At 41.7% G+C, this 113,765-nt stretch overlaps 12 protein-coding genes and 1 pseudogene across 16 annotated transcripts; 7 read left to right on the top strand and 6 right to left on the bottom strand.

Annotated features, from left to right (window-relative positions):
• Positions 1-19,311: 19,311 nt before the first annotated feature.
• Positions 19,312-20,049, bottom strand: LOC107275495 (E3 ubiquitin-protein ligase PUB22). Its single transcript, XM_015760816.1, has one exon. The coding sequence runs from the start codon at positions 20,047-20,049 to the stop codon at positions 19,312-19,314; it is 738 nt and encodes a 245-aa protein (XP_015616302.1).
• Positions 20,050-23,072: 3,023 nt separating this feature from the next.
• LOC112937001 (uncharacterized) lies at positions 23,073-27,458 on the bottom strand (annotated as a pseudogene).
• A 527-nt stretch (positions 27,459-27,985) lies between these two features.
• Positions 27,986-31,226, bottom strand: LOC4350762 (uncharacterized). 2 transcript variants are annotated; one of them, XM_015759650.3, is made up of 7 exons: positions 30,773-31,226; positions 30,108-30,218; positions 29,868-30,026; positions 29,430-29,591; positions 28,871-28,987; positions 28,632-28,739; positions 27,986-28,545 (listed from the first exon to the last, which is right to left on the bottom strand). In XM_015759650.3, exons 1-7 carry the CDS (start codon positions 31,154-31,156, stop codon positions 28,114-28,116), a joined length of 1,473 nt encoding a protein of 490 aa, XP_015615136.1. In that variant the 5' UTR covers positions 31,157-31,226; the 3' UTR covers positions 27,986-28,113. The 2 variants fall into 2 exon arrangements, with proteins under 2 accessions (XP_015615136.1, XP_015615137.1); XM_015759651.3 differs by having other exon boundaries at positions 30,779-31,226.
• A 7,519-nt stretch (positions 31,227-38,745) lies between these two features.
• LOC9270404 (ubiquitin C-terminal hydrolase 12) lies at positions 38,746-54,583 on the top strand. 3 transcript variants are annotated; one of them, XM_015761712.3, is made up of 32 exons: positions 38,746-38,902; positions 39,139-39,208; positions 39,354-39,504; positions 39,599-39,756; positions 40,688-40,953; positions 41,036-41,254; positions 41,324-41,432; positions 41,523-41,638; positions 41,869-41,967; positions 43,882-43,991; positions 44,568-44,642; positions 45,494-45,572; positions 45,674-45,820; positions 46,050-46,130; positions 46,231-46,350; positions 46,474-46,596; positions 46,958-47,035; positions 47,191-47,279; positions 47,364-47,472; positions 47,683-47,751; positions 47,836-47,946; positions 50,350-50,405; positions 50,500-50,677; positions 50,773-50,874; positions 50,955-51,026; positions 51,688-51,753; positions 51,888-51,953; positions 52,090-52,173; positions 52,287-52,400; positions 52,858-52,932; positions 53,029-53,115; positions 53,917-54,583. In XM_015761712.3, exons 1-32 carry the CDS (start codon positions 38,873-38,875, stop codon positions 53,956-53,958), a joined length of 3,351 nt encoding a protein of 1,116 aa, XP_015617198.1. In that variant the 5' UTR covers positions 38,746-38,872; the 3' UTR covers positions 53,959-54,583. The 3 variants fall into 3 exon arrangements, with proteins under 3 accessions (XP_015617198.1, XP_015617197.1, XP_015617199.1); XM_015761711.3 differs by having other exon boundaries at positions 52,284-52,400; XM_015761713.3 differs by lacking the exon at positions 45,674-45,820 and having other exon boundaries at positions 52,284-52,400.
• A 1,306-nt stretch (positions 54,584-55,889) lies between these two features.
• LOC107276452 (GATA transcription factor 19) lies at positions 55,890-58,073 on the top strand. Its single transcript, XM_015760815.2, has 6 exons — positions 55,890-56,252; positions 57,202-57,276; positions 57,390-57,517; positions 57,610-57,690; positions 57,798-57,903; positions 58,020-58,073. Exons 1-6 carry the CDS (start codon positions 55,890-55,892, stop codon positions 58,071-58,073), a joined length of 807 nt encoding a protein of 268 aa, XP_015616301.2.
• A 1,152-nt stretch (positions 58,074-59,225) lies between these two features.
• On the top strand, positions 59,226-60,353 carry LOC107276457 (structural maintenance of chromosomes protein 5). Its single transcript, XM_015761157.3, has 3 exons — positions 59,226-59,538; positions 59,654-59,806; positions 59,954-60,353. Exons 1-3 carry the CDS (start codon positions 59,275-59,277, stop codon positions 60,020-60,022), a joined length of 486 nt encoding a protein of 161 aa, XP_015616643.1. The 5' UTR covers positions 59,226-59,274; the 3' UTR covers positions 60,023-60,353.
• A 1,428-nt stretch (positions 60,354-61,781) lies between these two features.
• LOC4350759 (arginine-specific demethylase JMJ22) lies at positions 61,782-64,572 on the top strand. Its single transcript, XM_015761537.3, has 2 exons — positions 61,782-63,246; positions 64,061-64,572. The coding sequence occupies exons 1-2, from the start codon at positions 61,925-61,927 to the stop codon at positions 64,302-64,304; spliced, it is 1,566 nt and encodes a 521-aa protein (XP_015617023.1). The 5' UTR covers positions 61,782-61,924; the 3' UTR covers positions 64,305-64,572.
• Positions 64,573-64,857: 285 nt separating this feature from the next.
• On the bottom strand, positions 64,858-69,336 carry LOC4350758 (prolycopene isomerase 1, chloroplastic). The gene is made up of 13 exons (XM_015761536.1): positions 68,767-69,336; positions 68,061-68,267; positions 67,838-67,937; positions 67,545-67,627; positions 67,393-67,449; positions 67,163-67,315; positions 67,011-67,089; positions 66,678-66,826; positions 66,430-66,564; positions 66,209-66,322; positions 65,930-66,040; positions 65,732-65,840; positions 64,858-65,555 (listed from the first exon to the last, which is right to left on the bottom strand). The coding sequence occupies exons 1-13, from the start codon at positions 69,319-69,321 to the stop codon at positions 65,482-65,484; spliced, it is 1,926 nt and encodes a 641-aa protein (XP_015617022.1). The 5' UTR covers positions 69,322-69,336; the 3' UTR covers positions 64,858-65,481.
• Positions 69,337-70,003: 667 nt separating this feature from the next.
• On the top strand, positions 70,004-74,964 carry LOC9270248 (E3 ubiquitin-protein ligase RHF2A). Its single transcript, NM_001423423.1, has 9 exons — positions 70,004-70,181; positions 71,434-71,599; positions 71,684-71,730; positions 72,884-72,946; positions 73,048-73,156; positions 73,259-73,644; positions 73,728-73,838; positions 73,924-74,305; positions 74,664-74,964. The coding sequence occupies exons 2-8, from the start codon at positions 71,459-71,461 to the stop codon at positions 74,249-74,251; spliced, it is 1,185 nt and encodes a 394-aa protein (NP_001410352.1). The 5' UTR covers positions 70,004-70,181; positions 71,434-71,458; the 3' UTR covers positions 74,252-74,305; positions 74,664-74,964.
• Positions 74,965-75,487: 523 nt separating this feature from the next.
• LOC4350756 (sialyltransferase-like protein 5) lies at positions 75,488-79,440 on the bottom strand. The gene is made up of 11 exons (NM_001423422.1): positions 79,240-79,440; positions 79,079-79,158; positions 78,419-78,505; positions 78,239-78,316; positions 78,067-78,158; positions 77,772-77,973; positions 77,371-77,461; positions 76,884-76,942; positions 76,544-76,692; positions 76,362-76,443; positions 75,488-76,277 (listed from the first exon to the last, which is right to left on the bottom strand). The coding sequence occupies exons 1-11, from the start codon at positions 79,373-79,375 to the stop codon at positions 75,891-75,893; spliced, it is 1,443 nt and encodes a 480-aa protein (NP_001410351.1). The 5' UTR covers positions 79,376-79,440; the 3' UTR covers positions 75,488-75,890.
• Positions 79,441-82,996: 3,556 nt separating this feature from the next.
• LOC9272234 (probable disease resistance protein At5g63020) lies at positions 82,997-86,932 on the top strand. Its single transcript, XM_066305304.1, has 2 exons — positions 82,997-83,661; positions 83,938-86,932. Exons 1-2 carry the CDS (start codon positions 83,029-83,031, stop codon positions 86,059-86,061), a joined length of 2,757 nt encoding a protein of 918 aa, XP_066161401.1. The 5' UTR covers positions 82,997-83,028; the 3' UTR covers positions 86,062-86,932.
• Positions 86,933-90,762: 3,830 nt separating this feature from the next.
• On the top strand, positions 90,763-92,778 carry LOC4350755 (exocyst complex component EXO70C2). Of its 2 annotated transcripts, XM_015760204.3 has the most exons (2): positions 90,763-92,026; positions 92,091-92,778. In XM_015760204.3, the coding sequence occupies exons 1-2, from the start codon at positions 90,828-90,830 to the stop codon at positions 92,191-92,193; spliced, it is 1,302 nt and encodes a 433-aa protein (XP_015615690.1). In that variant the 5' UTR covers positions 90,763-90,827; the 3' UTR covers positions 92,194-92,778. The 2 variants fall into 2 exon arrangements, with proteins under 2 accessions (XP_015615690.1, XP_015615689.1); XM_015760203.3 differs by having other exon boundaries at positions 90,763-92,778.
• A 9,537-nt stretch (positions 92,779-102,315) lies between these two features.
• Positions 102,316-112,102, bottom strand: LOC4350754 (replication factor C subunit 1-like). The gene is made up of 22 exons (NM_001404528.1): positions 111,770-112,102; positions 111,513-111,647; positions 110,324-110,941; positions 110,187-110,254; positions 109,963-110,038; positions 109,825-109,886; positions 109,594-109,745; positions 109,145-109,308; positions 108,880-109,068; positions 108,659-108,780; positions 108,370-108,577; positions 107,906-107,959; positions 107,571-107,740; positions 106,842-106,932; positions 106,006-106,187; positions 105,882-105,921; positions 105,668-105,792; positions 104,753-104,825; positions 104,283-104,375; positions 103,469-103,715; positions 102,833-102,892; positions 102,316-102,736 (listed from the first exon to the last, which is right to left on the bottom strand). Exons 1-22 carry the CDS (start codon positions 111,770-111,772, stop codon positions 102,603-102,605), a joined length of 3,066 nt encoding a protein of 1,021 aa, NP_001391457.1. The 5' UTR covers positions 111,773-112,102; the 3' UTR covers positions 102,316-102,602.
• Positions 112,103-113,765: the final 1,663 nt, after the last annotated feature.

Raw genomic sequence — 113,765 nt, 5'->3', positions numbered from 1 at the left:
CAAAATATGGTTGTTTGGAAAGATGCCATCCAGTTTTTTTTTCAAAACATTTCAAAATGGATCCCTTTTGTTTTGAAGGAACTGTATGTCATTTTTCCAAATTGCCATTTTCTGAAGTGAATAAGACTACACGAGTATATCCAAATGTGCTTTCTTTTTTTTCCCAGAGTATTCATAATTTTGCCATATATATTTTTTCTGTTAATAAAAATGCTCTTTTGTATGCATGCAGGGCCTGATGCACTGAAAGTTCTTCTCACATTTTATAGATCTTGATAACATGATAGGTAGAGCATGTTAATGCCATTCTGGAACAAGTATATGTGAAGGGTTTCTTGGTCAAATTTCTGGAATACTTTGATGGAATGCAACAGAGAGGAGGCCTTCAGTGCCAGAGAAATTGCTGTAAAGAAGCTGGAAAATAGAGACTTTGTCGGTGCCCGCAAGATCGCGATTAAAGCTCAAAGGCTTTTTCCTGAGCTTGAGAACATCTCCCAGCTGTTAACTGTCTGTGAAGTTCTTTCTTCAGCTGAGGCAAAGATATCTGGAGAGTTGGATTGGTATGGTGTTCTTCAGGTGGATAAAATGGCAGACGAAACAGTAATAAGAAAGCAGTACAACATACTTTCGTATCGGCTTCATCCTGATAATAATACTCTGTTTGGTGCCGAAGCAGCATTCAGATTTGTTTCAGAAGCTCATGCAGTATTGAGTGATCATGCGAAGAGGTCTCTGTATGACACCGAAAGGCAGCGTGCTTCAAGAGAAGTGGCCAAGGAGGCTACACAACCACCAAACAAGACTGAAGCAAACATAAACAATTTGGCTGGATCCATGCCACCATCTGCTTCTGTGCTTGTATTCTGGACAGCTAGCTGGGTGGCCCGCGCAATTACGCGGCTAGCACCCATACAAAATTATCTATTTTTTAATATGGTTTTACTTAAAATTTATTAAATAGCTATCTCATTGTCTTAAGATTTTAAAAGACAAAACCTTATCATCCTCGTGCTTCTAATTTTATAGTTTTTAAGTCATATCAGCTGCTACACCTTACTTTGTCACGCCTTTTTTATGTGCTTGCTCGATCCACCACTGATTATATTTATTCTTTCTTTTTAGAACCTTTAAAAATTGGACCTTATAGTTTTCAAAGTTTATTTCTCGTTGGGTTACATTTTTATAAATTTTAGAAGTCCCATCAAACGTTGCCATTATACTCCTCTATGGCCCGTCCGCTGCCTCCTCTTTTTATTTATTGTCTTTGAGATTTTAAAAATTGAACAAAATTATCGTTTGGGTTTATTTTTTTTACTTTCTAGAAGTCCCGCCAAACCGTCAGCGGTTGTGCCATTGTACTCCTCTACAGCTTGCTCGCTGCCTCCCCTCGTTATTGTCATTGAGATTTTAACATCAGACATGATTATCATTGAGGTTTATTTTTTACTTTTTAGAAGTCCCGCCAACCGCCGCGAACATGTTGCTTAATGGCATGTCCGCCGTCTCTCATTTTAATCATCATCGAGATTCTATTTAGGGTTTTGTTAATATTTTTAGATGTCTCATCAACAGTCAACACTCAACTCAACTGCTTTACAGGTCTGATCGAACTGTCAGCGGCTTCGCTATTATACTCCTCTACGACCCGTCTGCTGCCTCTCTTCTTTAATTTTTTTTTTCAGATTTTATTATCTGAACATGATTGTTATTAGGGTTTATTTTTTTTACTTTCTAGAAGTCCCACCAACCGTCGTGACCATGCTGCTTAACGGCATGCTCATCGTTCCTCGTCTTAATCATTATTGGGATTCTATTTAAAGTTTTGTTTATAGTTCTTAGATGTCCCATCAATCACCAGTTCACCACCACTCTACTTATTTACAGGCATATTATCTTCCCTCTTTATTGTTATTTGTCATCGTTGTTTTAGAGATGGACTTCTTTTTTAAAAAAAATTCCATATTTTTTTATTCCGATCTTAGTTCTTTGTCATGCTTTATTTGCTTGCTCAATCTACCACTACTTTTATTCTTCTTGGAACCTTTAAAAATTTGACCACGTGGTTTTTAGTGTTTCTCGTTGAGTTTTGTTTTTATAATTTTTAGGAGACCCTCAACTGCCGCCGCCATACTCCTTTACGGTTAGCCCATTGCCCTTACTATTTATTATCATTAAGATTTTAAAAATCGAACCTGCCATTACCCTATTCCTTTGCCACCCCTCCACTTGCCCTCTTAAAAATATAATATGATTACTGGGATCAAATCATATATAAATTACGTGACTTGTGATTTACGATGCGTCACTGTGTATAAATACTTACTAAATGAAAATAGCTATTTTGAGTATTATTTTACATGGACCCTTCTTTTAATGTATTTACTCCTAATTTTGACGATTTATAATTTGTATAAAGAGTAGTACAGTCCTGAACTTCTGAACGTATCTAAGCTAGTTTTAATTTATTTTTATTATGATTTTTTTGATTTAGAATTCGTATTTAAATTTAGTTTAATCCCGCATTGTGTTTCATTTGTTTTTAATCTGTACGGTACGTACTTGGCGGTAGTAATGGCGGCAATAATCACTTTACATAAGTGATGTATATACTTACGTTAATTTGAAGCGCTGCTAGGGTACATAAAAAGAAGTGCTTCTCTGAAGAAAAGAAAAGGCTGAGTTGCCTCAATCGGACAATAAGTCCTATTCAAATTAAGCTGCCTTGGTTAGGAGTCCGATCCAAGTCAGATCGTATATATTTCTATGTTTGATTTTTATAATTTTATTTTATTTTTTTATTTCAAATTTTATTTAATCTTATATTGGGTTTTTATATAGACTCTTCTTCCAATATTGCTTAATTTTTAATTACGAATTTCAGTTATTTTTAAATTATATTTCTATATAGATTCTTCTTTTCTTTTTTATTATTTACTAGAAAAAATACCCGTGCGTTGCTACGGAAAACTTAAAATTAGGATAAACCTTTTAGAAAATATTCTTTATATTGCGCGTGAACGCAATCTTGTCTAGAACTCTAGATAGCAGATAATTGTTCAAAACGATCTATTTCACTTGGCTCCAAGTAAATCTTTTAAACAGTGTTCAACTTTTGTGATCCAACCACATTAATAAAATATACTTTATGTCACGCGGGAATGCAATCAAGGTAACACTAACTATTTTTTTTTTAAAACGGTTTATTTCATATATCACCAGGTAAATTATTCTATTTTCACAACACCCTGATGAAAAAATAATTGAAACCGGACCATGACACAGACTTTGAGTCGCACATGGACACGATCTCGACGGGACACTCAAACCCAACCCACTCAAATCTCTACTTGAATAAAGAAAAAACAAAGTCCCAACGTTCGCACCTATGATGCTGTAATCAATCAAAATATGCATTGACATTGAAAAAGCTTAAGACGAAATTTAAAGGATTAGAAAGTAAAGCGCAAAGGAAATAAGAACAGAAGCTGAGGGTGAGGGTGTCACTCAGGTGATCAACATATCGCATATTAGTCTTTGATTCATAGCTGGTTGATGTGCGGGGACACATGCATAGGGATACTGACATGAAGCTGAATCGGTAACGCGCATGAAATGAAATAAAGAAAAATCGGCAAGACGGACAGGAGCGCGAGCGGGCGGGAGACATATGGACGAAGGACGGATGGACCAAAATTGGAGTCGGACTAAGTTCGAAAGTTTGCTGGTTCCCACGCGGTTGACGACGGATATAATTAAAAACCTACTCAAACTGACGTACCAAAATCTTGGCAAAAACATCTTAAATTTTTATAATAGTAGAGATTATAACGAGGGAGTAAGAGAGAGGAAATTACTGCATAAAATCCAAATAGGATTTCTGTTCACGCATGCTTATTACTGATTCACAGTAGTATTTGTTTTGGTGCACTATCTTGGTTCTACTCGGATTGTTTTCCCGTAAATATATGAGGGCCCTGTTTGGAAGATTAGCCCAGGGCTAATGTTTAATCATAAATTGGTAGGCTAAACATTAGTCTAGGGTGGTATGTTTGGATCCATGGGCTAATTCAAAGCTAAAAGGTGGAGAGAGAGAGAGAGAGTAGAAAGAGAGGAGAGAGAGAGCTGCTTTTTGATGGTCCTCACACAAAATTAGCCCCATTAGCACCCCATAGAGAGGCTAATGTTTTGAGGGGGGCTAATTCACTTTAGCCTCAAATTAGCCCACCTGTTTGGATCCTTGAGGGCTAATTCAGGGCTAAAATGTGAGGGCTAATAATTAGTCCATGAAACCAAACAGGGCCTAGGAGTATCTCTTATTTAATTTAAATTTCCATATAAATGATTGTATTTTATATACAACTCTCTCAATCAATCTACACCACTATAATATAGATCTACTATGATCTAACGGTCTATTTTTTTTCTTCTTTTCTCCGATTAATGTGGGAATTTCTAGCCCCCACAGCGAACGTAGTGCCTTTTTCTCAAAGCTGTTTTAATAATATAATAGAATAATAGATAGATATATAGATAGATAGATAGATAGATAGATAGATAGATAGATAGATAGATATGTCCGCATTGTCAGAAGCAATCTCTGTACTACCAACGGAACTTTTTGGCCCGCTGCAATGATTGTGGTAAGTTCTTTGCAATCAAACTGCGTGAGCAGTCTGTGCCCTCAAGAATCCTATCAACTGCTGCAAAAAGGTCTCAGCTTTCACCGTCAGAAATGTTCTCATTTCAACGAAGTAGTGTCCCCAATCAGCATGGTAATCAGCATCAACAAGGTAAATGCTTGGTGACAAGAAGCGAGGCCATTCAATTTTCAGCAATGAAGCAAACTAAATCTCACATCTGCTCTTCTGACAATGATAAGCCTGGAACTTTGGTACCAAAGAGTTCTGATCTAAACTCCATCTCTGTTAAGAATTTGACTAGAGAAAGTGCACCTGCAGAGGAAAATGCTGCAGAATCATCCAGTTTTCAGATATTGGGTAAGAGAAAGCTCTATGTTACCTCTGACAGCAGCCATGGTATGAACTCCAATATTAAGAGGCAAAGGAAGTATATTTGTCCATCCGATTCTGATTCGAGTAATGAGCAGATATGTAATGATGATGTTGCTGTTCCTGATAATCAATCTACTGGACAGAATGTTCCCATCGAAGTGGACAGTGAAGAGGAAGGAAATGCAAGACATGGAGGCAACCAACAAACTTGTCAGAAAAATGTTAATGATACTGCTGCTCAGAAGTATCTCAATTCAGTGATTGCCTACCCTTATCCAGACTTTGATTTTGGCAAATCCAGAGATACTGAAGAAACTGATGAATCCATAAAACAGTATGGCTGGGCTGGTGACATGGAAGGTAAAGGCCTGGTGACAAGAAGTGACAGAGTTCAATTTTCAGAAATTAGCCAAGCTAAATCTCATGTGCCTCCTGCTGACAATGATATGCCCGGAACTTTGGTACCAAGGAGTCCTGATCCAAACTCCATCGCTGTGCAGAATTTGACTGGAGAAAGTGTATCAGCAGGGACAAATGCTCCAGGATCATCCAGTCTTCAGATATTGGGTCGGAGAAAGCTCTGTGATAGCTCTGACAGCAGCCGTGCTATGAACTCTAATATTGAGAGGAAAAGGAAGTATAATTCTCCATCTGATGCTGATTGGAGTAATGAGCAAATATGTAATGATGATGTTGCTGTTACTGAGAATCAATTTGCCAAACAACATGTCCCCATCGAAGTGGACAGTGAAGAGGAAGGAAATGAAAAACATGGAGACAATCAACAAAGTCATAGGAAAGATGATACTGATACTTCTTCTCAGAATTCTGCCAATCCTTTTTTTTTTGGGAATACGCTTCTAGCGTATTTTTGCATTTAGAGGAGTAAAACAGCCATTTACAACCAAAGGCAAAAGCAGCAGGGGACAGGGGAACCGGACAAGAGAAAACACACCCGGCCACGTGCCTACACACCACCACACCGAGAGGAACACACGGCCACCTCCAAAACGATGCCTTCAAGAAGGTCACGACATTCAAAACGCCGCCATCGCCCATCCCGAAAGGATGAGGTTTTCACCTAGAGGATCCTTGAAGAGGGGGAGGGAGGCACCTCAACAACGCCCTCAAGAGGGTTGCAACGCCCAAAGACGTCGCCGTTGCTGCCCAAGAATTGGGCCGGCTTTCGCCTAGCACCTACCAATGCCCCTCTTGCCACTACCTCACTGACTCCCAAGCAATGCCAACACGTGGCCTCTACAGCAACGACGCCCCTCCGTCGGCTGGACTCCAAGCGACCTGATTCTGCCAATCCTGTGATTGCCTACTCTTCTCCAGACTTCTTTAATTTTGACAAGTCCAGAGATGTCTCCCAAATTGCGGTTGATCAGATCTGGGCAGTCTATGATGGCCATGATTGCATGCCAAGAGCTTATGCCCGGATAAATCATGTCGATCCTTCCAACCTCAAAGTGCAGTTCACTTGGCTGGTGCACAACACAGTAAATGAACAAAATTCCAAATCGACCAATGAAAAACTGCCATTTGCTTGTGGGAACTTCTGCTTAGGAGAAACAGATGTATTGCACAATCCATCGAGGTACTTATCCCACAGTGTTTCGTCGACAGGCAAAAATGGTAACTCGTGTGATATAAATCCTAACAATGGTGAGGGGTGGCCGTGTGGGCTCTTTATAAAGGATGGAGCATGCAGTTTGTTGAGTTGTGATCCAAATTCATTTGCACTTAATAAAGGCCAGCTTCTGCCGTAGTGGAGCGGAGGCCCGTCGCCGGGAGGCTTGGGCCGGAGCGTAGCGGATAGATATCAATCATATGGGTATGATATTGTGCAAGTCCTTTCCAGTGGCTCAATGGATGATGGTGTCACGGTTTCACCGCTGGTCAGAATTGCAGGGGTTGTCAGTCTATTTGCGAAAGCGAAGAACGAGTCATGTTTTTCGATATCATCATGTGAGGTACTTCGTTTTTCTCACAGTATCCCCTTCTATAGGACGAATGGAAATGAAAGGGTAGGTGTTGCAGAAGGGTTCCTGGAACTAGACACTGCAGCTCTTCCAAGTGACTTGGATTCGGCATTTACTTCCATTACTCTTGAATCCTACATGGCTCTTGACAAGAAAACAAATATCGAATTAATCTGTTATGCATGCCCTGATTCAGAATTCTACAACATCGAACAAGACCGCTCGCATGATAAGTTTGAAGCTGGCCAGATTTGGGCTCTTTACAGTGATGCTGATAAATTCCCCAACATCTATGGTTGGGTAAGCAAAGTTTTTTTTTGCCGGGTCGGCCGAAAGGTTCGGTCGACCAATTTCACTAAGAAAAGAAGGGTACATTACAATTAAAGAGCTTACAACGACAGTATGCTGTCGAAAACAGATTGGGGCAAAAGCCCTGACCCGGTAAGCTAGAAAACTTCTACAAATTACAATGCATATTACGTGATCTCGCTATTGCACGTTGTGAACACTCCTGCCGTCTTCCAGACAATGGCCTCTTCCTTGATATCTTGCACAAGCTGTTCCATGCTTCGAAATTTCTGTTCAAAGACACGCGCATTGCGTTCTTTCCACAGCAGCCAACATGTTAGCGCGAAAACACTGTCGAAGATGCTCCTGTAGCCCGTCCGAAAAGCCATCCTCGCCTTCATCCACCAATCTGCCAGGGCTGGTTCGTTCTCTGTAGGCAAGAGGAAATTGATTCCAATCCATCCCTGCATCATCCTCCATACTCTCCTGGTGAAAGCGCACGTTACGAACAGATGTAGGCAGTCCTCTGCTTCACTCTGACAAAGGGAGCAGCAATCTTCATGCTGCCATCCTCTCTTGCCCAGGTTGTCAGCTGTTAGGCAGCGACCTTTGGCAGCCAACCATAGGAAGAAGCGCACTCGGGATGGAGCTTTGATGTGCCAAATAAGTTCGCTGAAAGGGCAAATCTCTCTTGCCATGAAGAAAAGGCTATAGGCTGAAGATACAGTGAAAAGTCCGTCAGAGGAAAGCTTCCAGCGAATGGTGTCTTCTTCTAGATTTAGCTCGACAGTGTGTACTTCATCCCAGAGCTGGAAGAATTGTGCCATGGCTTCATTGGAGAGTGCACCTTGCAGATCTCTGACCCATCTGTTGTTGGTTAAAGCTTGTGCCACTGTCAGCTGTGAGCGGCCAACATAAGTGGACAATACCGGCCATCGCCAAGCAATGCTTCCACCATTTAGCCAATTGGCTGTCCAAAACTTTGTGTCTTTGCCGTTTCCAACACAGAATTCAGCAGCTGAGTTAAAGATTTTCTCCACGTCTTCTCCAAGTTTATATCCTGACTTGGCCCACGGTCGATTTTTTTGCTCAAGACTTTTGGCTAACCATTTTAGTCTTAGCGCTTGACCAAAGGCGTCGAGATTTCGAATTCCCAATCCCCCATTCTGTACTGGCGCACAAACATTTTTCCAGGCCACTAGACAGTGTCCTCCACTTACATCCTCTTGTCCCTTCCATAAGAATCCTCTGCATTTGCGTTCAATTTCTTTCACCGCCCATTTCGGCATTTGCAGCGCTGATAGGAAGTGCACAGGTAATGCCATCAGAACACTCTTGATTAAGCAAAGTCGACCATCAGGTGACAGTAATTTTGGCTTCCAACCTGCAACCTTGCCTGCTAACTTGTCTAGGACTGGTTGTAGCTCTGCCTTGGTTGGTTTTCTCATAGATAGTGGCAGTCCCAGGTAGATAATGGGAAATTCCTCGACTTTACATGGGAGCAGTTCAGAGACCATATCTAATTGTTGTTGGTTGCAGTGTATAGGCGTGATGGAGCTCTTCAGGAGGTTGACTTTCAGACCTGATGCTGCTCCAAACAGGTCTAGGACTGCTTTGATCAGTAGCACTTCTTTCCTCTGAGGCTTGACGAAAAGCATTGCATCATCGGCATAAGCTGAAATGTTTGGCAGACGTTTTCTGGTGTTCAGTTCTGAAAGTATTCCTTGCCTCTTTGCCTGTAAAAGAGTTGCTTGAAGTGTGTCCATGACCAAGACGAAGAGAAGAGGCGACAGAGGATCTCCTTGCCACAGTCCCCTTGCTGGTTTGATTGCCCTTGAGTCATCCCCATTTATTGTAATGCTTGTTTGTGCTGTCAAGAAAAGTGCAGCAAGCCAAGACCTCCAGCGCGGGCCAAACCCTCTGTATTTCAGCATGTTCAGCAGAAAGCTCCATGAAACCATATCAAAAGCCTTCGAGATGTCAAGCTTCAGGAGTAAAACTTCCTTTTTTTGCCGGTGGAACTGTTGAGCCATACCTTTGACAAATATGAAATTTTCATGTATGGATCTGCCTTTGATGAATGCCGTTTGTGTGTGGGGTACCAGATCATCCAACCTTGTTGCCAGCCGCCGTGCCATTACTTTTGTTGCCAATTTGGAGAAGCTATGAATGAGACTAATTGGCCCATAGTCCTTCAACATGGTTGGCGCTTCTTTCTTCGGAATGAGTGTGATTTGTGCTGAATTCAACAATTCAAGATTTTGGCTATTTCCAGTGCAGAATTTCCCCATGGCCGCCAAAAGGTCATCCTTGATTACAGCCCAGCATTTTTGGTAGAAGAGCGAAGTATATCCATCAGGGCCTGGCGACTTCTCAGTTGGCAGATTTTTTATTGCTGCCCAGACCTCTTCTTCAGTGAAGTTTTCATCAAAGGATGCCAAGTTTCCTTTAGCCATCTGAATGGACTGCAAGTTAAATTGCTTTGAATCACCTTCTGCCTGCCCCATGATTGTTTCAAAGTATTCGCAAGCTAACTGTTGCATGTCAATTTGTGTCGTGGCCACTTTGCCATTGTGCTCAAGCCTTGGTATTAAAGCCTTCCTTCTTCTTGCCCTCAACTTCATGTAAAAGTAGGCAGTGCCAGCATCACCCTCCTTGAGGTTTCGAATTCTTGCTCTTTGTCTCACTCTTATTCTTTCAAGAGAGGCCAAGGCGAGACATTTCCCCTTCAAGGCAGCCCTCAGTCGGCGTTCAAGGTCGGTCAGCAACCTGCTTTCTTGTGCCACATCTAACCTCAGAATATCTTCATTTGCAATTTGAATTTGTAGCCTGAAGTAGCTGATTTTCTTTTGCCCCCATTGAGAAAGCTTGAGTCCTCTAGTAAGCAAAGTTGAGATGGAACCGTTCAACGCGGATTTGGCCTGGCTTGAGGCTTGCCCTCAACAAGCGTAGGAGAAGCTCTGGTTGGAGCATGATGTACCTGTGAGCTGTGGTACATTTGAAATCCAAAACATGGAAACAAAGTTTAATGAAAATTGTGCATTCTCCCATTTAATAGAAACCAAACAAATTGGAGCAAAGTGCAAGGTTCAAATTCATCCAAAGATAGGTGAGGTCTGGGCCATCTACAAGAACTGGTCAAATAAGTGGGTTCCTTCCCGCAGCACTCGTGGTACTAAGTATGCTATTGGCAAGATCGTCGACTCCACTGAAGCTTTCACATTATTTGGTTATCTGACTAAAGTTGATGGTTACATCTCTGTGTTCAAGCCTGATGTACGAAGGGGAATACTGAAGATTCCTGTGAAAGAGAGCCTGAGGTTTTCTCATCGAATACCATCGTTTTGTCTGACAAAAGAGAAAGGTGGAAAGCTCCATGACTGCTACGAGCTCGACCCAGCTGCTGTTCCTGACGTTTTTCTACACAAGGATTGAAGGAAAAGAACTCCCACAAAAAAGGACTAATCTGCAGAAATTAAGAGTGAAGAAATCTCATGATAGAGTCCTCTAGTATTATGATATGTATATGAGTTTCTGTACAGGGGCGCTCAATTATGTTAGAAAAGTATTCATGTTTCATAATCATGACTAATTTGTGTTGCATTTCACGCTTTCTGGTGAAACTGAACTACAATTCTGATCTATTGCTTTGCTGTCTGAAGAAACTAAGAATATGTATTCTTCTCAAGTTTGAATTATGTATTTATGATACATAACATTAATGTACTTATGTGTCTGACCATCAGTCAATGTGCATGTTCCTATATTTCAGCCAAGTATTCATGTTTCAGAATCACGCTAACTTTCTAGTACTTCATTTCGCTCTGTAGTAACTAGCTCGCATGTTGTGGTGAAATCAAACTAGAATGCTGAACTTCACCAGCTTGCTGTCTGCCTGGTTACTGATCAGGTTCCTCAATGAATTTTTATGCAACTATTTAAATTACATGAATACATCTAGGTGCCATGGCACCTAGGTGTGGCACCTAGGTATAGAAAAATACTTTCCGTCAGGCAAGGTGGTTGTTGTCTATTTTTTGACCCTCCCCTTCTCCTGAAATCTGAAACTGCGATGAAAGTAGACTACCACTTATTTTTTTGGGATAAAAGGTACTTTACTCCGGTTTTTAATAGATGATGCCGATGATTTCTCGACATATGTTTGACCATTCATCCAAACTAAAAAAAAAGTGCAAACAGGAAAAAAATATGTCATGCTTAAAGTGTGTTTACTCATAAACCGAAACACAACTAAATAAGTGATATTTATGTAATTTTTTAGTAAGAAAAATGTTCAAAAGTCAAAGACGCCATCTAAAAAACCGGAGGGGATACTTACAATCGTTTTGCAGAGTAAACTACCGTAGCTTCTGGTATCTGCACACCGTTGATATATTATACGCTGCATATAGGATTGAATGTTGCTGTGCATCTGCGGTTCTTGGTTCATATTTACCTGTTGTGTGCGGGATCATTTGTAGGGGTGAGTATGAAATATCATCATCCATCTTCCACATGATTTACTTTGCTTTGGTTCAGAGTTCAGACTGTCATGAACTTCCCCAGTTACCTTCATTTTGCATAATCGATCAGAAGTTCAGACTACGTGTGAGTATGTGAGTATGTGATTGCCTTTCATCCAGTTTCAGACTACGTGTGACACAGGTTTGCAACCAGCTAGCTTCCAACTATCAAGTCTGAAAGGAACATCACCGGTGGATCATTTCATATAAGCGTTCAGACTTCAGAGTTTCAGAAATCAGAACTCTGTCAAGAAGAAGCTCGGAAACTTGTTCGATTTTTTCGATGGAGAAGTTCAGAACTTCAGATACATATCATAAGACTAGTCTACCATATGATCTTAGGGCCTGTTTAGTTGGTGAAATGAAAATTTTTTAGGTGTCACATCGGACGTTTGACCGAATGTCGGAAGGGGTTTTCGGCCACGAATGAAAAAACTAATTTCATAACTCGCCTGAAAACCGCAAGACGAATCTTTTGAGCCTAATTAAGTCGATCGTTATTAGCACATGTGGGTTACTGTAGCACTTATAGCTAATCATGGATTAATTAGGCTCAAAAGATTCGTCTCGCGATTTCCATGCAAACTATACAATTAGTTTTTCTTTTTATCTATATTTAATGCTCTATACATGTGTCCAAAAATTCGATGTGTTGTTTTTACGAAAAGTTTCTGGGAACTAAACAGGGTCTTAACTTTGAGTCTTGAGGAGGTATATTCAGTTATTCGCTCTTGAATTCTTCAGGCATCGGCAACCGACGGAAAACGAGGAAAACACTGGCCCTACCCTTCACCTTGCTTTGCCCACGCCACCAACACTAGCCCACCACCTGCTGCTGACCTCGCCGCTTCGGCACCGCCACTACTGCCCACCGCCTCCCTAGGCCATCCCTTTAACTGTGATCCTCCACTTCCCCTCCCTACTCCCGAAACCCTAACCCTACCTCGGTGCTTGTCGTGACGTGGTCAGGACCGCGCGCAAGTTTGTTTGCTAGCACGTATACACGAATTAGCATTCATGCTTTTTCTTCGGCCTGCTTTTGCATGGTTGTGTGGCTGTGCTTGTGGTGAAGTGGACCTTTTCTTGATATGGGCTTTGTTTATGTCTTTCGAACCTTGACTTTTAAATTTACTAGAAAAAATGCTCGTGCGTTGCAACGGGTAAAGATGATTGTCAATGATATATTAAGAGCTGAGTAATAAAATGAAATATTGAAATCACTATACATTATAATTAAAAAAAGTTAATGAAAATTATAATGTTGGGATCACTATAGATTATAATTAAAAAAGTTAATGAAAATCTTTCCTGTGTATTAGGCCGAAAGCCTTCCTTCCTTTTCAGCCCTAGGCCAGTCCGCTACCTCTCTCCGTTTGGCTTGCTTCCTTCGACCTATCAAATCCACCCAAAATTGGTTGAGGGTTTTTGATCCACTCGATTTTCTCTTTCCGTTTTTCCTAAAATCAAACTCGGGGTAAAAACGATTAAGGAAGTTCGTCGGCAACTATTAGATTAAATCCAGCAAAATAAAGCCAGGAAAATCGTGGAGAAAATAATGAGGAAGGAGTGGGAATCGATTTTTTTCAATCAAATTGGAATAGAAAACGCACGATCGATATGGAGCGTCATCATCGGCAACTATTAGATTAAATCTGACGAAATAAAGCTAGGAAAATCATGGAGAAATGATGAGAGAGGAGTGGGAATCGATTTTTTTCAATCAAATTGTAGTAGAAAACACACAATCAATATGGCACCGAGGTTCAACTCGGGAGAAGTGCGGCGAACAAATCGGATTAAAAAACCGGATGAGAAAAACCAAAACTGCAAGGGAGAAAAAACCGGTGAAAAAAATTGACAAAAAAAACCAAAAGCATCTAGGAGGGGCGCGGTGAACGGATTTAAAAAAATGGACGAAAAAAAACCAATGCGCACAAAAAAAACTCGTTTGCGTGCAAAAACAAGTCGCAAAAATACCGGTGAAAAAAAACTGTTTATTTTTTGTTTTTTTACTGGTGAGACTATTTTTTCTTTTTTTTCTGGAGTCGGACGATTGTTTTTTACTGACGACACATAAGCTTTTTTAGAGAAAATCCCCCGTGTACCACTGAAAGTTCACCTAATCCCTTATGTACCCCTGAATTTTGCTCAATCCCTTACATACCTCTGAATTTTAGTTTGGATCCCTTCCATGCCCTTTCCGCTAGTTGACCGTTAGTTGACCGTTAAATTCTTATGAAAAAGTCCATTTTGCCCTTTGGTATAAAGAAGCATATAAATTAATAGAGTATATTGTTGGAGCATAGAAATTTGTTATATAAGACTATGTTTATGAGATAGTTATGCACCATATTATTTGCGATAAATATATACTTTTAGATATGACATAAAAAATTAATACTTAGTTATTAAAAGATTTTTTTAGCATATGTGTTCTGATAGTAATAAACAAATCTGTTGTATTACTATGAAAACACATATGCTACATAAATAAACTTTTAATAACCAATAAATAAGTATTAACTTTTTATATCATATGTAAAAGTAAATTTGTCACAAATAATATGGTGCATCACAGACTCATAAATATAATAGTTTGATCCAATAAATTTTTACATTCCAACAATGTACTTCATTAATTTATTATGTTTCTTCATAGCAAAGGGCAAAATGAACTTTTTCAAAAGAATTTAACGGTCAACTAGCGGAAAGGGCATGGAAGGGATCCAAACTAAAATTCAGGGGTATGTAAGGGATTGAGCAAAATTCAGGGGTATAAAAGGGATTAGGTGAATTTTCATGGGTACATAGGGGATTTTCTCCTTTTCTTTTTTTATGGGACTATCTATATGGGATTCGCATGATTTTTTAGTCTTTCATCATTCAGTGTTTCACCAAGTAGATTAAAACTGTTTTATCAAGTAGATCAAAAATATTTCACCAAGTAGATCGAAAATGTTTCAATTTTTTAGAAAGCTGAAACACCGTAAATGTTTCACCAAGTAGATTGGAAATGTTTCAATCTTTTTAAAAGCTGAAACACAATTAAATCACCTCGTGAAACATTTTGCTACAACATATGAAACAACGGTTCTAAATATATTGAAACATCAATGATTTAGCTATCAAAAATCATGCGACGTCGACAACTATTTAGCATTCCCCTTTTTTATTGCTTGTTGAGTTGGACTTTTTTTTTCTTTTCTTTCACCTTTTTAGTCAGACTTTTGTTTTCTTTTTTCACCGCCTATGGAAATTTCTTGTTCTTTTTAAGTAGAGAAGATAGAGATAAGAGATTAAAACCGAAACATAAAATTAAAACCGATTCAAATACGGATGACGTACCAAAGTACCGACATAAACATCTTCAATTTTTATAATAAATAGAGATAGAGATATGAATATATAAAGTTTATATGTTGATAGTTTCTGTCCATAAAGTTAGGCTTTTATTCATAAAACTTTTGTAAATCTTCTTAACTAGTATTCCCTCAGTTCCATAATATAAGGCACAACTACTTTTTAATATTGTTTCATGATATAAGACGTGCATGCATGCATGTCATTAACTAGCATATATTTTCCCCAAAAATGTTATTATTAAAATCATCCACCTTCAAGATCTTTAATTTTAGGGTTAATTGGACCCATGCCATTATAACTTTCGTGGTTTTGAAATATGCCATTGATATTTATCTATTTGAAACCATGTCATTATAATTTCACATTTATCTATTATATGCCACTACTTACCCATTCAGCACATTTTCTAAACTTATAGGACCAAATTGTCCCTATCTTCATCCTCATCCTCTTCCAATCTCTAGTTCTCTACCATGTTCATCTTCCATCTCCTTCTCCCTTCAAGCAGCCGGTGGTTGCAGCTGCTACTACTCTTCCTATTGGATGGCATTAGGAAGGATGCAAGCAAGCAGCAGGTGGTTGCACCTGCTGCTCCTTTTCCTGTTGGAGTAGGAGAGCTTCTTCCAAATGGACTTGGGGATCCCCGACGTGGAGGCCCGTGTCCTGTGACCCTGGCGGAAATGAAACAGCGCAGGAGCACGGCAGCCATGGGCACGGAGGGTTGCGCCGGAGAGAGCAGCAAGTGCGTGAGGCGGAGCGCGAGCACATCCGGCCAGGTGGGAACATCCCCTGCGCCCGTGACCTCGTCTCGTTCGCTAGGATGTCAGGTTCGACGAGCAAGATAGAGAGGGGAGGGGACGAACCGATGAAGAAGAATATATGGGTAATTTGGTCATAATATCTTGGAAAATGTGTTAAAGGGGTAAGTAGTGGTATATAATGGATAGGTGTGAAATAGGATAATGAGTGTTGCTCAAAAGGTGATTAGTCCTACTCAAACTGCTTTTATACCTAGGAGAAATATTATGGAAGGTGTTGTTATTTTGCATGAAACTATGCATGAATTACATCGTAAAAATAAAAGTGTTGTGATTTTTAAGATTGATTTTGAAAAATCCTATGATAAGGTTAAATGGTCTTTTGTACAACAGACGTTGAGGATGAAGGGCTTCTCTCCTAAATGGTGTGAGTGGATAGCTTCTTTTATTCAAGGGGGTCATGTTGGTATTAAAGTAAATGATCAAACTGGTAATAATTTTCAAACGTATAAGGGTCTGAGGCAAGGTGATCCTTTGTCACCAATTCTTTTTAATATAGTAGCTGATATGCTTACTTTACTAATTAAGAGGGCTAAAGATGTAGGTTCGTTGAATGGGGTTGTTCCTCATTTAGTTGATGATGGTTTGTCTATCTTGCAATATGCAGATGATACCATTATTTTTTTAGAGCATGATTTACAACAAGAAAAGAATCTGAAATTGATTTTATCTGTGTTTGAAAAGTTGTCTGGTTTGAAGATAAATTTTCACAAGAGTGAATTATTTTGTTTTGGTCACGCAAAGGAGTTTTATGATCAGTATTCTAACATCTTTGGTTGTAAGCTTGGCTCGTTTCCTGTTAAATATGTTGGTATCCCGATGCATTATAGGAAGCTGAATAATAAAGATTGGGAAGTAATTGAGCAAAGAATTGAGGAAAAACTCTGTAGTTGGAAAGGAAAACATTTGTCAGTTGGGGGTAGACTGGTTTTGATTAACTCTGTTCTTTCAAGTTTAGTTATGTTTATGATTTCATTTTTTGAGATACCGAAAGGGGTTCTTCAAAAAATTGATTATTATAGATCACGTTTTTTCTGGGCAAAGGGATGACCACAAAAAAAAAGTATAGACTTACTAGATGGGATATAGTTTGTCAACCCAAGGATCAGGGTGGTTTAGGGGTCCACAATTTGGAAATACAAAACAAGTGTCTCTTAAGTAAGTGGTTGTTTAAATTAATTAATGAGGAAGGTGTTTGGCAGACTTTATTAAAGAGAAAGTAGGAAACATGGTGATTCTCATTTTTGGTCAGGTCTAATGAAGGTCAAAGATACTGTCTTACATATGGGTTCTTGGATTGTGAATGATGGGAATCAAACAAGGTTTTGGGAAGATAAATGGCTAGGAAACTTGGCGTTTAAAGATAAATATCCATCTTTATACTCTATTGTCCGAAGGAAAAGTTCTACTATTGCTAATGTTATGAGTTCTGTTCCACTTAATGTTTCCTTCAGGAGATCCTTAGTTGGTCAGAATCTTATATATTGGCATGATTTGTGTGCTTCCATTATACATATTCAGTTGAACCAATCCTCTGATTGTTTTAGATGGAATTATCATCGGAATGGTAGATTTTCTGTTATGTCAATGTATCTTGCTCTAATTAATAATGGTTATATTGAGAGAAATAAGATTGTTTGGAAGCTTAAGATGCCACTTAATATTAAGATCTTTATGTGGTACTTGCTTAAAGGGCTGGTGCTAACTAAGGACAATTTGGCAAGACGGAATTGGAATGGCAGGTTAAGATGTTGTTTCTGTATGGAAAATGAGACCATTCAATATCTTTTTCTTGACTGTCATTTTGCAAAATTTGTTTGGAGAGTAGTACAGTTTTCTTTTGGTTTAAACCTCCCTAGTACCATATCTAATATGTTTGATTGTTGGCTTTTAGGGATTGACAAGAAGATGAGTAAACTCATACTTGTTAAAGCATCTGTCATTTGTTGGGCTCTGTGGTTGAGTAGGAATGATATAGTTTTTGACAAATCACCATCTATCTCATATATGCAGGTAATATTCAAGGCAACATATTGGCTCCGGTTTTGGGCAAAGCTGCAAAAGTGTGAAGATGATGGAGAGTTTATGAAGGTTGCATGCCATAAACTGGAGACGACGGTTATGCAAATATTTGCGAACCATGGATGGAGATTCACAAATAGATTTGAATAAATGTGTGCTCCTTTTCTTGGTTTGGTTTTTTTATCTTTGGGTGTGTTTAATTTTATTTGAACTTCACTCGTTGTTTGTGTGATTCCTTGTAATAATTGGCTATAGCTCTAATGAGCAAAGGCCGGGATATTTATTCCATTATCTAAAAAAGGTGTGAAATTATAATGGCATGAATCCAAATAGGTAATATTAATAGCATATTTCAAAACCCTGATATTTATAATGGCATGGATCCAATTAACCCATTGATATAAGGAGCTGTAAAAAGAGGGTACAACCGAGACTCGAACCGTGGGCCGAGGACAACAAACAAAAGTAACTAACCACTCCACTGGCAGAACGCATGTTGAAGTAGCGTCATGCATATTATTTTGGAAAAAGTACGCCGAAGGTCCCTCAACTTGACACCGAGTTACAGAAACGTCCTCAAACCGCAAAACCAGATATCCAGCATCCCTTAACTAATCAAAACCGGTCACTTTAGGTCCTCCGGTGGTTTTGACCCCGGTTTTATCCTACATGGCAGCTGAGTCAGCATGAGCCCCACAAGGGCCCCACATGTCAGGTGCCCACGTCAGCACCTCTCTCTTCCTGTCTTCCCCCCTTCTCTTTCTCTTTCTCTATTTCTCTCCTTCCTTCCTCGTTCTCGCGAGCTTCCCCTAGGCGGCCGACGAGCTCGACCGCGTCATTGGCTGCGAGGCGGTCGGAGACCCACGTCTTGAGCTCGCGCCGCCTCGAGCATAAAGAGTTGGACGAGGAGGCGGCGGCCATGAGCCAGCGTCCACGGAGAAGACGCTGGACACGGCGTCGTGGTGGTCGTCTCCGTCGTAGCGGTGGGGGATTTGGTGGTTCTTGGCGTCGTGGCTATGTTGCTGCTACTACTGCCGGTTCGCTCAAGGGACGAGACGAGCTGTCTCGGCGAGCCGCCGAGACGGAGCCCAAGAAGTAGCTGGCTTCCCGGAGCGTCCGCGGGTTCGGCGGCGACGATGACGATGGAGGACGGCGTGCCGGTGGCCGAGCGCCTGCGGCGGCAGGACGCCGGACCGCCCGAACGGCGTGGCCGCAGCTAGCATGCCAGATCACGGGGTCTTCTCCCCCAAATCTCACGTGTCAGTCGCTGCCGCGAGATGGACACAGCAGCGTCATCCTCCTACTCCTCGCCAGCGGCGGCTACGGCCGCGGATGCCTTGTCGTCCGGCTCACCTGCTTCTTCGAGGAACGCTCGCCATCGGCAGCGTAAGGGGGTCCGGCTCCGGATGCTGCGACGGATGGGGCGACAGCCTAGCCGCTCCGGCGGCATCGCTGACATCATCGCCTTCAGTAGGAGGAAGGAGGCGAGGGTGTCGAGGAAGCCGCCATTGTCCTTGCCGAGGATACGGCGCAGGGTGGGCTCGAACGGCTTGAGGGAGTAGAGCACGCCCAGGGCCTCCTCCTCCGGCGAGCTCGTCGAGATGGGGGAATCGATCACCGAGTCGAGCAGGTCATCGTCCGACTTGGCCGACATGTAGGTGGAGGCGGCGGCGTGGCTCTGGACGACGACGGAGACGAGGAACTCGACGGCACCAGGAGTGGCCTCGACGCAGCGCTTGTTGCGGTCGCTCTCGGTGGTGATGGCCTTGATCTCCCGGAGCGCGGTGAGCTGCCGCTGCCTGCCACCGCCGCCGAGCATCGTTGTCCCCTCATCAATGAGCGCGGCGACGCGGCAGGAGTCAACGGGCGCACACGGGGTGGGGAACCGCTCGAAGGCGTGCGTGGCGCACCCTGCCTGGATGACCCGCCGTAGCGTGTGGTTGGGTGTCGCCTCCCGCTCCGCTAGCGCCAGCTGCCGGGTGATCTCGCGCTTCCTCTCGGGATGTCCTTTGCCGCCGTCCTCACGCAGGTGCGTCATGGCGGGTGGATTTCCTTGGTGATGTTCATGATCCTCCCAGTGATGTTCGTGCCATCAAATGTACACCCAGTCCACGACGACGAACACGCGGCGCACCGTGTAGAGCAGCGGCACCAGTGCCCTCACCGGCAGCGAGAACGCGCCGCACCCAGGGTGCCGACCACGTTCTCGGTGAGATCTGGCACGAGAGGAGAAACAAAGAAAGAGAAGAGGGAAAGAGAGAGGTGCTGACGTGGACACCTGACGTGTGGGGTCTGCGTGGGTCCTACGCTGACTCAGCTGCCACGTAGGATAAAACCGGAGTCAAAACCACCGGAGGACCTAAAGTGACCGGTTTTGATTAGTTAAGGGGCACCGGATATCTGGTTTTGCGGTTTGAGGACGTTTTTGTAACTTGATGTCAAGTTGAGGGACCTTCGGTGTACTTTTTCCTATTATTTTACATGCGTTGCACCTCAGCGCCGGGGTGAGCAGGTACCCGACGGCCACCACGGTGGCGTATGGGCTCCCTTTCGCTTGCCAAGTTTCGAGGCCCATACGAGGCAGTCACTGAGCTAGTAAGCTCTCCTTTTAGTCCCACCTCTCTTACTGAACACACATTGCACCATCTTATATACTGAGGCAGGGATTGCCACGGCGTGAAACCCCCTCCCCTGAGCCGAGCCTAGCACGTCGAACACGTGGGTTTCTTTATTGTGCATCCTTGATTCATCTTGGCCCGATTGAATTGGTTTGTCCTCGGACACTTTTGAAAAATTTAAAAAAAATTTTATCCGAGATCTCCATCAGCACATCCTGCGGCAGCTCCAGTGAATTTCCTGCCTTGGCCCCTTTCAAGAAATTCTCTGCAAAACTTGGGAAAACTTTGGAGATTGTACAGCCCATATTGCCTGTTAAAAAGAGCCTGGCTCTTGGTGGATGTCTTGCTATACTGGAATGATTTCTGAAGAAAAGACTCCAATGTTTGATGCAATGTGACCTGATCGCTCTGAATTTATAGCTCCCCAACCCGAGCAGGACGAGGAAATCTCACCAACTTCAGTGGTTAAATGAGAACATGGGCAGATTTCCGTCTAAACTCTGGATCAGAATTGGATTTGCAAAAGTTGGCAAATCTTCAGAGTTCAGAGTTTGTACAGTAAAACCCTGGCTCTTGGCTCTTGCAATCCTGGAAGAACTAGTTCTGTTGTGATTTCTGAAGAGAAACTCGCAATCTTGGAACCAACGTGACCTGATCCCCCTATATTTATAGCTCCCCAATCCGAGCAGGAGGGAATCCGACCAAACATCAGTGCTTGCGTCAGAACAGAATTCCATCTAAACTCTGGATCGGAATAGGACTCTGAATCAAACGGAATACGATTCCATCTCGTGAAGACAGAAGACGGAAGCGTGGTCGCGTTCTGAAATACATTGACAGATTCTGCAAAAATGGAGGGATGAACTATTGAAGCTAAATCCTACTGAAGCTAGCAGACTACGATGAATTATTCCTTGTCTGGCAACCCAGGAGACGCATGTCAGCAACAGCAAGCCCCTTCCTGTCAAAAAGAGAACACAACAACTTCACAGTGCTTGATCAAAATCTCCTCGCCATTTTCCTTTTTGTCATCTTCCCCTTCAACCACATACTGTATATGTTATATTACATCCGTTCTGTTCTGTTTGACGTTTCGGACAGCTTCGACAAATTTAAGGAACCTGTGAATTGACCATCGAGGACAGCTTCTACGCCACATCAGCGAGGACATGGCATAGCTTCGCTCTCTTCTTCTATACCCTGAGCCCTGAGGTTGAATCTGAATTTGAATCTTGATATGTCGTTTCTGAGAATAATTAGTGAATCTTGGTCAAGCTACCAACTTTTTGAGATAATGGAAATGGATTACATCTCCGGCTTCTGTCATAAGACACACAGCCATAAGTTTAATAGTAATAAAAAGGTAAGATAAAAGTAAATCAAAATGAGAAATAAGGTGATGGGACAAATCTCCAACTCCCCTTGATTATTGACTAGCGTTAAACACATAAAATATTTTAGCTAGCAATTCTTATAGAACTACGCCACCCATAGTGGAATAAGAGACCATTGGCTACCAATTCCAAGAGTGTAACACCATTGTGCATAGTATCCTGCTCCTCCTGTGGTAGCATTGTAGACCAGAAGTGGAGCCAGTAGGAAGACATGAAGATAACATACATAGGGTTGGATAATTGTTTACCATTAAAAACTTTATCATTGCGACAACGCCAAATTAACCAACATACAGCGCTAGCTCCAATTAGAATCATCTTCTTAATGGACCTAGATACCCCTCTAAGCCAATTACCGAAAATGTTTTTGGCGTTACGGGGTGGGGAGATATTAAAAGCAAAAAAAAAACACATCTCCAAACAAACTGAGCGACATGACACTCAAAGAAAAGATGATGGATTGTCTCTTGTGCATAGCAGAAAGAACAATGTTTGTCTCCCCCCCCCCCAATTTTTTTTTAGCCAGGTTATCTTTTGTTAGAATTACTTTCTTACGAAGAAACCACATAAAGACCTTGATCTTTAGTGGAATTTTCAAGTCCCACATAATTCTCTTTTTATCCGAACATTACAGTTCATGATCGCGGCATACATAGATTTGACGAAAAATTGACCATTCTTATGGAGCGACCATACAAAGCAGTCCTTTTCATTTGACAGAGTTATATTAGCTAGCTTGAGGATCAAATCGTTCCACTCGATTAGCTTTTGGCCAACAATAGCTCTTCTAAAAGAGATATTTAGCGGCGTTGTGCTCATGACCTCTGCCACTGTATACTGCTTTTTTCGAGCCACATTATATAATGTAGGGTATTGATCTTTGAAAGCACGCGATCCCAACCACGTGTCTTTCCAAAATCTTATGTTTGTCCCATTGCCACATCTAAAAGAACCAAATCTAAGAAATTGGTCTTTGACTTTCATTAAACCGGCCCAGAACTGAGAAATACCTATCTTACTGGACATACCAGAGAGAGGTTTACCCTTTAAGTATTTATTTCGCAAAAGGTCTTGCCATAGGCCTTCACCATTAAACAACTGGAAAAGTCATTTGCTTAATAAGCAGCTATTTTTTATATCAAGGTTATGGACACCTAGTCTACCTTGATCTTTTGAACAGCTGGTGGCGGTGGCGTCGCCATGCGCAGATCGATGTCACGCGTTCTTGATTTTTGAGCGTGTTCTTGGCCTCTTTGCCTGGCCTCCCTGCCCTCCCGGAGCGAGCGCGCGGCCGTGTTGTCGGCAGCTGGACTCTGCACGTCGCAGCAGAGCGCCACCCTCTTGCCGGCGGCAGCGGGGTGGGGGTGGAGCGAGCTCCGGTCGCCGGTGCGATTGAGGTTGGGGGCTTGGGGCTCAGGCGAGGCGAGGCGAGGCGAGGCGAGGAATGAAGAAAGAGCCGGGGGTATAAATAACCGTCGGCTTCTAGAAGCGACGGAAGCGGAGGTGGCGGAATTTGGTCTGGTTGTCCGGTCAGGGCCCACCAGTAATGTGGGGGCCCAGTCTTGTCTTGTGGTGCACGTCTCCGCCTCCGCCGCCTCATCCAGACCGGCGACGGCAGCAGCAAGCTCAGACGAGACGACACGGCGTGGCGTGGCGCTCGGGTGTCCTCGCCGTGCGCGTGCTCCATGCCCGCACACGCGTTCCGCCGCCGCCACCGCCGTTGAAGAGGTCTCGGTGCAGGATGGCCGGCGAGGCAGCTCTTGGCGTTCACCTTGAACATCTTAAGGAACTCCGAGGCCATCTGCCTCGCCGCCGGCGAGCACCCGCTCTGCATCGGCAGGAGCAGCTTCGTCAGCCCGCCCTTGGACGCCGCCGCCGCCTCCGCCGCGCGCCGGTCCCTGTACCGGTGGCACACCGCCCACAGCACGGACACCGCCGCCTCCGCGCCGCCCATCCCGCCGCACTTCATCATCCTCGCCGCCGTCCCGGAGCAGCGACTCCACCAGCCTCGCCGCGTCGACGCGGGCCTCGAGCCCGCTCCCGCTCCGCATCACGCGCGCCAGCGACGCCGCCACCGACGGCGCGGCGCCCCCCGCGGCGAGCGCGGCGACGACGCGCCTCCTGTTCTCCTCCTCGATGCAGTCCGACGTGGCGAGCACCGCGAGCACCCGGACGGCCGCCTCGACGGCCTCCACGCCGCCATCATCATCATCGCCCTTCCCCCTCCTCCGGAGCACCGACGCCACGGTCTCCGCCGCGCCACCGCCCACCGGCCCTCGCGAGCGCGTTCTTGTCGAATTCGTCGACGTCGTCGTCAGACAGGAACGCCGCGAGCTTACGCAGCGCCGGGCACGGGTCGACCCCGGGCGCCGCGACCCGGCGGAGGAGCTCCGCCGCCGCAGCAGCCGGGGTGGGGCCAACAGCCGATGGCGCCGGGGACGGCGCGGCCGTGGATGCCCAGAGCGCGATGAAACCACGATGGCGTCGCTGTCGGCCGCGCCCCTCGCGAACGCGCCCCCGTGGAACGGCACGATCACCGGCAGCCTCCTCCCGGAACACGCCGTCGGCAGGTTGCACGGCGCGGCGGGAGAGCCCCTGCGCCACCGTCGCTGCGGTCGTGTGGCTGCGGAGGCGGAGGGTTCGCGGCGGCGGGGCATCGTATCGTAGCGATGAGACAAATCGTAAGCGATTAGAAGATTCAAACAACCAATCAATTTCAAAATCGTCTGCAGCAGCGAAGAGCCGAAGACCACACGTATGGGCTGCGGCCCTTTCGCTTGCCGAGTTTCGAGGCCCATACGATGAAGCCACTGAGCTAGTAAGCTCTCCTTTTAGTCCCACCTCGCCTACTGAACAAACATTGCACCATCTTATATATTGAGGCCGGGAACGCCAATGAGTGAAACACCCTCTCCTGAGCCGAGCGAGCACTTGAGATTCTGTATGTGTATTTTGAGCGACAGCTGGTTCTTTCGCATATATCCTAGGCCCGATTGAACTTGTTATCCTTTGACTTTATTGAAAATTTTTTTTTTTATCGTTTGGACTGGAATTTAATTTCGTGCACAAATGAACATTTATTGTTTAGGCTACCCCATACCAACATTATAGTTTGGACTGGAATTTAATTTCACGCATAAATGAACCTCTATTGTTTAGGCTACAGTTCTATTCAGGACTCTCATTCAGAATGTGTTCTTTGTTGCATATGGACCAGCTAAAACTTGATATAAATTTATTTTAGTTGTACGATTAGTGTATAATGTAAATGGGCTCATATACCATACAGGTCATGGTTGCGTGAATGCTCGACTCCACTAGCTAGTAGAGATTGAAAATTTTAATATTAATACGCTAACTCGGTGTAGCTATCACCTACAAAATACATAATTCACACATTTATGTGTGTATAGAAGAATATAGAAAAGGTCTAAATCGCCCCATAAACTTTCATACATTTTGTACGCCTAAACTTTTCAAATCAGACAAATTACCCTCCTAACAAAATTCAAGGCGGTACTCGTCCTACATGATTAAAGTAATAATAGGTTCCACGTATTAGTGTTATCTGCACCTCCCTACCTCCTGAGAGAGTGGGATGCTCGCTCATCAACTTATCGTCGTCCAGGAGCCTTACAACTAGGATAGGCAAGGTTAGAAGTGGCGCGACCAGGTGACTATAGGCTTAAGGCTTCTACCCGCCAACAATGAGAGGGGCCATCGAAGATGCCTCAGACTCCTTCAGATATGACAAGAGTCGGGCCCTCATTGAGCGCATCTCCACTAAGTACGATGAGCTTCGCCTCTGAGTCTCTGACCTACCCTCATTCGAGATAATGGCAAGATGGAGGACAAGAGCAATCTGCCTCTAGCCCCAGCTCGATGCCGTCGATGCAGCTGTCAGCTCGACACCACCCTTCGTACTTTGCTACCAATTTGCTACCAGATCAACACATCTACACCATCTTCTCCGCCTTGTCCCTCCTTCCTCCCTCACCCTCTCGCCGCCTATCTCTAAGAACGGCGAAGGTCCCGAGGTGACAACGGTGGACACGCCAAAAATCAAGCAGCATGGACTCAACTAGATCACCCACGAAGGGACGCAACACCACAGCAAAGAATTGGATGGTCTAGGACTAGAGATAGTAGCCAACCTCCACCTTCACTTTTCATTACCACAAGAAGTGAGAATTCACGCCGTCATCTTGAGAACCTTTAGGTGACATCCTCCCCTTCCTCTATGCCACTACTACACAAAAGATTTTCCTGGACAGTGACTCATTGTAATTGCAAATAGGCCATACATAACTGGTCGCGTCTGAGAAAATAGGGCTCATTTTCGCGTGCGGTCCATTTAAGAGGATCGCACCAAAAAATTGGTTTTTTCGTGCGGTCCTCTTAAATGGACCGCACGCAAAAATGGGCATATTTTCACGTACGGATCTATTAAGAGAGCCGCACGCAAAAATACCCACCCTCCCTTTCCGTCCTATCCACTTTAAAATTTCCCTTCTCTCTCCTCTCATCTCTCCTCTCTATCTCTTTTTCTTCCCTCATCTCCTCTTTTTCTCCTCTCCTCATTTTCCTCGTCATCTCCTGTCCTCTCCTCCCCGAGTCCCGACGGCGCGCGATGACGGCGGCGGCAACGACGACGCGCGGCGGCCGCGACGGAACTCGTCGGCAGTGGCAGCGCAACGATGGCGAGCGGGATCCGGCGGGTGGCGGCCAACCCCCGCACGGATCCAGCAGTGGCGGCCGTCCCCGCACCGATCCGGCGGCCGGCCACCCTCTCACCTGCGAGATCCTGCTCCCCTCCCCGCCCCTCCCCTTCCTTCCCTCCCCAAATCCAGCGGAGGGGAGGGGCATTGGCGGCGGTGCGGCCGGAAGGGAGCCCGGAGGCCAGCGGGAGCACAGATCCAGCGGCCGGCCACCTTCCCCCCGCAGGATCCAGCTCCCCTCCCCTCCTCTTCCTTCCCTCAGGCCGGCGGCGCGGAGGCCGCCGCCGACGATGACGAGTGCGGGAGCGGCATCCTCGGCCGACCACCACCACGACGACGACGAGGAGGCGGCGGCCGGGAGCGGCACCGCCACCGGATTTTTGAAAAAAAATTTCCGGATTTTTCCGTGCGGGCGACATATGCACCCGCACGCGAAAATCAGAGTCAACAGCACGGAAAAAACGTTTTCCTAGTAGTGTGCACGCCTCGTGGATGACGCGAGGATGCTGCAGAGCTCGAGTTCAAGTAGACGGTCATTGCGCATGGCTCCTCCCAGCCTCTCCAACCTCGATGACCGCTGGCGTGTCTCTCCTCGGCCTCCAACGCGAGGAGGCCGTAGAGCTCAAGCTCAATGATGCAGCCACTAACACACATCTCCTCGGTCTCCGACGCGATGAGGCTGCATAGAGCAAGCTCGACGAGGCTGTAGCTTTTCATTTGTAAATATGTCATTTGGCTTATTCCACGGATAAGCGAAATAATGGGGCCATCAGATTCACAGTACTAGTATGTAGCACATCCTGTACTAGATTTATTTTTTATGGGAAGGGGAGTATATTTCGACAAGATTTCCAGAGCACTAGAAACGAGAAAAATTGATAGCGCACAATTAATTAATTTACTAAACATGGAAAACATGCAGAGAACTTTCAGTAAACACACTGTTAACAGTTCTGGAAGCAGTGATTTTTTTTAACCCAAACTGAGTGCACTTGGTAGGATGACTGGGCTAGTTTTGAGAAGCCTTGTGGATGCATACCTACACTGCGAGCCATCGTTGGGAGAGGTAAGATTCGATGCAGCAAAGAGCTCCAGAGTAGGTTGCCCATGTAGGCTGCACACAACGATAACAAAAGACCAGGCGCGCATGCAAGTGTCTGGTAATAAATCTGCTCGCCACAGCCGCGAGATTTCACAAGGAAAGCGTGCTCGGAGCTGGAAGGGGGAAGCAAGGAAGCTGGAACTGAGCAGCAGCAGCACGACAGCACCACATGTGTAATTTAAGATACAGAAACAGCCCTTGCAGGCACAAGTGATGATCAATTGTGTTTGTAAACAGAACGGCAAAAAAATGTCAAAAACTAGCTTCCAGCTAGCTTCTTCCAAACCGGACATGAGTGTTGCTGGCGAATCTCGACGATGAAAAGCTATGCTTCCTTGTGTTTGGTGAGTAAGTTGCGCTCGGCGATGCGAAACCGTGTTTCTGCCATCTTGAAGACTGAGGAGTTGAGTAGTCACCACCAGAAGAGAACTGATGGTTATTGTATTGCTTCTTAGGGGTAGATGGAGAAGCCCACACATTGGGTTTGCACTTCTTGTATGGCTGGTCATCCGCATCGTCTGCAATCCAACCACCCCTAGCTTTGGACTTAAAATGAGATGAGTTCCTTCTTTCCTCAAATAAGGGGCTTTTCCTTTTACTTGTCTTGCGAGCATCATGAGGAGCTGATCTAGTGCCAAAATCTTTCTTGCCTTTGCCTTTTTTCCGACTATATGCAGATGATTCACCGTTCATACGATCAGACTGCAGAAAGGGAAACAGGATGTACACAGGATAAATACCCCAAGCAACTCTTATCAGTAGACAATTAATAAGATGCTTCTAACAACCTTGGTGTTCTTTGTGCACCCACGTGCGAAGTGGCCTTCCTCGCCACATTTGTAACACAAAGTTGGAGTTGCCGCGGTACTAGCTTCCCTACGTTGCTTGGCACATCCCTGTTTCAGAAGACATTGATCAGCTGCTGTGAGAAGTAACACATAGAAACAAAGGAAGCCATAACCATGATCAGCTGTTGTGAGACGTAACATATAGAAACAAAGGAAGCCATAATAACCACTAAACTTACCAAACCAGTATGACCAGGTTGGGCACAATTATAACAACTAACTTCTTTTGGACAAATATCAGAGAAGTCGGCGCAACATAGATGACCTTTCTGATTACACACATAGCATTTTATTTCCTGCACAGACCAACAAAGTAGATGGAGGGGGAAAATAAGTTTGGATAATACTATGACTTCAATTAATGCAAACTCGCTGCTACAGGACTTTTGTGCTACATAAGAGAATGACTTGCATTATATTGCATGTTAATTAAGTGGACAAAACATGTGGATTCAGGTATTCAACTAACACAGAAGGATAAGGAAGGGGCTTAATGTAAAATTAAGCTGGCTCACAAAACCTAACCAAGCTTGTGAATAGCACATAAAGCTGGATCAACGTAAATGACAAAACCACAATTCATTCATAGGTATATTCTGAAGCAGCACAGTTTGCATTAACAGTAGGATTTAGATTGTAGCCACAGCATATTAAAAGTGAGAGGTGGCTTTAAAGATATGTTGAGTTAGATTTTTTTTTCCTTAGGCAAGTATCCCTCCATGAGAAAACAATACTGACCTTAACATCATCGCGTGGATAATCATTGGCACATCCAAACATATCATGACCTGATTCTCCACATCGTAAACAAAAAGTAGACTGTTGAGTATTCCTATTGTGCTTTTCAGGGCAGTCTTTCGCAATATGACCTCCTTTTTTGCAGATGAAACAGTCTTGACCCTACAAAAATGATTAACAAATGTTTGATTCCTGAAATTGGCAGGCCATGCCACACAGGCAAGAAGCATTGGCAGGGGCAAGTAAATATGTGTGATTAATGAACTGGAAGTCTGGAACCTATCTAAACAAGGCAAGCATGTTAACTTATGAGTTGAAATAACAAATGCAGCAACATCATGTAATTAATGGAAAACTAAATAAGATGATCTTGTCAAGGGCATGAGCATACATACCCAAGTCACCAAGCAATAATGCCTTGGAGCTAGGGAGACCAACCTGCGTGCACTGCTTTGAATTGTGTCCAAACAACCCACAAACAAAACAAGGCCTCTTCCGCTTTTCCATTGGACAGTTCACAGCTACATGACCCTCCTCACCACAATTAAAGCATGTTTCCAATAAAGTTTCACCAGGATCAAAGTATCTTGGTATGCGCTGGATCATGAGGAAAAGCAACATGAGTATTATTATCTTGTGCCACATGTGCATATGCAAGGAAATTCACTTGGTACTTACAAGAAGCTTCCGTAAAACAATATTGTCAGATAAAGGGACATCAGGCCCATCTTCAGTGAGCACTGATTGTGCTGTGCCAGTTTGCCCCTCCTGGGTCCCAGCAACTTGAGACTGAAAGAACAAATCCGCGCATTAGTAACTCCGAAACATATTAGCGTTAGTAATCCATTCCCAACAAAGAAACATCGAATACCAATGCTCACTCACAAACATAAAATCAGTTATCTATTTGTAAGGTTTCCATACCATTAATAAATTCACAAATAGTTCAATACGCGTATACTTTCTAAGAAGCAGCAACATAAAACATTATTTTCACTTGAAGTCTACAGAATCGAAAGACCCTTTCAACAAAAAAATTTATATTGCCTTTTAAAGTTTTAAACATTTTACATAAACCGATATCAATCAGTATACGTGTTTGCTCCCCTTGGGCGTAATATATCGAATGCTTACTAACAATCACTACGGCTGCATTCGCAGAGAGGCGGTAGATATGAACTCCAAGATCCAACAGAATAGTTAGTTAATCAGTCCACGTACAGCTCACAATCCAACTCAATTCTAGTCTCAAAATAAAAAGAATCCAACTCAATTCTGGCATGGGATGGTGAACTAAATGCAGAGATAGAGCACAAGCAATATCAGGGGAAAGAAAGGCCCACGTGAACCTCCTTGTCGGCGGCGGCGGTCGAGGGCGAGCCCTCGGGCGGCGCCCCCTTCCGCTGCTTCCTCTTCTCCTTGCGCCGCTTCTTCTTCTCCTTGCGCCGCTTCCTGCTGCTGGGATCCGCCTCGCCGAGCTCCACCACGGCATCCTCGTCGATCTCGTCCCCGGACGAGAAGGCGTCGGCCGCGAACCCGGCGCTGGCCTCGCGCCGCCGCCGCCGCCGCGCCGCCCGCGCGACGATCTCGAGGCTGAGGTCCTCGTTGCCCGCCTCCTCGTCGTCGCTGCCGCTTCGAGCCCCCCTGCGCCGCCGCTCCGGGGGCGAGCCTTCCTCGTCGTCCACGTCCGGGTCGCGCCGCGCCCTCGAGCGCCAGCGCTGGGCCATCGGCGGCGGCGGCGAGAGAGCGGAAGAGCAAACCCTAGCGTTCGCGTGCTTTGATTCGGGGCGCGGAGGCGGCGCGAGGAGGAGGGGGCGCGTGGTTTGTGGGGGGAGCGGAATATTCCCCGTGTGAACCAGAGTGAAGCTGAAGCAAGAGGTGCGCGAGCCTAGCGACTACGACCGGGACGGGTTCGCACCGGTGGGTCGGGTTCGGTCCAAATGTTGTGCTACCTCCACCCCTCTCAATTTACGTTTTCTGTTTTAGACGTCGACGGTACAGCAAGGTTGACACAACGAGATTCAGGAAAGTGGCAAAATATCTTATTATTACTATTCCAAACTATATATATTTGTAAGTATCGTTGGTTTTTTATGAGAAATTTACCAATAGCATTTTTCAGATGTTAATTTCTACTCTCTTTGTTCTAAAATATTGTCAATAGAGTTTGGCTTCCTCCGTTAAAGCTCATCGATGGCACTTGAATTTTCACACATTGATGTTTTTTTATTTACCATACATGTCAAGTTTTAAGGGAGCAAAAGGTTGTAAAACTAAATACAATGTCAAGAAATTGTGAATAAAAAACATACATGATTAGATATGTCTAAATTGGTGATGTAATCTTTGACTATGAATTAATCCTCGTTTACGTTAAACTCGTCGAGAGATTAAGACTGTTTTACAATTAACGCAAGTTCTAATCATATTTTTAGAGTTAGTTTCAACTTTCAAGCATGATTGCATTAACAAATATTACTTGGAGTTGGTTTCTTTTGGCCACAATGAAAAAAAAACACTTCATAAATTTGATCCACTCTAGCATAATATTTAATTGGCTGAAAATATGTTTTATACGCCCCTTTTTTGCATGTTGGTTTTTCTTTATATATATATATTGTCAATACTAAATAAACTTTACTAGGAACTGAAGAAAATTTGCAGGTAGAATGGGTTCTTTTAATAATTTGTCGAGTACTTACTAATTTTCAGAACACCACGATGATGATTAGTAGTGTGCCCTTTTAAACTCATATCCAATTAAATTATAAATATTTCATAGCGAAAGTAGGCTTGCATGTTTGTTTTGTAAAGGTGATTTCCAAGTTACTTATTTTTGCACATGCATATAGTTACAAAAATTTATGACTCTTAAAAAATACAGTATTATACAACAATAGACCAACAAAATAAATTGCCTTATATAAAGTAGGGAGAAAATTAGGCTTATGTATAAACTAGGGCTAACTAACCTCTGAAAGTAGGATTAAAAGGCTATTCTCCAAAAGGTAAATATTAGGTTAGCCTTAGCAATTGTCTTTACCATGGCTTCTTCGTTTTTGCCAATAGGCTAAAAGAACTTGTGCCCTTTGTTGAACAATTATTTCCTTCCTATCCTTGCATATCTCTTAACTCAGGATGATATCGATCAGCGTGGTTGTTTTTACACACCAAAGATGTTTTTCACATGTGACCACAATGAATGTACTGTGAAGTTGCTTCAAGAGTCCACATCTAATCTTGAGCTTACTCATTGGTCCTGTTCGTTTCTCCAACAATAGTTGGATGAAGATGAAGATTTTTATGGCACGTTTTTCAAACTGCTAAACGGTATGTTTCGTGCGAAAACTTTTTATATGAAAGTTGTACTAAAATACCAGATTAATCCATTTTCAAGTTCGTAATAATTAAAACTCAATTAATCACACGTTATTACCACATAGTTTTGCGTAAAACACTTAATCTTTATCTTCATCTTCGGGAGATTCAAACACCACCAATTGTAATGTTTCATGACAACGTGCCAAATGGCCGTTGGGGGGGGGTGTCGGGGAGATCCAAGCTTATGTTAATGGAGTATATTATGGTACATGTCAATATTGATGCATCATTTAGTAAAATAATATAAGTTTGTCTATATATGTATATGTGTAATTATATAGACAAATACTAAGATATATTTAAGATTAAACGTATGTATTTCTCTTAGGACTAAAAACATGATATGGTCGTCGAGCTTGGTATTTAATCCCAATTCAGACAAGTGGGCACTTAATTTTAGACTGACGTTACTAGGGACACAATGGGCAGTACAGGCAAACATTGATCGATATTTGGCTAAAACAACACGCTTCTTGATTGTTATTGGTTTGGCTACTGAAATGGCACATATTGTTATGGTTGGAAACTTCTTTTTATCTGGGAACACAAAATGGAGCGACCTATTATCGCTTGATTAATTAAGTATTAGCTTAAAAAACTTAAAAATAGATTAATATTAATTTTAAAGCAACTTTCCTAAGCCCCGCGCCTCCATCCACGCTTGCACAAAGTAACCGCTCCTCCCCCTTTGATGCCGAGCCACCGTCGATTCCCCTCACTGCCCCCTCCCCTTCCAAATCACTTGCGCCGCCGCAAGAAAGGGCGTCCTTGCCGCCGCCCTTGCTGTCCTCCACCATGAGCTTCCTCCCTTCCCTCCGGCCCGTGCCCCGCCCACCGCAAGTGCCACCGACGCCGCCATCGATCCTCTGTTATTGCTTGCCCTGGAATCCGTTCCTAATCTGCGGCCATCGATCATTCCTCATTAAGGGCGTTATCTCGCCGGAGTCGTGAAGTCTGTCTTATCCCCGAAACAAACTGCCCCAGCCCCGTCGATGCTGCCACCCTGCCCTTCGACCTCTGACGCCGCCCTGCCACCTCCCTACATCCTCGACGCTTCCCTCGCTGCCTGGACAGCGGCGACGGAGGAACAGGTAAGATTATTAGTGCAGTACCATGTTTGTGCATTTTTCCCGTTCCCTGTTGTGCTAGCGTACATTAGTTCATCGTTTTTGTGTGAACCATATATAAATCTCATTATATGTTTAATTGTTAGAACGATAAAATTTTGAATATTCCATACCGTTGAAGTAAATAAACTCTTGTCATAAGATGGCTAAATTCCCTTTCCTGAATCTGAAGTTCAATTCATGTGCTTCATTTCCTTTTTAGCCTGAGATGCAGAGGTTTGCTAACAAAATGAACTCCTGTCACGAGATGATTAAATATGATCCTTTTCCTCTAATACTGAATCAGTTCTATTGATGTGCTTCATTTCTACGTTAGCCTTGAGATGCAGAACTTACTACCTTTCCTTCAAAACCTTATTTGTGCATATTCTTCAAAATAATATCTTTTGCATATTCCTTTTATCCATATTGAAAGGAAACCTCAGCTACTAGGCTCTGTTGAGTTGAGGTTGTACTGACTTCTTTAGCACCACCACAACCACAACAACGGCAACAAATTTCAATTATAAATTTGAGCTTGACATTTTATATCCTACTAGCTATTCAGGTCCATTTCGTGGTATATACAGTGGAAATTATTTTTATTTCTGAGCAATAATCATTAATTATCTGAGATGAAAAATTAGAAAACATAGTCTGTTTAGGCCATGTATGCTGAAGTGGTATATCCACTTCTGCTGTCCGGTTCAGTTTCTGTGATATGGTCAATAGTGCTCATTGAGAATTGGCTAAAGATATTTAAATATCCAGTTTTAGATAATTAAAGACATTTGCTTGATTGAAAATCTCAGGTTTTCAAATCTGTTAACAATACATGACTCAGGTATTCAAATATTAAGTTTTCAAATTGCAAGTTTTTTAAGTTTTCTCTTGGTGGATTTGCCATTTGCTCTTGTTCTTTACTTAGACATGAGATTTGGCTTAACGACCGCTCAGGTTAAAATGCTTTGTTCTGTTTTCCTTATTGGTACTTTTAAATCGTCTCTTCAATGGAGGCAACTTCGTTGGCCAGAAGAACGTTGTTTTGTTTCTTGTTCGAGCTTCAACTAAAACATATTTAAGCTTTTCTTTATTTTAGAATTCATTTGTTTTGTTATGACGGGATGGGGACATGAAGACTTCATGTGCATAGCTATAAAGTTATTGTGCACAAAGTTTCTACGGTAAAAAGTCCATGTGCATAAAGTTTATACATCAACAAGCTTACACACAAAGTTATAATGTAAGAGAAAAGGAAAATTGTATCGTGGATTAGATGTAAGTGAATAAAATAAATTCCTCGCCCTCCGCTGCTGGCTGCCGCGGGTCGCCAGGACCACCTGTCCCTCACGATGCCTCCACCCCCATCGCTGCGGTCGTCACCGGCAGAAAGAAGAGCCTGGTGTCAACGTCCTCCCTGGCTCTTGTTTTTGTTGTTGCTGGATGCTGGTATGTTCCTCTTGCTGATTTGTTATGGATTTGTTTCTGCTCCACAATGACCTGGAAATGTGCAGTGCATATTTATCTTTATTGTTTCTAAATGCAATTTTTTTCAGCATTGTGTTTCATTAATGGTGGGGATGTGCAACATATCGATTGGTTTGCTCATATTTCCTAATGCTCGCAAGGAATTGGAAATAATGAGGTTTGTACTTCTTGATTTATCTGCATCTATTTTCATGCTACATAGATGCTCACTCTCGTAATTTTGTAGAGGGGTTTCAACCTGATCCTTTTATTTTTCACATTTGCTATCATTCAAGTGACTATGGTCAGGGAATCATCAACTGGCCACTAGAAAGTCCCTTTTAATTTTGAGGAGGCGTTGGAAGGAGATCTTTTTTCTTGTTTGACAAAGTTCTGTCAGTAGAAGAACTGCAGTAACTCAGCAGGTATATCAGACATTCATGCTCTTTTTTCTTCTTTCTTCAAACCAGAAAAAACTTTCAGCAAAATTTGACAATTTACAAATTTTTCCTGAGTTGGGTGAAGGGAAAAGGTTGCAGAGAATACAATCTCTACTTGTACAGAGTAATACGCAGTTTTGTCATTCTTATCTCACCTAAATGATATATGTTCTTCTCCTGACTCTTGGCTATATCATCGGTGTTTGTTTTGTAAACTGAGCTCTACTAAAATTATTGCAGTTTACTTCTGGGATCAATTTTAGATAAATATATGTATTATTGTTCATGTCGGCGGTGTAGCTATGGTTGTGTTAAGAGGCCACTAATCCGATCAATTTTGAAGAGACAAGAGGATAGATGATGCCAGACGTTTTTGTAATTTTATAGATTAGGGAAGAGAAGACCTCAAAACTGTGGTAAAGAGCACTTCTAAATGTGGATGTCTTTCAACATATAGTCAAGTACCATATGAATATGATGATGAAAAGCACTTTTGTAGGGAACAAATGTTTAGATGATTTATCAATCTTCTGAAATTTGTATATTAGTCCATTTTTATTTAATGATATTTACATGGACAATGGAACCACAATTGTGGAGATTTAAGAACTTCAGAACCAGTACATCAAGCTATATATATCTTTGTCTTGATAGTTTGGTGCACACGGTGTAATTGCCCTGCACCACATATAGCTACTGTTTTTTCATGTTACTGACGGTAAATTTTTTACAGTAATAAGAATAGGAAGCAAAGATAAATTGAACTATGTGTACTGGTCTCTGCCTTCACTGTATTTTGTTGTTATTAACACTCAAGAAATTGAAGTGAGCCTCTCATTTGTTGTCCTTATTAGGTTAGCTATCACAGTATTTTTTTTCCCGTTGCAACGCATGGGCACCTAACTAGTTGTTTAGTAGTTTGGGAAGCGTGCGCGCGAAAAACGAGGGGTAAAGTTAGGAAAATGGACTTAAAAACATAGCTTAAGGCCATTCACAATACACACGTGTCGTTGGGCCTGAGCCATCCACTACGAATATTCGTTGCCACGTCCGCCTCGCGTGCCCCCTAGTGAACAATGCAGAGCCCAAATTGATCACTCGTTCTCCGAGTTGATTGATGGCGTGCGGGCGCATGGGGAGAGGCACGAAACCGCACTGTGGAGGTCAGAGCTTGGCGCTGAAACCTAAAAGGCAAAAAGTGGAGAAGGAAGGAGATGCCCTCACCGCCCCTGCGACCCCTGCAGAATGGAGAAGTGGATAAGCTCTTCGTCGGGGAGGGAAGATAAGAGAAGCTTGATTCACCATGAAGGGGAGGGAAGAGAAGCTCAATCCGGCGTCATCCCCGTCATGCGCCATCGAGCTCGTCGTCATCCCCGACTCGGCAAAGTCGTCGTCCCGTCGTCCACTTCGCGCTGAGGTGACCAAGCTAGCCAGGGCGCGAGGAAGATGCCGGAGAGCTCAGTGGCTCCACCCTGACTTGGCCTCCTTCGCTGCCACGGTCCCGGCCTCTTGACTGCCGCCGTGACGTGAAGAAAGGAGAGGAGAGAGGAAGTCATGACATAGGAGGAACGCCAGCTGTGGAAGCAGAGGGGGGAGCCGACGCTCCTGCGCTGCCAAGCTCCTACCATCCCCAACGTTGCTGCCGAGCCCCTGCCATCCCCCACACTTTGCGCCGCCGACCTCACCATCTCCCGCTTGGAGTCTCCCACCACTGAGGGGTGGTGCACGCGGAGGCTGCCAAGGAAGGAGGGCTGCTGGTCAGGGGAGAAGGAGAGGAGGCCAAGAGGGGTGTGCACCAGGCGATGAGTGGATCGGGCTGGCAACAGAGAACGCGAGGGAGGGGATAAGGGAGAGAGAAGGGGTGGGGAAGGGGAGGGATGGGATTTGATAATCTGTTCTAGGGTGTTTGTTGTAAATTTTGGACCTCCACATAAATTTTAAAAACATGAGGACCAAAACAAAGAGTTGTAGGGGTTGAAATATAAAATCAAAGCCACCCTTAGAGCCACTTGCACCATGAGAAATCTAAATTTTGAACTTGTAGCCAAGTCTACGTGGCACTCTAAGGTTTTTCGAATAGGGATGACGCACTGTGAATGCCTTAGCAAGCTTGATGGATATGCTAGTTTGGCTATTTAAATTGTATGTAGGTGATTTGCTTTCAAAGACGACCTTAAACGGTAAGTCAAAGAAAGAACTTAGTACATTTTTATTATGGGTTAAGGTTTTCCGATTCATGATCTATACAATTTTATTTCAACTCTTATGGGAGTTAGAAAGATTATTTCGAGCTTGAAGTGTATCCTACAAAAACTCATTAACACATTTTTTCCCGAAACAAAAACAATAATTTGTAAAAGTATCTTCATAATCAATCCGTGGTTCCTTTTCCTTCTCGTCTATGTTTTATACTCTTATAGCATCAGAAAAACTTTGACACTTTTAATTTCTTTATATTTTACTATCCTATGTTTCAAACCTGCCCTCACGATTTGAGCTTACGTGCTATAGGAAAAGGTAAGGAAAACCAACTAAGAAAAGCATCTTGTCCAAACATAAAATCTCACCAAAATTCTCATTGTAATCCATTTTGTTTTTTCATTAGAACATATGTGAGTTGGTTATGCGAAATACGATAATTGTACGGTGACGATTAAATTTACTGAGCTTAATAAAACTTTCATCATTAAGAAAAAAATAAAATCACATCGAAATTCGAGGGGCAGAGTAAAACGGCAACCGGCAAGGAAAAGGAACGAGATTTCTGCTTCCCTCGATCTCTCTCTCTCTCTCTCTCTCTCTCTCTTTCTCGCTCACCTGCGCTGCGAGCCTGCGGCACACGAAATCCCCAAACCACCCCCAACCTTCCAAAACTCCCAAACTCCTCCATTCCTCGTCGCACTCCCCCCTCCCTTCTCCTCCGCCCCCGACTCGCTGCTTCCACCTCCACCCGCTGCTCTCCTCTCCGCCGCCGCCGCCGCCGCCGCCGCCGCGGAGGCCGTACGCCACCGCTCTCACCGACGCCGACGACCTGCAGGCGCCCCTCTCCATGACTATGATGACGCCTCCCCCGCTCGAGGTAAGCAACCGCCTCTCCGCGCGCGCGCGAGAGAGATAGAGAGAGAGAGAGAGAGAGCTCTCCCCTCTCCTGTCTACCCGCCCGATCTCCCTCGCTAGGGCTGCACCGTTCTCCGGTGGCCCGTGCGGTGGGCGTCCGATCGGGTGGTGCCGCTTTTTTGCTAGGGTTTATGCCTCCGCGCTGGATCTGACCCCCCTTTCCGTTTTTTTCTTTTTGTCGATATGTTCTTTGCGCAGCCGGAGGAGGACGAGATGCTCGTGCCTCACCAGGAGCTCGTCGCTGCTGACGCCGCCCAGCCCATGGAAGGTGCCATGTTGATTGCTCTCTATGGGGGTTCACTGTGCTGCTTTCCTTTGCTTCCGTGTGATTTGTACAGCGTGGTTTTGTAATGTGTGGTGTTGGGAGTGTTTGTGGGTTGGTAGTAATATATGCTCGTGGTTTGTGGTAGCAGTGGTTGCGCAAACGGAGGCAGCTAGCACGGCGGAGAGCCAGCCAGCTGAGGACCCGCAGACGTCGCGGTTCACGTGGACGATCGAGAACTTCACCCGGATCAATGCGAAGAAGCACTACTCGGATGCGTTTGTCGTTGGCGGGTACAAATGGTGAGCTCCTGGTCTCATAAAAAGGGTAGTTAATGGAGTTAGTTTTCTTTTTGAATGTTTGGATGATAGTAATGTTTGGCGGGCTTTCATGCAGGCGTGTGCTCATTTTCCCTAAGGGGAACAACGTGGACCATTTCTCCATGTACTTGGATGTTGCCGACTCTGCTAACCTCCCATATGGTTGGAGCCGATATGCTCAGTTTAGCTTGGCCGTTGTCAACCAGATCCAACAGAAGTATACGATACGCAAAGGTTATGGTCCTCCATCATGATGTTTACAACTCCTTACGTGAATACACTTAAAATGCAAAAGCAATACATGATAAGCTTGAGAGTATGATGATGCTATACTTTGCTATGTTTCACTAGTTGTCAAACTGTTATCACGGCGTAGTATTCAAAAACTTGCTCCTCTTGAGGTCAGAGGTCGTGCTTTCATCAAGTAAATGGATGCCATATGTTTGAAAATGGTTCTATTTGCTTGTCAACCTTTATGATCTTGCGTTATCGAGCACCTTGTTTGGTCTTGTTGGCATGCTTGCACGGAATATCCTGATGGGTACACTATAGTTTTCTGTTCAATGATTTGGTTGAATCAAATTGTTCCTCTGTTACACTTACACATCATTATATCATGATGAACCACAAAAGGATATGGTTGTTTAAATGGACCCGCTAGACAGCTGAAGGTTCTACTGTACTCTTCTCCTTCGCAGTTTGGGTCTTTTATCCAAGCTCAGATTGGCAATGACCATGATTGACATTTCTATTTGCAAGAGCTCTCACTTCTCCAAGGCCAGGTTCCCCTAGTGTAGAAAAAGAGGTTCTTTATATTTCTTGAACATGAAACTCCTCTCAGACTCAAGAGTGTTATATTTGTATTTGTGCTTTGCTTCTTCTAGGCTTTTCTGTTTTATAAGGCCACTTTTACTTCCTGTATATACTTTTGCTTCATTCCTTATAATAGTCATTAGATGATCTCGGAGTTGTGTGGCCCCATGCTTGCAAATGCTAGGCCTCATTGTTTTCTTTGGTATTTTGAGTTCTCTTAGCTAGTTAAGGAGGCATACTGCTACTTGATCAAATGATGCTGAGTAGATCTACTTTACGTTGGTCTGCGGATTTCAGTGATTTGTATGGGATAAATCTATCACTGATGGACCTGTGATTCTCTGTCTGGCAGATACTCAGCATCAATTTAATGCACGTGAGAGTGATTGGGGTTTCACATCTTTTATGCCTTTGAGTGAGCTCTATGATCCAAGTAGAGGATACCTTGTCGATGATACTGTTGTTGTGGAGGCTGAGGTTGCTGTCCGCAAAATGGTTGATTATTGGACATATGATTCAAAAAAAGAAACAGGTTACGTTGGCCTGAAGAACCAAGGAGCTACCTGTTACATGAACTCTCTACTACAGACACTATACCATATACCATACTTCAGGAAGGTGTGAGATCATGCATCATAATTCAGAGCATTCTAGACTATTGTTTCCAGAACTAATTGACTAACTTCATTATTTTACCCAGGCTGTGTATCATATGCCAACCACCGAAAATGATATGCCATCTGGGAGTATTCCGTTGGCATTGCAGAGCCTTTTCTACAAGCTCCAGTATAGTGACAATAGTGTAGCCACCAAAGAGCTGACCAAATCTTTTGGATGGGACACATATGATTCCTTCATGCAACATGATGTACAAGAGCTCAACAGAGTTCTCTGTGAGAAACTTGAAGATAAGATGAAGGTGACAAATCTGGTATAGAGCTGTATATATGCTGCATGTTGGCTGCTATTAACTTTGCTTTCTTCCTAGAGAACTGTCGTAGAGGGAACGATTGAAAAGTTATTCGAAGGTCACCACATCAATTATATAGAGTGTATAAATGTTGACTATAAATCCAACAGGAAGGAGTCCTTTTATGGTAGGTTTTGTCCTGGTACCAGATTGTGGGTTCACATTAGATGTGTTTCATTATTTATTGTCAAGTTAATGCTGTATTATGGCCATGCAGACCTTCAACTTGATGTTAAAGGTTGTCGTGATGTGTATGCATCGTTTGATAAATATGTTGAAGTTGAGCGCCTCGAAGGTGATAATAAGTATCATGCAGAGAATCATGGTTTACAGGTACCCACATGTTCTTCTCAGTTCTCACTTTAAGCTTTGAAACTGAAGCTAGAGTTGGTTGTTTCATAAAGGTTTGATATAACTTGTGGACTTTTATGTATCTATGAAGATAAAGGGAATCTGCATCCCATATACTATAACAGCTTGCTCCATCTATATTTTATAAATGAAGCCCATTTTTATTGGTTTTGGTGCCAATTCTTGACTATGTTTTTTTGATATTGTCTCAGGATGCGAAAAAGGGTGTTCTGTTCCTTGATTTCCCCCCAGTTTTGCAACTTCAACTGAAGCGTTTTGAGTACGACTATATGAGAGATACCATGGTTAAGGTTGGGACTGCCATAACCTTGCCATTTATATTCTCCATCCATTTACCTCTATTATTTATGTTGTCATGTGAATGCAAGACCTGCTGTGCAAAATGACACCCTTGGAGGCTTGATTTTATTTTTACATTTGGAGAACATACAACGCAATTGGGAAAAAAATGAAATACTTAGAAATTATGAAAATGACTAATGATTGCTGTAAACATGTTAACAACTTAACATCTTCATTTAAAACTATTTATGGTTAACGTAGTATGCTATTATGCTATACTATACTACCTCCGTCCCATATTACTTGTCGCTTTGAGTTTTCCTTTATAATGTTTGATCATTTGTCTTATTCAAAAAATTTTGGAATTATTATTTATTTCCTTTGTGATTTGCTTTATTATCAAAAGTACTTTAAGTATGACTTATCCTTTTTTATATTTGCACTAATTTTTTCAAATAAAACGAATGGTCAAATGTTGCAAGGAAAAAGTTAAAGCGACAACTATTATGGGACGGAGGTAGTATTATATATGTATGTTCTCTCGAGCCTAATTGATCTTAACTTGACCAACCTTGAGTGTGTGGCTGTGTGCACAATGATTTGAGCTTGACCTTGGTGTTGGTTGCTCTCAAAACTCAAATAGATTGCCCATCCCAAAGTTATATGACAAGTTGACAACCCAACATGCAGATACTCTGTGGATCTGATGAGTTGTTCGCTTTCTTGATGCATGATCTTAATTCCTAAAAGGCATAAGTACACCAATGCAAATAGTTTTTTAACTTGGCGAGATCCAATTCCAAATGCTGTGCATCTCCTGTTATAAATCTGGAGAGTCATGGTGTCACATATTGGTATTGCCCACCAAAAGCTTGCCTGTTTTGTTTCTTATTTATTATCCAAATTGATTGGGCCATCTTTTATGATAATTGCTTGTGCACAGGACCACCATAATTCATGGTTGTACTCTCACTTTGAGACTTTTGACATGCATCCCTTATCCTATATATCTATAAAGTTTATCCCCACTAAGTGTAGTTAATGCTATTTCTCTCCTCTCATTAAGCCACATCACCTCAATTCTTTCTAGCTCTTAGATGATTGATCTATGGTCCAAATTATGTTCCTCCTTTTCTTCTCTTACGAAGTCTTATCACCCTAGTTTTATCTTTGAATGATTAATCTATATTATCTCCCTTACCTCATTGAGCCACATCACCTTAGTTTTGCTGTTGGATGATTAATCTATATATAATTTAAATTGTTATAAACCATGTCATCTTAAATTGTTTGTAGCTTTTTCTTCAATGGTCGGTCAAAGATGAAAATTATGTAAAGTATTATAAAATTATATTGTCTAGCTATGCCACATATTATCTACTATTATTATACAAAACTCCCACAGCAACGCGTGGGGTTTCATCTTGTATGGCAGACATCTATTCCAGTGTCACATACTAATTCTCAATAAGGGATGAGAAAATATTTTGGGCTTGAATAGTAAAGAAAAGTTTCCTTTTGCTTTTTGGTTTAGGAATTTTAACAGTTACTTTAGAGCTGCAATATGTTTTCTTCCAACATGACTGGTAGTTTCATAATAATAAGGTGAGACATCTTAGGTGATTATCTTATGTTCCATTTTGTTTCCCTGTAACTTCTGTCTCATCTGCTTTTCCTTGGTTAGACAGTTAACACTGAGCCATCATTTCCTTCAATTTTCCCTGCCATAAATGATTTCAAAAGACAGCTAACGCAACATTAATTCAAGAAACATTAAGTGGATCAAACGTTTGGATCACTTCTTGAGAATTGAGAAGCATGTAGCCGACTAGCCTCTTTAATATCTCTGCTGTTCAAATACTTTAAAGGTTTACGTTCCGGTTCTGAGCTTGGGATTTCTGCTATTATGCCTATCTGTGCAGATTAATGACCGCTATGAATTCCCTTTGCAACTTGATTTGGATAGAGATGATGGAAAATATCTTGCTCCAGATGCAGATAGAAGTATAAGAAACCTTTATGCTCTTCACAGGTAGTGTTTTTTATGAGTATGTCATTCACAACTTACTTTAATGGCTTTAAGATCAATTAATTTCTCCATCACACGTCCTAATAGTTCATTATGGTAGTTAGGGAAACCAAAGTATCAGTGGGTTCGTTAGTAATAATACCTGTTTCTTTTATCTACATGCTATGTATGAGCATGGGGGTAGACTACTAGCTGCTGTCTGTCTGTGGACAAAAAACTTGGAGGAAGAATTGGTTGATAGTATAAAATGGGCTGATATAATGCGCTATACAAGTATATACCTGCACGAATCTTCATGCATAATGACTGAGTCAATTCCTGAGAATTCCACATCACTTGCCATTCTCTTAGCAGTCATTGTATTCCATATTGGTTTTAGAGTTATGGAATAACAGGGTTTTATGTATCTTAGAAAATTCAGTTTTGGTGAGACCTGGGATCAAGCAAATACCATTTGTTATTTTTGTGTAATGGTTTCTTAGGTACCATTTTCAGTGTAACAGTGGTGCTCCAATAGGTGCCTTTTTTCCTCCTTTCCACATCTTTTTCTCACTATGTTTCACTGCTGCTTTTATTCAGTGTTCTTGTTCATAGTGGAGGAGTACATGGCGGTCACTACTATGCCTTCATTCGACCAACGCTATCAGATCAATGGTTGGTTTTTCTTTGACTTTTTTTTTGTCTCTAGTACTACAACAATACAAAATTATTCAACTATTTGCCATTTACCAGATAATATTATTACCCTGTTCCTATGCATGGCCACTTGATGACAGCTGAATAGATGTGTTCTCCGAGACAACTCCCTGGCACTCTATTCGACAACTGAAACTATCTTGTTAGGACCTGTATCTATTGGATTGCAGCATTTCCGAGGCAGATTTCCAAAAAAATATTAGAGTGTTTGTTTCTACACAAGAGAATATCATATCTCAACTAGAGTTAGCCAATGTTAGTGGGACGTTTTTACACACTAACAAATTTACATAAGTTCTCTTAACTGGACAGAAGGCCCTCATGTCAAGTTCAACATGTTACTTTTTCATAATATAGTTGGTTATAGGATTCTGTGTTGGTTCTAATAAGCACCTGACTAGCATGGACTTCAATAACTTCTTTCAAGCTGATGGTCATCAGTTATCACTTATCAAAAGAAGTATGTGGTGTGAGATTACAGGAGGAAAATCATATGCCTTATGCACTTTTATTGTAAGTGGATGCCAGTCTAGGGAGTAACCACGCTGCAACAATATAGGTAACTTGCATATAGACCAGCTGAATACCATATATTAGGCATCAAATGAGTTGCCAATAAATCTTCTTAGGTTTAGTGCTACCTCATGCAAATTTCTGTTGAAGAACCTGGAAACAAGTGCAATATCCTCGCATTATAATTAATTCTACAATGATTATGCCTTTTGTCGAACTATGCTGTTGAATTTTACATCCTAGCAAACAGTTCCCAATTCATTATAGATTTTTGAAAATGTTATCCTGTCTACCAGGTATAAATTTGATGATGAGCGTGTAACTAAAGAAGATACTAAGAAGGCCCTTGAAGAGCAATACGGGGGTGAGGAAGAGGTGTGTTCTACCTGATAATTGATATTGAATGATATGAGATATTGAACTACATATGTTTGTTTTCCTGTTTCCGTAATTTTAATCTCTTTTGGGCTGAACAGTTGCCTCAAATAAATCCTGGTTTCAACAACGCTCCATTTAAATTCACAAAGTATTCAAATGCCTACATGCTTGTCTACATCCGTGAGAGTGATAAGGACAAAATAATGTGTAATGTTGATGAGAAGGACATTGCTGAGCATTTAAGGGTATGTGTTGTTTTGCATTCTCACTCCTCCTTGGGCCAATTTCCTCGATACCACGATTGGAAAATACCATCGCATGTGTCAACACACGTGGGCCCAGGCCCCATGGGTCATTCTCATATGTGGTGATATTTTACAATCTGCATATCTTTACGATGGTATTTCCTGGTTTTCTCCCTTTTAATGTCATGGACTTCTGATACAGTTTGGATGATAAACTGTGGATTTTCAGGTAAGGTTGAAGAAAGAACAAGAAGAGAAAGAACACAAAAAGAAAGAGAAGGCTGAAGCTCATCTTTATACCATCATAAAGGTCAGCATCTGACTACTATTATGTTCATCACTTCATCTCAGTCTGGAACCTCTCTGTGAATCTGTTTCTCATAGTGCTCTGTTTGGACAAATATATCTAGGTGGCTCGAGATGAGAATTTGAAGGAGCAAATTGGCAAGGATATATATTTTGACCTGGTGGACCATGAAAAAGTTCGTAGCTTCCGAATTCAGAAGCAGTTACTGTTTACCACTTTCAAGGTAAGGTGTGCAAACAAGTTCTTGGTTCGTAGCATTGGAATGCTAAATTTCTGCTATACGAGTACACATGCTTCTGTAAAATCAACTGGTAATTTAACTTCTGTTGAATAAATTGTTTAATAGGAGGAAGTTGCAAAGGAGTATGGCATCCCTGTACAATTTCAGCGCTTCTGGTTGTGGGCTAAGAGGCAGAACCACACATACAGGCCTAATCGTCCATTGAGTCCTCATGAAGAAACACAATCTGTAAGCTAGTCACTTTCAATTGTTGGAAGCAAACTGTTAAACCCACACTTCAATTGGAAATTAATCTTACCTTATTATTTCATCTAACAGCCTTAGGTCCAATTGAGTTCTTACGATCTTCCCCTGTCTCTCTTTCTCTCACTCCCCACTTAAGAATTTTCTTTTATATAGGTTGCAGTTCTGGAGTATTTTGTTGTATAGATTCTCTGCTGAGAGTGCTTTGTTATGCATGTTATCAGAAGATCATGCACTTAGCTTATACGTTTTTTCTTTCAATGAGCTTGCTTGTTTCCATTGTGTGTTTATTGCTTCTGTTCTCTTTCTTATCATCTCCAGTTCATTTTTATATGTATCTGCACAGGTGGGACAACTGAGGGAGGTATCGAATAAGGCACACAATGCTGAGCTGAAGTTGTTTTTGGAAGTAGAACTTGGCCCGGTAATGATGTGCTGGAGCTGCTACCATTTCTTTTTCTGTTTTTTACTTATTGTTGTCTGTTATGGCTTCTAGATGCAGGATACTTAACTTTGTTTATCTGTTTGATACTTATGGTTATGCAGGATACTTATTGTTGTCTGTTTTATCATTTATAGGATTTGCGGCCTCTCCCTCCACCTGAGAAGAGCAAGGAAGATATTCTTCTGTTCTTCAAACTCTATAATCCCGAAAAGGAAGAACTCTGGTACATTTATTTGATTAACACCTTATCATTCTTCCTTATTCCTTCACAAATGGCTGACACATAACATTCTTTCACTGATTGCAGTTTTGTGGGGAGGCTCTTCGTAAAGGCCTTGGGAAAACCCTCAGAAATCTTGACCAAACTAAATGAAATGGCTGGATTTGTGCCAAATGAAGAAATTGAGCTCTACGAGGCAAGAGCTAAATTCATGATGCTATATTTATGGGATAATCTAGTATATGTCACTCCATTGAGGCGTGTTCTAGGAGTAGGTCCAGATATCTGTCTGGCGTTCAGTGGCAAATTATTAAGTGTCAATCTTTGGAGTGGCAATTGCTAAGTTTTATATCGACTGCCTTACCAAGTTGACTGTACTTATGTTGTGTTTCATTGGTACATGCAGGAAATTAAATTTGAGCCAAATGTGATGTGTGAACATATTGACAAAAAAGCCACTTTCCGTGCTAGTCAGGTTTATAACATGTTTCTTTTGGTTAAGGAATGCCAAATTTGAATTAAACACTTATTGATTTGCAAAATGCTCCAAATATTGTAGCTTGAAGATGGGGACATCATCTGTTTCCAAAAATCACCTATACCTGATAGTGACACTCAAATGCGTTATCCAGATGTCCCTTCGTATCTGGAGTATGTTCATAATAGGCAGGTATGGTGCTTATATTTCCCAACTTGATTCCAATTCTTTGTACTGTAGGTACAAGGCGTTTATTTCTTTGTTATTTATATTTTTGTCTGTAAGCTAATTGTACACTATCTATTTATGCTGCTACTCTATAGTTGCTTCTATTAATATTTTTGATGTACTTGTGTTTGTGGTTCTATGTTCTCTTCACCCAGATTAAGTCATCTAGTTGTCTGCCTTTTTTTTCTCTGGCTTGTACATCACCTTCTTGGCTTTTTTGGCTCGAGGAAATTGGTAGAAGAGAATTGGAATTTACGAGCTGGGGGTTATTAAAACATGTTGGTTGGTTGGTTGGTTGGTGGGTGCAGGAAGCCGCGATGGGTGGTTAGTTGGTCCCACTTCTTACCATTTTAACTGATGGAAAGGCTTGTTTGAATTGGTGGGGCTTAGGCTTAATGCCTTTGGATGGGCTATAAATGGAATTAAAGTTCCCACTATCTGAAGGAATTGGGTCTAATCTCTTCCTATCCAAACAATGATGATGAGGGGTGGCATTTGGGAGAGAATTGCTGTTTCGAGAGAGAGGGATGGATCTCAGCCTATATCCTTAGGTTTGTTTGGATATGAGGGAATATCTATATCCCCATCAGTCCAAACCTATCCGAAGCGATTAGAAGGGTTTCTTTGTTTGCCAAACAAACCCAGGGATGTGGAAGGGAAGAAGAGGTGATGATGGTGGCAGATGTGGCTATGATGCGGAAAAGTGGCAGTGCAACTAGAAAATGAAAAGGGAAAGAACAAAAAGAAAGAGATAAAGCAAAGAAGTGACGGGCAGACCAATGCACCTGTGGCTAACAGAGGGGATGTATGACCCCCTAAGGCCACACCACCTCATCTATTATTCTCTCTGCTTCACTCCTCTCTTGCTCTCCGCGCCTCCCCTCTCACCCTCTGATAGACATAGATTCATAGTAACGGGTCTGCCAGCAGTGACGATCTGGGAGATGTCTAGATGGAGCTTGGAGGAGCAGAAGACGGCAATTGCAATGGTAAATTTGCCTCTCTTCTTTTCCCCTGAATCTGCCTCAATTCTCGCCCTGAATCCGTCCCTTGTTTTGTCTGTCTGAATCTCCTTCCTACCCCTCCTCGTGCCTTTCTAGGAGGCCTAGTCAATGTTCTAGGTGGAACTGTGATGCGACTGCTTCATACCAGAACTTCTGTGGAGGCAAGGCCAGCACCTACACTGGGCTCTTGTGCTCCATTAAAAAAGGTTAATCTGGGTCTTATGGAGGAGTTAGGTGAGGCAATGCTGAATTTGGTGCAGGTTTAGTGTCCAGTGGCTACTGGGAGCCCAGATCTGCACTTTCCTCACTGGCAACCTGGCTAGATCTGGTTGATCTCAGCTAGTGATTGCACTACACTGACCATGCCACCATGTTAGTTTACTGTCCACCATCACGTTGCCCTTGCTTGCCAACATGCTGTTGCCAATCAGTTGGTGGAGAGAGAGAGAGAGAGAGAGAGAGAGAGAGAGAGAGAGAGAGAGAGAGAGAGTGGGGAAGGGTAGTTGCAGTGTGAAAGAAATAGAAGGCTGGGGCTGTCCTCCTAGAGAGTCGTGTTTAGGTTGTAGAAGAGGGTTCTGCCTGATCCTGGTTGAATGGCAATTTTTTTCTGAGCCCATTCCACTACCTGAATTGTTCTATGGTGTAGTCCTAGAGTTTATGTACTAGATCAACATCCACTGCGAACATGGCAGTAATCTTATCTCATACCACTTTACCAGGCTAGTCTGGTCTGATATTTTTAGCTTCCTCGGTTAAGATGGCTGTGCTCTACAGTATGGGGCCATTATACTAATTTCCATTGATTGAAGCATGTGCTATGGACGCTTGAAATGCATCATCTCCTGTAGACTGAAATGGAAGATTAATTATGTGCTATGAACATGGCAGCCACATTGCAATGGATGTCAAAACAAATACAGTAATATATTATGCTATTCAAACTTCTATAAAGTTGAAATGTAAACAAAATAATTAACTTCAAAACTTAAAAAATGTTAAAATGATTACATTAGATCAATCAACAACCTATAGACGTGCACACTATGCATATTGTCATAACTGATATTTCAATCGACATATGCCTATATTAGTCACACAAGTTCTTGTGTGTGAGGGGATGACCATGAGCTCAATCACCTCTAGCTCCTTTTATAGTAGTATGCTTATAATGCTATGTGCCTTTGCATTCTGTGGTTCAAAAGGAAATTTCTCTTGCTTTCATTCACCCCCTTCTAATCTTCTGCTATCATATGTTAGATGCTTGTTTAATTTTGGTTTTTCATGCTCATGTAATATTATAGTGGGTCTACCTTTTTAATGATGATGCCACTTGCTTTATCTATGTAAATTTTGTTTACTGCAGGTTGTGCACTTTCGGTTATTGGAGAAACCAAAGGATGATGACTTTTCTTTGGAATTGTGAGTGACTACAAAACCTATTGGGTTCAAACTGTTTAATTGGCTAATTATCTAGCATGTATGTGTAACGTTAATTTCTTCCCCATTCTTTAAGGTCAAAACTTCATACCTATGATGATGTTGTTGAGAGAGTTGCCCGTCAGCTTGGTGTGGATGATCCAGCGAAAATTCGTCTAACATCCCATAACTGCTATTCGCAGCAGCCTAAACCGCAACCTATCAGATATCGGGGAGTGGAGCATCTTTTGGACATGCTCATTCATTATAATCAGGTTAACCTTTCACCTCTTTTTGTTTTTTTTTGGGTCAGTTAGCATAGTTTTTCTGCATAGGTAAAATACAAAGGGATTTATACTATCTGGTGCAGACATCAGACATATTGTATTATGAGGTGTTGGATATTCCACTGCCAGAATTGCAGGGCCTGAAAACCCTGAAAGTTGCATTCCACCATGCTACAAAGGATGAGGTTATTAGCTGCAAACAATACATCTTTATTTATCTTCAGCTACCAAGTGCATATATTCATGAAACATCCTTTTTTTCTAGGTTGTGATTCACAGTATCAGGCTTCCAAAGAATAGCACCATTGCAGACGTGATTAATGATTTGAAAACAAAGGTTCTTTTTTTGCTATCCTTTCATTCTTTATTACAAGTTATTTAGTCTTGCTCTCCAGTTTTACACTCTATTTGGTCTGAGATACACCAATGCATGACTTGGATATATTCACATGCGTTCTTTTTAGGGTGCACTTCTAATCTCCTTTAGAGGTAAGGGAGAAATGGATACTAACTTTTTAAGAGTGGTTTTGCATAGGGATAGTTGACTCTCCAGGTTACCAAATTGTGATGCAAAATGAAAGTATCAAGTGATATAACTTGGTTCATTTAATCCATGTTCTGTTAACGTGTAAATACTCTATATAAGTACAACTAGGTGTTAAGCATTGATACTAATATATAGCTCGTTGTTGAGCCGCATATTCAATTTCCATGTGACTGCATGACTGTTTCAACATACTTACTGTGAAAAGTACTGTGAAACCTCCTATCCATATGCTTTTTGTACTAGTCTTGGTTGGTTAAGCAAATCTGGCCATACTTAATAACCTGATGTCAGCTTATTGTACTCTCACTAACCTGTCATCTATCTTAAATGGGATGGAATGTTTCAATTATTTTCATTGGTATTACCAAGTTATGCTGTGTAAACCGGCTTGTTATGTCTCTCCATGTGTTTGTTTTTATGTAAAAATTCTAATTATGTCACTAATCATCAGGTTGAACTATCCAGTCCCAGTGCTGAATTGCGCTTGTTAGAGGTCTTTTACCACAAGATATATAAGGTACTTGTACATTAGCTTTCAGCCTTCAAGAGAAATAAAATACCATATGTCCTGATGAATTCCCTTTTTTTTTTTAAAAAAACATCTGTTTATAATTTATGGCATGGCTGTTACTAATTATAGTTTTTCCATAGATTTTTCCACTCCATGAGAAGATAGAGAATATTAATGATCAGTACTGGACACTACGTGCTGAGGAGGTATGTAATGTTCTTTTTGGTTGCATTTGGTGCTCCATTTCGTGAACTGTAAAGTTGCAATCTATTTCATTTCCTGCTTGTGTCAAAATGTGCGCCTTCATTCTATCCTCATATCTGCTTCTGCTTATTGGTACAGATTCCAGAGGAGGAGAAAAATCTCGGTCCAAATGATCGGTTAATTCATGTTTATCACTTCATGAAAGACCCTCTTCAGAATCAGGTAGTGCACTTCGATATGATCTTCATTCTTGTCTAATTGAGTTGTATTGGGAGTTGGCTACTTACAAAATATGCTGAACATTCCATTAATACTGCTGTGATGACTAGCAGCAGATTCAGAACTTTGGAGATCCTTTTTATCTTGCTATCCGTGAAGGTGAGACTTTAGCAGAAGTAAAGGAGCGCATACAGAAAAAACTCCAAGTCCCTGATGAGGAATTCTGCAAGGTGATCCATCTGTTGAAGTTTCTTATGAAAGCGTGGAATTATAACATGTTTTGGCTTGCTCTTTATCCTTGTCCACCTTGGGATTATGCTGATATATAAGTCAGATTCAGAGTTTTGAAGTATACCAGTCTAGTGGTTTCTTTTACTGTAGGGAGCTGAGAGTTCTCATATTATACTGCAGTCTAAAATTTTCTCAGTAATTCTCAAAAACAGTGGCCATTTATGATACACTTAGCACTGTCGTGCTCATTATCTCTTATAGAATGGTTAGCCATGTGTGTTACGTGAGCCAAATCTAATCTATGTGGGTGAAAGAAAAGAAATAAACTAACATGTATATTCTGATGAGAATCTCTTTGTTGCATTCTCTGCCTTTTACCTTGAGTTTCATTACGTGCCACTATGTGATGCAGACACAGACACTAAACTAATATACTTTTTAATGCTATATGATCAGTGGAAATTCGCTTTCATATCCATGAACCGGCCAGATTACCTCCAAGATTCAGATGTTGTATCTGCCCGTTTCCAGGTAAATTATTGTTTGTTCCCTACAGGCTTCTCTAGTTGTGCCCATAAATTTGTTGTGTTCTATGATTTACAAAGTTTTCTGTTCTGATTTCTTCAGAGGAGAGATGTCTATGGAGCCTGGGAGCAGTATCTTGGTTTGGAGCATGCTGATACTGCACCAAAAAGGGCCTACACAGCCAATCAGGTATGCTGCTGTCTGGTTGTGAACTTGTGAAGCGAGCATAGCGAATTCTTGTGCCTGTTACTTTTACCTTTATTCTGTCACTCGGCTTGGGCATATCTATGCTATACTTCGTTTATCTTGCTACCTGCACTTCAGCTGGTTTACACCGTGGTATTTCTTGCAATCTTTTTAAACTTTCATCAAATGATCTTTCAAAATATTTGGGCTCGCCTGATGTTTTAGAGAATTCTGTTTTAATCCCTCTTAGTTATACATGAAACCAATAATCCGGAATTTTATTACTCCATGACTCCGTCCCAAAAAAACTTCTGGAGTTTGAATTGTCACAAAAAAACCAACTTCTACCATCCTACCTACCCTCAGCACATAAAACAAGAAGTTTTATCCCTTAAATACCCTTTACCTACCTATCACCATTACTACCTTTTCCAATAATGAGGGGCATTTTGGTCATTTTTACTCCCCACTAATTTTACCTTGGGATGCTAGGAATGGTCTTTTTGTGGGATGGAGGGAGTACATGCTGAGCAATTTATATTTAGGCATTTAGGTGTTTACAGTATCCTTATACGCAACTTTGAGATGGCTTTGCTGCTACTGAAGAAAGATCTTGTAGTTAACTTTGGGTTTCCCCGCAAACATCTTCGCACTTCACATACATTTTTCTGCACTGTACTTGCACTGTACTGTAGCATTCCAATGCTCTTTTCTTTTATATGCATATTGCTATGGTTGCAAGGACCTCATCTTAACGAAATTTTGCTTCTTCCTTTTTTGTTTCTGGCTTCAACTAATGTGCAGAACCGTCACACCTATGAGAAGCCAGTGAGAATTTACAATTGAAATCACTTCTGACTGTGCTGGCCCCTTGGTGGTGTCAAATCTGAAAGCAGCAACAGAGAGATGTAGTATGGAGAAGTTAAACTCGAACAGGGAAAAGCAGCAACAAGTTTTGGCCATTTGGGTGCCGTGGCCTCTATTCCTTTCTACCGGTGCTGTTTGGATGCAGAAGTGCACTTGATTTCATTGTTCATGATGACAAATTTTTCATGATTTTCCACCATGCTTTGGGGCAATGGTGCGTGCTATTGAATTTCCTTAAGTTGGGTGTGAATGCCCCCTTAGGGTAGATGTTGCTTCATTTTTAGAGCAAAGTTTCGGTACATAAGATTTTGGTAGGGGGGCATATGTATACAGGGTATAGTTCTGACTCATATCGACTTCTTGTCTTTGTGTGGATGTAACAATGGAAAACATCATACCAATCTTGCTGTATGGCTCAATTTTATCTTCCTTTCGCAGAAAAAATTAACCAGAATTACTGCCGCAGTTAGTGCGGCGCTGGGTTCCGTGATAGTAATAGCTGATGTAAGCGTGGATATGATGTAATTCACCAGAAATATGAAATATCCCGATTTCCTTCGAGAAACAAATATGAAATATCATTGAAATGTGGTACTTCTTTTTTCCTGCTGCTTCGGAAATGAGTATATTTTGATCTTCGGATGGTTGTCTCGTTGATTTACCTTCACATGTGGAATTAGACAATTAGTGTTAGATTTGGTCTAAGATCTGCTATCCTGGAGGAAAAAGATTTTGAATTGGAGTTTTAAACACTACTACATTCTCAACCCGTTATTGTCGTACGGAGTATTTCTCTGTAAAATCGTTCTCAAACTGTCGACTGTAGGGTTGTACATTTCGTATTCAATTTTCCGTCAATGGAGAACTACATGAGGCCGTACATATGCTCATCCCAGTGAATTGGTTAGATTCAGCGGGTCAATCCGTACTTCTGGTAGACACAGCCGTATAAATTTTCGTCGTCACCACAATTTCTTTTTTCCTTTTTTTTAAGAAACATCGTATAAATGCTTGTCAAACATGTGCCCTGAGATTGGGTCGGTATATTCGGTATATTTTGAGATTACTTTACCACAAATATCTTGTTATAAGTGAATATATCATAAATGGATTATTGTCCCTCGAGAGGTCGAGGGACGTCCCCTCGTTTTGTGCATGTCGTTCAAAATGTTACTAAATTTTTTAAAATTTTTTTGTCAAGATAGATCAATATATGATATATCTTTTCACAAACATGCGAGTTAAAATTCGACTTATACAATTCAAAACAAAAAGAATAAATTTGACTGTGAATTACACATTCACTTCATAGTCAAATTTGTTATTTTTGTTTTTACTTGTATAAGTTGAATTTAAATTTGCATGTTTGTGAAGTAACATATCATATATTGGTCTATCCTACCAATTTTTTTCAAATTTTTTAATGACTTTTTAAGTGACATGTAAAAATAAGTGGATATTCCCTTAAAGGATGATTTGAGTGTTCCGAATATATGGAGTGTAGAACCTAAACATAACATGCAAGTTCCACTATAAATCTGGATGGACAAAAGTTCCACTTCCACCACAAGTAACTCACATGTCTAATAATATGTAAAAAAAATTCATTGGTGCTCACAAAAATTTGTAGGTGGACGTGTTTATACTTTAATGTCATAAACTAGGTGTTCTTTGAAAATTGGAGTTTTCCAAGATGCAAAAATATATATTAAAAAATACAGCACTTAAAGTGCATATAAACTTGATTTCAGGAAATTTTTGCATCAACTTATATATTGACAATATTGTCCAAAAAATTATATCTCATGTCGCGTATAAAATTTGGAGTCACGCGTTCGATATTCTTCTCTCGTCACTACGATCTCAACAAAGCTCCAGTCCACTTAACACTGCAACTCCCAACCTCACCAATGGACAACCCGACGCCGTCGTCGAGCTCCGGCGGTGGCGGCGCCGCCGCCGCCGCCAATGCCAGCTCCGACGAGCACCGCAAGACGTCGCCGGCGACGGCCGCTGATTTCTTCGACGAGGAGCACACCTTCGACGATATCCTGCTCCCGGTGGACTTGTTCGACTTCACGCACGGACTCGACGCCGGCGACGGCTGTTACGTAGACGATCAGGCTGCGATTGGGCAGAAGCCGCTGTCGCCGGCGCCGGAGCCGGCGGCAGAGCAGCAGCCGTCGCCGGCGCCGGAGCACGGCGACGATGAGCGGCTGGTGATGTACTACCAAGGACAGGAGTACATCTTCGACCCCGTGCAGCCGCAGAAGGTATCTCTTGGTCTTGCTGCACAATGTGCTTGTTTCTTGGTAACTTTCTACGTTTTTTTTTTCATTCTCTTCCTTGGAAATATAATTATGTTTCTTCATTCTTTGATCCTAGCTAGTACTTGATGAGTTTCGGCTTTAATTTGTTTGCAAGAATTTGGTTAGAAGGTTTTGCTCTTGTATAATGTGGTATATTTAATTTGCTCTTGGATAATTTGTTTCGGCTTTAATTTCATTTTGATCCTGAAAAATAAGGAGCTCTGTTCTTACTTCTTGCATTTCACCTAGGAAAATTAGTAGATACGCACTGAAGGCTTTTGACTTAAAAAAGGATCAGACTGTTATTATCTCCCCTTTTGCATTGTTTTTTTTGAGATCACTCTACCTTTCTTTTGCATTGACACTGTTAGATACAGTACTTATGAGCAACATTTGTGGTTGCTTTTTTTAATATTTGTGGCTCTCTGTTGGATTCTTTTGCTATGTTGAGTTGGTTATCCTCCTGTTGCATTGTTATGTATGCATGAGCTTGGCATGACCAATTCAATGTTTGTCTCTTAGCTTGTAGCTAATTTAGAACGCGTTGCACTAATTCTTGTTTCATCTTTTTTTTCTCTGATCATTATTGGATAGAAGCAGAATTTCAATCTTAAAATGTTCTTCTTCGATGACAAAATTTGTAGTGTAGTTTTATTTTTGCGTAGCCGCTCAACACGAGTATAGTACTTACTAACTCCATTCCAAAATACAAGGGATTTTGCTCGGAAGTAGTGCATGCTATCCATGATTCTTTTCCTACCATGTCATGCGCTCAAGTCTTCTCTGCATTCTTGTTTCCAGTGCAATATTGAAAAACTTCACTATATTTATTATGTATTGCTACAGTTTACCACTTAAATAGTTAAATAACATCGTATTACAGCACTGACAATATTGTGATACTGTTACACAGATTGAAAATATCTTCCACCATCTGAATGGACAGGAGATGATTCCACAGAGCATCAGGCCACAACCCACTAACCTGGTAATTAAATCATCTGCATTTTTCACAACCATTTGAAAAAAATAACTGCATTGCAGATCACTCTCTGCAGCAGTTGTCCTAGCAGATTACAACTTCTCTGAACTTTTCATCAGGTAAGACCCATCACTGTTCCCGAGGACTTCGACAGGTTTGCTGCGCTGACGCGGTATAGGGAGAAAAAGAGGAACATCAAGTTCATCAAGAAGGCGGATTACAGTGCCCGAAAGGAAGTCGCTTTGCGGTACGCATCAAAATCTTCATTCCGAAATGTTAATTTGGTCCGCATTTGCTAGTACTTAACAAATTTTGGTTCTTGTGAATTTGCTCATTCAGGATGAAACGCAGCAAAGGGAAATTTGCACCTAGGGTTCAGACCTCTGAAAATTCCTTGGCACACAGAAAGGGGATAACTTTGTAAGTTCTTTTCAACAGATATATACTTCTGATTTTCTGAAACCTTCATTGCATTATTGCAATGTGGATGCTGCTTGTTGATCGTATACTATTTTTAATTCATGCAGCTGCACCAACTGTGGTGAAAGCAGCGACGCCACACCCATGATGCGCCATGCTCCCAATGGAACCAAATCATTTTGCAATGCTTGTGGGTTGATGTGGGCGAACTCGGTTAGTGTCCACATATTCCATTCCTTCCCCTTATATATCTTGAAATTTTTTTTGTTGAAGCAAATGTTTGCTTGAATGTTTATATGGGTTACTGAATTTTCTACCTTCACCTGCAGAGAAAAATAAGAAAGATCAGAAACCCAACTTCCGGGGAGCAAGAAGATCAATAATACTCAGGATCGTTTCATTTCATCGATGGCATTCTTCTTTGATTCGAGTGCATTCCAATCGAAGTTTAGATGAAACAGAATATAGAACAACGCTGATAGCAGCTATAGAGACGGGAGAGACTGAGAGAGCTTTGTTCTTGTAGTTTACCTCCGGTGTGCTAGGCACCAAGTCAATGATAGTGAGTAGTGATGTCGTAATTTGAATTTTGTAGAGGATAATTTAATCTTTGTAATTGACCCTGAAACCTCTGAATATTCTGGATTTTTTTAAAAAGAAAAAACTGGCTGTTTTCGTAGCAGTGACGTAGAAATAGTCATGCGATGCACTTACTATGCGGGTTAAGTGTATTTGTGGTGGTGTATATGCGTGTGTGTTCAATGCAATGTTATAAAGGAAAAAAATAACCTATCAGCTATGGATATGTGCATGCTCATCCATCCATGAATCCCACTGAGCTTCCACTGCCCAAGGGCCTGTTTGTTTCAGCTACAACATACCAATTTTAAATTTTAGAACTAATTTTAGTTTTTTGTTTGTCGTTTTTAGTAACTTTGCTTTTGCTTTTGAATTGCTAAGGATAGAAATGGAAAGTCCTATTAAAAATATTATTCTATATCAATCACATATCTTCGGAATTTAGAGACAGTCACACAAATTTTCTTCAGTTTTAACTAGAGGTTTAGTCATAGGATTGATTCCTAGATAAGTTGTATCTGCTTTTGAGCTGGTGTTGTTTAAGACTATTTTCTCATCATTCTCCTAGAAACCTATAGACTTGGTTCAGACAAGACTTTTGCAAGGGGTTGTAGCTCCCTGACATGTGAGTTCTTACCTCCTAAATCAACGAGTCAACTACGGTCAACCTGACACGTCAGTAAAAACCGCTTCCCAAACCATCGAAGGAGTCTATTTGCACTGTTTTTAAGATAAGAAAGACGTTATACCCGGTTTTGTGGTTGAGGTAGGCGATTCAAACAGTAGTAAGAGATGAAATAGACTTGTATTCCAAAAAGAAAAGGACTCATCATCCAAAAAGGCCTTCCAACAAGGCCAAGGCCCAAATCTCCTAGTCCTACAAGCCCAGTAGAATGTTCGGCCCAGCAGCAGAGATCCCCTTCCCGATTTCTTCTCCATTTCCGTTCTTTTTTTCCGCGGAAGTCGAACAGTTTCAGTCCACAGCACCCGCGCAATCCCCCGCCCATGGCGACCTCCGCCGCGCGCGCCGCCAAGCGCGCCAGGATCGCCGCCCCGCCGCCGCCGACGCCGACGCCGACGCATCTGCGGCGCGGGGACGGCGGCTACGTGCCGGGGAACATCGTCGAGATCGAGCTCTCCAACTTCATGACCTACCACCGCCTCGCCTGCCGCCCAGGCCCCCGCCTCAACCTCGTCCTCGGCCCCAACGGCTCCGGCAAGAGCTCCCTCGTCTGCGCCATCGCCCTCGCCCTCGCCGCTGACCCCGGCGTACGTACACACCTACTGCCTCCTTACATTTCCCGCGGCAACTGTTTTTTTCCCCCCTCTTATGCGAATACGACGGCTAAGTGTATGAACAAATGCGTGCGTGAACGGAATGCAGGTTCTCGGGAGGGTGGCCAGCGTCGGGGCGTTCGTCAAGAGGGGGGAGGAGTCCGGCCATGTCAAGATTTCACTCGCGGGAACACACCCGAACACATTATCCGCATCACGAGGAAGATCGATACCAAGAACAAGTCCGAGTGGCAGCTCGATGGTATAACCTCCTCCTCACTGCCTCACCTTCCGTACTCCCGTTAGCACTGCTTGTTGTGTGGTCCTTCATTCTGCTGAGCTATATATATGTTAATTTAAAGAATTATGAAAATGAAGGAGGCGCGTCACTAATATTTATTTCCTGCAGGCGCCACTGTGCCAAGAAAGGAAGTTGTTGATCTCATCAAGAAATTCAATATTCAAGTTAATAACTTAACACAGGTGTACCTTCAGTTTATGTTACCGTTCCCTTTGTTTACATTCGTTATCATTTTGCTTTGCATCTTAATCAAGAGGAGCCACTTATCCATTTGTCGTGAACCTATTCCTGATTTCTGTTTTCCTGCTCAACTGTGTTCAGCTTGACCGATCCTTCAGCGTGCCCTTAATTCAGTGACTTAATAGGCTTGGCACTAAAAACTTATGCTCGTGTGTATATATATGTATCTTCTGTGTTCTAAACGCCACGTCAGTGATAAGTAGTACTGTCGTCCTTACGCTCTGAACATTCTATATTTCTTTTTTGAAAAAAAAAAACTGGTTGTTTTCATTGGCATTTGCGTGTATATGCTTGTGATGTGTGTATATGTGACGGTGTACGTGCGAATGTCTCTTCAAAGTAATAAAAAATAAATGGAATTTGTGATGGATGTGCACACTCTATGCTTTTGTGTGGAGCTCAAACTGATCTTGCTTCAGGGGTTTACTAACGGGTACTTAAGGGTTCCAAGCAGGTCCTGTTTGAAAGTTAAGATACGCTGCTGACATAAAATGGATATCTATTTGATTAATATGATAATTTAGCTTTCAAAAATAAACATAAAAGAACTAGTGTTCTAAGCAATATAGTAGAATATAAAGCTTTTGAAAGGATAGACTGGCATTTAGGATTTAGAAGCACACCATTTATGCTTTGTTTTGAACCAAAAAAAAAAGCAGGAAAGGGCGGCGTTGGGACCCACCAACTCTGATGCTAAAAAGGAAATCAATGCTTAATGTGCCCTGCGCTGCTTCTTGGGGAGAAGGATGCATGCATGGGGTAGATTGGAACATCTGACGTGAAGTCAGAGAGACGTGGTGACTGAAACGTGGGTCCCAATGCTCGCGAGCCTACCTGTCAGTGATCATGTCAGGGAGCAGTTCACGTTAGAGGATCCGGTTTCTATGAGATACTGGAAGGAGACCAGGTGGTATAGATGGCTAGATAGGTTGCCCGGTCTGGTCTGGCCTATACATGACTAGGCCCACGACCGAGAGCAGTCAGACCGGCACGATACGTCCTAAACGAGCGGGTCAGGACATGTCAGCCAGGGGCCCTAATGGGCGATCAGTCGTGCCCCCCGCGTGGGACACGGTCAGTTTTTGACCCTCTCATCTCTCCTCTCTACTATATGTATACATACATATATATTTTATATATATACGTATAAACTTTGTATACGTATGTATATAAAGTATATATTATGTATACATATTGCATATATTTATATTTTTTTAATATGCATATATTTTTTATATACAAAATTTGTTTATGTATATATACGAAATATATCAACTTTATATATGTTTGTATATATGTGTAATATAAAAATTACACATATATAAACTTTATATACACGTATATAAACTTTATATACGTGTTTAATACGTGCATATTAAAAAAGGGAAAAACTGACAAAAATACAGAAAGAAAAAAAAAGTGCAAAAAAAGAAACCAGACTAAAAAGATACGAAAAGAAAAAAACAAAAAAAAAGTGCGTAAAAAAACGAAAAGAAAAAAGAGAAACCGCGGGCGCCGCCGCCGCACCCCCCCTCCCCCCCCCCCCCCCCGCCTCCCCGCGCGCGACACGTGCCCAGTCGCGCGGGGAGGGCGCGCGCGACTGATCGCTCTTTTCGGTGTCAGCCCACCAAACGGAAACGGGCTGTTACCTGTCAGTCGAGTGATATCTGGATTTCAAGATCGCAGGTATCGATCCGCCGTCCATTCTCGCAGAGTTGCATCACTGACCGTCGGATCGTCTCTTCCGCCCATTTCATTTGCCTCCTATACTTTCCGAAGTCTCAAACCCCCTCCCTCCCCTCCCTTCTCCCGCCGCCGCCGCCGCCGCCGCCGCCGAGCATGCCGAGCGCCTTCCACTCCCTCCTCCTCCCCGCCATTCGCAACCCCAAACCTAGCCGTCGCCGCGGCCGCGGCCGCGGCGGCAGCAAACGCCCCAAGAAGACCACCAAATCCAAGAACCGCCTCGCCGACGCCGCCGCCGGAGACGCCACCGCCTTCCACCTGAAGACCTCCGCGCGCGCCGGTCCGGGGGGTGCCGGGAGCGGCCGGCGAGGCGATGGGGGATGCCTCGTGCAGCCGCTCGGCAACCTCCTCCTCCTCGGCGGCGGCGGCAACCTCCGCGACGCGGGGCTCGGCGCGCTCCGCCCGCTCCCCGACGACGTCCTCCTCGACGTGCTCGGCCTGCTCGCGGCGCGCGACCTCGCTAGGCTCTCCGCGGCGTCGAGGGCGCTCTACGTCGTCGCCTCCCACGACCCGCTCTGGCGGGCGCTCGTCCTCGACGAGCTCGGCGGGGACTTCGCCTTCTCGGGCTCGTGGCGCGCCACCTACATCGCCGCCGCGTCGGGCGGCCGCGCCCACCTCCCCCCGCGGGGCCTAGAGATCAGGGGGTTCTACTCCGACTACCTCTTCCAGAGCTGGCTCTGCGCCAACATGGAGATGCGGCCGGAGTGGCTCCACCGGGACACCATCGATCGCCGCCGCGGCATGTCCGTCGAGCAATTCGTCTCCGAATTCGAGGAGCCCAATAGGCCGGTGCTTCTGGAAGGCTGCCTCGAGAGCTGGCCAGCATTGCAGAAGTGGACCAGGGAGCACTTGCTGAAGGTCTCGGCCGGGAAGGAGTTCGCCGTCGGGCCGGTGAGCATGACGCTGGATAGGTACCTCCAGTATGCCGACAATGTGCAGGAGGAGAGGCCATTGTACCTGTTCGATGCCAAGTTCACCGAGAAGGTGCCGGAGATGGGGAGGGACTATGAGGTGCCGGCGTACTTCCGAGAGGACCTATTCGGGGTGCTTGGGGAGGAAAGGCCGGACCACCGATGGGTTATCATTGGGCCGGCAGGTTCAGGGTCGTCGTTTCATGTTGATCCAAACTCGACATCGGCGTGGAATGCTGTGATCAAGGGAGCCAAGAAGTGGGTGATGTTCCCACCGGAGGTGGTGCCGCCAGGAGTTCATCCAAGTGCGGATGGAGCAGAAGTCACTAGCCCTGTATCTATCATGGAATGGTTCATGAATTTTTATGGGGCATGTAAGACCTGGGAAAAGAGGCCTGTTGAGTGTATATGCCGGGCTGGAGAGGTGGTTTTTGTGCCTAATGGATGGTGGCATTTGGTTATCAATCTGGAGGAATCTATTGCGATTACTCAGAATTATGTGAGCAGGTTAGAGTTCACATCTCATGCTTCTGTGTTGTTTTTATTGTTTCACTAGACGCAGGACTTTGTTGTTAGAAATTAAGCGACCATCAAGAAGTGCTCTTTTATGGCCTTCTGTGGTAATGAACATAAAAAAGGGCATCACCATGCCAGTAATAACAGTGTATAGAACAAATTAGAATCTCCAGTACAAATTCAAAATAAAATCCAATGTTCTAGGCTTGATGCTTTTAAGCATATGTTCATTCACAAACAATCTCAGTGGTGCACTTATGCTTTTACTTAATTCTATGGATGTTAGCTCTTAAGAGATTCAAGTGTATGTATGTTCCTTGGTCGTTTGTAGGATTTACAAATGACGATCAACTGAAGAAAAGTTTCTGCCAAATAATAATTAATGTCAATTGTCTTTCTGGTTCTAAAACTATTTAAGGTCAACAAAGGCTTATTTCTATACTTTACAAATGATGCCCTCTTCACTCATCGAGTCAAAATTGACTCTGTGTGTAAGCTTCTTAGGAGTAGCAATTAACAAAAGTAGTAGCTGGGTTCTCCTGATGATGCCAGGTGCTAATGGAAGTATCGTGTAGTGTTGACGAAGGTCCCTCCTGATGATCCTCCTTTTGAAAGAAGGCATGAATCAGGAGAGTGTTCTCATTTCAATCTGGGTTGCTGTATAGCTTTGATGTGGAATCCTCTTGAATCTTGTTTAATTGCTGAACTTGATGTGTCCATTAGTCTGCATGATAACTGTTGCCTAATCCTGTTACATCTTTATAAATGACATGCTATCTCTTCTTTTCCCCTTTGAAATATTCAGGAGGAATCTGTTGAATGTTCTTGACTTTCTCAAGAGGCCCAATGCAAGTGAACTTGTATCAGGGACTACAGACAGGGTAAACCTGCATGACAAGTTCCGCAATGCCATCGATATGACTTATCCTGGGATGATTAAACAGCTTGAACTTGAAGCTCAGCAGAAGGCTGCTGCTCGCAAGAAGAAAGTCTCGTTCTGGGAATCTGCGGTAGATGCCAATACTGGAGGATTCAAGTTCTCATTCTGATTTCGTTTCTAGCAGCTAGGTCTGTCAGTCTGATACTTGATTGCTGTTCTTGGTGAAAGTTCGACGATTTTGCCATTCCATTTAAATGCTCAATCACATCTGATTTCCTACCTGAATTCAGGTTTATGAGCCTATGCATTGTCTGAATCTGTCTTAACTGTATCATCTTAAATTTTGGAGGAATGTAGTCCCAGACATGTATTTCATTGTTGTTGTTGTTGTAACATGTAGCTTACACAATAATAAATTGATCATTGACCTTGTGCAATCTCCTATCTTGTCTGACTTCCCAGATGTGGCCTCTAATCTTGTATTCTGATGTGGCCTCTAATCTTGTATTCTTAGATGTTAGCTTTGGTCCTTTGGACGCCTTAAGTTGATTAGTGGTACATCTTTTTGCTGGTGACCGGGCGCCGCTAAGTATTTGACTCTCTGCGGAATCTTGCTTCAAACTGTATCATGATTCATGACAGGGCAATGAATTCACATTACCAAAAGGAATAGAGTTGTATGTTTCATATAGACCTAGTTTATTGGATTAAACATCCAAATCTTAGCTAAAATACCTCCATTCTCTTTTAAATGCAGGCAACATTAGTATCTTTCGACCAATTACAAAAGTACTACGTATTTTCTTTTGGCCAATTACAGAAGTACATGCCTTTGCCTTGTACATAGGTTTTACTTAGTTTAATTTGCTTCGTAACATTAGGAGGAAGAACGCTCCTCAATCTTCAGAAGGCTGCAGGTGTATCTGACTTTGTTCTGTTAAGGCTTACACATCATGTACAGCTGCATGTTTGTAACTCTCAATTGTCAACATGACAACATGGGCATACAGGAGATACTAGTAGATTACAACAAGTTACATCATGTGTATAAGGCTCTAGGTACATATATGCATCCATATTAGTCTTTACGCCTTTTGCTCCCAAATAACAACTGAAATCTGTACAATTATTCCAGGAAGCTTCAGCTTTTCAGGGATCACTGCAGCTGAAAATCCAACCTCTTGTATATACCAGGCAGAAGCAAGATCCCAAGAGGCAAAAACTGCTGCTTGATCCATGTATGGCTCACCAAAACAAATGTGCAATGACCATGACATGTGTGAGAAGGTGTTTTTCTGTAATCGTAAAATCAATCGACGGTCAACCAAATCTTTGTCCGTATCATCCTAAGCAAGCGTTCTCAACCATCTGAGGAGCCCAAGAAGACCCGCATCTAGTACAGGAGATCTTTGTTCCAGTCCTGGATGAGGATCAAAGCAGCAAACAAACGTCATTTTTCTGCCAATATCAGCTTATGTTGTTCATCAGCAGACAAATCTCTCTACTTCTTAGTCCCTAAGACCCTAACATAAATAAAGCTCCCAATCCTTCAAACTCAGTTCATTTTAGGGGGATGTTAGTGGAATCTGAACTTACCAATATCAGCTGCAACTCGATGAGCACACATGATCCCTGAAAATGCCACAGCAATTACACCTTGCCCAGGAAAACAGCTGTCGCCAACACAGTACAAGCCATCTATTGACTGTAAAATAAGCAGTAAATTTTCAGTCCAACAATATTGCAGCACAAGAAGATTTCAGGACATCAAGTCAACAATGCATATTAACTTACAGTAGTATTGAAAGGCATTGCTAGCAATCCCTTTGGTTTACCCCGTGGCATGGGTCCATATGTACCATCATTTCGCGCAAGAAATCTTCGGTGTGTTTTTGGTGAGCCTACCTGACAACACCAAATGTTCAACAAGTCGAAAGCGTGTTAGCACTAGAATCAAAACTATCCCACTACAATTTTTTGCATGATAGCAGCATTTAAAGGTCAAACAAAAATTAGTCAAGATCTGAAAAGAACAGTCTTAGATCCTGACGTGGAAGAACTATAAGAACCTACCTCCTTGAGGACTATTGAATCCTGAAGACCAGGGAACAGCTTTTTTTCAAGCCTCTTTATTATCTCTGTCGCCACAAGCTCCTTTTTCTTCTCATAATCCTTCCTGGACAGACCCTGTGGTGGATATTAGGAATAAATAACTAAATAAGTACATTGGTACAAAAGGCTTAGTTTCTCACAATTTGAAATAAATTAGATTACAGCAAGAGCACAGTCCATACTTCCCAATCCTCTATCCCTGCAGTTGTAAAAATATGAAGTATATGGTGTCCTTCGGGAGCCAAGGATGGGTCAAGCACTGTAGGGATACTTAAAAATATGCTTCCATAAGGCTTCTCCAAATTAGCCCAGTCATCCTGGCAATTGTAATTAGAATTAAGTTATTATGGACTAAAACTGTTGTGTACCAACTTAGCATTGTGTACCCATTGCCTGTGATATCTGATACCCACAGTGGAGTCATACCTACCTCAAGTACAAAATGGTGGCAATCAGTATCAGCAGGCAAAACTGAGGCTTTGACACCCATATGAATGGAAAGGAATGATGGTGCTTTAACATAATTCTTTTGGAAGTTTTTCTCCTCTTCTGGAAGCTCTTCAACTTTCAAGAGTTTACCTTTGAGTAGAAGTAATTGTTATTTTTATGGACAAGTACAAGTGGTTAACAAATAATAACTCAAGAACAAAACTGAGTTGTGAATTTTGAGCAAAGGTTGTGAAACTTTCAGCAAATAATATTGTAACAAATGAATTTCAACGAGCCGCATATTTTTCAAATAAAAATAGATAAGCAGGATTACCAAATGTATCCCATCTGGTAGCATTCGATATCACTGTTTTAGCAAAGAACTCCTTCCCATTTGATAACCTGACTCCAACCTATAGTAATGAAATGCTCAGCTAACAAGTCGATAAAAGCTCCAGATATTTAGTCTAAGTAAGATGAACTTACAGCTTTGCCATTTTCTAAAATTACATTGGTCACATTAGCCTTGTAGCGTATTTCACTGCCTTTGTCAACAAGCCCATCTGCCAAGGACATAGCAATACCACCAACACCACCAACTGGATAGTTAATTCCCCCGAAGTGCCTATCGCACAAGACCTGTTATTTCACCCTTGAGATAACAGAAATTTAAATGAATCAGAAGCAAAATTCTGAGAGTCATGCATTCCACTTACCATGCTTGCATTAATCATGGGTGTTTGCAAGGCATTGACTGTGCTCACAATAAAGCACTACAAACAAAGTGAATAAACTGGTGTTAACAGAGAATCACATGGTCGACGAAAGAAAAATTGAACAAGTGAGTAAACTCACAAATATCTCACACCTCAGCATCTATGAAGGAGAGTAACTGCTGATCTTTTATGAACTTGCGAGCAATATCCCCAGCATTCTGTGGCAGATAATAAGCTGCAAGAGAGATAAAGTCATGAGTTCCATTGTATCAAGTCAACCAATCTGATTAAGCAGTAAATATGATGTACTGATCAAGTTCTCCTCTCAATCATCCTTTCATTGGTTTTTGGAATTGCATTTGATTCAGCTGGAGCTTTTCCATAGGGAATACAATGGGTCAGCTACAAAATCTTGTAGAGGAATATATGGATGCGGTTCTTATACCTAGCGTCAAACATTCCAGAGGCTTTTGAAAAAATTGCCCAAAAAGATATAGAGGCTCCTCAAGGGACTTCAGCTCCAAAGAATTTAATGAATTGAAGATCTGCTCATATATGAGAAAACAACTGTACTTGATATATGCTTGCAAAGAGTGAATTCAAAATACCAAAAAGAAAAAAAAAGTAGTTGTAGATAAGAGTGGAGAATGAAAATGGTATCACAGTACCTTCCAACATGTGCCATAGAATTTCAGGATTCCTTCCTTTTCATGAGGAAATTTATTAACCAGCTCCGTGACGAAGTCATCATACTCTCTATGCACAAGAACTGAGAGGTCACCAGGTAGGTGGAAATGAACCGTAGAAGGATCCGGTATAACTTCCATCTTATGCCCAACTGCTTCTAGTGCTTGTGTAATCAAATTCAAGTTCCCCTGGATCACAGACACAAAGTCATACTTAAGATAAAATCAACACTCAAGAGACAAACAAACATTATCGGCCACTAGTCCCACCCACACATGGCATTACTCTCAGCAACAGCAATATTGCACACCCATTCACCCAGGCATGCCCACTGCCAAGTGCCAACCTATATTCCTAAGTTGGACACCTGTAGCTGCGATTTTCGCCATCATCGCAACATTCCACTCCAATCAGGTAAAGTACCTTCATATCAGGGCATTACGAGGCATAAATGCACTTGAAAAGCAATAACTTTCTCATCGTCTAGCCAACAACATCCAAATCAATCCCTACTTTCCCTTCCCCAATTCTTGCCGTCCTCGACACCGCACTTCACATAGTGCTCCCAGCAATCAATCACTCACTCAAAACCAAATTCGCCAACGCAAGATCCCCAGAATATACTAGCAGCAACGCAATCATCCCAATTCTCATCTACACCCAACCGTGCTCAGTCACTGTCCTCACCTTGTCGGAGAAGCCGAACATGACGGAGGAGCCGACGTCGAAGGTGAACCCGTCGCGGCGGTAGTACCCGGAGCTCCCCCCGGGGATGACGTACTTCTCCAGCACCAGCACCCTCGCCCCCTTCGCCGCCAGCTGCGTCGCCGCCACCATCCCCCCGATCCCCGACCCCACCACGATCGCGTCGTACTCTCCCCCACCCTCCTCCTCCTCCTCCGCCTTCACCACCGTCTTCTCCGCCGCCACCGCAGCCGCCGCCGCCGCGCCCGCGCCTCTCCTGGTCCCTCGTCCCAGTGGGCGGGCGGTGGACGGCCGGCCTACTACTGCTCCGGCGGCGGAGGGAGCGAGGAGCGGGGCGCACGGGCGCGCGGCGGCGAGGAGGAGGAGCGGCATGGCGGCGCCGGTGAAGCGCGGGAGCTCGAGCTGGGTGGGGTTTTTATATGGGAGGAGAGGCCGCGGTGGAATCTGCAGCGAGAGGATTCCGCCGCGGGAGGTGGTGGAGGTTAGTGGAGGGAAGACGAGGGCGCGGCGGATGAGGCGAAGTGGGGGGCCCCACATGGCAGCGAGAGGCCGGGGCGAAGTGGGCCGGTGACCGTTGGTGGGCCCGCCATGGGCGGCGACGAGGTTGGGCTGCGCATTGAGCAGCCCATGGGCCCCGCTTTGCTTCGCTTATCGTAATTGCCCACGTGGCACACAGTAATAGCGGGGTTAGTCGGGCTGGGACCCCACGTGTCGGCGACACGTTCCCGCGCCCATTTTTCTTTACATTATCCTCGGAGACGGTGGCCGACGTGCCGTTATTACCTCTCTCGAAAGCCGCGCCCCTCGCACGCGCTCACCGCCACCGCGCTCACTGACGTCGTGGCCCCACCGCCTCTACCCCCCCACAAAAGGCAATCTCCACCGTCACCTACTCCTACCCCACCATAAAAGGTCACTGACAGGTGGTCCCCGGAGAGCGGGTCGGGGCAGGCGAAGCGGTCAAAACGTACTTAAAAGGCGACCCGCTTGTCTCACTCTCTCTCTGCTACAGCTAGCCTACGCGGTTGACATGTGGGACCAGCTTTGATGGTGGCCCCACGTGTCGGTGTGTGGGTAGGTGGGGGCGGCGTCGGGGTGACGACGGGTGTCTCGGTTGGGGTGAGGGTGGGCCCCACTGGGGGGTGGGGTGAGGGTGGGCCCCACTGGGGGGTGGGGTGGTGGTGGCCGAGTGGAGAGGAGGCACGCGCTTGCTCGCCTCGTCGTCTCGATACCTTTCTTCTCCTTTCCCCATCGCCTCCTCACCCAGAGAGAAGAGGAGGTTGGAGGAGGAGGCGAAGAGGCTAGCTAGCTAGCTAGGGTTTCGTGCTCCCCATCGCCTCGCGCGCGCAGCCGGATCCGATCGGGCGTCCTCGTCGGCGTCGGCGGCGGTGCCCCTGGTAAGGCCGGATCCCGATCCTTCCCGTTCGGTTGCGGTGGTGGGTGGTGTGGGGGGCGTCGGCGATCTGGGGGCGGTTGGGCGAGCTGGGTCCAATTTTGGTGGGGGGCGCGGGGTTGGATTCCTCGGGTTGTGGGGTGGGGTTTGGATGGGGGGGAATTGGAGACGATGTGGTGTGGGTTGCTGGGCTTGGGTCTAAGTAGGGATGTGTTTGTTCGGGTTTGGGGTTTGATGTGGTGAGAATTGGGGGGGTGTTCGTGTTGTGCGATTAGGGGAATTCGCGGTATGCTGCGTGCTTTTGTTGAATTGTGTGAGAATTTTGGATTTTAGGTAGTTCTATTGTGGGGTGGGGGGTTAATTGATTTGGGCGTGACTTTGGATCGTGATTCCGGGGGACCTGAGCCGTGCCGTGTGAAATCGCGCTGATTGGAAGGGTACTCGTTAGACCAAATTGTTCTGTTCTGGGGTTTATGTTTGATTTGGTCGGCGTTTGCTATGGTTTGGAGGTATTAATTGGAGAGAATTTGAGCTGGTTGAGGCTCTACCGAGTAAAAATGGGTCTTGTGCTGGAACTATGACTATGATTACATAGCATTACCTGATAGAATCATTATGGGGCTTCTGGAATTCTGATATGGGGAATATAACTTTCTTATTTTTCCCATGTTTGGCTTGATGAGTTTTGACATAACTGGTAGTTTTTGTTGGCTAATATGTTCATTTGCTCGGAGTATATATCCTATGAAAATTGGCATAAATCTTGCAAATCTAGTTTTCATTAGGGATAGAAGTTCTTGAAAAAAAATGAACTATTGAAAGGGATTAGGGAGGATTTGCACTACAGTTTTACAATATCTCAAGATCATTTTCAACTAACTCCCCCAAGTGCAAAAGATCATACTTGGTGACTAGCGAGCAGTGAATTCGTATGCACTATACAGCAAATGAAAATGAGTTTAACAATGCATTTTACTTGGCTACACAACTTATCTGTGGTAGTTTTTTTTTTTTGGCAACTTCGGAAAGCTATACTTTGTTAAAACTGAATTTGAACACCTGTGCCATTGTTTACAGGCTCTTTTTTTCAACAATATAACATGTTTGTTTAAGTGTATACTATATTTGTTTTCATGGGATCATTTTGGCCTCAGCTGTGAATAACTGATGTGTTTGCTTTCCATCGTGAAGCCATTTTGAGACTTTGGTCAATTGAAGTGTTTATATTCTAAGCCCTTCTTTTCTCCATATTCTAGATATCAGTGTTGTGATTCCGTTGCAATGGCATCTGGAACTGATGAGAAAGCCAAGATGGAGGGTTTGACATCAGCTGCAGCCTTTGTTGAGGGTGGGATTCAGGATGCATGTGATGATGCATGTAGTATCTGCCTTGAGGCGTTCTGTGAGAGTGACCCTTCCACAGTAAGATGCCTTATCTTCAATTGTATGTTTTTTCTCATATATGACATTCTTTTAACCATTTTACTGTGTTTCTTTGTTATGTAGTTGACTGGTTGCAAACACGAGTTCCACCTCCAATGCATTCTTGAATGGTATAATATTGACCCCAGTTTATGCATATCATTGGTGAAAAATTCTTATATTTCTGCTGTGCGCTGTACTTTGTCTGTCTGAATTTATTTGAGTTGTTCCTGGATCAACTGCAAGCATGTTGACATTATATATCAATATCAAACTATTTGGGTCAGTTTTGATTTCATGTGGTCAGCTTTGCATGCTTGAGGTTTTGGGTAGACTATCAACTGTTCTTTTTCTATTGAGGAGTTGTTATAAAATTCAGTGAAGGAATGAACCAGACTTCTAGTACATAATATCCTGCTCTCTCTAGGGTGCTAATCCCATATATTTGTGCATTGATGACCATGATACACCTACTGTCAACTTTTTACACTTCTTCCAGTTTGCATTAAACGTCAGTGTGACCAGACAATATACCTAAATACTTTCAACTATCAAAGTATCTACCTATTAGTATAGTTTCCATGTGCTAATTTCAGTATTTCCATACATTCCTATGGATGCATGCATATCATGATTGTTTAATTTTATTGAGATTAAATTTCTGAAAGCCCTACTACCTTTGGTAAAACCATCACAAAATCACATTTTCAAGTGATTGTTTCACAACATTTGATCTTTCGAAACATTTGACAAAACTGAACTTTAGTTATTTCCATCATACTCAATGTACTTGGCCCCGCTTGATAGTTACTAGCATATATGTTCCATTGTGAATTTGGCTAGGTTTGTGAGACTAACAGCTGGTGTCGATAGAATACAATGATAATGCTTAAAATGTAATTTTGTGAATCCTTTTTTTAATAAATAAATGAGGCCTGTTATGAATTTTTTTCTCAAGATTGCAGTTTGCGATAGCTTTAGCAAATGTAGTGCTGTTTTATGAAAATGTACTCCTTTATTAATTGAAGGGGTGCTGTATTATAGAATTATTCATAGTTTTGTTCATATTACAGTATAGGTAAATAAGATTTGCTATATATTTATATAGATCCTTCTTATATATAGTGGAATTGTGAAACTTCAGTGGTAGTTAACTAGCTGTAACTTGTAAGGGGATTTCTCCAGAGATTATGAATGAGACTTCACATGGCAAATTCCATTATCAGTTCTTTTTTCTGTGTAAAAAGATTTTTCATATTGATGATCGGTGGTCCTTTTGCATAGGTGTCAGAGAAGTTCTCAGTGTCCTATGTGTTGGCAGCCTATCAGTTTGAAGGATCCTACCAGGCAAGTCGTCAAAATACTTTATGTTTTCTTTGCCTATACAGATATCAGGCAGAATTTTAACATGTAAAAGGGTACTAACCTCTGTCCTACTAATATGTCAGTCAAGAGCTGCTCGAGGCAGTGGAGCGTGAAAGGAATGTAAGGACCAATCAAACTCGAAATACAACTATATTTCATCATCCTGCTCTTGGAGATTTTGAGGTTCAGCATGTATGTGTTATGAAACTAACTTGAGTTTTGATATATTCCTCCTGATTTGACTAGTGAAGCATTTTCTAGTGTTAACCTAATTAGCAAGATGAACTTTTGCAGTTACCTGTTGTTGGTAATGATGCTGAACTTGAAGAGCGTATATTACAGCACCTAGCAGCAGCCGCTGCAATGGGAAGGTCACACCACCTTGGTAGAAGAGAAGGACACAGGGGTCGTTCCGGCTCTCATGGTCGTCCACAGTTCTTAGTTTTTTCTTCGCATCCAAACATGCCTTCTGCTGGTTCAGTTTCTTCATCGTCCGTTCAAGGGGAAGTGGATAATGAATCAAGTCCTGTCCACACAACTGGTGAATTATCACTGCATGCTAACACCCATGAAGAAGCAGGCAATCAAAGTCCTGGGATGCTTACCTACGATGCTGATCAAGATGCTGTTGTTTCATCTGGAAATAGTACCCCTGTATCTAGCCCTAGGTTTTTCAACAGGTAAATTGAGTCACCTATATGCATGCACTATGTCCTTATGTTTTTTTTTTATGATAACCAATATGATGATCCTGGTGTATCAGGAGGCATTCCACTGGGCAATCAACTCCAGTAAACAACGACAGAGCTGGGCCTTCAGATCTTCAGTCTTTCTCAGACTCTCTGAAGTCTCGCTTAAATGCTGTCTCTATGAAGTATGGAGTTTTATTTTCTTAAGTTGCTTCGAAAGTTGTCTATCAACTTTTATGTTAAATCTGTTTCTCCTTTTGTCCGATTCAGGTACAAGGAATCTATTACAAAAAGTACTCGAGGATGGAAGGAGAGACTTTTTTCGCGTCATTCATCTGTGGCAGATCTTGGTTCTGAAGTAAGAAGAGAAGTTAATGCTGGAATTGCATCCGTATCAAGGATGATGGAGCGTCTGGAAACTAGAGGTAGTAATGGTAGAACAAGTGATGGCCCAGCAATATCCACTTCTGAAGTTATTCCCAGTACAGAATCAAGCAATGAGAGAGTTACAGAAAACAATCCAACTACTGCAGCGACAAGTAGTGGCAACACTTCTGCGTCTTCTGCCCCTTGTGTTACAACAACCGGTTCAAATTAGCATGTTATAGGTTCCGAAAGAAGGCCTGCACATTCCCATTCTTCTCCATCAAAGGTACTACATTTTCAACTGAAAGATAATTATTGCGATATATGTAGTTTTAGTATGCATTGCTTCTAGACGGAAGGATAATTTATGCACTCAACCGTGGCTGTCTTACCTTGTAATTTAGTCATTTAGTTCTAGTTAGGTTAAGGGTTAGTTATTGGTTGACTCTCACATTTGAGAAAATGCCATTTATGTAGAAACGGGAATTTCATTTTTTTTTTACATCCAAGCAAGAGACGCTGCCAACAATTATGTTTAGTTAAACAAATATGGATATGGGTTACGTCCATTTATTAGCTCCAAATGATTATCTTAGTTCAACTGTCTGTTTGCTCACAACTGATTCATGTTACACGGATTACAGGATTGCCATTGCCAGGCATGGGCAGGTGACCAAAAGCAACGTCATGTTGTCATCCTCAGCATTGCATAAATCACCTCCAGAAAATCGGAATGACAAATTTGATGTATTGGTTTGATAAAAGGGCTCAGCCCGAGGTATTACCTTAGGATGCCGATTTGTTCTGCTTCATCTATGTAAAAAGGGAAAAAAATCAGGGACAAGTTTTTACCGGTATAAATAATGGATTTGGTGACATAATAGCAATCATAATCGTGATAAATATGATTGATACAGCAAAATTTTCCTACTGTGCGAGAAAGCCAAACTCATCGCTTTCTACCTCCTGTTAAACAGGATGTTTGAACAGTCGCTCTGTTCGTTAAATTGTTTTCATAAAAGATTTGCTCTCAGCAACCCACAAATTTTAAAAAAATCATGTAAATTCGCACGAAATCTAGCTGCTGCTCTTTTTTCTTTTTCTTTTTTTTTTTTGCCGTTGTGTGCAAACCTCACCGTTCTGTAGTTTTAAGTGCTGACCTGCCAGATTTGCCCTGCGCTCACGTTTCTGAAAGTAGTTATCTTTGAGCCTTGTCAAATTTTTATGGAGAACCTGGCTAATTTGAAACAAGCTTCATGGTTTTCAACTTTTTTTTCCCTAAATGCTACTGCACTTAATATTTTCAAGGTCGGATTAGGCAAACTTATATCACGTTCTATCAAGTTGAAAAGTTAAGTCCACAAGACCACAACAGAATATATTTGCTGGCAGCAAAAACTGGAACTTGAAGGGGAGGTAGCTAGCTCAGCAACATATGGCATCGTTAAATGCCGTATTGTGAAATATATTTGTCAATAACAAAACAAACATGACTTTCACTTATATGGCATTGTGAAATGAAAACATGTGTCAACAACAAAAACTATAGTACTACAATTCAGGGTGTAGGTTACTAGCTCAACAACAAAACTGCAGTTCAGAATTGCGTGATGGCTAGTACATGTTGCAAGTGGCACCAAAATCGTTACAGCTGTACCCATAGCGGAACATTCTTCCGACTGATTAAGCAAATATCCCTACAAAGTCGCTAAGAAACCAATAAAAGAATATTTTCTGTCAGGGGAATGAGAAACCCTAAAGAATAGCCTCAATCCTTTGCCTCTTGTGATCTTACAACTGACAAGTAGATATGCCTCTGAAGATTACCACAGGGTCAAGATGCCATCTCCAGGCAAAGATTAAGTGCTGACTTAACTAGATGAACGTTCATGTCTCACACAAACAAGATCATCTAGCTTGTTTCCATCCATCTTGTACAGAGATACGCCGCCCATCTGGACATGGTGTTCCTGAGCCTCCATTCGTAAGCTGTCGAATGGGAGTACCTCCCACTTCTTGTAGTTTGAGCTCTTTCGTGTTTCGCTCATGTCTGGAGTTCCTGATACAGGTCCGTAATCTGGGTCAACTGTTCCCCATACCTTGCAGTTGCTAAATGGCCCCATTTGATCAGATTGACCAGTTTCATGCCTTTTTAAACGAAAAGCCGCAGCATGCGCTGTTCTGATCTCTTCCCTGCTAGGTATATCCGACCAATCTTCTACCCTCTTTGCTCTCATGGGGGAATGGATTCGAATTACCTACATACAGGAAACAGCAATTAGACAAGACAACTTCATATAGACAAATCAGACGAAAACATGGGCGAGAGCCTGGAGGCTTACTCCAAGGCACTCCAGAAGTTGATAATAAGCCCGCCCTTGCAGTGGATTGTGTCCTTTCCTTGGGGGTGAGAAGTACCTTGTCCTGAAACAATGAAGTGGGCATAAAACATCCTTGCACAAAAATCATAGAGAACAATAGTACCATGGATATCTACATATAACACATCCATGCATTGACTTACCATTCTGTGTAGTTAGGGTCAACTGTGAATCCATACATGTCGATAATATCACACATGGAAAGGGCCAATTCTATTGACTTCATACCAGTCCCTTTAGCACCTCTTCTCAAGACTATGCCTTGAAAAAGATAAACTGGGTTTGGAAGTTCCTGCCAGTTAAAACAATTGCCAAGTATTCAGTGTGAATGATTTCAGTCCCCAAAAACCATAGTAACAAGAAGAAAATCACAACAGCATGAAATTCATGCTTCACATTAGTATGATTCAAGAAGAGACAGATAGTGAATTGTACAACATGCTCAGCTGGACGAAAGAAAAATGTGATCATATAACCTTTTACCTTTATCACCGCATTGATTTCTTTGTGCGTCAAACTTTTTATAATAAGAACCTCATCAGCTGCAACAAAAGCAGGACAGTTAGACTCCTGTTTAAAAGCTCATCTAGTGGTGACTACTATAAAAAGTGATCTCATGCATCTAAAATTTATTAGAAGAGAGCAACTTAAGTGAAGTATAATAAATTCCTATAAGAACTAGTTAAGCTACAAATAAAAGTTATCTGGTGTTATTACACAAATGTCCTTGTATGGAATAATATATTAGTCCTCAAGTGATGCACAATACTAATTGTCTCTGCAAGCTTAACAAGGCATCTTCCAAGTTGCGAAAACCAGAAATGAACGACATTGCCATGTGCTTTCTAATAGTTCGAGGATAATAGAGAACACCAATACGAATATTATATTTTCTCTCATTTATGAAAAAGTAAATTAAAACACTATCAGGATTGAAGTTATCTGGAAGAAACCAGGATTACAGCATTACAGGAGCCCTTTAGTATTGGCGCCATGTTTCGAGCAGCACCCCTGACAACCAGTCGAAAGTCCCTTTTCAACCCAACATATTTTGCATACTTCTGCAGGCCAAAGATAAAATAAGAGCAAAATTAGTAAACGAGTGTCAATCTGTGCCAACTTTAGAAGAAAATATAATTTTTAGATGTCCGGAGTTAGGATAGAAGACACCTAAAATAACAAGAAGCTAATAAGATGGCAAGGGGTTCAGGGTAGGCATTAAGAAGAGAGAATGGAGTAATAACTTAACAGGAGGAGCTTAGCTGCCTACGGGGTCAACAAGAACACACTAAAATAGGCCATTCACATAAGTTAGCTTAGATACATATGAAGTGTTAGCTTAGATACATATGAAGAACTCAATGAGATTACCTTATTAACAGGTGCTTCATTATCTCGGAACACAGCATCATGTGCATCAATCTCTTGTCCAAACTCTGTTTTCAAGAGATCCCCTGAGTTACCAACAACAGCACATGTTGCAAACTGGCGAGGATGAAAAGGAGGCTTAGCAGGGAGTAAAACACTAAGAAGCTCTTCGCACAAAGTACGATTGTAGCATTTGTCAGCACCGCTGCATATTTTTTAAAGCACATTAACCAGTATGCGGATTAATATCACTTCGTTACGAAGAATAGTGCAAATGTGCAACAAGTATCAAACTTACAGCTGTGCAATCCTTTTGGCTGCATAATCCAACCACCCATCAGGTCGCACATCTAAGTACTCCCTTGTCAACACAGTCGTCATGTTACGGTACTGGCATCATATTAGCATTAACACATAAGTATATATTCTAATAAACACGCTATTTCATAATTCATAAACCATGTACTAACCTGTTCCCACAGAAGGATAGTTTCACAGACATCATAGTTGTATTCTAGTGGTTCAAAATATTTGAACTGAGTGTTGTACTGCATAAGTCAAGAGAAGTGATATCTTGAGTGGACCTTTGTTGAAGGACACAAATCCGTTAACAGAAGTAACTGCATGTGAACATGACAGGGAATACTTACCCAAGTGCTGTTGGTTCCTTTAGGAAATCTAAGGACTAGCTTGCAATGATCAATAATATCTGCTGTGAGGCCAAGTCCCCTTCTTGCCTAAATAAAGTTGAGATTTCAGAAGCAAGCTAGAAAAGAAGCAAGAGAGTAAAGAACATGTAAATGAAACTTCTACTGCTGATCAAAGGAAAATGCTGCAAATCTGTAACTTATAATACTTGAGAAGGTCTAAAACTGAAACTGAGTTTCACATAGATTCTAGATGACCATTTTGCAGATTGCCTCATTGTTCATTATGGAATGGTGTCCTATAAATCGCATCCTTTCTCCGACCAAATTCATGCATAACAAACAAGAACTAAACGTAACAAATAAGAACCAGCAATTTGATGAATAATGTGATCCCACGATTGACTGATTGCAAAGACACCATGCATGGATGAACAATTCATGGTTGTTTCAGCGGACACGACACACGGGTAGACCATAACAGTATAACACTAGTAGCTAATTCACTGCCCCTGCCCTTCACTATGACACAATCCACAATTACTGTGAACTCAAATTGATCTCTTCAAAGCAGAAATGTGCTTAGTTAAAAACAATCAAGGCTTCCATGGCAGGACAATTATTTGAATTCAAGAGAGCACAGAGCAAGCCGGGGTCACGCACCACGCACTGCTGGACGCGGGACTGGAAGCCCGAGAGCGCGCGGACCTCGTCGGAGTCCAGATCCAGCCTACTCGCCAGCCCTGCAAGAGAATCCATCCCTCCCCATCAATCCCACACAACGAAGGGGAACGAAAGCTAGGTTTTCGGGAGAGCGCTCTCACTCGGAGCGGTGAAGAATGAGGACTGGATGGAGAGGACGGCGAGGCAGAAGGCGAGGGCCAGCCCCAGAAGCAGCACCACCGTGGGCCGGCGCGGCGGCGGCGGCAACGACGACAGCGGCGGCGGCGCCCTCGCCATCGCCGGATCGGAGGCGGATGCGATGCTTCCTTCTCCTCCGCTTCACTCCACTCGTGGGAAAAGGCAGAGAGGAGGGGGTTAAAGCTCTCCTTTTATTTTCTTTGTTTTTACACTCAAAGTTGCTTATAAGGTGGTGTTTGAATTTCTGAAGATATAGGGGGTGTTTGGATCCCCGCCACACATTGCCTCGCCAAACATGCGGCTGCCACAACAGTTTGACTGATGTTTGATTAATACGTGAGTTGTGGCAGCCACACTTTTTGCTAGTTCATTTGCATGCTTATTTCCGCCACAGCTGTGGCGATTATTTCTCTCGCCACAATCTCTGGCGACGCCACAACTTGATGGCTGGTTTGGGCTGTGAACCAAACAGACCCATAAAGATGAATATCAAGTGTTTCACGTAAAACGAGGTAGTAATAATGTGTGATTAATTAATTTTTAATTATTACAAACTTGAAAAATGGATTAATCTGATATTTTAGAACAACTTTTATATAGAAAGTTTTCGCACGAAACACACCGTTTAACCGTTTGAAAAGCGTACCACGAAAATCAAAGTTTATCCTTCATTTATAGAGGATTCGAACGGGCCTAAATGGGACTAATCATTTGAAACATAATGCTAGGAGTATTTGAATTTGAACTAATGATGGTTCATCAAACATGATCAGTTTGCTTTAATTTGATACTACAATCCATAAAAGAGAAAATAGTATGTCAAAATTGGCTTCAACTGTACTAGTACAAGTTTTTGCAAATGGCCAAATGGGATGCTATTGAATTAATCTAGGAGAATTCGATTTTGATTTAGATCCTACTCCCCCATCCCATAATATAAGGTGTCCACACATTTCCAGATTCTACCTTTAAAATATTTTGACCAACATTCAAGTACAATATGAATTAAATTTAATTGCTAAAAAATATATCATTGGATTCACATTTGAATTTACTTTCATATGGTCAGGATGGCATATCTCAAATTTTGCAAAATTATAATGGCATGGTTCCAATTTTCCCTATAATATATGAGAAATTATAAGACAAATATTAGTTTTGGAGACCATGTCAAATTTGACCATGTCTTATAGGATAGAGGGAGTATCTGAAAAGCAGAAATTTTCTTTTTGACATAGGATCAACAAATCCATTAACCAGAGGCTCTAGGGAAGCCGCCAGAGACCAGTGGGATACAAAGACAGGACTTGGCTCATGAACACATTCAATCCTATCTCAAAAGTAGAAATATTTAACTATCAGCTGATAATATTTTGGGATAATTTCATTTCTGCCATGTCTAATATTGATTTTACCTTTTTTAGGGTTTTTGTTTTTATCCCCACTTTTTTAACCAAAAGGGTAAGGTTTAGACGGAATTGAGTGGGACCGGGTTTATGGCAGTAAAGAAATAGAGAAAAAAAGAAAATATTTTTTTTAATTTGTTATTGACCTTTTTACCCTTAGGAAATATCCAAGTAGGGGAAACCTTCCAGCCTCTCGTGTGCACGGGTTCACTCCCGAAAGAAACCCCATCCGGCGGCGCGGCAAGTGGCGGCGAGCGTGCGTCAGTCAGGAACAGACCCCTCCCACCGGCACTTTGCGCGGGCTAGGCGGCGGCAGGGAGGGGGCTAGGCGACGGCGTTGAGGGGACTTGGTGGCGGCTGGGAGGGGGCTAGGCGGCGACGGGCAAGGGGTTTGAAGGCGGCAGCAGAATGGGGGCTTGAAGGTGGTGGCAGGGAAGGGGCTTGGCGGCGGTAGGGGAGGAGCTGTGGGGAGGATTTGTGTTGGTGTTGGGATGTGAGCAGGAGACGACGATGGTAACAGCGACCCTGCAGATTGAGGGGACCAAGGGGATGTTTGGTTGATGCCTAACCTTGCCGTAACTAAGTTTAGGCTAGTTGAGGCATGGTGGCACAAAGTGTGGCTTAAAAATAGTTGGCCACAAGTGTGGCAAGCTTAGCTTCAAATTTGAGAGTGTGATATGTGGGTCCCAAGGCTATGAAAGTGTGGCATGACACAATTGCCGTAGCGAACCAAACACATACGTAAGAAATTGTGGCATAACTAAAGTGTGGCGTAGTAAAGTGTGGCAAACAACCAAACAGCCCCCGAGTCCAGATCGGCTGTCCCCAAGGTGGAAGACGGCGCGACGCAGCATGGGGAGGAAGTGACGGCAGCAGCGGCAACGGCCGCGATACCATGTTTGCGAGATTGGATTTGCTTGACTTTGGTTTGGATTTTCTTGAGTTTCTTATGCTTGCTATATGTTGTGTAAAGAATGTGTCTAATTTGTGCCATTTTATCTTTCTTTTTTTTTTGTCAAAATGTGTCAAAATTTCTAGCAAAATTATGTCAAATTTTAAATCAAAATTTATCCATAGTATGTCAAAATTGCCACGCTTGTGGAAGTTTATCAAAATTGCTACTTGTACAAATGGAAGCAAATACACAAATGATAAAAAAAATAGTGTCAAATGTGCAATAGCATGTAAGGGCATGGATGTCTTTTTTGCCAAAGATTTAACACCGTCAACATGTCCACCCAAAATAGGGATAAACTTTGGATTTGTTTAAAAAAACAAGGGCAAAAATGAAATCCTAAAAAATAGGAGCAAAATCAATATTGTATATATCAAAACAGGAGCAGGAGCAAGAATGAAATTGCCCCTAATATTTTTGTTGGGTAAGGTTCATGTCTAGTGGGCTAGTGGGATGTGGCCCTAAGTTACACGGTTGGCCCTAAGGAATAAGCCCACTTTGACTTCCTTAACTATATATCGGCCCCCTCCCTCAACTATTAAAATCGATCAAATTTGACTCCCTTGACAGTTTTAGAGGACTATTTCACTAACGTGGTGTCTACGTGGCAATGTTGAGCTGATTCATGACATTGACGTGGCATTAGAATTAAAAACATGTACGTGGAATCCATTCGTCATTCACTAAAAATTATGGGGCCCACATGTCATCTGTGTCTTTCTTCCTCTCCCTTTCGGCCGTGAGCAACGGGTAAGATCTGGAGCGGCGGGCGGCGGTGGCCGGGAGCGAGAAGCTCGTCGTACCTCTGGCCGTACGCGTACTGCTCGAGGGAGAAGGGCAACAGTGTTCGACGTGTCGTTGGCCGGCGGCGCCCTTGGCATGGCGCCGTGCGGCAAGCGGAGGGGATCATTGAGGAGAAGAAGCTCCAACTTTCAACTATACTTTTAAAACTATTAATTTATATATTTTTAAAATGCTAATTACCATAATTAAGTTAATTAGACTAATTGCCGTAATTAGCGGCTAGGACGGTGTGAATGTAAAAGGGCATGTAACCTGAGTAGCACCCCAAGATCCTAAGTTCAAATCTACGTAGGAGCAAATTTCAAATTGTGTTATTTGAGGGCTAAGTTCCCTGTATGATAGACTAAATTCTTAATTTACAAAGACTACATATATCCGGTTGGATGAAGAGGCCGGATAAAAAATACCTTTCTCTATAAAGAAAAGAAAAACGGCGCCGATGGTACGTGCGCGCCTGCGCGAGTTACCCATCAAGCGCTAGCGCGCGCTAAATAGGAATCCCCAGTTGGGCATACACCGGAAATTAAAAGTGGAGAGCTGGCGGTTCCGTGGTTTGACTTTGGAGAAACCACGAAGGAGGCCTCTCCATGGCGACTCCATCTGACGCCGCGACGATCATATGGAGCACGGAGCTCGAGCTAGCTCCACTGATAGCAATGGTGAGGAACCGGGATTATTTCGCCGGCGCTCGATTCCACGTCCTCCGTGGCGCGTGCGAGCACCTGGCGCACGTCAGGGACTGCGTGCGCACGAGGGCCCGCGTGGCGGCGCGGCGGGGCAGGAGGCTGGCGACGGCGGCAGCCTGGACAGAGGAGGCGGAGATCTACCTCCTCCGGTTCGGCGAGCTGCGGAGCGCGCACGGCCGGATCCCCAGGCTCATCTTCTGGGATCTGCTCGGCTGCTACCGCGTCAGCAAGGTCGCGTCGCTGATGATGCCGCAGGTGAAGAGGCTGTGCGAAGAAGGGGGAAGGATCGTGCGCAGGAGCAAGCTGCCCCAACCGATGGAGATCTCCACGGGGTTCGCGAGCAGGGATCGTACCCTCCGGGCCGCGATCGAGAGGGTGAGGACGATCCAACCCAACGGCATCGTCGCGATCTGGGGCCGCGCCGGCTTGGGGAAGACTTACCTACTCAAGCTCGTTGAGGAGTACTTCTCCCGAGATGACACCTTCGATCTCGTGCTGCGAATCGCCTCTCCGAGAGATTCCTCCGTAGCCAAGGTACTATCTATACATGCATACTGATTTATTGCGAGTAGTATAACACTAGGATATTCAGTTTTTTTTTTGAGAGGTAGGATATTCAGTTGAGGTATTTACAAAATGAAGAGAAATAGCACATCTACAAATATATAATTTTTTTTAGCAAATGTATGATACTTTGCACTGGATATGTTGTTGACAACCATTGCATGGACAGATATAAACAATTTGGCCCTTTCATTCCATATCCATCATAAGATGCATTTCTAGCATGTAACTCTTGGCCACTTTCAGGTTCAAAGTGAAATTGCCAAGAAACTCATGTTGGCTAACTGTGACGGCATGCAACATAGAGCAAGAATTTTCGACTTCTTGAAGGAGAGAAATTTCCTTTTATTGCTTGACTGTGTATGGCAGAGACTGGATCTAGAAGAAGTTGGGATTCCATCACTTGACTTGGTTGGAAGCTGCTACAACCGAAGAGTGGTTTTCACGGCATGCTCTAGCCATGTCTGTGATCAAATGAATGTGGAAGTGGAGAACAGAATTGAGGTTCACTGTCTTGATCATACAGAATCATGGGAAATTTTCAAGCAGAATGCTGATCTTGATTACTTGGGCCATAAGCATGTGTACCTGCCAAGAAATATTTCCGCGGAATTGCTTGGTTCACCTTTGGAGCTGGTAACAATTGGAAAGGCCATGCACAATAAGAAGGATGCAATATATTGGCAAAATGCCCTTCATTATCTGACTGAATCATGCCTTCGTGACACTCAATGGTCAGGTAGTGAAGAGGCAACATTTTTCAGATTAAAACTTGCGTATGACAGCTTGACAGGAATTCTGAAAGATTGCTTTAAGTTGTGTTCTTTATGGCCAGAGGGCCATATATTTAATCAACGGAAATTAGTAGACTTCTGGATAGGGTCAGGATTAATACAAGGGGATGACATTGAAGCGTCTTACAACGAAGGTTTCTCTCATATTACCACCTTGCAAGAATTTTGCCTTTTAGAGCCAGCAGAAGATGGAGAGGCAGTGCAAATGCAATCTACAATCCGTGATTTTGCCTTATGGGTTGTACACAGTCAAGGCGAGGACAAGAACAAATGGAGAATCCAAACCAAAGAGAATTGGGGATTGGCAGAGCAAGTTCTATTAGTGGGGCTTAAAATTACAGAACTGCCTCGTATTCCTAGCAATCAAAAAACCCTTGAAGTCTTGATACTCCAGCACAATTATTTGGAAGACGGTTCTTTCGGGAACTTCCCCTCGTTGCTTTCACTGCAGTACCTAGATCTCTCTTTTAATAAATTGTCCAATATACCTGTAGAGATTTGCATGCAGGTCAACCTAAGATATCTGAATTTGTCAAATAACAGAATAAAAACGGTACCAGTGGAGTTAGGCTGTCTTACCAGACTGAGGCACTTGCATCTTCGGAATAATCCAAATCTAGTTATTCCAAATGGTATACTACCAAAACTCCAGAATTTGGAGGTGCTGGATGTTTGCTCATTTAATTTACTGCAGTGCTCATCCTATGAGGCGCCAATTAATGAGCTTGTGCGTATGGATAAATTGCAGTCCCTTGGAATTACTGTTCGTTCAGAAACCTCGTTTCAAGGGATTAGTAAGACAACCTTACCAATACGGTCCCTCTCTATTGTCATTTATAACCATGAAGATGGGTATGAGACTCATGTATCTTCTGAAAATTCTTGTATCAATCCTGAAAGACAAACAAACCTGTTTGAACTTGGTATTTACACAAGACAAAAGACTATTGTGCTTGACAGCATTCATTCAATGTGGAATGTTCAGCATGTTGAGAAAGCATACCTCCATGGTTATTTCGTTGATAGGATCATATGCCAGAAGCTGCACACTGGAGATATTTTTGCAAAACTCAGACGTTTGGATATAGTACGGTGTTCAAGATTGAATCATATTTCATGGATTATTCATCTCCCGCTTCTAGAGGATTTGCTGCTATTTTCATGTTCAACATTGCACCAGATTATTGCTACTGCACAAGATGGTGTCGTTAAGACAAATCAGGAAAAGGAAAATCCATCAGTTAATAATACATTCCCCAGTCTTAAAAGGATGACACTGATCGAAGCTGGTGCATTGGTTAGGATCTGCAGCCCGTTCTTCTCATTTCCTTCTCTGGAATGCCTTCAGATCTCTGCATGCCCTTTGTTGAATAAACTTCCCTTTCTTACCGTTCCGAGCAAACTGAAATGTATACGCGGTGAGAATGAATGGTGGGATGGTTTGGAATGGGAAGACCAAGATCTTGAACCTTCACTTGAACTTTACTTTCATGGCCTCTCTGCTGAAGATCAACTATCTGAATTGTATCTTTTCAATAGCCTGGAAGTGGAATGGGCTAGTATCTTTACCCCTTGATGAAAGAAGCAACTGCTGGTGGTGACAATGCATCTTCATCTACACATGCTGCGAAACCAGCGAGCGAACCTTCCAAAACGAGGCCCACAACACCAACGATATCTTGCTTTGCATCAGGCCATTCCCAATCCAATGACTAGGATGGTGTCCATAACATTAAATAAGATGCCACATAGGATGAAAAATTATGTGGCAAGTGAATAAATGAGGAAAGAGAAGGAAACCATGTCTTGCATGAGACATGGTTTCTACACAATATCCAAGACATCATGTGAGATAAGAAGCATTAAATTTAAGTATGGAATAGTAGTGTTTACATTGGAAGAGGAGTGTCTAGTACTAGTTTCTTAATGATGTGGAGTTTGTGAAAACCATGTCTAGTGTTTTTGGTTGGGAATGGCCTCAACGATGGTAACCTAAACAGTTTGTTTTCCCAAAGCCGTACTTCATAGGATCTCTGATCACATAACTTCAATTAGGTTACCGGCTGTGGGTAACTCAAGACTATACAGTGACACCCACTATAGATGATTTTGAAAAGGAAAGTGAAAGGAACAAAGAAGAAGGGGATGAGAAGGATGGTGAGTGGGCCCGACTAGAACCAATGGCGTTAGACAACAGGAGTGGTGATCTGCCTACTTTTGGGGGGCATTTAACCATTTGCCATTTTTAGCATGTACAAACATCAATGTGGAGCAAACCATTTAGAATTTCTCTAGCAGATTGAGTAAATTTTACAAAATCCTAGGTATTAGGGCATCCATTACATAAAACCCTAGTTATTGTGATTTGTTTCACGAAATCACATGTTTTGAGTCAAAATGTTTCAAGAAACCTCATATTCATATAGACTACTTATATTTTATTATTACATAAGATTGTTTTTTTCATCAATTCACATTAGTTGGCTAAAAGGACATACTCTTCTCGTCTACTTTATTTTTTTCTCAATTTTGCGCCGAAAAAGCTTAACATAATACCGGCTGATTATAATATAATAATAGGTTAAGTATACACATAAATGATCAAAACATGATTAACAACACTTGTTAAAAAGCAACTAACGTTATATATGTACTAAAAAGTATCTCATACATTCTTTTTACAATTATTATAGATAAATATATTAGTCAAATAAACGATGTAAATTTATACCTGGGGTTTTATAAAACATTTTACTCTAAAACCTGGGGTTTCATGAAACAAATTACAAAACCCAGGGTTTTGTGTTACAGAAGCCGTAAAATACAAGGTTTTGTGAAATTTACTCGAAAATAACAACCTACCTGGGTCTCCCTTTTCACACAAGGAAACTAAGAAAAAATGACTTTGTACCTCTCCTTGAAAAGATTTTCTCTAGAATACCAGGTTGGAAAGGTTGGTTTCTGCTGCACATGAAACTCTGGTCAAGTCACTCCTATCTTCAATTCCATCCTACCAGATGACAACCTTGCTAATCCCTCAATGGGTCATCAAGAAAATTGACAGGAACAGAAGAGCCTTTCTATGGAAAGGAACTGAACCTGATAATACTCACCCAGGAACAAGCCTTGTGAACTGGCAAACAAGCAAATGCACTAGGGGTTGGGAGCTTCCGGATCTGGATCGAGAGGCAGTGTGACGAAAGAGCTGGTCAGACAGATGGAATTCGATGAGTCCAAACTACGTACTAAGATCGACCAAGTATGGTTATTGGGGCGGTAGGACTCGTCAAGCACCAGACGATAGAAGCTTCAATTCAGATCCCCCACATGTCAGTTTGTAGTAATGCAGAGGACCCTCACTCTAGAAGCTTAGTCTTTCCGTTTTTCCGTTTTTCTTTTTTTTTATTTGGTTGTTACTCTATTATAAAACCCAGAATCTAAGTATTTCTGTAACCATCAGCTGTGTATATCCACTCATGGATGATATAAGTGCCTAATTTCTATCCAATATGTGAAAAAAGAGAGACTAAGGGAGGAAACATTTTTTATTTTGTTGTTTCTTAGTTACGAAACCTAGAATCTTAACCTTCGGCTATGTATCCTTAGCTAGCTATGGATACAAATGCAAAATTTTTATCCATTATGTAAAAGAATAGGAGAGCCAAAGTGAGGAAACATTTTTTTTATTTTGTTGTTTTCTAGTTATGAGACCTAGAATCTAAGTATGTAACTTTCGGCTACGTACGTATATGGATATAAATGCCAAATTTCTATCCATTATGTAAAGAAGAAGAGAGACAAAGGGACAAAATACACAAGCATGGAGCATAGCAAGTCGACCTCAGCGGGGGACGGCACTAGGCTGGGTGGCTAGGGAATCCCTTAAGCCCTAGCCAACACAGGATCTTATCGGCCACCGTTGCAAAGGAAGCCCTTTCTAACACGATGATCTCACGAGCGACAACACTACGACCCCCCGCTCACACTCCGTGCTGCAGGCTGAGGTCTATCACATTCTCCATGCTTCCCCTCCAATTTCGAGAGGATCTCCGTAATCCGTTGCACCTGCGCTGCTTCTTGCCATATAGAACAATTACTCTTCCAGCATCCCCACCCTCACCTACCATAGGGGTTCTAAACTCTTGAGGGGATATTTCCTGATTGCTTACATGTTATTTAAATAGTTATTTTTTTAAAAAAAATCAACAAGATAGATTAATATATGATAAATCACTCCACAAACATGCAAAGCCAAATTTAACTTCTACTAGTTGCAATAGAAAAACAAATTAAACTATAGCTAGCTAATATATATTCACAGTTAAATTTGTTTTTTTCATTGCGACTTATAGAAGTTAAATTTTAAGTTATATGTTTGTGAAGTGATCTATCCACTACTACAGAAAACACAAATAGGTGCCGGTTTTCCCAATCGGCACCACGGAGGCAGCACTAATATGAAAAGAAATAGGTGCCGGTTTAAGAACAAACACCTTTGAGGTTCCCTGAATAAAAAAAAATCTGGCTCGATGACGAGCCGATGCATTGAGCCGAGCAGTCCCTCCTCCCACATCCATCCACACCACAGCAAGAACGAGCATATCATCATCTATCCATCACATATCCAATCCACAGATGGACTCATCCACATATCAATCCATTCATCCACAACACAAATTTTGACACTTAAATTCATCCTGGATCTTGGCAATAAAAAAAAATCCATAGATGGATTCATCCACATATCAATCTATTCATCCACAACACAAATTTTGATACTCAAAATTCATCCCAGATCTTGGCAATAAAAAAAAAGAATCCACCTCTCTGTCGTTGTCCCGCCATCGTTGTCGTCGCATGGTCGCGTAGCCGCCGCCGTAGTCGTCATCTTCGAGTCATCACGCCGCCTCCCCTCGGCGAGCCCACCACCTGCATCCGCGAGCCCCGCCGCCCCTGTCGCAGCCTCCCCTCCCGCCGGATCTAGCAGAGGGGAGGGCTCCTCCACCTGCCGCTGCCGCCTCCCCTCCCGCCAGATCTGGCGAAAGGGAGGGCTCCTCCAACTGCCGCCGCCGCCTCCCCTCCTGCCAGATCTGGCAAAAGGGAGGGCTCCTCCAACTGCTATCGCCGTCGCGTCTCCTCCGCGAGCCCGACGCCTACCGTGGCCTACCACCGCAGAGCCGGTGGGAGGATGAGAAGAAGAGATAAGGGAGGAGGAGAATAAGATATAAGGGAGAGAGACAGTGGGAGAGAGCCGGTGGGAGGAGGAGAAGAAGAAAAGATAAGGGAGAGAGATTCACAATATCGAGAGAGATAAAAAGACGCCCACCCGGCCGGCTTGTCTCCACCTGGCTCGGCTCGTTTTAAGATGTGTCGGTTTTCTAAAGAAACCAGCAGTGCGGCACCTTTAATAAATTAAAGGTTTTTTTTCAAAAAACCAGCATCTATAGTATAGGTGTCGGTTTTTCTTTAGAACCGATGCCTATAGTTATATAAAAATGCCGGCCTTTTTTGTGTTTTTAGCCCATAGAGGAGGGAAAAGGCCTATAGGTGCTGGTTTTAGTATTTCCAGTACCTATAGTGATGGCATCTATATGATGTTCATATACTAATCTATCTTGTTGATTTTTTTTATTTTTTCCATAACTATTTGGATGAGATACAAAGTTTAGAATCCACTCCCCTATGATGCCCTCAAGCCATGCCAATGGCATCGTAGATGACCTCCTATCCCTAGATCGACGCTTCCAACTGTGACCAAGCAGATGGAACACCGCCACTGCAACTAGCTACCAGATCTCAACCAAGGTCTCCAAGTCTCAAGGTACGGATGTAAGTGCGCTGTCGCACTACCCATATAAAAACCCGTGTTTTAGTTTATTTAATATAAAATTTAAAAGAAAAAACGGAAAAGAAAGCCCACTCGCCCCAGCTGCGCTTGCATACCTACCTCGAGGCGTCCCTCGCGTCCAGGTCAAGTCCCCCTTCCATGCCCTCGTCTAAGGAGTGGACGACGGACGTCACGAAACGGCATGTGTGCCAGTCGTTTTTGGTTGATCGGATCACGCGGACGGACGAAACAGCGTGACATTACATTTTTTTCTCTCTTGTTTTTCGGCGGCTGCCGCGTCTTCTTCTTGCTCCTCTGGTAAGGTGTACTACCTCACATGCCTAATGAGAGGAAAATATAGAAGAGCGCGTTGACACCGTTGACTTTGGATTTTCCGTCTCCTTCCTCCGAAGTGCAGAGAAGAAAAGGAGGAGCTGAGCTGAGCTGATTGCTTGATTCCTCGCTCGTTCAATCTACTCTAATCTATCTCTATAGGAAGGGAAACCCAAACCATAATGCAAAGCCGTCTCGCAGAGGAGTTGCGAGCGCTGAAGTTCGACCGTGTTTGGCGGCCAAGTCCTCATCGCTCGGAATCGGATGGCGGCAGCTGCAGCTACCGCAACTCGATCCAGCGGGTCGTCACCGCGTCCGTTGCCGCCGCGTCCACCAGCAGCACCACCCTCGTCTTCCCGTCGAGTGGCTCGGTCACGAGCTCGTCTTCGGCATCCTTTACCTCCTCCGCTCCCGGCTCGGAGGCGCACGGTACTCCAAGCTCCGGGCCCGAGAGCTACAGGTTGCTGCGCGGGGAGGCGTTCCGGGGCCTCAGCGAGATCGCGAGTCATATGGTCAGCGACAGGTACACCGAGAGGCTAATAACGGAGTTCTCCCGGCCGCGGCTGGGGAGCGGCAGCGGCGGCGGCGGCGGCGGCGACGAGATACTGCAGACCTGGTTCTCCGACCTTGGCGTTGACTGGGTTCTCAGAGTCGACGAGATGAACCTGCAGGAGAAGCCATGGAGCGGCGTGGAGGAGATGATCAAGGGGTGGCTCGCCGCGCTCACCGTCATGGCGGAAGCCCTCCGTCTGACGAAGGCCACCCTCAGCAGCGGCGATGGCGACTCCGGCGGTGTCATTCCGGTGCTTCCGATCGAGAAGTACAGGCCACAGATATCTGCACCGGCGTGGATCGACGACGACCACGCCGGTGTTACATTACATGATGTAAGTCCTGGCTCTGGCTCGTCGAATCTCGACCAAGAAAGCTCAGATCCGGCTCCAAACACGAGCAGGAGCAGGAGCATTGCCATTGCTACGGTCAAGCAAGCTATAACAGCGTATTCCCAAGCGGCGTCATCGAGGTCCTACAGGTACGACCAGCACGGAGCTGCAGGGCCTGAATTCCAATTCGCGCTCTTCGCCAAGGCAAGCCTGGTGAAGATGATGTGCTTCCCGGACGCTATCGCCGCGCTGAGCAGATCGCCGGAGAAGATCCTCCGCGTGATCGACATGTACGCGGTGGTCTCGGGCGTCTCCCCGAGCCTCCTGGCGCTGCTCCCCGGAGCGACCAAATGGTTGGTTTCCGAGAGGATCACGGCCGTGCTCAAGACGCTGAGCGGCATGATGAGGGGCATACTCCATGATCTGGAGAGTCTGATCCGAGAGGAGGATTCGTGGCGGACGACGGCGCAGGGGAACGACATCCACCCGGTCAATCAGTACGTGCTCAACTACATCAACCTGCTGCTTGAGAATCGCGACGTGCTGAACCCGGTGCTGCAGAATCGCGACGTGCTGGTCCAGGAGGGCGAGGACGACGACGGCGACGACGAGCTGTTCTCCATCGGGGAGCTATACCAGCTCGCGGAGGAGAAATCGTCGCTGACGAGCACCGTCGCCAGGCTGATCAACTCGGTGGACGCCATGATCGAGGACAGGTCCAAGATGTACGCAGCCGCCGGCGGGCGGATGCACATCTTCCTGCTCAACAACGACCACTTCATACTGCAGCAGGCGGAGCCTTCGTTGCAGTCGTTCATGGGCGCCTACTGGTACGCAAAGCGGAAGCAGCGGGTCGATCGGCGCATCAAGGAGTACCTCGATCTGTCCTGGGGAAATGTCGTCTCGTGCCTGGGGTACGCAGGGCAGAGCCGCAGGAGGTCGTCGCTTTTCCGTAGTGTCTCGGCGCTGGTGGAGTTCAACTCCTTGTTGCAGATAACCTACCACACGGAGAAGCTCTGGAAGATCAATAGCCCTCAGCTGCGAACCGTGCTGCGCAATTCGGTGTGCGGGAAGGTAATCTCTGCTTACCGAGCCTACCTGGAGACTCAGGGACAGGGCGGCCAGTTAGGAACATCAGCCACGTATACCCCCGAGGATCTGGAAGATATGTTGCAAAATCTATTCGAAGGGTGAACCTTTCTTTTCCATATATATGGAGTTTTGATGATGTTTTTCTTCGGCGAGTGCATGATGTGCGCGGAACCCATGACCCAAAGCCAACACGGACATGATAGTACTCCCTCCGTTTTAAAATATTTGACACCGTTGACTTTTTAGTACGTGTTTGACCATTCGTCTTATTAAAAAAATTTAAGTAATTATTTATTCTTTTCATATCATTTGATTCATTGTTAAATATACTTTCATGTATACATATAATTTTACATATTTTATAATTTTTTTTAATAAGACGAATGGTCAAACATGTGTTAAAAATTCAACGGTGTCAAACATTTTAAAAGTATCTTCGCGTTGTTTTGCTACTTTACTTGTTTTAATCAATCATTTAAATGTTCTTCTCAACCTTACTACAACGCACCACCGTTTTCTGTCTTCATTGAGGACGGTTTTGTGCCACGCTGGCACGCAGACGAGGCGTTATCACTGACTCATCACAAGATAGGCAGTAAATTAACCGCCCGGCCGTGTCCCCTTCTCCGTTTGACTGGTCAATGCATTCTGTACCTCCCCACTTCCGATCCGTAACCTTAAAGCAAGTTTAATTTTATAGCCAACCTCTAGCTCTAAAAATTAACACATCGTTTATAGCTAATCTAATAAGTTACCCATACAACGGATGAAAGTGGGCTATTTGGGTATGCGTGCCGTCAGCTCATCTAAAGCAAATAAAGATAGCACCAACAGAGGTTGACAGCGACGGCACACTAGAGGCGGCGGCCACTAGACGACTTCTACTCACCAAATCTAACCGTTCAGAAGAGTACGTATATTGAGAAGCAGAGGTGTGCCGACATCATTTATTTTTCTTTTCTTTTTGGTTGAGTGTTCTCCTCCTTGTCGAGATGTGAGTTTAAGTGCTTTTTTTTTTTCTGTATATATTCTTCGTGTACATAGGGGCCGGATTAATGAAAGCCCACTGTCTAAAAAAAATTATACTCGCTAGTGCGTAGTATTGTAGTACTCCATCTGTTTCAAAATATTTGACACCGTTGATTTTTTAGCACATGTTTGACCGTTCGTCTTATTAAAAAAGTTGTGAAATATGTAAAACTACATGTGTACATGAAAGTATATTTAACAATGAATCAAATGATATGAAAAGAATAAATAATTACTTAAATTTTTTAAATAAGATGAATGGTCAAACACATACTAAAAAGTCAATGGTGTCAAATATTTTGAAACGGAGGAATACTATTTTAGCTGGGATTATGGTCTGGTTGGAGTTAGATTCCCTTGGATATGCTGTAGTAATTGATTACTCTAAAGTCACCTTTAATATATATATTAGCCTCGGGAGTGATTATTATTCGAGTGGTTTTGCGATTATGAGTTTTTTTTTATGTGCAAGTTGACTACCTTTTGTGCATACAGATCAGTAGATGGATCCATCCACTGGACAAGATGGGTGTTCGGTTTCATTTCATGGGAGATTTTTTTATGATGGAAAGAAGGTGTATTACCCTTAGTGGGTTATATGTGTATGATGTGGAGAAACTAATAACACCACCATATGTGACTGAGTGAAGGGTATTAGAATCTAAGAACAAAAATGTGTCGCAATGATGCAATGGTTATGGTAACAGGTGTTCCAGTTTTGGTGAAAAGAAAGAACCAAATTTTTCCAAGACTTCATAAGAATTTCTCTAATTGGTTTGCTTTACTCCTTATTGGTTTTGCTATTTATTGTTTTATTTTATGCAAGTATTATTTTTAAGTTCAAATGTCGTGAGATGATAAATAATGACATTGTTACACCTTAGGTGTCAACTTTTAAAAAAAAATCAATCACCTTTTATGTAAGCAGCCAAGATAGATATATTTTCTCGTTGTTTATTAATGGATAGATTGGGCGTGGGACGTAAGGCTACGCTAAATTCAATGGTCTCTTAGAGTCCCATTGTTTTACAGAGTGTGAGTAACACCCATTTGGGATCGATTGAAGCAGCCCAGCAGAGCACAAATGGCTAAATATAACTAAAGATGCATCATTACTTATGGGATGTAATTTTTATAATGCTTCCCTAATTCATTCGTCTTGCTTTTATTATTTGAGCATATTTTCTTAGGAAAATCATGAACCAATTGTATTGTTTGGTCTACCTAAAGACATTGGATTTTTTTTTATGTTATGGTTTGTGCTATTCATATTTGAGTTAGTTCTTTATTTTCCACATGGTGAACCCTGCACCCTGGTGTAAGCAAAACACAAAATCTAAGTGCACCTGTCCTGGAACCAACGGTGAAACTATATATACATATTTGAAGAATGATGTATAATAACACAATATATGTTGTTAATATTTTAAGTATTTAATTTATTTAGATGGCATGCAAACTTGTAAAATGCACGGTCTATACCACAATGACATATTGCTTATATATAGCAAAACATTGGATCTAAAATTGTCAATTTAATTATAAATAAAGCAACATTTTAGATAGAATATAAATTAGATATGTACATTTAAAATTATGGTCAGCTTAATTCTAAAATTTTAGTTTTCTCTTTTTAATTTGATAACATAAAGAATTAGGAAGAGAAAGAGATGGAGATGTAAAAGAATAGGAAGAGGAAGAGATAGGGATAGGGAGAGCGTACCTACATTCTTTTTTTTTTCCGGCCCACACTTATACGAAGTCATACGTACATAAGTTTTTTTCTTTTTATGGCCCACGGCAGAGGAAGGGATTATTTTCTTAAATAATAGATCTAATCTAATGGTCTAAAATACCGGGTCCATCAATTTAAATGAAAATCGATAGTTAGATTAGATAGTGTTATGTGGCGGTCTAGGAGTGTTTGTAAGAGTGACATGTTGCGTCTTGAGAGCGTTTGTAGAAAGTTTAATGGATTTATAGTATATAATAAATAAGATATGAAATATGTTTTATCGAGATGAAACCAGCGTGTACTATTTCTAATTAATATAGCTTAGCTGTTGCATGTATTGCATTGCATGCCTATACAATAACAAAAATAAAATAATACATTGTATGGATTGTTTCAACCGTCAAATAAATGTCTTATTGTTTAGTATATGGTACCTTTGGAATTGTAAAAAATGGCATTTCCCATTAAAAGTGGCCTTGAGCCACCTAAAAGCCACTGTGATGTATGGATGGAAGTTCGTTGCACTGGTCGTTCCTTGTAAAGTGATGGAGTAATGATGGCCTAAGAGCAAGTTTCTTGTAAAGTGATGGAGTAATGATGGCCTAAGAGCAAGTTTAATAGTATAGCCAACTACTAACTCTAAATCATTTATAGTCAATCTAATAGTCAATTAATACAATAGTTAACTACAAATATATACTACATCATTAATAATTGGTCTCACATGTCATATACACATAACGTTTTAGAGTTCGTGTTACAGCTGGCTACAAATCTATAGCTCACTTCTCTTCTCTCTCATCTCTTATCTCCTCCACATGTGCTTATAGCTGACTTATAATCTATTATTGTACTCCCTCCGTTTCAGGTCATAAGATGTTATGACTTTGGTCAAAGTTAAACTGCTTCAAGTTTAACTAAGTTTATAGAAAAAAATAGTGATATTTTTTATATAAGATAAATTTATTATAAAAATATATTTAATTATTAATGTAATAAAACTAATTTGGTAATGTAAATGTTACTATATTTGCCTATAAACTTAGTTAAACTTGAAGAAGTTTGACTTTAACCAAAGTCAAAACACTTAAAACCTAAAACGGAGGGAGTACCTGCTAAGAGTATTGATTATTAATGACAACTCATACCATTCAGCATGCCAACGTGGCACAAAACCACCCTCAAATGGGCGCGATGGGGTATTGTGTAGACGGAGTGCCTTCTTTATTTTGTTTCATAAGGACAAAAAATAGACAACTCAATATTGAGCGACATAAAGTAAACTTATCCCAAAGTAAATGAATATAAAGTCAAAAAAAATTGAGTTAGAACTTTATTATATTTAAGTTGAAAGTTTTATTTAATTTGAGTTAAAAGCTTCACTAAATTTGAATAAAGCACTTGTAGTAGAATTTAATTTCAATTGAAGATGTCAACATCAAAACTACTCTATTCGTCCAAAAAAAATCAACATAGGCAATGATGGAACATAACCTATGACAACGAATCTGGACATGCTCATGTACAGATTCGTTATCCTAGTTAATATCCCATCCTTATTCAGGTTAGCGTTTTTTGGGGACTTAGTCTTCTAGATCAGTTCTCTATACCAGAATTTCATCATTACTTGTCAGCTTCCGACTGAATCCTTCATCCCCTATTGGATTTGAACATTTTGAAGGTCATTCTAAAGGACAAATATTTAGACAAGGCCCTGTTAGAAAGCAATGCTTCAAATTTTCTCTCTCACCCATCTCTAGTCTATCAGTACATGTCCCATTGTTAGTCTAGACTTGCCGAAAAGCTGAAGAGCGTTGTCAGTCTAGACTTGCCGAAAAGCTTAAGAGCGCAGGCATGCTACCAGCAATGTTCTCCTAACAGTCCTAGTCCGTAGCTAGTTCCCTCTCCAGAAATCTATATCTTTACCGTTGCCCACTATTCAGTTAAATATGTCCTGAACTTCCATGATAGGTTTCCACCCTGCCATCATCCGACATCCCCTTCTGTTCAGTCCGATTGAATTCTAACTTTAACCTAATAGCTTTCTCAAACATGGCTAAATCCTTAATACCCAAACAACTGTTCTCGCTTGGCATACAAATTATTCTTCAAGCAACCAGTCAGTGACCATTGTTGACTTCTACCACTCGAATATAAATCTGCATGCTCTCTTTCGGTGCGATGTATGTACCTTATATAGAAATGCTCATTGCAACATATATTGCACTTTTATTAGTGCTGACAGACTATTTTATGGACCAATTGGTCCATAGTGTGCATAAAAATACATGCGCAAATTTGAGTCAACTTATTATCTAATTAGTTGGCTTTTTTACTAAGTAACCAACAAACAATTCTAAAATAGTTTTTGGCAATGATGATATTTCTTTTTCCAATATTTTTCATAATTACTTTGCAAATGTGGTGACCATAAAATTGTTGCCAAGGAACATGCAAAACATCGACATATGGGTGAACGTATTGAGAATGGAAGAGAATAGATTATAGGGATTGTGGATTGTAGTGGAGTGTGGGAGCTAGTGCATGCTTATATGATGCTTCCTTCTCGTGCATGGTTATATGATGTTTCCTTCTCTTTGGTTGATTGCGATGTGCATGTTTCTACTCCTAGTCGGTAGCCAGTTCCCTCTCCAGAAATCTATATGTTTACCGTCTCCCACCATATGTGTCACTGTTCAATTAAAGATGTCATGAAATTCCATAGGTTCCACCCTGTCATCGTCCATGGCACGGCATCCCCTTCTATTCACTTCAATTGACTTCCAACTTTAACCAAAAAGATTTCTCAAATATGGCTAAATCCTTTATACCCAGAGCACTATTCTCTATTGGCATACAGATTATTCTTCAAGCAACCGGTCAGTGCCTATTGTTGACTTCCACACTTACATTTAAATCTGCATGCTCTCTTTCAGTACGATGCATGCTCCTTATATAAAAATGTTCATTGCAACATATATTGCTTATTAGTGCCGAGAGACCATTTCATAGACCAATTGGTCCATAGTGTGCATAAAAATACATGCGTAAATTTGAGTCAGCTTGTTGGCTAATTAGTTGTTTTTTTATCAAGTAACCAACAACTAATTCTAAAATAGTTTTTTTGGCAATGATGATATTTATTTTCCCAATAATTTTCATAATTCATTTGGTACTTTGCAAATATAGTGAGCATAAAATTGTTGCCAAGAAACATGCCAATCATCGAAGTATGGGTGACCGTATTGAGAATGGATTAGAATAGATCGTAGGTGTTGTGGATTGTAGTGAAGAGTGTGATGACCGTATTGAGAATGGATAAGAATAGATTGTAGGTGTTGTGGATCGTAATGAAGAGTGGGAGCTAGTGCATGCTTATATGATACTTCCTTCTCCTTTGGTTGATTGCCATGTGCATGTTTCTATGTGATCAATCCTTCTCCTTTGATTGATTGCCATATGCATGTTTCTATGTGATCAATCCTTACGTGAATAGTAGGCACCAGATGTTGTAAAATGTACTGATGGTAGATATTTAGATATTAGTAGGAGATCAATTTTTGTAGGCACCTTCCCAAACTCTCACGAGAAATGCACTCCATAGAATTTTAGATATCAAATTTTTTTTTTGCACTTTTAGTTTGTTGGAAGCTAACTATATTTATACTATCAATCTAACCATGAAACCATGCTCGATATTGAAGGAGGATAATTTTGGAGAGTTATACCGACTAGTTTAGATGTGAAGAGTAAAATAGATATTTGGACAATAGTAATACATGCATGTCACACTCACACCACCATATGTACATAGGCACCAAAATAAAAAAATACTTAGATTCATAAAACACATGCCTGCTAGTTTAGTTTCTAGTAGCTCTTAGGAAAAACTTGCATTCACATTATATGCCATTATAGCATAACAGATGTAACCGTGGTACGAGGAAATGAAGAATCTAGGTTCATGCATAGTCGGACGCATGTATTGATAATATCATCACAATGCATTTTGAAGTGTGTCTTGTAATAGAATGGGGTGTCAATTGTCCTTCCATCATCCATTATCATTGCCGACATCACCATTTCTATGAACACAATCGGTTAGTATAAAATTAATCAAGGATTCGAAAGAGAATAAAATACTAATATATAGAACTCATGTGGTTACCTGATGATAGCAACATAAGGACAAGACTAAATATTACTATTATAATGCACGTCCTCGTCCTTGTCATATCTTGAAACTGCATGTTGTTTATGTTAAGAATATTGATGTCTTATGTTTCAGATTGATGATGCCTACTGATTGATGTTTCAGATTGATGATGCCTACATATGGACAAGACTAAATATTACTATAATGATGCACATCCTCATCCTTGTCATATCTTAAAACTGCCTGTTGTTTATGTCAAGAATATTGATGTCTTATGTTTCAGATTGATGACTTGCCAAGGAAATAAACTAAAATAAAGATGATAACATGTAAATATGTGCATCTCATCAATCATTTTAAGGAACAATAAATGTGCAGTAATAGAAAAATACAATTTATTAGTTTCTTAATTAGAAATATAATTGCATTTGTAGATATTAAAATAAATGTATATCTCAATATTTGAAAATATGATTGATCTAAGGAAAATACTCGGGAATTAAATTTTTAAATATATATATATATATATATATATATATATATATATATATATATATATATATATATATATATATATATATATATATATATATATATATATATATATATATATATATATATATATATATATATATATATATATATATATATATATATATATATATATTATCTTGTGGGAATATATGAAATTCAAATAAAAATATATTTGTGTTGTCAATTTACATGATGACACCATTTCATCACGCGACACTGTGTGATGTAGCTTATTTAAATGTGGACATTGCCTTGGGCTATGAGCCACTGCACCAAGCATGGACAAAGCGAAGGTAAAGTCACAAAATGCATGGCTGTTTTCACCTATTGCCTTCCTTCCAAAAAAACCAACTTAGGTGGGGATGCGAAACCACCTAGACAATTCGTTATCATAGGTAAGCATGTGAAACCACCTAGAACAATGAATTTGGATTCGTTATCCTAGCTGGTGTCACATTCCCACCTAGATTGGTTTTTTATGGGACGGAGGAAGTAGGCGATAACAAATGGGAATTTGGTCCAATTTGGCCCTTCGGCAACACCAGGTGTCGCTAGGTGATTCGGTGACACGGTTATATTTTTGCAATATCATCAAATTTGATATATTCTTGTAAAATCGGAAAAAAAACAGTTCGATACCTGGTAGCTGACTCTTTGTGGCGCTTAAAAATATGTTTTGTGTTATGTCAAATACGAAATGCTCCAAACGAAGTAGAAACATGAGGTTTATTTACCATACTGTTAACTAATCTGGTTTATATTAAAACAAATCAATTCCCACGTGCTTGATGAATTAACTGAAATTCAGATTATATGCATCGTGATTATCTGGCATATTTTATCTCATATTACCTCCTACTACTAATTAATTGATTGAATTTTTTAATAAGCAAAGCATTTTGCACCAAGCATAATCATATCCAAACCTTCCTCAGCAATACGCAGTAAGCACGACGATGATTGAATTTTTAGTTAGCAGGAAACGTCTCTCTCTTTTCTATCTCTAGCCTGATTTTCTACTAGCAGGAAATGATTCTTCCCTTCGGCAGTAAGGTTCGGGTACATACCTCTACGCACGGAAAACATAATGGCTCATTAGAGCATGTTTCTTCCGTTTCATATTAAACCTCTTTATATTTGACTATTTTATAGAATAATTTAAATCTATAACACAAAATTAGTTTCATTAAATATATCTTGATAATATGTTTTCTGTTGGAAATGTTGTTATATTTTTAAAAACATTGAAATGGATGGAGTAATAAATTAACTATTAGCTTAAATAAACTTAAAAAGTAGAATGAATACTGTTTTTTAAAGTAATTTTCCTATATATCTTTTTATAAAAAAATCACTTATCAGCTCGGAAAGTACCTAATACAGAGTTTATGTAGGCCGGCCAGGAACTCTTTGTTGCCTGGCATCGAATTCGTTCGGTTCGTGGGACTAATAAATATTTTATCTGTTTTATATCATATAAGTCATTTGATTTTTTTTCCGAGTTTGATCAAATCTCTACTTATTATAAAAATTAAAGATATTTTTACCAATATTTTGATACGTCATCCGTGTTTGAGTCGGTTTTTAAGGATATTCGTTTTTGAAAATACATATTTGTGTTTGAGTTGGATTTTAAGCTCATTTGCTTTTGTAAACACAAAAGAATTCATATAAGAAATCTCTTTTAACAAACTCCGCATGCTAACTTGAATGAATGTCGGACTCGCTAATTTTCCAAAAGAAAAATCCAAGCAAATTCCCACAATAAATTTACCATAACTAAACCATATAACAATAATAATATTAAAATAGCATTCACCTGTTGCAACGCAACATTTTTCTAGTTTATATAAAAATTTAGCAACATCTAAAATATTAAATTAATTTTATTAAACCTAGCATTGAATATATTTTAATAATATATTTATGTTGTGTTGAAAATACTACTCCCTTCATCCCAAAATATAAGAACGTATGATTGAATACGACATTTCTAGTACAAATTAGATAGGCAGGTTATCCAAATTCATAGTGCTAAGTTAATGTTACATCTAGTACTAAGTCCTTATATTTTAAGACAAGAGTATAATATTTTTCCGTAAGCCCATTATTTTCTAAAAAAAAGAAAAGTAACACCTAGTTTACTAGTATTAACGAAAAGATGGAATTACAGGTTTATAGAATCATGCAGTTTTAATGTGTCACCCTACGGCAGATTTGGGAGATGAATGCAACAAGATATCAAAAGGACAACAAACATGACACAATTTCATTGAACGGAAGTCAACAATAATGGACGTTGTCTTGCAAAGCTGAAAACTGGCCAAATGCCAGTAGAGCGAAATGAAGCTCATACAAGTGGGAGGAAACAAAATATCTGGAGCAGATACCAATTGCCTACTACTGCCTACAAAGATGATTGGGACTTATGTACAAGCAAGAAAATTTGAACCGCATTCTGCCCCAGAATATCAGAGGATGTTCATGTAGATTCACCACCGACTAAATGACGGCGGCCGGCGGACGTTTACCTCTTCCTCTTCCCACCTGAGCCTCCAGCAGCCTTCCCAGCAGAGCCAGAAGCTTTTGATCTACCAGCCGGCATCTTCTTCGAGTTCAAGCCATTGCCATTGCTCTTCAGGTCGAGCTGCACTTGGATCCCTGGATATAAAACCAAAATTACCAAAGAGTCAGGCCCGACCGTAAATAGCAGAAGGTAAGACTGGTGGAGAATCCAACTAGTCAAAGTACGAGAACCTTTCTTCTTATCACTCTGCAGGTCCAGTTTTGGTTTTGTGTCACCAGGCACCAGTTCATCTGAAAGAAATAAACAAAGCAGGTTGGTCAAACAAAACATACACTGAATACAAATTATCGATTTAAATGTCCTAATGAAAATTGGGCTGAAGCTAATATAATTGACATGACATGGCATTGTTATGCCAAACACTACTAGCACAACAGCTGACAAACATAGGCCTAAGTTGCATAACTAAAGATTGAGAATAAAAGCACAAATGTATATGAAGATGATATGGCAGTATGACATGTTACTGTACCACAGTTTTCCCAGTATGAAACAAAACTAGTCCAGATTTACAAATGCTCACTTATCAACTTCTGTTTCCCTTCGTTTCACGCATGTCCTCATCCGATGTATTCCCTCCGTTTCACAATGTAAGTCATTCTAGCATTTCCCATATTCATGTTGATGTTAATGAATCTAGATAGATACATATGTCTAGATTCATTAACATCGATATGAATGTGGAAAATGCTGGAATGACTTACATTGTAAAACGGAGAAAGTACTCCATTATTTCAATTTTTGCAAAACACAGCTATAGCCTCCTATGTGATAGTCATTTCATTTGCTGAAAAAGAAAAACTTACCATTATTTTCAGCATCAGAGGAATCCTCTTCATCGCCTTCAGATGACGCTACTCCATTTTCTTCAGGCAAACTCTCTCCCACTGGCTCAAGGATTGCTGCCACTCGTTTCTTTAATGGCTTTTTCATGCCTGGGATATTTACTAGATCTGCTGCTCGAACAACACGAGAACTACTTCCTTGTTTGTATGCTTTTGTTAAGGCACTTTTAACAGCTGGTTGAATACCATCCATAGGATTTGGATGACCCTACAGAACAAAATATGTATTCAGAAACACCATTGGAAGTATAATGACAAGGCATTACTAATCATGACAACCAAGTCAGCAAGTTTACTCAGCTAAAAGATTCATGCATTAATGCTTCTAGAAAAAATATATCAAGCAGGGAGTTGAGTATAGACAAACAGTCAAGAGATGCAACCATTGTGGCACTAAAGATTCACAGGCAAACACTCCCTTTCAGTACTTTGGAAAATGTTTGTTCTCTGATTTCATATCTACACGATCACATGTTTATAAATTTCAATTTGGTTCTCAAAAAATTGCATTGCACAATAAGAACTTATAGCAAATGAGCTTTTGCATTCCCGAAATCAATTGAAATGCCATCATTAGTGTAGTGAAATATACAGTTTGCAACTTTGCATGCAACCTAGAACCTACCATCTAGAGTAAGTATTTTCAAACACAAGGGGGCAAACCTAGCAGTAGCACATTACATATTGTAATAAGTATAAAACCATTCAAAGAGATTAATAATGAACATAAAATAGATGGCACAAACATAGGGCTTCTATTAGAATAACTACCAACCTTAAATTTTGATAATTCAACAATTGTGTCAAAGTCTTCCTGGCTTAAAGAGTAGGTATCCATAAACTCCACCACTTTTTGCACAGCTTCATCCTGTGATTTTACAAATATAAGATAACCAGCAGATAGCTCAGGTAAAGATTCTTAACAGGGAATTATTGTAAGAAGACTGGTAATACTATTACATAAAGGCAAGATAACAGTATGTTAAAACTCAGAATTGATGAGCCGTGTACACAAGTCAAGGTATGGACGCTCTCCTGCAGATTTTTTTTTTCAGCAAATGAAATTAAAGAGACTCCTTACTTCAGAATACTCCAGAAGATGGCTAGTACACTAATGCATTTAGAGGTATCAAGATAAATTTCTAAAATGCCAGTGTCCAGGTCATTATCCTCATCATGAAACATTCAAGTATAATGCCATAGAACAAAACAAGGAGTTAATTAATAGATCACATCTACATATACCTTGGGCATTGTCTTCAGTGGATCAGTCAATTGTCTCAAGAGAAGAGTGAGGTAATCCAGCCTCAATGACTCCCTGCAGTTCTCAACAATATAAGATTGGATTATCTCATGATAAACCATCGAAAATCATCTTAAAGATCAGATTGTACTCATGTGGACCACAACATCTTGAAAAGGCATGGGTTTTTATTCAATGTTGCTAAAACAAAGTTCAAAAACCAATGGTGATTTTCCTTGGCTTATTGACTGATTCAGGCAAGTTAAGAAAAGTAAGGCTTGTTTAATTTGCTCACTGTTAAGAAAACCATGATTTTCAAACATAGTAACATCAGGAAACAAGCATGACATGTCCATCAATTAATATGTTGCCAGCCATTGAAAGAAATTCAATGGAAATTTAGTGCCTGTCTTCTTGAGCATAGATGGAGGTATCAAGGTATATCATGCTGGAATTCCATGTTATTTGATTAAGTTCTAACTTCCAAGTGCTAAACTAATTAGCCGATTCACTGATGAGCTGATTATCCTTAGGGTTTGGAATTACGATTTAGGACTAATACACAAAACATTTTTATTCAGATAATAACATGAAAATCTATTTGAAACCATGAACTGGCCTAAATCCATTCAGATTTATAAGCACAATGGAAGATTAAGATCATATCAACCCAAAGATGTAACAATATTCAAATCCTTACCAAACTAAAAAAAAAAGCTTGGGTTTGTTTGGCAAATTTATATAGTTAGTCAGATATTTAAGATGCCGCTTGTGACAGAATAAAACAAGAGAAGAAAACAATCAATCACCTTGCTTTACAACCTGATACACGATGCATCATACGTGTGAAGAGTAAAAACAGAATCCATGGAATGCCAGAAAGGATAAATTTGTAGAATATGTAAAAGTATATCCACCTGTCCAAATTTGCTTGCTGGGAGGCAAGAATATGACTATGGGCATCTTCCAGTAGCCTTATGTTTTTATTTGTGGTCGAGTACTTTCCCAACCATCCACCAAACCTATTGAAGTTTCGCTCACCCTACAGATTTATTATCCAATTCAATGAGCCAGAATTACCAAAAATAAACTAAACAAAAAAAGTAATTGATGATAAGGTTTGAGCTTTACTGCTTCAAGGATCTCTCTATTCCCATGCATCAAAGCAGCACTGTAAGATGTGAAATAGATTAGTGGATCAGTGAGACATTTGAATTAAATCGATTACAGCAGATAATAACCACCATATACTTACGGAACTATAGATGAAGACAAACAAGCAGCTTGGGACAATTGCCACTGTCGATATCTTCTTATTTGTACATTAACAATATCAGCGTCCGCTATAGATTCAGCAGCACGAGCAAGAAAATTCATTCTTTTAACTCCACTGTCATCCTTCCCAACAGTGATAGGCCGATAATTGATATAGTTTTCCTATACCAGGCATGTGTTAATATGCAAGCTTAATCACACAGTTAAGGACCAAACAGAAGTGATTGAAAACAGTTACATGAAGTAACATGCTACAAATGACCATAACAATTGAAAAAGATCATAATAAAGCGCATATTTTTACACAGCAAAAAATTGGGCCAAACACCAATGCAACACATCTGGAATTTACTTACCATAATAGCTAGTATTTATGCATAGATTATAGATGGCTAGCATCCCAGCTTTCAAAAAGAATGGGGTGCCATTAGAGGAAAAGTTGGGATATCGCATTCAGTAGGGAGTGTGCACGCCTATGTATCAACCAACAAAAAAGTAATGATCAAGTTACCTGGCGCACAAACTATATAACGATTGCTTGGTACTAAGAGAACATAAATAGCATTGCAACAAATAATGGCGCTTCAGCTGTTGCAACTACAGAACCCACTAGCAAGATACATGTCAATGATATGAGAAGGCTGTGATGCTCATTCAAAAATGAAGGAAAAACCAAGTTGCAAGCCTGATGAGCTACTTTTAATACAAAAAGTATCGGGAAACAATTCATAGCAGAAAATATCTCAGGACACAGGACCCACAAGAATTCTACAGAAAAATAAACAAAAACAGATTTGCACCATCAGTGTCCCCTACCTGGATAATCAGAGGGACTAAATCAGGATCGCTCATGCTCAAATCAATTCTCTCATCCATCCGTAGTCTCCCACCATTAAAACCAAACAGCCTGAAAGTTGAATCAATATCTATTATGAATTTAAAGTAGCGGGAAAAATACAACCCAACTCTTGCATTGCAAATTATAAAGTCATCCAAAAATCCACAAATTATAGATCCAGAAACAGCTGGTTCAATAGCAGAGCGTATGCACTTGAGCAAAACACATCATTCAGATAAAAATCGGTAGACAGCATGAACATTAACAGTTCAAAAGAGCCAAAATAGCTACAACTTCCAGGTAAATAAAATATGAGTATAGAGTAAGAAATTACTTTTTTAGCCCCTCTGAAAGCCATGTCAAAAAAAATCCATTAAAATAAACAAATATATGGAGAAGTTACCAAGTATATCTACAAGCTTTCTCTTTTGTTTATCAATGAATGAAACTAGCAATTGAATATTTGCCGTGCGCCTTATCAATGGATAACAAAGTAGAAATACAATGAAACTTGGATGTACAATTTGACAGAAAATATTAATATAATCAATACAAGATTGGAATACGAAAATTCACATAATTCACATTTATACACTAAGAAATTATTGCATGTCAGTCAATAAGAACATAAAAATATCTAGAAATACTGATGAGGAAATAGAGGACAATTGAATAGAATTTATAAAAAGTATAATCAATGCACATACTTGTCAACAGCCGTGAAGGGGGAAATATCTTCATCTTTTGTGCTACTATTAAGTCGCTGTCTTATATCATCATATTTGACCACGGACTGGGAGAGGCTCATATATTGCAAATGGTTAAGAGCCATGCGAATATCCCCGTGTACTCTTTCTGCAAGTTCTTCCATTGCATTCTAGCAGATGAGGAAACCATATATTAGTAACATGGAGAAAAGGTAATGACAAGAAAAGAAGAGAAAAAGAACTATAAATGGTTTTGCTTTTATTTTTGTTGTGTTTTCTTTTCTTTTTCCCAAAACTTTTGATGGAAGTTTAGAAGCAGAGAACTCTAAACACACCTCTTGAGCTTGAAGACCTTCCTTCTTGGCAATTTCCATCAACCTCTTACCCATCTGTTAAACACAGAAGTTAAAACCAACCCTATATTACAACTTTTGGGTCACGAGCACCAAGAGTAATAATGCTTACCCTTCCATGTAACAGTCTACAATATATACGATGTAAGGAGATGGAAAAATTAAAATAAGAAATAAATGTGCTACTTAGAACAGCAAGAATTCCTGCCTATAAAGAAGGTTTCTATGCAATCAGGAATACATTTGTGCGTGAAAAGCTATGTTGGCTGTGAAATCTGCCGTACGTACGAGTATTTGAGTGATCTTGGGGATAGCCATTGTTTAACTTCAGATTGACAAACAAATAGGACTTATATTACCCCTAAATAAGTTGCTGCATGCAACTGTATCGTAACTGCCTAAAAATTGCAAGAAATTGAGAATATGTCCAGAGGTCAACAGATAACCTGTTGCTTGGTTGGTTTTCTGAAGTTGAGTAGCAAGCAGTAATTTACAAGGCTCTTCAATTTCTGGCTATAACGGTCATTGCAAATGCAAATTATAGGAATCTTGGACATCTTAATGCTAGCAATAAGATCAGCAACACCACCACGATCTCCAGCAGACATACCATCAACTTCATCCATGACTAGTACAGCCTTGGGTCGTTTTAATCTGTCAAAATTCTTGCCAAATTTATATACAAGATAAAACCAAAGGTCCAAAAAGGTTGATGAAACTTCATGTAATACTGACCGGTTGTTACTATAATTCAGAGTTGCATTACTAATAAGCTCTTTGATAGAATTTGATGTACTGCCCCCAACACCTTTCTCAATCTTAGAGTCTGCCTTACCACGGCTATCACTTGCATTAACCTGTTATGAACATTAGTCATTGCATTTATGCCTCAATAGTTGAGTAAGAAACAAAGAGTTGCCTGGAAGGTTGCAAAGTATGCAAAACAGCAGAATTACCTCAATAGCCTGCAATCCAAGCATCTGACTGACAACTTTAGCAGTTGTGGTCTTACCAATACCTGGAGGTCCACTCAACAACACAGCCTTTTTAGCTCCACTATCAGCCTGCTTCTTTCCCTTACCCTTCTGGCCAGAATGAAGGAATTGGTCCTCCCAACTTCTCAACCAATCATGAAGCTGTTTAACCTGCATGTATAAGTTCATACTAAGTAATTGTGCATAGATGTATGTGACCAGCTTAACCGAAAGCAGAAGCACTAACCATTGATTGGTTCCCAACTATGTCATTTGGAACTTTGGGCCGATACTTTTCAGTCCATTGCAAAGAACCACGGTCAACAATGTTGACCTTTTGGTTGTCAATGGAGGCACTTCCTTTATTACTCTTTGGTGAAATATTTTTGCCTGTGGTAATTTGATTACCATCTGAAAATTGGAAAATCAAGATATATGTAAGCATAAACAACCTGCGAAATGTTAATATCAAACAAATAAATCAAATAAAACTTAGTCATCAGATGATGTCAGCAATGGATACAACAATCGCTGGATAAAGCTAGCATCTACAATGGGTAAAAGACACAATGAACACTAGAATCATGTCTCAAATTCATGCAACTTTGAGAATACAAGTATCTAATAGTTAGGTTATGCTAAGCAGGATTGTGCATGCGCTATACAACTAAGAAGCATTTTTACGCTTTCAGTTACCTCTTCTTTCAACTTTAACTGGAGAACTCTTCATTGGTGATTTTTGCTGCTTTTCTGAATTTTTGTCGCTTTGATGTTTTGCCACAGTAGCCTTTGCAGGCTTTGATTTCCGAATCATATCAAATAAACCATCTTCAGTTAGGAATGGGACGCTGCAAACAAGTACAGTCATGTGTTAGAAATGACAATTAAGAAAATATAGTTTTCTTGAGTGAAAAGAGCAAATGATACCCCAGTTCTTTCGCTTTATTTGATTTCACTCCACCAACGTCTTCATCAGCCAATAGGTAATTCTGTCAAATAAGCGATGTAAGCAAACTATAGGCTAAAAAACATTACCAATGCAAGTATCATACTATTATTTCATACCGTCTTTTTGCTAATAGAGCCGGTCACACGGCCTCCATAACGCTTGATTAGATCAGTTGCCTCCTCACGTTCAAGACTGCAAGTGTATATAAACTTATGATAGCTTATTCGCGGCATTGTTTCAATCAGGAAATTTGAGGATATTAATGGTGCACCGACCATCCACCATTTACATGAACATAAAACAAATTAAAATATGAAGAAATGAAGACAATAGAAAGCACCTGTCAAGAGTGCCACTTATGACAAATGTCAAACCAGTTAAACAGTCAGGGGCACCCTCCGGGACTTCCTACAGAACACGAATAACAAGTTTAGGATTGAGTTTTCTGGCAAATTATAACAAGAAGGAATAAGCTACCTTCTCCCCTTTGTGAGGAGGATCCTTCCTTTCACCAAAGTTCATGAAGCCTCTCCCACCCCCTCCTCTCCCTCTTCCCCCAGAGGCTCCTCCCCTTCCCCTTCCAGCTGCTTTGGAAGGGGTCTTGGCATCTTCATCCATCTTATCCTCCTCACCGTCGTCATCAAGACCAATTGTCTTTCCATGGGCTGCTCCTGCTCCTCTTCCTCCCCTCCCTCTCCCCCTTCCCCTTCCCCTTCCACTTCCAGATGCCTTGGAAGGGGTCTTAGCGTCTTCATCCATCTTGTCCTCGTTATCATCATCAAGACCAGTCTTTCCATGAGCTTCAGCAGTAGATGCACCCTTCAACTTCTTTGATGGTGGTGGCTTCACCGGAGTTTTCCTTTTTGAAGGTGCCACAAAGTCGTCGTCATCATCATCTTCTTCTTCTTTATGGACTTCCTTTGCTGGCAAAGGCTTCATGTCATCCTCAAGCTCATCACTGACTTTCTGAAGTTTTCTTTTAGGCAAACCTCTCCCGGTACCTTTTCCTGCACTGGTGTCTTCCTCCTTTTCTGTTTTGGATGCAAAGTACTTGCTAGTCTTCCTTCTAGCTGAACAATCTTGATCACAAGCCGCCTGGATGATCCAGTAATTAAATTACTCAACAGCAGGAAACCATGATGTATCAAACAATTAAGGTAATGGAAGCAGTGTATAATTTGCAGACTGCAGTAAGTTTGTAGCCAAACTAACAGAGGCTAATGCAGCAGTACAATAAACCTAGGATCAGAGCAGAGTACCCTGTTACACGTTATTGTATTAGATTCATGATGCGCAATGGAACATGACATACTGAAGATAATTCATCACTTTTATCGCCTACATATTCTACGCCAAAAACTAAATCCACCATTGTACATTCTTTGTAGTTTGTAAATGCCAGGGATATCATCAAACATTTGCACAAAATAATGCCCAGATTTAATCAGCAGGAGGAGTATGAACAGGCACATGATATCATCATCATATGGTGAGACTATTGGCCACAAGAAACTCCCAGGTTACATAAAATTGTCTATTGTTAGCAATAATTGATCTGCTAAGCCAATTCACCATACAACAGATTACATAGAAATTCCTCAACAAAAGGGAACATGTACAGCAGGAAGAACTCAAAAGGGCACAAGCAAAAGGATTGGCATTGTACCATAGATGGCGCCGCCGACGGCTTCTCCGGAATGCTGAGCACGGGCTTCTTCGCCAACGCCGTCGTCCCAGCCGGCTTCGCTGCGCCACCATTCTTGTCCTGCGCCTTCATGAACCATTTCCTGATGTCCGAAGACTTGTGCCCCCCACAAAGAACACAAAAAAGGGAGGAGAAAGAATCAGCCAAGAAACCCTCCCCGCGTCGAACGAGGAAACAATGCGGGCGAGATTGAAGAACACCCAACCCAAGAAACTCACCATCTCCAATCCCCCGAAAAGAGAAGACCCGGATCTTCCCGGTCCCCACACCCGAGCGCGGCAAGATTCGAGCCGATGAGCAGGTGAAGTGCGGGGGCCCTAGGGTTTAAGGTTGGGGGCGGAAGCGAGCGAGCGAGCGAGCCGATCCCTGCTTCCTCCCTCCCTCCCTCCGACCTCACCTCGCTTCTTGGGGCGCTTCCTCGTCGGAGTCACCACCGGATGTTGGGGGGGATGGAGGGGAGGAGGAGGAGGAGGAGGAGGCGGGCGGCGGCGGGGGTGTGCTTCGGAAGAGTCGTCGCGCGAGGGGGAAGAGGAGAGGGGGTCGCGGGTTTGGGGGAAAAGGAGGGGAAGCGGCGCGCGATTTTGGCGAGATGGGCGGGGCCGGGAGGGCTGGATGGATGGATCGGTGGATGCGTGCGTGACACAAACATTCATTGGTTTCGCTTTGATGGGGTTTGTGGCTTGGTGCTCTTGCTCGTAGCAATGTCCTCTCTCTCTCTCAAGTAAAAATCCAACATACTCCCTTCATTCTATTAAAAAAATAAATCTAGAATTAAATTTGACATATTATAGTACGATAAATCTATACATATATCGAATGTGACAAATCTTACTACCATGAATCTAAACATATATCATCTGTTTAGTTTCATAGTACTAAAAATGTATTACATCTTATCCTAGATTCATCTTTTTATGTGACGAAGGGAGTTAGGTTCTCTCAACGTGTGTGATTGATGTGTCTATGAAAGAAAGTCATATCGTATAGGGATAAAAGAAAATTTGGATGAGGGTAACAGAGTTTGGATATACTATATATGGGCAAAATCATTGAATTGAAATGTTAATTTGAACGGCTGTATTTGTATTTGGAGTTAATTGGATGCTGAAATGAGTTTTCGATGTAAGATAAGAAAAAATGTGGTTTAGACTTCAAACGTAATGCTCGTGCAAGTAGCAAATTTAAGAACAATGTTAACCTTTTGTTGTAAAGAGTAAAAGAAATACTATAGAAACCTTAAAAAATATGTGCAATCAACTTTTCAATAAAACTAATGTTTACATGTAGCAATTTTCTTTACTTTTGGCATTGAAACCCCCACTAATGTTTATAACCTTTTGGTAGTTGGCTAAAGGTGTTCATCCTAAGCCCATAAACCGAATCTTTGTTAATATTACAGTGTTATTTTCGACGATACAGTTAAATAGAAATGATGTGGTTTTTAATGCAGGTTATATCTAAAGTAACATACCGGGTATGACTTTAGTCTTTGGTACTTAAGAAGATAAGGCAATCGAGGTGAAGAAGTATAAGGGAGAAGAGAGTTCCAGAGTTCCTTTTTCTAAGTATGGTTGGAATTATAGAAGGAGGCTAGAAGTTTAATCCTTTGTTCTCTTTTGTTAGTCGGATAAACTCTTATTTTAAGTTGTGGTTTCTCTTATAAGGGATAAGTACTCGTGTATGAACTTTTGACCATATATATCCATTTAGTAGTTGTGTTAATTCTTTTTTAATTTTTATGGTGTTTGGATGCCTTTCTTTCCTGTATTAGCCTCCTTCAGGTCAGTGTCACGCGTTAAGTTTGGCTATGGTATTACCCTACTATGACTTATAAGCATGGTATGGTTATTAAGTTCACAATGAAATATGAGTCCGAATTGTAATAGTTGATAACATGGTTGTTTAATTTTCCTTGAGCATACTTTTAAATTATGATGCCATTTAATTTCCTTGAACTAGTACCACTGTTTTTAGTGAGTTTTGTTTAATTGATCATGATTTACTTTGTGCCAGTTTGTGCCTACCGTTACCAACAGGGAGCTTCAGGAGCATAACAATTTGGAATCCCAACAACCAATCCATGCTGCTGTAGAACATAATGTTTGTTTTTCCAATATGGAAGACATGCATGATCCATCAGCGCAATGCAATAGATAGTATGTAGGTAATTTAGTTCTTAGGGGCGATATCAATGGTAAAGGCTCGTAGCATAGA

This window comes from Oryza sativa, chromosome 11, assembly GCF_034140825.1.
Source record: "Oryza sativa Japonica Group chromosome 11, ASM3414082v1".
In the NCBI taxonomy this organism is placed as follows: domain Eukaryota; kingdom Viridiplantae; phylum Streptophyta; class Magnoliopsida; order Poales; family Poaceae; genus Oryza; species Oryza sativa.
This window is presented reverse-complemented; position numbering and strand designations above follow the sequence as displayed.

Excerpts from the sequence above, each read along its gene's own strand:
- LOC4350759 (XM_015761537.3), top strand. The coding sequence starts at position 61,925 with ATGCCGAGCGCCTTCCACTCCCTCCTCCTCCCCGCCATTCGCAACCCC. Across the intron at positions 63,247-64,060 it reads ACTCAGAATTATGTGAGCAG|GAGGAATCTGTTGAATGTTC; the intron begins GTTAGAGTTCAC and ends TGAAATATTCAG.
- LOC4350758 (XM_015761536.1), bottom strand. The coding sequence starts at position 69,321 with ATGTGGGGCCCCCCACTTCGCCTCATCCGCCGCGCCCTCGTCTTCCCT. Across the intron at positions 67,628-67,837 it reads TCTGGAATGTTTGACGCTAG|CTTATTATCTGCCACAGAAT; the intron begins GTATAAGAACCG and ends TCTCTCTTGCAG. Across the intron at positions 65,841-65,929 it reads CAATGCCTTTCAATACTACT|TCAATAGATGGCTTGTACTG; the intron begins GTAAGTTAATAT and ends CTTATTTTACAG.
- LOC9272234 (XM_066305304.1), top strand. The coding sequence starts at position 83,029 with ATGGCGACTCCATCTGACGCCGCGACGATCATATGGAGCACGGAGCTC. Across the intron at positions 83,662-83,937 it reads GAGATTCCTCCGTAGCCAAG|GTTCAAAGTGAAATTGCCAA; the intron begins GTACTATCTATA and ends GGCCACTTTCAG.
- LOC4350755 (XM_015760203.3), top strand. The coding sequence starts at position 90,828 with ATGCAAAGCCGTCTCGCAGAGGAGTTGCGAGCGCTGAAGTTCGACCGT.
- LOC107276457 (XM_015761157.3), top strand. The coding sequence starts at position 59,275 with ATGGCGACCTCCGCCGCGCGCGCCGCCAAGCGCGCCAGGATCGCCGCC. Across the intron at positions 59,539-59,653 it reads CCCTCGCCGCTGACCCCGGC|GTTCTCGGGAGGGTGGCCAG; the intron begins GTACGTACACAC and ends AACGGAATGCAG. Across the intron at positions 59,807-59,953 it reads GTCCGAGTGGCAGCTCGATG|GCGCCACTGTGCCAAGAAAG; the intron begins GTATAACCTCCT and ends TATTTCCTGCAG.
- LOC9270248 (NM_001423423.1), top strand. The coding sequence starts at position 71,459 with ATGGCATCTGGAACTGATGAGAAAGCCAAGATGGAGGGTTTGACATCA. Across the intron at positions 72,947-73,047 it reads AGTTTGAAGGATCCTACCAG|TCAAGAGCTGCTCGAGGCAG; the intron begins GCAAGTCGTCAA and ends CTAATATGTCAG. Across the intron at positions 73,157-73,258 it reads GAGATTTTGAGGTTCAGCAT|TTACCTGTTGTTGGTAATGA; the intron begins GTATGTGTTATG and ends GAACTTTTGCAG.
- LOC4350754 (NM_001404528.1), bottom strand. Across the intron at positions 110,039-110,186 it reads ATAAGTGGCACTCTTGACAG|TCTTGAACGTGAGGAGGCAA; the intron begins GTGCTTTCTATT and ends ATACACTTGCAG. Across the intron at positions 104,826-105,667 it reads CAGCAAGCAAATTTGGACAG|GGAGTCATTGAGGCTGGATT; the intron begins GTGGATATACTT and ends TGAGAACTGCAG.
- LOC4350762 (XM_015759650.3), bottom strand. The coding sequence starts at position 31,156 with ATGGCCCAGCGCTGGCGCTCGAGGGCGCGGCGCGACCCGGACGTGGAC. Across the intron at positions 30,219-30,772 it reads CCGCCGACAAGGAGGTTCAC|TCTCAAGTTGCTGGGACCCA; the intron begins GTGGGCCTTTCT and ends TTGTTCTTTCAG. Across the intron at positions 28,546-28,631 it reads GGTGCACAAAGAACACCAAG|TCTGATCGTATGAACGGTGA; the intron begins GTTGTTAGAAGC and ends CCCTTTCTGCAG.
- LOC4350756 (NM_001423422.1), bottom strand. The coding sequence starts at position 79,375 with ATGGCGAGGGCGCCGCCGCCGCTGTCGTCGTTGCCGCCGCCGCCGCGC. Across the intron at positions 78,159-78,238 it reads CTATCCTTCTGTGGGAACAG|TACCGTAACATGACGACTGT; the intron begins GTTAGTACATGG and ends ATATGATGCCAG. Across the intron at positions 76,278-76,361 it reads AACTTCTGGAGTGCCTTGGA|GTAATTCGAATCCATTCCCC; the intron begins GTAAGCCTCCAG and ends TCCTGTATGTAG.
- LOC107275495 (XM_015760816.1), bottom strand. The coding sequence starts at position 20,049 with ATGACGCACCTGCGTGAGGACGGCGGCAAAGGACATCCCGAGAGGAAG.
- LOC107276452 (XM_015760815.2), top strand. The coding sequence starts at position 55,890 with ATGGACAACCCGACGCCGTCGTCGAGCTCCGGCGGTGGCGGCGCCGCC. Across the intron at positions 57,518-57,609 it reads CGAAAGGAAGTCGCTTTGCG|GATGAAACGCAGCAAAGGGA; the intron begins GTACGCATCAAA and ends TTGCTCATTCAG. Across the intron at positions 57,904-58,019 it reads GGTTGATGTGGGCGAACTCG|AGAAAAATAAGAAAGATCAG; the intron begins GTTAGTGTCCAC and ends CTTCACCTGCAG.
- LOC9270404 (XM_015761711.3), top strand. The coding sequence starts at position 38,873 with ATGACTATGATGACGCCTCCCCCGCTCGAG. Across the intron at positions 47,280-47,363 it reads CCCGAAAAGGAAGAACTCTG|TTTTGTGGGGAGGCTCTTCG; the intron begins GTACATTTATTT and ends CACTGATTGCAG. Across the intron at positions 47,752-47,835 it reads CCACTTTCCGTGCTAGTCAG|CTTGAAGATGGGGACATCAT; the intron begins GTTTATAACATG and ends CAAATATTGTAG.